The sequence below is a fragment of the Macaca fascicularis genome, chromosome 5 (assembly GCF_037993035.2).
Source record: "Macaca fascicularis isolate 582-1 chromosome 5, T2T-MFA8v1.1".
Classification (NCBI taxonomy): Eukaryota; Metazoa; Chordata; class Mammalia; order Primates; family Cercopithecidae; genus Macaca; species Macaca fascicularis.
The window spans coordinates 456,737-564,615 of record NC_088379.1 but is presented as its reverse complement, the minus strand read 5'-3'; the positions used below and the strand labels follow the sequence as shown (position 1 = coordinate 564,615).

General features: G+C 42.2%; 1 protein-coding gene, 4 long non-coding RNA genes and 1 pseudogene across 9 annotated transcripts; 4 read left to right on the top strand and 2 right to left on the bottom strand.

Annotated features, from left to right (window-relative positions):
• The first annotated feature begins 2,081 nt into the window (after nucleotides 1-2,081).
• Nucleotides 2,082-12,896, top strand: LOC107128586 (uncharacterized). Of its 2 annotated transcripts, XR_012434533.1 has the most exons (5): nucleotides 2,082-4,073; nucleotides 4,181-4,341; nucleotides 11,010-11,116; nucleotides 11,768-11,832; nucleotides 12,458-12,896. It is a non-coding gene; the product is annotated as an uncharacterized lncRNA (long non-coding RNA). The 2 variants fall into 2 exon arrangements; XR_001488011.4 differs by having other exon boundaries at nucleotides 2,083-4,341.
• A 5,403-nt stretch (nucleotides 12,897-18,299) lies between these two features.
• Nucleotides 18,300-60,021, top strand: LOC102124971 (uncharacterized). 2 transcript variants are annotated; one of them, XM_045391957.3, is made up of 3 exons: nucleotides 18,300-18,464; nucleotides 26,087-26,213; nucleotides 52,333-60,021. In XM_045391957.3, exons 1-3 carry the CDS (start codon nucleotides 18,420-18,422, stop codon nucleotides 57,588-57,590), a joined length of 5,430 nt encoding a protein of 1,809 aa, XP_045247892.2. In that variant the 5' UTR covers nucleotides 18,300-18,419; the 3' UTR covers nucleotides 57,591-60,021. The 2 variants fall into 2 exon arrangements, with proteins under 2 accessions (XP_045247892.2, XP_065400690.1); XM_065544618.2 differs by lacking the exon at nucleotides 26,087-26,213.
• Nucleotides 26,220-29,762, top strand: LOC135970859 (uncharacterized). The gene is made up of 2 exons (XR_010586698.1): nucleotides 26,220-28,852; nucleotides 29,172-29,762. It is a non-coding gene; the product is annotated as an uncharacterized lncRNA (long non-coding RNA).
• LOC102142861 (uncharacterized) lies at nucleotides 36,768-105,527 on the bottom strand. 3 transcript variants are annotated; one of them, XR_010586696.2, is made up of 5 exons: nucleotides 105,362-105,527; nucleotides 101,697-102,044; nucleotides 99,554-99,665; nucleotides 97,647-97,742; nucleotides 36,768-42,373 (listed from the first exon to the last, which is right to left on the bottom strand). It is a non-coding gene; the product is annotated as an uncharacterized lncRNA (long non-coding RNA). The 3 variants fall into 3 exon arrangements; XR_010586695.2 differs by lacking the exon at nucleotides 101,697-102,044; XR_012434532.1 differs by lacking the exons at nucleotides 97,647-97,742; nucleotides 99,554-99,665; nucleotides 101,697-102,044.
• LOC141410268 (uncharacterized) lies at nucleotides 43,433-45,597 on the bottom strand. Its single transcript, XR_012434535.1, has 2 exons — nucleotides 45,470-45,597; nucleotides 43,433-45,144 (listed from the first exon to the last, which is right to left on the bottom strand). It is a non-coding gene; the product is annotated as an uncharacterized lncRNA (long non-coding RNA).
• On the top strand, nucleotides 63,995-85,450 carry LOC102143265 (ATP-binding cassette sub-family A member 10 pseudogene; annotated as a pseudogene).
• Nucleotides 105,528-107,879: the final 2,352 nt, after the last annotated feature.

Sequence of the window (107,879 nt, the reverse complement as noted above, 5' to 3'; positions counted from 1 at the left end):
AGTTTAGGACCTTGGTTATGGGGGCACAAAGGCGCTATGAGGGTGATGTTAGAGCCAGGGTGAGGACGAAAGGGAATGGAAATAGATGCCTTGAGTTTGGTTAAGATGTCTGGTCCTAAGAGTGGGGTGGGACAGGAGGGCATGATGAGGAAAGAGTGGGCAAAGCATGCATAGTCCAGGCAGCAATTTAACATTGGGGTCTGGCGAGGGTTAGACAGCTTACTGTCTACCCCAACTACTGAGATAGTGGATGGCTGGCTAGGACCTCCATAGGTTGACAAAACAGAATAGGTAGCCTCTGTATTGATGAGAAAAGAAATTGGCTTACCCGCTATCTGTAGAGTTACCCTAGGCTCGGCGAGGGTGACTGGGGTCTCCGAGTGTGGGCACCGTCAGTCGTCATCCAGGTGTAGGAGCTGGAAGGAGCCTTCCGGCCCTTGAGGAGAGGCACCACGTTGAGGTGCAATGCCTGCCCTGCTGGTGGGGCAATCAGACTTCCAGTGTCCTTCCTGTTGGCAGGTTGGGCACGGCGTGGTAGGCGGGTGAGGATTTGGACACTGTTTTGCCCAATGCCCAGTTGTGCCACACTTAAAGCATGGACCAGATGGAGTGGCCAGCTTGGCCTGGGGACACTGGTTTGCCCAGCATCCTGGGTCTCCACATTTATAGCAGGAGCCCTTAAAAGACTTATCTTTGGTTTTCCCTGCCAGCAAAGTGGGCAACGCAGGTTGGAGGGCAGCCACTAAAGCTTGTGCTTGGAGGGCGGCCTTCTGTTTTACCCTGGTTTGTCGAAGAGCTTCCGCTGCTTCTTCCCTAGAGTTAAAAACTTTGAAAGCCAGCTTCGGCCGGGCGCGGTGGCTCAAGCCTGTAATCCCAGCACTTTGGGAGGCCAAGACGGGCGGATCACGAGGTCAGGAGATCGAGACCATCCTGGCGAACACGGTGAAACCCCGTCTCTACTAAAAAATACAAAAAACTAGCCGGGCAAGGCGGCGGGCGCCTGTAGTCCCAGCTACTCGGGAGGCTGAGGCAGGAGAATGGCGTAAACCCGGGGGGCGGAGCTTGCAGTGAGCTGAGATCCAGCCACTGCACTCCAGCCCGGGCGACAGAGCCAGACTCCGTCTCAAAAAAAAAAAAAAAAAAAGAAAGCCAGCTTGACTAAGTCCTGAATGGGGGTTTGAGGCCCATCCTCTACCTTTTTAAATTTTATTCGGATGTCAGGGGCTGACTGGGAAATAAAATAACTGGCAAGGACAGTAGCTCCTGCCGGAGAGGTGGGATCCAGTCGGGTGAATTGGACAAGTGCCTGTGTAAGGCGATTTAAAAAGGAGGCAGGATTCTCATCTGAATGTTGAATAACCTCTTGTAATTTATCAAAATTTACTATTTTGTTAGAGGCTGCCCGCATGCCAGCTAAGAGGCATTGTATCATAATATCTCTTCTGCGACGCCCAGGTTCTTGAGGTTGGTAGTCCCACTCAGGATCTACAGATGGGACAGCTTGCTCACCCACCGGGACGGCAGGGTCAGTTAAGTGTAACTGATCTGCATGCTGCCTGGCAGCTGCAAGAATGCGCTCCCTTTCCTCTGAGTTTAGAGTGGAAGTGAGAATGACACGTAAGTCATGCCAGGTAAGGTCATATGCCTGACATAGGTATCGAAACTCTTTGGAATGTAGGGTGGGGTTAGCTGAAAAATTGCCGAGCCGTTTTTCAATTTTGGAAAGATCTGCCAAGGAAAAAGGGACGTGGACTCTAACTAGTCCTTCGGCTCTGGCGACTCTTGGAGGGGGGCCAGTAGATTAGTAGGAGAGGTAGGGTCAGGTTGATTAGTGGAAAGTTGATTTGTAAAGTCTGGTATAGTGGTCTTTGAGCGGGTATGGGCCGCAATGGGAGAGGTGAGAGGAGTGGCTGAGGGGGGAGTGTCAGGAGGGGTGGTGGGAGGTGCATAGGGAGAGGTGAGGGGAGTGGCTGAGGGGGGAGTGTCAGGAGGGGTGGTGGGAGGTGCATAGGGAAAGGTGAGGGGAGTGGCTGAGGGAGGAGCCTCGGGAGGGGCGGTGGGAGGTGCATAGGGAGAGGTGAGGGGAGTGGCTGAGGGAGGAGCCTCGGGAGGGGCGGTGGGAGGTCGGGAGGGAGGTGCCCTGCCTTCGGCCCCATCTGAAATGGAGGTGGAGTCCTCCTCTGTTGTTGAGGTGGGGGCTGAGGGCCAGGTTTTGGCTAAGACCTGGGCCATTGAACATTGGGCGCACAGGTCTGGGCGAGAGCACAAGTCCCAAAAGCCTTGGACATAAATGACTTCTGACCACTTTCCTAACCTTTGACAGAAATTAGAAAGGTCTAGTAGAATATTATAGTCGAGCGTACCTTCGGCTGGCCATTGAGATTGGTGGTCCAATTTATATTGTGGGCATGCCACCGTGGAGAGGAAAATTAGTCTTTTTCGTTTTAGATCCTGAGCCAAATGTAAGGTTTGTAAATTTTGGAGGAGACAACCCAAGGGGGTGTTCCTAAGGATTTTTGACTGTGAGGTTCCCATTGCCCTAGCCAACGGAAATGGAAGCCGGTCTTGGGCAGTGGCAAAGTGTCCTTTGCCGCTGTTAAAGACCGGGGACTCATGGAGCCACTTAGGAAAAGAGAGCGAAACTTCAAGACGGACGTCTCCCGGTTGAAGTTCTCCCGGCAACCACCAGGTGGCCTAAGCCTCCGGCGTGTACACGACTTCAGGCAGAGGGGACTACAGACCGACGAACTGGGGAAGGGGAACACTCACCGAAGATGGCGACTTCAGAAAGGTGGCGAAAAGGAGCCGGAACGCTTGATGTACCCAGGAAGGTTTCTGGAGCTGGAGTAGTAGGTTTGTGAGGGAGGAGGTTCCCCGGATCCCCCTGAGGGATACCGAGGAAGGGTCTCCTCCCGGGTTTCGGCACCAACTGTCTTAATTTAATTTAGGAGAGCTAAATAATTAAACATGAGGCCAAAGAACATAAGAAAGCGGCAGCCTTTTATTGCAAATATGCACACACTCTCAGGGGAGGTTCTCTGGTCCTCAGGTATGGGGCCAGGGAAGTCACGCTGGCCTCTGCCCGCGGCAAACTTTTATGCATTGGTACTGGAAGGGGGAGGGCAGTGGGCAGGATAAAGGCATGATGGGGCGTCTCAGTGGGCGTGGCCGGGTAAGTTTCAATTTCTTCGGATTGATGTCGCCTGGCACATGCTCGGTTGTCCTGCACTTTCTTTTTTTTTTCTTTTTTTTTTTTTTTGAGATGGAGTCTCGCTCTGTCGCCCAGGCTGGAGTGCAGTGGCTGGATCTCAGCTCACTGCAAGCTCCGCCTCCCGGGTTCACACCATTCTCCTGCCTCAGCCTCCCGAGTAGCTGGGACTACAGGTGCCCGCCACCTCGCCCGGCTAGTTTTTTGTATTTTTTTAGTAGAGACGGGGTTTCACCGTGTTAGCCAGAATGGTGTCGATCTCCTGACCTCGTGATCCGCCTGCCTCGGCCTCCCAAAGTGCTGGGATTACAGGCATGAGCCACCGCACTCCACCGCGTCCGGTCTTTTCTTCTTTTTTTTTTTTTGAGATGGAGTCTCACTCTCATTTAGGCTGGAGTACAGTGGTGCCATCTCAGCTCACTGCAAGCTCTGCCTCCCAGGTTCACGCCATTCTCCTGCCTCAGCCTCCCGAGTAGCTGAGACTACAGGTGCCCGCCACCATGCCCGTCTAATTTTTTTTTTTTTTTTTTTAGTAGAGATGGGTTTCACTGTATTTAGCCAGGATGATCTCGATCTCCTGACCTCGTGATCCGCCCACCTTGGTCTCCCACAGTGTTGAAATTACAGGTGTGAGCTACCGCGCCTGGCCTGGCCTGTTCTTATACATATGATTGATAGCTCCTGACTCCCTAAACTGTATAAAACCAAGCTGTGCCCTGACCACCTTAGGCGCACGTCGTCAGGATCTCCAGAGGCTGTGTCACGGGCGTGCATCCTTAACTTTGGCAAATAAGCCTCCCAAAATGATTAAGACTTGTCATTTTTCTCGACTGACATCTGATAAGCACTGAGATCCTGAATGAAGGTAACCCGGCCTGCAGCAGCTCGCCTGTTGATCCTTGATACTGACTTGGCACCTTATTATCCAAACTGGTAGGATGATTGCTGAAATCTGGGACCTTGTTCCTCCAGGGATCCCTGATCTTCCAACGTTTTTTGGTTGGGGGTCTGAGGTTTATTTGCTGTTAAAAAACTCCTTTTTTGGGAGTCTCCACTCACTTCCATCAAAGAAGGCAAGCCTGCCTGCTTCTGCATTGATGGAGAGCGCTCTTCAGGTTGGGACCCATCACTAGGTGAGAAAATTGATTTGGGACTTTGTCTTGCAAATTCGTTGTAAATGACTAAAGATAACATTAACAACCAGCTGGTGTTTATTTCTGCTTACACTTAGAGCGTTCAGAAGTCATGTATTTTGTGTGATCATTGTTAGTTTTGCTTACCTGTTCTATTGTTTGTTTCTGTCTTGTTGGGGTGTTTTTGTGTGTTTTGGTCCTTTCCCTTATCGGATTTGACCAACTCCAAACCCTCTAGCTCATGAGTGTAGAATCTTCCCCTCTGAAGAAATAAGAGCACCTGCCTCCCCTCAGCCTTTTGGGGCATCCTCAGACAACTGAGAATCACGTGAGGGTGTCTGGCAGGAATGCTCCCTAAGACTTGCAGTGGCTCTAAACAGGTTTCCCCCTCAAAAGGACATACTTAGGGTCTAATCTCAGCTGGCAGGTGCGTATAAGGAGCCGACCCCTCCTGCACCTTGAGGCTCTGACACTGTACCAGGTGGCCGCCACACAGGTGGACCAAACCAGTTTGGGGGGTAACAACAGTGAAAAGCTAGGTCTGCAAGCAGCATATTTTGGGTCCGACACACACCCTGACTTGGCAAAATCTGAAGGGGAACTCTAAATTATGGGAACAAAGCCTCTGAAGTGGCTAAATACCCAACCCTCTACCCCCCAACACAAAAAAGGTGGTATGGTTGGGGGAGGAAAATGGCCAGCAAAAGGAAAAAAAAAGAGAAAAGATTTTTTATTTTCACTACTAAAGGGATTTTATTTACGTAACGCCACCTTTTTGCCAGCCAGAGCAAACTGAAAGAGCAATGGCTGTATTTCTGAAATAGCAGCATTTTGTCCAGCTGAAATATGGTAATCAGATTTAAAAAGATTTTTTTAAAGAAGCTCAATGTTTAAAAGTCAGCTTAATTTGGCCATGCACAGTGGCTCACACCTGTAATCCCAGCATTTTAGGAGGCCGAGGTGGGCAGATCATGAGGCCAAGAGATCGAGACCATCCTGGCCAACATGGTGAAACCCCGTCTCTACTACAAATACAAAAAATTAGCAGGGCGTGGTGGTGCGCACCTGTTTTCCCAGCTATTTGGGAGGCTGAGGCAGGAGAATCACTTGAATCTGGGAGGCGGAGGTTGCAGTGAGCCAAGATCATACATCATGCCACTGCACTCCAGCCTGGCAACAGAGTGAGACTCTGTCTCAAAAGAAAAAAAAAAAAAAAAGAAATGGTAAACTTCCTCTAAAACTTTCCACACAAAGCTTATTTTTCCTTCTTTGTTTGCACCCGAGATCTCATGCTCAGTTTATCCATTGCTGAAATCTGTGGCAAAAGCTACCCCTGATCGAGAGACTGTCTCAAAAACAAAACAAAAAAAGTCAGCTTAATTAAGGCTAACATCCAAGAATTGTGTGTGCATGTGTGCATGTTTATATTTAGAAGGTTTTCATGTGTTTGTTTTTGTTTTTTGTTTTTCTCTCCTAGGACCTTGTCTTTTTTTTTTTTTGAGCAAATTTTTTTTATTTTTTGTTCAGTTGACTGAATTCTGTTTTCACTTGATTTTTTGACTAAAATAGTTACTGTAACAGGCTACTCTTGAGATTTTAAGGAAGAATATAGTTTAGACATGCAAAAATGTCTTTGTTAAAAAAAAAATTAAGTGCATTGTAAAAGCATCACATGGTCTAACCTCAAAATAATTCTCCCTTTTTCTGGAGCCCCAGGACTCAATGTGGGCTCTCCCTAGAGCTCTGAGATCCAGTAGTCTCCATCTAAATAAAATTGGTCTCCTTATACAATCCTATGATAGATTTTTATACTTTATATTTGATTTGGCTCAAAGAAAAATAAAGCTTTCCCCCTCTAGCCCCAGCAGACTTTTTCTCTCTATACCTTTTTTTTTTTTTGAGATGGAGTCTCGCTCTGTTGCTCAGGCTGGAGTGCAGTGGCCGGATCTCGGCTCACTGCAAGCTGCACCTCCCGGGTTCATGCCATTCTCCTGCCTCAGCCTCCCAAGTACCTGGGACTACAGGCGCTTGCCACCTCGCCCGGCTAGTTTTTTTGTATTTTTTAGTAGAGACGGAGTTTCACCGTGTTAGCCAGCATGGTCTCGATCTCCTGACCTCGTGATCCGCCCATCTCGGCCTCCCAAAGTGCTGGGATTACAGGCTTGAGCCGCTGCGCCTGGCCTCTCTCTATACCTTATGATGAAAATTTGGCTGTTTGATTTTCACCTGAGTTGTTTCCTTTCTTATGCAAATTTAAGGCTACTTAGCTGACAACTGCCTGGGGTTGTGAAGCCAGTTATCAATAATCTGAAAGTCTAAAATAGGAAAAAGGTTCAATCTTTATGAATCTATAAGATGTACTTCCGGCCGGGTGCAGTGTTTCACGCCTGTAATCCCAGCACTTTGGGAGGCTGAGGTGGGTGCATCACGAGGTCAGGAGATCGAGACCATCCTGGCTAACACAGTGAAACCCGTTCTCTACTAAAAATACAAAAAAAAAAACTTATTGAAGAATTTACTTAAGTTACATAAACTTCAAAAAGCATTTGACTAGTCTTTTCTTTTTTCCTGATAAAGTATTTAAGTGCTTTTCTTTTTCTTTTTTTTTTTTTTTTTTTTGAGACGGAGTCTCGCTCTGTCGCCCAGGCTGGAGTGCAGTGGCCAGATCTCAGCTCACTGCAAGCTCCGCCTCCCGGGTTCCCGCCATTCTCCTGCCTCAGCCTCCCGAGTAGCTGGGACCACAGGCGCCGCCACCTCGCCCGGCTAATTTTTTGTGTTTTTAGTAGAGACGGGGTTTTGCCGTGTTAGCCAGGATGGTCTCGATCTCCTGACCTTGTGATCCGCCCGTCTCGGCCTCCCAAAGTGCTGGGATTACAGGCTTGAGCCACCGCGCCTGGCCTATTTTTCTTTAAGCCAATTGATTAGAGTTCTTTTATATATTTTCAGTAATGAAACACTATATAGACAACACATAAATACGTAGACATATTAGGCATGCCAACGGAAGTACATTTTTTTTTTTTTTTTTTTTTTTTTTGAGCCAGCATCTTGCTCTGTCATCCAGGCTGGAGTGCAGTGGTGCAATTTCAGCTCACTGCAAGCTCCACCTCCTGGGTTCATGCCATTCTCCTGCCGCAGTCTCCCAAGTAGCTGGGACTACAGGCGCCCGCCACCTCGCCCGGCTAATTTTTTTTTTTTTTTTTTTTTTTTTTTTTTTTTTTAAGTAGAGTTGGGGTTTCACTGTGTTAGCCGGGATGATCTCGATCTCCTCACCTCATGATCCGCCTGCCTCAGCCTCCCAAAGTGCTGGGATTACAGGCGTGAAGCACCGCACCTGGCCTAAGTTTTTTTTAAAATTAAGGTTATTACATCCATTTATCTTTCTGTATGTGCTTTTAAAGTACTTGTGACATTAAGTTACAGGGCTTTCACTCCTGGGTCTAAAAAGGACACCAAGTCCTGCTAAATCTTAAACACAATGTTGCTTTGTCATGATGTAGTCTGAAGCCAATTGTCCTTGATAGGGATTATGGGAACCTCTCATACATGTAGGAAGGGTGTGTCTTGTCTGGAATTCTGTGTTTATTTTTTAGTTAAAAGGGTTTGTTCATGTTTCCTTTTAAGATTCTCTAATCACTTGCTTACCTGTTGCCGGTATTTAGCATTTCAGTCTGCTCTTGAAACATTTACATTTGGTTTTAGCAGACCCAAGCTGTCCTTCCAAACTGTATCACCATTTGTTTCAGCACTCTTTGTTATTGGAGGCAAAAATCAGTTTTTGTTTTGTTTTGTTTTGAGATGGAGTTTCACTCTGTTGCCCAGGCTGGAGTGCAATGGCATGACCTCAGCTCACTGCAACCTCCGCCTCCTGAATTCAAGCCATTCTCCTGCCTCAGTTTCTCGATTAGCTAGGATTACAGGCGCCCGCCACCACACCCATCTAATATTTTGTAGACAGGGGCTTTAACTATGTTGGCCAGGCTGGTCTCGAACTTCTGACCTCATGATCTGCCCACCTTGACCTCCCAAAGTGCTGGGATTACAGGCATGAGCCACCACGCCTGGCCAAAAAGTCAGTTTTTGTAAAGCCCCCAAAAACCAGAAGTAAGGATGCATGTGTCAGTATTTTTCTTCTGTTTTAAGGAAGAAGACAGGAATTGAGAGTTGACTCCTAATGGCACAGTGCTATACTGGGGAGGAGGAAGAGCTGTGGTGGGTAAAAGTAACAAATGTTCCTTCCTGTTCTTTTTTTTGAGATGGAGTCTCCCACTGTCCGCTGGGCTGGAGTGCAGAGGCGTGATCTTGGCGTACTGCAACCTCCGCCTCCCGGCCTCAAGCGATTCTCCTGTCTCAGCCTCTCAAGTAGCTGGGATTACAGGTGTGAGCCACCACGCCCGGCCTGCACAGGGTTCATTTTTAACCTTCTGCTGTGTAAGGTTACATCCATTTATAAATTGTGCACGTGCACGCACGCATACACACTTGTTCACAAATGGAAATAATATAATGACAATTATTTTAGTGTTTTACATTTCATAACCTTTCTGGACTGTGGTGTTTTGAGTCAGACACCTGAGATTTGAAGAGGAAAGCAAACCTCTAAAAAAAAATGTTAGCTATTTGTGATTTTTCAATTTCTTATTAGCCACATCAAAATTAATAAAAAGAAACAAGTGAAATTGTGATAATTTTATTGTTTTATTTTTTATGTTTATTTTTATTTTTGTTTGAGATGGAGTCTCACTCTGTCGCCCAGGCTGGAGTGCAGTGGTGCAATCTCGGCTCACTGCAAGCTACGCCTCCTGGGTTCACGCCATTCTCCTGCCTCAGCCTCCTGAGTAGCTGGACTACAGGCGCCTGCCACCACGCCTGGCTAATTTTTTGTATTTTTAGTAGAGACGGGGTTTCACCGTGTTGGCCAGGATGGTTTCGATCTCCTGACCTTGTGATCCACCCACCTCAACCTCCCAAAGTGCTGGGATTACAGGCGTGAGCCACCGCGCCTGGCTGTTTGTGATAATTTTAACCTATTGTATCCAAAATATTGGCTGGGCACAGTGTCTCACGCTTGTAATCCCAGCACTTTGGGAGGTTGAGGTGGGTGGATCACGAGGTCAGGAGATCGAAACCATCCTGGCCAACATGGTAAAACCTCATCTCTACTAAAATCCCAAAAATTAGCCAGACATGGTGGCGTGGGCCCGTAGTCCCAGCTACTTGGGAGGCTGAGGCAGGAAAATTGCTTGAATCCCGGAGGCAGAGGTTGCAATGAGCCGAGGTCACACTGCTGCACTCCAGCCTGGTGACAGAGCAAGACTCTGTCTTAATAAATAAACAAAATTAACTTAAAAAACCCAAAATATTATTGTTTTAATATGTGATCAATATATAATTAGAAATAAGGTATATTTCTGATCTGATTCTTCTAAACTCACTGTGTATTTTATGTTTGCAGCACGTTTTACTTCAAACCAGCTACATTCCTACCCAGTAGCTACATATGGCAGGTGGCTGCCACATTGAATGCAGCCATGAGGGCTCTGACCTCAGGGAAGTGAGGGCCTGAACACCTCTCTTCTGCTGGAAGTGAAAGAACAGTCTCTCTACCAACTTTTCTCCTCAGGCTCAAGGGTGGGTGGGACAGTGCCCCCAGAGAGAGCCTGGGCTGCAAGCTGAGATTGTCCACGTGAAGACCACGGTCTCCCAGTTGCTGTTTGGTGCCGGCGTGATGGTCTCCTCAGTTCAGCCAGGCCTGGGCTCTCTTCCCATGACCAGGAAGAATAAGACATACAGACACCAGAGAGTCAGTAAAGCAGAGTAAGATTTTTTGAGCAGAAGGAAACCTCTCAGCAGCAAGAGGGGACATGAAAGCAGGTTGCCAGAAATGGGGCTGAGTTCTGGGTCTTTTATGTGTTAAGAACAAGGAAGTCTTCTGTGGGTTCTGCCCAAATGGAAGGGGTAAATTTTCCCCCTAAGGATGTTGCGTCTGAGCATGCGTGGGGTTGACCACAGTGACTCCATCTTGGTTATCACCCATGAGTGACCAAGGAAAACCCACAGCGGTGGAAAGGGTGAAGCTAAAACCAAAGTACTTAGGTCAGTAACATTATAAGGAGCTGGGCCAAGTTAATGACATTTAGGTTGATTTATTACACCTGGGCTTAAGTTGGGAGCGTCCCTTCTGATCAACATCCTGGCATAAGAGGAAGTTCTTAGTCACATTTCTTCTGGCTAGTGACTGGGATGGTGCAGGTGTGGTCCCTTGGGTGATTTTCCTCTCCTGAAACCCTCTTCCTAACTTCCTAACCAGCCTCTGACTGCTTCCTCTCTCAGGGGTTCCTCTTCCTTTTATTTTATTTATTTATTTTGAGGTGGAGTATTGCTCTGTTACCAGGCTGGAATGCAGTGGCACGATCTTGGCTCACTGCAACATCCACCTCCTGGGTTCAAGTGATTCTCCTGCCTCAGCCTCCTGAGTAGCTGGGATTATGGGTGTGTGCCACCACACCCAGCTAATTTTTGTATTTTCAGTAGAGATGCGGTTTCACAATGTTGGCCAGGATGGTCTCAATCTCTTGACCTTGTGATCCCCCTGCCTCGGCCTCCCAAAATGCTGGGATCACAGGCTTGAGCCAGTGTGCCCGGTTTCCTCTTCCTTTAAATATCAGACAGGAAACAAGGAATGATGGGTCCACAGGAAGAGAGCGCACCATGTCTTCAGATGTCTTCACAGCCTTGCCCTCCAGAGTTTAGATGTGGAAGGAATAGATTAAAGGTGAACTTCTTGTTTTGCTTTTTATCTTTGGACCTAATTGTCAGGCTGTAACTGTGTGTTTTTGTCCTGTGGTGTGGGGCACTGTGTGAGTTTAAGCACCAATCACATGCATCCACATCTACCTGCACTTCTGTTCCCAGAAGGAAGGCCGTGAGTGTGAGCTGTCCAGGTCCTTGACATTTTGAACAAATAATTGAACAAAAAGCACAAAGGAATGAAAAACAGGAAGGAAGCAGCAAAAGCAAGAATTTATTAGAGGGAGAAATCACTCCTCAGGGTGGGTGTGGGCCCCAGCAAGCAGCTCAAGGACCCAGTTACAATGTTTTCTGGGTTTCAAGTACTCCTTTTGTGGTTCCTATCAGCTACCCCATTATTTGGATGTAGGATTTGGTCCGTGGCTAATCAAAGGCTGAGGTGAATTGGTACCCCATGCAGATGAAGGCATGGCCTGTGCTTGGCCCTCAGCCACTCCAAGGCACTCTCCTTTTCTATCAGAGAACTGGTGCAAGGGGGAGGGTTGTAGCCACAGTCACCTTTGATACTTTGCTACTCGAGTGTAGATGAGGTTTCTCCTTTTGGTTTACATGTAGGAAGTTCACGTTAATTGGCCTTAGGTTCCCTGCTCCCAGACCTTGGTGTTTTTACTTTTAGGAAGTCAGCACGAATTGGCCTTACGTTCCCTGCCTCCAGACCCTATTCTCCTGCCTCACTTCTGTGTAAGTAAATACCATCTTATAACAAATTTAACTTTAAATAAAGGAAAAAAGAAAATCAATACTTACAGGGTGCCAAGCATTTGCAGGTTATTGGTAATCAATGTGTCCTGGGATCCTCTCTTTAATGGGTGTATATATTACTAAGTTATAACTGCATAATAGACAATCCCAAAATATACTAGCTCATGATTGAACTGGTTAGAAATTTAGACTGGGCTCAGCTGGGCCATTCTTCTGGGCTCAGTTTGGCTCCTTCAGGTGTGAGTGTTCAGCTGCTGGTGAATTAGGTGGCTCTGCTTCTGGGAGTGAGCTGTCTATAAACTGAGGCTCTTTGGCTTTTCCCAGCATGCTATTTTATCCTCCAGAAAGCTAAAATGGGCTTGTTGTCATAGAGATGGAAGAATTCTGAAAAAGATAACAGAAGCATTTAAGACCTTTTAAACCTGGGCCCCAAACTGGCACACTGTGCCCGTGCAAATAAGTCAAGAGAGATCCAAGGTTTGGGAAACAGAATCTGTCTCTGGATAGGAATGAGTATAAAAGCCATTTCCAAGGACATGAATACAATAAGAAATTTTTTAAATTGCTGTTTTTGCAATCAATTTTATCGTTACTTTTCTTGCAGATGTATCTTATATAACTATCCCACAGTTACTAAGCAGCTGGCTGGTACTCAGGATCAGCGTTGGCCTGACTCTGAAGCCCATGCACCTCCATAAACCACACTACTCAGCCAGGTTTCCTGGTCCTTCAAGGGGCTGAAGAGTGACACTTCTGAAGTAGAAGCAAGATTTTTGTTTTGAGAATCTCATCCCATCCATCCATTACTCTTCATCATTGGAAATAATTCACTCCAGGGAATGGTTCTGAAGTCTCTTGGAAAAACTGGAAACAATTTGAGAAAATTGCTGAGCATTGGGTTTAGGAAATTAATGCCCATTACATTTTTAATTTATCATAGGAGAAATTTGAAAACACCTATAATGCACTCATCATATCTGCAAACTCTTTGTATTTTTTGTATTTGTTGACTATGATTTTTAATATAGACTAAGTCAAATTACTGTTTTTGAGACAACTTTTGCTCTGCAGGCAAGTGACATAGCAATAGGGCTGCTGATATTTTTTCCCTCTGCAATTTAGCAAACCAGCAGAGTATGCTTCAAAGGGCCAACATGTTTTATAAGACCCCACATTTAGGAGCAGCTATAGGGCAAATGCCCTGAGCACACACAGAAATCACATGCAACCAAGGCTGGGCGCAGTGGCTCACGCCTGTAATCCCAGCACTTTGGGAGAGCGAGGCAGGCAGATCATGAAGTCAGGAGATCAAGACCATCCAGGCTAACACGGTGAAACCTGGTCACTACTAAAAATACAGAAAATTAGCCGGGAGTGGTGGTGGATGCTTGTAGTCCCAGCTACTCGGGAGGCTGAGGCAGGAGAATGGCGTGAACCTGGGAGGTGGAGCTTGCAGGGAGCCGAGATCGTGCCACTGCACTGCAGCCTGGTCGACAGAGTGAAAGTCTGTCTCAAAAAAAAGAAAAAAGAAATCACACGCAACCAATGCATTCTTCACCCTGAATCAATGCTTCTCACCCTTGGATGCATATTAGAATAGCCTGCTGTGCGTGTGGGTGGTGGCTCCTCACCCTGAATGCTTCTCCCCATTGGATGCATATTAGAGTAGCCTGCTGTGCGTGTGGTGGTGGTATTTAAAGTTCTCAAATCTAAGTTGCAAGGGAATAATTAAGCCACAGTCTTTTTTTTTTTTTTTTTCCAGAGTCTTACTCTGTTGCCAGGCTGGAGTGCAGTGGCACGATCTCAGCTCACTGCAACCTCCACCTGCCAGGTTGAAACGATTCCGCTGCCTCAGGTTCCCAAGTAGCTGGGACTACAGGCACGCACCACCATGCCCTGCTAGTTTTTGTATTTTTAGTAGAGACAGGGTTTCACCATGTTGGCCAGGATGGTCTCGATCTCTTGACCTCATTATTTGCCCGCCTCGGCCTCCCAAAGTGCTGGGACTACAGGCGTGAGCCACCGTGCCCAGCCAATTAAGCCAGAATCTTTAGAGTGAGACCCAGACAATGGTGACTTTAGGCTCTCCAGGTGATTACAATATGCAACCAAACTCCCAAATGTCTGCTGTAAACCAACATCTTTCAGAGGACCAGTCGAAAATATTTCTCAAATTAATGTAAAAAGTGTTTGCTGTTGAGTTGTGGCTTTTCAGTCCTACCTGTATTATCTACATTCTATCCTTTGCAAAACTCACTTCTACTACTTGTTTTGCTCCTGATTTAAACCAATTCCACACACACTAAGCCCACGGTGCTAGATGGCCTGGCTGTGGTGAGTATTATTGTGGAGGAAGGACTTTGCTGCAAGAAAATGCTTTCCCCAAAACTAAAACCATGCTACTTACACAAATGAGGTAAAAAATGAAAGGCTGGCCGGGCGCAGTGGCTCACGTCTGTAATACCAGCACTTTGGGAGGCCGAGGCAGGCGGATCACAAGTTCAGGAGATCGAGACCATCCTGGCTAACACAGTGGAACCCTGTCTCAACTGAAAAAATACAAAATGAAATGGAGCGAGACTCCATTTCAAAAACATTGCTATTATTCTGAAATATTAATTTAGGATTAAATATGTAATATTTCAATTTTTATTGATGTATAACATGCATACAGAAATACATCTGCAATAGAGTATTAATGTAATGCTCAATAAATTAGCTCAACAAAGCTAATACATTTATGTAACTATAGAACTACCCTTGTTTTTGCCCACAAACTACTTCCTCTTCTCTTTTCCTCCTCCCCAAATGTAACCACAATCTTAAGAGCTAATTTTTTTTTTTTTTGAGATGGAGACTTGCACTGTCACCTGGGCTGGAGTGCAGTGGCGCAATCTTGGCTCACTGCAACCTCTGCCTCCCAGGTTCAAGTGATTCTCCTGCCTCAGCCTCCCAAGTAGCTGGGATTACAAGCACTCGCCACCCTGCCCAGCTAAATTTTTTTTTGTATTTTTAGTAGAGACGGGGTTTCACCATATTGGCCAGGCTAGTCATGAACTCCTGACCTCAGGTGATCCACCTGCCTCAGCCTCCCAAAGTGCTGGGATTACAGGTGTGAGCCACCACCCCCAGCCAAGAGCCAATGTTATAGATGGTTTGTCTTTTTATACAAGTGTTTTATTAGAGAATATTTTTAACTTATACACAGTAACCAAAATAGTATAATAGGCTGATGCGCCGCCTGAACATCTACTAATTATGTCTCATTTCTGTTTAGTTTCTACTTCAACTCCTTTCCCATCCCCACTTTATTATTGTTTTTATTTTCTGTAAGAGGTATAGGCATTGAAACATACAATCCTTACTGTACCTTTCTGACAAATCAATACATCCATATAAACTTTCCCTTTCAATTACAGAATTACTACCAGTTAACGATTATTAATGAACATGTGAATCACCTGGAAATATTTGAAATACAGATTTTGATACAATATGTTTGGGTTTTGCCTGAAAATGTGTATTTCTAACAAAGTACAGATCCATAGAACACATGGTAACTACAAGGTCTCTCTAAAGTGTGTAAAACTTGATGAATAAGGCCAAGCGCGGTGGCTCACGCCTGTAATCCCAGCACTTTGGGAGGCCAAGGCGGGTAGATCCTGAGGTCAAGAGATCGAGACCAGCCAGACCAACATGGTGAAACCCCGTATCTACTGAAAATACCAAAATTAGCTGGGCGTGGTGGCACATGCCTGTAATCCCACCTACTCGGGAGGCTGAGGCAGGAGAATCACATGAACCAGGGAGGCAGAGGTTGCAGTGAGCCGAGATCATGCCACTTTATTCCAGCCTGGGTAACAGAGTGAGATTCCATCTCAAAAAAATCAAAAACAGAAACAAAAACAACTTGATGAATAAAATTAAGAAAAAGTGGGCCTGGCACGGTGGCTCATACCTGTAATCCCAGTACTTTGGGAGGCTAACCTGAAGGTGGGCGGATCACCTGAGGTCAGGAGTTTGAGACTAGCCTGACCTGCATGGAGAAACCTCGTCTCCACTAAAAATACAAAAAAATTAGCCAGGTGTGGTTGCGCACTCCTGTAATCCTAGCTGCTCCGGAGGTTGAGGGAGGATAATCGTTTGAACCTGGAAGGTGGAGGTTGCAGGGAGCCGAGATGGCGCCATTGCACTCCAGCCAGGGCAGCAAGACCAAACCTCCATCTCAAAAAAAAAAAAAAAAAAGAAAAAGAAAAATTGACCTCAGATAAAATAACAAATCAAAACTCATGTGCAATATGTGACCTGTAGGAGCATTACATCAACAATGTCTCACAGTCATATGTAACCTTTATTGAATCAGGCAAAGTTCAGTCATTTACACATCAAGTGCACATAAATTTCATGGTTTCCTATTAAAATTATATTTAATGCCTTTGCAAAATCTAACTCAGTTTTCTTACAAAATTAAGTAACAACATTTTATATGACATTTTAAGTTCCATTTATATTAAACTCAAACTTACATAATTTTGTTCAGCAGTGTATGTGTGTCTACCACCGAATATTCTTTTGAGTTCCAGCATTTGCACAGGCACCACAGCTGAGAAGCACAGATTCTAGGTCTTCGTCTGTGAGACTGAGCCAAAAGTGGACGTTGTGTTCAACTGTTGAAAGGCATTTTTATTGCCTTCCTGACTTGACAATGATACATTTAAAAAGATAATGGAATGGATGTTAACTCTTGTCAAATAGATCACTGGCAATTTCTTCCTTATGCAGAGGTTGCAATGAGCCGAGATTGTGCCACTGGACTCCAGCCTTGGCGGCAGAGAGAGACTGTCTCAAAAGAAAAAAAAAAGAAAAAGAAAAGAACAAGGATGTGTTTTCTGAAACACAACAGCCAAAAGTGAATAACTTGATTTTTAATAAATAGACCAAGGTCTTCTGTTGCAGGAAGTCAGGCACCCCAAAGGGAGGGACCGGCTGAAGCCCCGGCAGAAGAACATAAATTGTGAAGATTTCATGGACATTTATTAGTTCCCCAAATTTATATGAGCTATCTCAAGTAGTCAAACTTACAGAAACAGAAATTAGACTGATGTATTTCATAAGCTGGAGAGAGAGTAAAAGGGGCAGTTAATGCTTCAGGGGTATTGAGTTTCAGCTTTGGAAGATGTGAAAATTGTAGAGGTTTGTTGCAGAGCAATGTAAATAATTAGCACTACTAACCCGTACACATTAAAAAATAAAAGATGGTCAATGTTGTTTTTCTGACAATTAAAAATTTGTGAAAAAGTACTTAAGAGATTCAGCATAATAAAGTGCTCCTAAATTATCTTCAAATTACAAAAGTGTTTTGCTCCCACAAAATCACTTAGATTCTGTAATCCCGGCCAACATTTTATTTATTTATTTTTGGATATGGAGTCTCACTCTGTCGCCCAGGCTGAAGTTCAGTGGCGCGATTTCTGCTCACTGAAACCTCCACTCCCCCGGTTCAAGCAATTCTCCTGCCTCAGCCTCATGAGTAGCTGGGATTACAGGCGCCCGCCACCATGCCTGGCTAATTTTTATATTTTTAGTAGAGACAGGTTTCACCATCTTGGCCAGGCTGGTCTGGAACTCCTCACCCCATGATCCCCCCACCTCGGCCTCCCAAAGCTTTGGGATTACAGGCCTGCTAACATTTTATTTTTCAGAGGTTTGCTTTTCTCTTCAAATCTCAGGTGTCCTACTCAAAACACCACAGGCCAGAAAGGTTATGAAATGTAAAATATTAAAATAGTTGTCATTATATTGTTTCCATTTGTGAACAAGTGTGTGTCTGTGTGTGTGTGTGCGCGCACAATTTATAAACTGATGTAACCTTACACACCAGAAGGTTAAAATGAACCCCCGGCCGGGCGCGGTGGCTCAAGCCTGTAATCCCAGCACTTTGGGAGGCCAAGACGGGCGGATCACGAGGTCAGAAGATCGAGACCATCCTGGCTAACACGGTGAAACCCCGTCTCTACTAAAAATACAAAAAACTAGCCGGGCGAGGTGGCGGGCGCCTGTGGTCCCAGCTACTCAGGAGGCTGAGGCAGGAGAATGGCGTAAACCTGGGAGGTGGAGCTTGCAGTGAGCTGAGATCCGACCACTGCACTCCAACCTGGGCGACAGAGCGAGACTCCGTCTCAAAAAAAAAAAAAAAAAAAAAAAAAATTGAACCCCCAAGAAAGCCCGGCCTAGCACTGAGATTAGGCCCCGCCTGAAAGTGCCTGGAGGCACTAGTCTGTCACTCTTGCCTCATTCAGTGCACTGTATGGTCGCAATTTCTGTCATTCAAAGCCTGAGGGCGTGAAGCCTGGAGCCATATCCAATCAGAGCGCTGGAGTGAGAACTGCCCAATCAGGCGAGCAGCCAGAGAGGAGGGGCGGCATCCGGGAATCTAGCGCGGCCTTGGCCTCTTGTTTCAGCCAGAACCGGGTTAGGGCGTCAGGTCCTGCTTCACCCTCTCAGGGAGGCCTTGGTGATTCCTCCACAGCCTCAGCCTCCATCGCTCTGTGACCAGCGGGTTTTGGATGATTCTAGCTAAGACTTCGCGACACCCTCGAAACCCTGAAATGGTGAGTGTGCTGGGCAGGGTGTCCCGAGGCTGGGGGGGCCTCGTCGGCAGCGGCGGGAAATGGCGGCGGCGGGACCGAGTCTGCGAACTGAGTCCCCGCTGCCGCGGCTCAGCCCTCCGTCTTCAGTCCCCTCCGGTGACAGACCTGGGCTCCTGTCGGTGCCCGCACGGCGGCTCTGCCCAGCCTGCAGCCCTCCTCGTGCAGCTCTGCGCCCGCAGCCCCGCACCTTCCCCGGGCTGTGGGGTGAGGAGCTCTCCGGAAGTCGCCGGCGCGGCGTGCGCGGGCACGTGTGGGAGGAGCTGTGGTCCGGGGTCCTGCCCCTACTTTACCCTTTTCAGAATGAGATGGAGGCCCCGTCAAAACACAGAGTTCATGTGAGGAAACGGGGACTCATTAGTGGGACAGCGCCCCCGCGCTCGCGGTTTGGGGGCTGCCAGCGGGTCTTGAAGGAAAGGAAGGGAAGCCATTCACCCGCCCGCCCCAACTTTCCCACCAGTCCCCTTGCCCTGAGCGCCTCCTCCGCGTGGCTGTTCCTGAGCGGCATCTTTTAGAATACGCTGGTGTCGTGCGCACAGCGCTTCGCTGGGTTCTGTGAGTGGTTCTGCCACATTATGGAACTTGAGGAGGGTGTGGGCGCCCCTGGTTTGTTGCAGACGTTCAGAAATGAAGACGGGTGTCCAGAGGCAGGGACTGGCGTCTGCAGGGGGGCAGTTGAGGGAAGAGCGCGGAGCTTGTGGGTCTGCGCTGACTCTGGGTGGGGTCGTTAGTGAGTTGCTGGACACCCCGTTGGGGTTGGAGCATTGACGGGTGTTGAGGAAACTCCTTAGGTTTTCTGTCAGAAGAAAGACATGGCTGAGCCTGGGCTGGAGGGAGCCTGGTGTCTGCGGGAGGCGCGCCTGGGTTCTGGACATGCGCTGTCCCGCTGGGCACTGTCCTGTTCCTCCAGGTCTCCTCCTGGGGAGAGGGGACTGAGAACTCAGAGGAAAGGAGTTCTGACAAACATCCCTTCCCTGCACCCTGCTGCCAGCCCCCACCCAATGCTAACCCACTCCTGAGCGCGCCCACCGGGTATTCGCATGGCCTCACTCCTCCCAGTACAGGGTTCCACCCTCAGGAATTGTACCTATGGAAGCTTTGCTCCTAGGTTGTTCTGCCAAGAACCCACACAGTGCCCAGAAGACTCCTGGCTCATTTGAATCCCAGACACTGGATCTGTAGCAGGAACCTGTTTCCTTCCCCAATTCAGGCTTCTGGACCACCTAATCCTAATCTCTGCCTTTATAGACACAGCAGTCAGTCAGATGGTAACCCTGCCTCGGCCTGCACTTGTAGCACAAACCAGTCTTTTAGTGAGTCCTGCCCTGCCCCCTCCCATGACTCTTAATAGCACCTTTCTCTCTTCTGCTATTTTCTTTATTTTTGAGACGGAGTTTCGCTCTTGTTGCCCATGCTGGAGTTCAACTGCACGATCTTGGCTCACTGCAACCTCCGCTTCCCAGGTTCAAGCGATTCTTCTGCCTCAGGCTCCCGAGTAGCTGGAATTACAGGCATGTGCCACAACGCCTGGCTAATTTTGTATTTTTAGTAGAGACGGGTTTCCTACGTATTGATCATGCTGGTCTCGAAATCCCGACCTCAGGTAATACGCCTGTCTGGGCCTCCCAAAGTGCTGGGATTATAGGCGTGAACCATCGCGCCTGGCCCTCTGTTTTTTTTTTGAGACGAAGTCTCACTCTGTCACCCAGGCTGGAGTGGAGGGATGGACTTGGGCACACTATGTGCACAGGAAAGAGAATTTGAGGAAGAAAATAGCAGAAGAGGGGCCGGGCGCGGTGGCTCATGCTTGTAATCCCAGCACTTTGGGAGGCCAAGGCGGGCGGATCATGAGGTCAGGAGTTCGAGACCAGCCTGGCCAATACCAGCCTGGCCTACAAAGGGCTGCAGGCGCCTGTAGTCCCAGCTACTCAGGAGGCTGAGGCCGGAGAATGGCGTTAACCTGGGAGGCGGAGCTTGCAGTGACCTGAGATCACGCGGTTGCATTCCAGCCTGGGCAACAAGACGGAAACTCAGTCTCTAAATAAATAAATAAATAAAGAGGTAAGAATTTTTGCTCTTCTCCCTTTTCCTAAAGCTGTTTGAAAACTTTTTTTTTTTTTTGAAACAGAGTCTGGCTCAGTCTCCTGGGCTGGAGTGCAGTGGCACGATCTCAGCTCACTGCAAGCGCTGCCTCCGGGGTTCACGCCATTCTCCTGCCTCAGCCTCCCGAGTAGCTGGGACTACAGGTGCCCGCCACTACGCCCAGCTAATTTTTTTTGTATTTTTAGTAGAGACGGGTTTTCACCATGTTGGCCAGGATGGTCTCGATCTCCTGATCTCGTGATCCGCCCGCCTCGGCCTCCCAGCGTGCTGGAATTACAGGTGTGAGCCACCGCGCCCGGCCTGTTTCTTTCTTTTTTTTTTTTTTTGAGACGGAGTCTCTGTTGCCCCAGCTGGAGTGTAGTGCCCTTATCTTGGCTCACTGCAACCTCTGCCTCCTGGGTTCAAGCAATTCTCGTGCCTCAGGCTCCCAAGTAGCTGGGATTGCAGGCCCGCACCACCACGTCCAGCTAATTTTGGTATTTTTAGTAGAGACGGGGTTTCACCATGTTGGCCAGGGTGATCTCGAACTCCTGACCTCAAGTGATCCCTCCACCTGGACCTCCCAAAGTGCTGGGATTTTAGGCGTGAGCCACTGTGCCCGTCTTGAAAACGTTTATATTTAAGTATTTTATCTGCTTCTTTAAAATATATATAAATAAATTTCATCAATTAAATAGGACATTTGTCTTTTTTGAGTCAAACTTGCCGTTAGGACCTGGAAACTATTGGTGTGAAATGTAAATAGCAAGAACATACACCCTATCCCACAGTCTCTGTAGGCACCTAGGAGGCTGCCTTCAGCAGGTATTTAGCTCCACACTAGAAATTTAACTCCTGTCATGAAGATGTTGGAAGTTTATTTTTCCTATGAATATTACCAATTAGAAAATCCAGATGACTTCTCAAATTACTAGGTGAAATTACAATAAGCTGTATATGACAAATGGTGCTGTCATGTCTTCTGCTTGAGAATTAATTATGGTGAGTTTCTGTGTTTGCAGTCTCTTAGATTGCCTGTGATGCACACCACATTTTGGTTTATTATGTACTAAAACATTTTCTTTTCTATTGTTGTGGACAGTTTTTTAGGATTGGAGATGATTTTGCTTTTAGTTATGTTTTCCACACACCGTCTGGAATCATCAGACATTATACACAAGTGCTATCTCTGCTTCACTTTAGAGAAAAACCTTTCTCAGGATTCCACTCACAACCCACAATTTGGTGGCAAAGTGCAGCAAAGTGCTCGCCAAATCTGGAAATAGAATGGTCTCTCCTATTTGAGATCTGCAGTCCCTTTTATAACAATTATACTAGATTTCTACAAAAATAACTTTTTAGTACTGCAATCAGTTATTCCTCCTTTGTCAGTGTGCCTGGCATCTTCAAATCTGACACTGATTCCGTGATCATGGGGCCCATAATCCCAGTCAGGATCCCACATGTGCATTGATTAAACCTGAGAACTTCAACTGCCTTCTCCCTTTGCCCAAATGCCCACAAATGTGCATAGCTCACCAGCCCTCCACATCTTAAATGTGCAGTTCCAAATTCTGAATTTATGTCTTGGGGTTTGAGAGAAGGATAGAACTTTTATCTGAGAAATATAAGTTATTTTAATCAGATACAGTGATGTGTTAAAATGAGACCACAGTCATGTACTGTTCCCCTCTTTGAACTATTTGTCTTTTGAAATTGTGTTCTATTGCCACAAATGGCTGTAAATTAACCTAATAATGTCATAGTGGACACTATAACCCACACGTTATAAATTAACAATGTATATAGCCAGTCACTAACCACTTACTTCCATAAGGCAATAAGAATTTCTGATGACTTTCTATCCGTTCTCTCTCTACCTTCCTTTTTGCCTTTAAAAATATACTCATAACTTCTTCTAGTTGGAGTGTATATTCAGGGCAGCTTTATATTCCAGCATTGCTTCTTCAAGCTTTGGCCCAAATAAACTCTCTACTTATGGTTTACCCCAGGATTTTCCTTTTAGGTCAAAATATTCTTCAGAATGTGTTGGGCCTGGCATGGTGGCTCACGCCTGTAATCCCAGCACTTTGGGAGGCTGAGGCAGGCAGATCACAAGGTCAGGGGATTGAAACCATCCTGGGCAACATAGAGAAACCCTGTCTCTACTAAAATACAAAAAATTAGCCAGGTGTGGTGGCGCGCGCCTGTAATCCCAGCCACTTAGGAGGCTGAGGCAGGGGAATTGCTTGAACTTGGGAGGTGGGGGTTGCAGTGAGCTGAGATGGCACCATTGCACTCCAGCCTGGCGACAAAGCAAGACTCCATCTCAAAAAACAAACAAACAAACCAGAATGTGTTGAAGGTGCCTTTATGAACAATCTTTCCTCCGGTTGTACTCCACTTGCTGTAACCCCCAAGAATGCTGAGGCAAGACTCCATCTCAAAAAACAAACAAACCAACCAGAATGTGTTGAAGGTGCCTTTATGAACAATCTTTCCTCCGGTTGTACTCCACTTGCTGTAACCCCCAAGAATGCTGAGGCACATTGATCCTACCTAGAATCTGCACATAAAAGCTGACCTCTGCCTAGGATTCATAAGACAGGGCTAGACTTTGGGTTGAAGACATACAGAAAACTCAGAAGACGTTTTCTGCATCATGAGAGGTCAACGTAGACATCTTAATCCCCACTTTCAGAGTGGAGCCCTTTGAGTTTTCCAGATCTTGTCCAGTGACTTGCTGTAGTTGTGTGGGAGGCTTCTGGTATGAACACAATCCCGTGGCAGAATCTGTTAAGTGTAAACAATCACTTTAGCAGTGGGGGGTCAGGGCCACAAAATAACCAGAGCCATAGTCACAACTATGCCTCCCTGTAAACTGTGTTATTGGAGTAGAGTACTTTTGTCCTTCGCCTTGCCTCAGAGTTACCTGATCAGGGACAGGGGCTTTCACATCTGGATCTAGGATCTGCAGCTTCACCAGGGCTGTTCCATTTTCTGTTTGCATCCCACAAATTGAGCCTGAATCTCTCCTGCCTGGATCACTATGGGGACATCAGCCCAGGGTCACTGGGGACACTCACCAGCATCTGTATTTGAGACATCTGAGGATATCCTGTGCAGACTGGGTCAGTCTGATGGCAAGGTCTAATTCTGCTCCCATTTTAGAGGAAGAGAAATGACTCACCCAGGGTTTGTTCCTCCCTTCACAGAAAGAATCTCCTTGGTTTATACCCAGATAAGAGTTGCTCCAGTTCTCCAGTTTTTTGGTGAAAAATGAGATCTGGATTCTCAAACTGATTAATAAGCTAATTGTTTCTATTTCATGTGGTCATTAGAAAAAGAGATGAAGCAGTCATGGTCCCTACCCTCAAGCAACTTGCAGTCTGGAGCACATGAATAATGGTTGAATTCAGCATCATGTGTTCAGTACAAAGACGGACACTGTACAGGAGACTTAAACTTCATTTGGGTTACTTTCCTTTTATTGTTTTGTGAGTTTTAATGCCACCACCTGAAGAGAGTATTCACTGACAGAAGAGAAGTTGTTATTGTTAGTATTGTTTTTACCTTGCTAAGAGTAAGTGTTTGGCTTCTAACATAATTGGTCTAGAAAAACAAGGGTTTTGGTTAAATTCCTTGTTGTATGTTATGAAAGACACAGGGAAGTGGCTAAAATAGATTAAAATTTCACAAACTCTGGGAATCAAATTTCTCTAGGGCAGCCTTAGAAAAGACAGCTGAAAATACTTAGCGGCATAGAGAACAGAAGCCTGGGGCCCACTCTCTGTCCTAACCCTGCTCAGATCCACTCTCTGCTGAACCTTGTCCAGGTCTGGCCCCACACTGAAATCTCTCACAGAACTGCTTTGAGGAGATCAGTGTTTGGAGTGGCTGCTCCTACCACCTCTCCAGAGCTGGTGCTCCCAATTTCCTGAAACACAAAAGCAGATAAATTGGGAAAAGATACATACTTTTGGGCCTGAAATTCTTTTTTATAAAATTAAAACCAGTGTTTCTAGAGACATCTCATCCAGCAACCTGTTCTCCATGCCTGTAGTTTGTTTTTTTTTTACAAGTCTTAAAGTAAATACACAAAAATTCCCCTGAATTGCACTTAAAACTTCCTTTCTGTTTCTTTGCCATCTATTTATATTGAGCTATTCTTCTATACATTAAAAAAAAAAAAAATCAGTAGTACAAAAACAAAGGAAATGGAAATTCTGGGCCCTGCATTTAAATCCTGGGAAGTATTGGATACTTAGTACCCACCTCCCAGGATGTTACAAGAATTAACACATAATATGAATGTCCCAGCACAGTGCTCTGTGACATACTCCTGAGCACATAGTACATGCTCCATAAATATCACATTAATGCAGGTGCACATGTTTTTCTTTTCTTTCCTTTTTTTTTTTTTTTTTTTGAGATGGAGTCTTACTCTGTTTCGCAGGCCGGACTGCAGTGGCATGATCTCGGCTCACTGCAACCTCTACCTCCTGAGTTAAAGCGATTCTTCTGCCTCAGCCTCCTGAGTAGCTGAGATTACAGGCGCATGTCACCAAGTCTGGCTATTTTTTATATTTTTAGTAAAGACAGGGTTTCACCATATTGGCCAGGTTGGTCTCGAACTCCTGACCTTGTGATTCTCCGCCTCGGCCTCCCATAGTGCTGGGATAACTGCGTGAGCCACCACTCCCGGCCCACATGTTTTTCCAATGCAGAGTTAGACATTGACACCATCTCCAGCCTTTGTAACCATTAAAGGGCCTGCAGAGAATGCTATGCTTCAGGATGATTGGTGGTCTTGTCTTGGAATGAAAAGTATTTGTGTTGGGGTAAGGGACTCTGTGCTGTGCCTGCTTTCTCTAGCCGAGTAGTGCTATAATGGATCCAGGTGGAGGAACATCAGCATTAACAGGAGACTTGATAAAAGTCGCTAATTCATGGACTGTTTTCAAAGCTGCAAAATTTTGGTACAGTGAGGCCTAGGACATTAAATAATTTATATGCACATTGAAGCTTGAGAGACAGTGCTTAGCTAAGTGACTCTCAGCCCAGTCTTCCCCTAGGGTCACAATTTGAAGTTAAATCATCACGTATGCCCTCCCATCACATCCTGTCTATTGTTCTGGGTGGAAACGTTTCTGTTTTTTAAATTAAGTTACTCACATATTATAGCAAGGCCAAGGTCAAGCATGAGGACTTCCAGATACTTTCATGAGAGGTGAGTTCAACCTGTTTTCCAGGAGGTCACAGGGCCTACTCTGCTTGGTTTTGGTAGGGGCAGGTCAATGTAGCCCATTATTTTTATTGCAGCAACAGAAACTGTTGGAATGCCTTCCTTTTTCCTCAGAGCTATAGAATACTTTAGAGAATATTACTGTGTTGAAAGTTATTTTATCAGATAATCCCAGTCACATGTCAGAACTAGTTCTCTTAACACATTTCATCTGTAGTCAAATTAAGACCTCTCTCACTTGATACATATGTATTTTCAGGAACCCTTAACATTCAGGGATGTGGCCATAGAATTCTCTCCAGAAGAGTGGAAATGCCTAGACCCTGCCCAACAGAATCTGTATAGAGATGTGATGTTGGAGAACTACAGAAACCTGGTCTCCCTGGGTGAGGATAATTTTAATACATAATTCCTAATACTCCCTCAGTGTTTTATTTTCTATTTTTGTAGAATGTCTTTTGAGATATATCTGTATCTATATAAAAATGTGTGTGTCGCCGGGCGCGGTGGCTCAAGCCTGTAATCCCAGCACTTTGGGAGGCCGAGACGGGTGGATCACAAGGTCAGGAGATCGAGACCATCCTGGCTAATCCGGTGAAACCCCGTCTCTACTAAAAAATACAAAAAACTAGCCGGGCGAGGTGGCGGGCGCCTGTAGTCCCAGCTACTCCGGAGGCTGAGGCAGGAGAATGGCGTAAACCCGGGAGGCGGAGCTTGCAGTGAGCTGAGATCTGGCCACTGCACTCCAGCCTGGGCGACAGAGCGAGACTCCGTCTCAAAAAAAAAAAAAATGTGTGTGTCTCACACACATATATAAGTTGTATATGTATATAGTAAATTCTTAACATTGGTGATAGAGTCTCAGAAACTGTAAGTGAAGCAACATATCATTTAAGAAAATGAATTTTAGGGCTGGGCACGGTGGCTTACGCCTGAAATCCCAGCACTTTGGGAGGCTGAGGTGGGTGGATCATGAGGTCAGGAGTTTGAGACCAGCCTGGCCAACATGACAAAACCCCGTCTCTACTAAAAATACAAAAAACTAGCTGGACGTGGTGGCAGGTGCTTGTAATCCAGCTACTCGGGAGGGTTAGTTGGGAGAATCACTTGAACCTGGGAGGTGGAGGATGCAGTGAGCCGAGATTGCACCATTGAACTTCTGTCTGGGTAATAAGAGCAAAACTCAGTCTCAAAAAAACCCAAAAAACAACAACAAAAAAAGAAAACTAATTTTAGCAAAGTTTAATTGATACAAACAAGAGTTATGTTTGGTATATAGCAACATTGCTTCCTTTAAAGTTGCAGTTTTCAAGAACCTGTTTTGAACATTAAGTGAGGACTTACTGTATAGCTGTGTTTGTGTGACATGGAGTTTTCTGATAAATAAAAATTGTTTGAGGCCGGGCGCGGTGGCTCAAGCCTGTAATCCCAGCACTTTGGGAGGCCGAGACGGGCGGATCACGAGGTCAGGAGATCGAGACCATCCTGGCTAACACAGTGAAACCCCGTCTCTACTAAAAATACAAAAACTTAGCCGGGCGAGGTGGCAGGCGCCTGTAGTCCCAGCTACTCGGGAGGCTGAGGCAGGAGAATGGCGTGAACCCGGGAGGCGGAGCTTGCAGTGAGCTGAGATCCGGCCACTGCACTCCAGCCTGGGCGACAGAGCGAGACTCTGTCTCAAAAAAAAAAAAAAAAAAAAAAAAAATTGTTTGAGTATCTTTAATGTGTACAATGTAATGATTTGATAAGTATATATTTTGTGATATATGCATATTTTATTGCAAAAATATAGTCAAGTTGATCAACACATCTATTACCTCAGATAATGATTTTTTTTGGTAATAAGAACACTTAAGGCCTAGTGTCGTAGCAAATTGTAAGCATACATTACAGTATTACTAATTATAAACAGAATACTATTATGCTAATCTAATGCTAATGTACATTAGGTTACTCAGACTTATTCAACTTATAACTAAAAATTTGTACTCTTTGAACAACATCTCCTCATGTTCCCACCCTTAGGCTCTAACAACCGCCATTCTACTTTCTGCTTCTATGAGTTTACATTTTTAAGATTTACCCATCTATGTGACAAGAAGCAGTTTCTTTGTCCCTCTGTGTTTGGCTAATTTCATTTAGCATCATGTCCTCCAGGTCTATCCATGTTGTAAATGGCTAGATTTCCTTTTCTCTTATGGCTGAGTAGTATTCTACTATGTATATATATACACTCCATATTTTGGCTATTATAAATATACAATGAATATGGGGCTGAAGATATTTCTTCAAGGTGTTAATTTAATTTCCTTTGGTAGTATGGCCAGAAATGGTATTGCTGGATTATATGATATGTCCATTTTTATTTTTTACTGGTTTTTATGATGACTTTTTCAATTTACATCTCACCAACAGAATACAGCATATATGTTGTATGTATGTCTTTGGGGAAAAAAATCTAACCTTTTGCCTGTTTTTGAATGGGTTATCGTTATTATTATTTTGCTTTGAATTGCAGAAGTTTCTTAAATATTTTGAATGTGGATACTAACTTTTTTTTTTTTTTTTTGAGACAGTCTTCCTCTGTCACCAGGCTGGAGTGCAGTAGCACGATCTTGGCTCACTGTGATCTCTGCCTCCTGGGTTCAAGTGATTCTTCTGCCTTAGCCTCCCAAGTAGTTGGGATTACAGGCATGCGCCACCACTCTTGGCTTATTTTGTATTTTTAGTAGAGATGGGATTTCACCATGTTGGTCAGGCTGGTCTCAGTCTCCTGACCTCAAGTGATCCTCCCGCCTTGTTCTCCCAAAATTAACTTGTTATCAGATATATCACTTGCAAATATTTCTATCCCGTAGGGTTTTTAGAAATTTTGTTTTCCTTTGCTGTGAAGAAGCAGTTTACTTTGATACAATCCCACTTGTTTGTATTTTTGTTGTTGTTGCCGTGCTTTTGATGGCATATCAAAAAATTATTGCCAAGACCAGTATCAAGGTTTTTCCATGTTTTCTTCAGGAGTTCTAAGGTTTTTGGTCTTTTTTTTTTTTTTTTTTTTTTTTTGAGGCGGAGTCTGGCTCTGTCGCCCAGGCTGGAGTGCAGTGGCGCGATCTCGGCTCACCGCAAGCTCCGCCTCCCGGGTTCCCGCCATTCTCCTGCCTCAGCCTCCCGAGTAGCTGGGACTACAGGCGCCGCCACCACGCCCGGCTAATTTTTTTTGTATTTTTAGTGGAGACGGGGTTTCATTGTGTTAGCCAGGATGGTCTCGATCTCCTGACCTCGTGATCCGCCCGCCTCGGCCTCCCAAAGTGCTGGAATTACAGGCTTGAGCCACCGCGCCCGGCCAGGTTTTTGGTCTTATATGTGTTTCATTTTGAGTTAATTTTGGGGTATGGTATAAGAAAATGGTCTACCTTTGCCAGGCGTGGAGGCTCACGCCTGTAATCCCAGCACTTTGAGAGGCCGAGGTCAGGAGATCGAGACCATCCCAGCTAACACAGTGAAACTCCATCTCTACTAAAAATACAAAAAATTAGCTGGGCGTGGTGGTGGGTGCCTGTAGTCCCAGCTACTCGGAGGCTGAGGCAGGAGAATGGTGTGAACCTGGGAGGCAGAGCTTGCAGTGAGCCGAGATCGTGCCACTGCACTCCAGCCTGGGCAACAGAGTGAGACTCCGTCTCAAAAAAAAAAAAAAAAAAAAAAAAAAAAGTACTTTTATTCTTTTGCTGTGGCTCCTCAGTTTTTCTGACACCATGTATTGACAAGCCTATAATTTCTGTATTGTATATTCATGATCCCCATCCCAAAATTCGTGGACCTTGTATGCATGGATTTGTTTCTGGGCGCTATTCTGTTCATTGGTTTTTGTATGTGTATTTATGCACATGCCATATTCTTTTGCTTACAATAACCTTTAAATAAAGTTTAAAATTAAGAAGTATGATGCCCCAGCTTTGTTCTTTCTCACGATGGCTCAGGTTATTTAAAGTTGTTTAAGGTTACACTTAAATTTTACAATTGTGTTTTCTATTACTGTGAAAAATAACACTAAAATTTTGATAGGGATCCCATTTGAATCTACAGATCACTTTCGATAATATACTTCGACAATATTAGTGATCCTAATGAAATATGTGTTTGTGTCTGCTTCAATTTCTGTCATTATTGTATTTAGTATATACATTTATTGTTATACATTAGATTTTGTGGCTTATTGTATTTAGCGTATAAATTTTTTATTTCATTGGTTAAATTTATTTTGAATTTCTTATTTTTTTTTTTTTTTTTTGAGACGGAGTCTCGCTCTGCCGCCCAGGCTGGAGTGCAGTGGCCGGATCTCAGCTCACTGCAAGCTCCGCCTCCCGGGTTCACGCCATTCTCCTGCCTCAGCCTCCCGAGTAGTTGGGACTACAGGCGCCCGCCACCGCGCCCGGCTAGTTTTTTTTTTTTTTTGTATTTTTTAGTAGAGACGGGGTTTCACCGTGTTAGCCAGGATGGTCTCGATCTCCTGACCTCGTGATCCGCCCGTCTCGGCCTCCCAAAGTGCTGGGATTACAGGCTTGAGCCACCGCGCCCGGCTGAATTTCTTATTTTTATAGTGTTGTAAATTGAATTTTTTTCTTGGAAATTTTGTTGTTACTTTATGGAAATGAAACAAATATTTGTATGTTGTGGCAGGTGTAGTGGTTCATTTTTGTAATCCCAGCACTTTCAGAAGCCAAGGCATGTGGATCACTTGAGCACAGGAGTTTGAGATGAGCCTTGGCCTCAGAGTGAGACTCTGTCTCAAAAACATGCACAAAAAAACCCCGCAAGTATTTACATGTTGATTATGTATCCTAATACCTTAATAAATGCATTTATTAGTTCAGTTTTTGTTATTCTACTCTAGGATTTCATATATATGCATGATCATATTATCTACAAACAGTAAAATTTTTTCTTATTTTGCAAGCAGGAGAGCTTTGTTCTTTTCCTTGGCTAATTGTTCTGATACAAACTTTCGGTAATATGTTAAGATAGAAGCTGTGGTCCTGGAGGCATGCTTGCAGATCTTGGCTTCAGCTGTGGTCCCTGAAGCAGCCCTGTGTCTATATATTTTAAGGAGTTAACAGTGATTTACAGTTTTCTATAATCTGTTTTTTGGCAGGTAAACATCTCCTTTTGTTGGGTCCCCAGGCTGATGAGATTACCTCTGGGGTTGCAGAGAAGAAGGGTTGTAGCTGGGTCACAAGGGTGATGCTGGGTCTGCTGTGGGGTCTGCTTTTGATGGTTGTGTTACCAGAGATTTGGACAGTCATAGATTCTTTCTGGGCCCTGGAAAGATTAGATTTCCTTGAGGACATTAATCTATATGGCAGGCAGTAGAATTGGGTTTTGAAGTTTGTCTGCATATTATAGCCCAAATACCAGGTATATAAATGGGTTTGGCTTTTACTGACTACCTGGGAACAGTTTTTTTTTTTTTTTTTTTTGGTGTCGGAGTCCTATTTTGTCCCCCAGGCTGGAGTGCAGTGGCGTGAACTTGACTCACTGCAACCTCTGCCTCCTGGATTCAAGCGATTCTCCTGCCTCAGCCTCCTGAGTAGCTGGGACTACAGGTGCAAACCACCATGCCTGGCTAATTTTTTTTTTTCTTTTGAGATGGAGTCTCACTCTGTCACCCAGCCTGCAGTGCAGTGGCGCAGTATCAGCTCACTGCAAGCTCTGCCTCCCGGGTTCATGCCTTTCTGTCTCAGCCTCCGGGGTAGCTGGGACTACAGGCACCCGCCACCGCGCCGGGCTGCTTTTTTGTATTTTTAGTAGAGACAGGATTTCACTGTGGTCTCGATCTCCTGATCTCGTGATCCACCTGCCTTGACCTCCCAAAGTTCTGGGATTACAGGTGTGAGCCACTGCGCCTGGTACGCCTGGCTAATTTTTTGTATTTTTTGTAGAGACGGGGTTTCACCATTTTAGCCAGGCTGGTCTTGATCTCCTGACCTCCTGATCCACCCACCTCAGCCTCGCAAAGTGCTGGGATTACAGGCTTGAGCCACCGTACGCGGTCCCTGGAAACAGTTTTTGCAGGTCTCTGTGGGCCTCTGAGTGTGTATGAGTGGCCACGGACTGTGACTACAAATGACTTGAAGTGAGTCATAGGGCTGCTTCAAGCAGCACAACTGAGGCCAGGATCTGCAGGCCTGTCTCTAGGGCCATGACTGGGTGTGTCTTCCTGCAAGTCTCTTGACAGGAAGGACCACTTCTGGGCTATAGCTGAGATGGAATTTGAGAGAAGTTACGGAACTGCTTCATAATCCTCAGTAAGGCCAACCTCCATGCACCATTTTCTTGTCTGTAGCCATGTCTGTGGGCTGTGGAGTTGGCCACCTGGGTGAGGGCCTGCTTTTTCCAAATAACCCTTCCTTGGTCTTTAACTCCACTGAGGTCTCGCAACCCTAACTATAGGCAAGCACCATTGTACTTATGTTTTGTAGGAATTTACTACCTAAAATATCTTATGTAAGTGGAATCATACACTGTCACTTTGTTAGTGTCTTATTAAATAATGGTGTCTAATTAAATACTGTCTTATTAAAATAATGGCTTTAAGATCTATCCTTATTGTATGATCTGAAAAGATATTTTCATTTAAGTCTAAAGAAGTTTTCATTGTATGTGTAAGCCACGTAAGCCACATCCTTTTATTTTTTTTGAGACGGAATCTCGCTCTGTCGCCCAGGCTGGAGTGCAGTGGCTCGATCTCGGCTCACTGCAAGCTCCACCTCCTGGGTTCACGACATTCTCCTGCCTCAGGCTCCAGCTGGGACTACAGGCACCTGCCACCACACCTGGCTAATTTTTTTTTTTTTTTGTATTTTTAGTAGAGTCAGGGTTTCACTGTGTTAACGAGGATGATCTCGATCTCCTGACCTCATGGTCCGCCCGCCTCGGCCTCCCAAAGTGCTGGGATTACAGGCATAAGCTACCATGCCCAGCCAAACCACATCCTTTTAAATTATTCGTCTCCTGAAGGATGTTTGAGGTTTTTCACTTTTTGGCTTTTGTAAGTAATATGGTTTGGATCTGTGGCCTCCTCATTCAAATCTCACATTAAATGGTAAGCCCTAATGTTGTAGGTGGGGCCTGGAGGGATGTGATTGGATTATATGGTTGGCTTCTCATGAATCGTTTCGCACCATCCCCTTTGGTACTGTCTTTGCCATAATGAGTGATTTCTCCTGAGATCTCATTTTCTTTCTTTCTTTTTTTTTTTCTGATATTCATCGCAGTTTAATCTAAAAATGAAATTTCTACAGAAACAGGAACTATTTTAACAAAGAAAAAAAATCCCTCATTCAAACTTCTTTGTAGGGGTAATGGCTGCAGAAAACTACACTATCAACAAGCTTTGCTTTATTAACTCAGATGTACAAAATCTAGAAAGCAGATGAAAGTGAATTATTTCTTCAACATTTTAGTAAAACTTCTGATAATGAGTTCAAAGCAAATACAGCACGTGACAACTCAAGCATAAATCAAGACGGAGAGCCTGGGGAGTTTGATGTCTTAAATTTTCCATAAAGGTATCATTGCAACATATAGGATTTCCCCCCATATTTTAACCTTCCCAGTTTCAAAGGAAAGTAAAGGGAGTGGATTACATGTAGACAGCATGTGTGCAAGTGCCCACACATGCAAGGTGGCAGGTAAAGTATCTAATTCCTTCTTCCCACCACCCAAGTCTCACTTCACAGAAATCATTAGGTAAAGGAAAACCAATGAGGAGTACTGCAGTTTTAATAACTGAGGCTGAGGCAGAAGAATTGCTTCAACCCTGGAGGCGGAGGTTGCAGTGAGCCAAGATCGTGCCACTGCATTCCAGCCTGAGCGACAGAGTGAGACTCCATCTCAAAAAAAAAAAAAAAAGACAACAAAATAGATAAAAGAGAAATAACATATGACTACCATTTTGTTCATTGTTTTCTGAACATTTAGTAGTTTCCGTTTTTCTTTCATGCTGTCTTCGCTTGTGTAGTGTTGAGTTTTTGTTTTGTTTTTATTGTTATATGCTTTGGTTCCCTGTTTTGTGTATCTACTACAGTTTTTTTTTTTTTTTTTTTGTAATTTCCAAGAGATATAAAATATCTCATAAAAGTGTAGCTTGGCCAGGTGCGGTGGCTCATGCCTGTAATCCCAGCACTTTGGGAGGCTGATCACGAGGTCAGGAGATCAAGACCATCCTGGCTAACACGGTGAAACCCCGTCTCTACTAAAAATACAAAAAAATTAGCCGGGCGTGGTGGCGGGCCCTTGTAGTCCCAGCTACTTGGGAGGCTGGGGCAGGAGAATGGCGTGAACCTGGGAGGCAGAGCTTGCAGTAAGCTGAGATCGTGCCACTGCACTCCAGCCTGGGTTACAGAGCGAGACTCCGTCTCAAAAAAAAAAAAAAAAAAAATTAAAAAAAAATTTAAAAGCCTAGCTTAACATTCTAACTTCTTTTTTATCCACATAGGGTCTTACTTTGTTTCCCAGGCTCTAGTGCACTGGTGCATTCACAGCTCAGTTCAGCCTCAAACTCTCCAATATCAAACAATTTTCCCATCTCAGCCTGCCGAGTAGCTGGGATTACAAGTACATGCCACCAGATCCAGCTAATTTTTTTGGTATTTTTTTTGTAGAAACAGGGTTTTGCCTTGTTACTCAGGCTGGTCTTGAATTCCTGGGCTGAAGAAATCCACCTGCCTTGGCCTATGACTATATGGGCTATTTTTGGTTCCATATGATATATAAAGTAGTTTTCTCCAATTCTGTGAAGAGTCAATGGTAGCTTGATAGGAATAGCACTGAATCTACAAATTACTTTTTTTTTTTTTTTTTTTTTTGAGACGGAGTCTCCCGCTGTTGCCCAGGCTGGAGTGCAGTGGCGCGATCTCGGCTCACTGCAAGCTCCGCCTCCTGGGTTCACGCCATTCTCCTGCCTCAGCCTCCTGAGTAGCTGGGACTACAGGCGCCCGCCACCGCGCCCGGCTAATTTTTTGTATTTTTAGTAGAGACGGGGTTTCACTGTGGTCTCGATCTCCTGACCTTGTGATCCGCCCGCCTCGGCCTCCCAAAGTGCTGGGATTACAGGCTTGAGCCACCGCGCCCGGCCTTTTTTTTTTTTTTTTTTGAGACGGAGTCTCGCTGTGTCACCCAGGCTTGGAGTGCAGTGGCGCCATCGCGGCTCACTGCAAGCTCCGCCTCCCGGGTTTACGCCATTCTCTTGCCTCAGCCTCCGAGTAGCTGGGACTACAGGCGCCCGCCACCTCGCCCGGCTAGTTTTTTGTATTTTTAGTAGAGACGGGGTTTCACCATATTAGCCAGGATGGTCTCGATCTCCTGACCTCGTGATCTACCCGCCTCGGCCTCCCAAAGTGCTGGGATTACAGGCTTGAGCCACTGCGCCCAGCCTGAATCTATAAATTACTTTGGGCATTATGGCCATTTCATGATAACCGATTCTTCCTATCCATGAGCATGGAATGTTTTTCCATTTGTTTGTGTCCTGTCTTATTTCCTTGAGCAGTGGTTTGTAGTTCTCCTTGAAGAGGTCTCTTACATCCCCTCTAAGTTGTATTCCTAGGTATTTTATTCTTTTTGTAGCAGCTGTGAATGGGAGTTCACTCATGATTTGGCTCTCTGTCTATTGTCTATTATTGGTATATAGGAATGCTGTGACTTTTACAAATTGATTTTGTATCCTAAGACTTTGCTGAAGTTGCATGTCAGATTAAGGAGATTTTGGGGTGAGACAACTGGGTTTTCTTTTTTTTTTTTTTTTTTTTGAGACGGAGTCTCGCTATGTCGCCCAGGGTGGAGTGCAGTGGCCGGATCTCAGCTCACTGCAAGCTCCGCCTCCCGGGTTCCCGCCATTCTCCTGCCTCAGCCTCCCGAGTAGCTGGGACCACAGGCGCCGCCACCTCGCCCGGCTAATTTTTTTGTGTTTTTAGTAGAGACGGGGTTTCACCGTGTTAGCCAGGATGGTCTCGATCTCCTGACCTCGTGATCCGCCCGTCTTGGCCTCCCAAAGTGCTGGGATTACAGGCTTGAGCCACCGCGCCCGGCCGGTTTTCTAAATATACAATCATGTCGTCTGCAGACAGAGACAACTTGACTTCCTCTCTTCCTATTTGAATACCCTTTATTTCTTTCTCTTGCCTGATTGTCCTGGCCAGAACTTCCAATACTATTTTGAATAGGAGTGGTAAGAGAGGGCATCCTTGTCTTATCGCGGTTTTCAAAGGGAATACTTCCAGCTTTTGCCTATTCAGTATATTGGCTGTGTTTGTCATAAATAGCTTATTATTTTGGGATACATTCCATCAATATCTAGTTGATTGAGAGTTTTTAGCTTGAAGGGGTGTTGAATTTTATCGAAGGCCTTTTCTGCATCTGTTGAGGTAATCATGTGGTTTTTGTCATTGGTTCTGTTTATGTGATGGATTATGTTTATTGATTGGCATATGTTGAACCAGTGTTTCATCCTAGGGATGAAGCCAAGTTGATCATGGCAGATAAGCTTTTTGATGTGCTGCTGGATTCATTCGGTTTGCCAGTATTTTATTGAGGATTTTCATATCGATGTTCATCAGAGATAATGGCCTGAATTTTTTTCTTTTGTTGTTTCTCTGCCAGGCTTTGTTATCAGGATGATGCTGGCTTCATAAAATGAGTTAAGGAGGAGTCCCTCTTTTTCTAATGTTTGGAATAGTTTCAGAAGGAATGGTACCAACTCCCCTTTTTACTGCTGGTAGAGTTTGGCTGTGAATCCGTCTGGTCCTGGCTTTTTTTGGTTGGTAGGCTATTACTGCTTCAATTTCAGAACTTGTTACTGGTCTATTCAGGGATTCGACTTCTTCCTGGTTAAGTCTTGGGAGGGTGTGTGTGTCCAGGAATGTATCCATTTCTTCTAGATTTTCTAGTTTATTTGCGTAGAGGTGTTTATAGTATTCTCTGATGGTAGTTTGTTTCTGTGGGATCATTGTTGATATCTCTCTTATCATTTTTTATTGTGTCTATTTGATTCTTCTCTCTTTTCTTCTTTATTAGTGTTTCTAGCGGTCTATTTTGTTGATCTTTAAAAAAAAAAACTAGCTCCTGGATTCACTAGATTTTTTAAAAATTTTCTCCAGTTCTGCTCTGATCATAGTTATTTCTTGTCTTCTGCTAGCTTTTGAATTTGTTTGCTTTTGCTTCTCTAGTTCTTTTAATTGTGATGATAGGGTGTCGATTTTAGGTCTTTCCTGCCTTCTCTTGTGGGCATTTAGTGGTATAAATTTCCCTCTAAAGGCTGCTTTGGCTGTGTCCCAGAGATTCTAGTAGGTTGTGTCTTTGTTCTCATTGGTTTCAAATAACTTATTTATTTCTACCTTAATTTCATTATTTACCCAGTAGTCATTCAGGAGCAGGTTGTTCAGTTTCCATATAGTTGTATGGTTTTGAGTTTCTTAATCCTGAGTCCTAATTTGATTGCACTGTTTTCTGAGAGACTGTTATAATTTTCGTTCTTTCGCATTTGCTGAAGTGTGTTTTACTTCAGTTATGTGTTCAACTTTAGAATAAGTGCAATGTGGTGCTGAGAATAACGTATATTCTGTTGATTTGGGGTGGAGAGTTCTGTTGATGTCTGTTAGGTCTGCTTGGTCCAGAGGTGAGTTGAAGTCCTGAATATCCTTGTTAATTTTCTGTCTTGTTGATCTAATATTGACAGTGGGGTGTTAAAGTCTCCCATTATTATTGTGCGAGAGTCATCTCTCTTTGTAGGTCTCTAAGAACTTGCTTTATGAATCTGGGTACTCCTGTATTGGGTGCATATATATTTAGGATAGTTATCTCTTCTTGTTGCATTGATCCCTTTACCATTATGTAATGCCCTTCTTCTTTTTCTTTTTTTTTTTTTTTTTTGAGACGGAGTCTCACTGTGTCGCCCAGGCTAAAGTGTAGAGGCATGATCTCGGCTCACTGGAAGCTCTGCCTCCCGGGTTCACACCATTCTGCCTCAGCCTTCTGAGTAGCTGGGACTGCAGGCGCCCACCACCACGCCTGGCTAATTTTTTCTATTTTTGTAGAGATTGGGTTTCACTGTGTTAGCCACGATGGTCTTGATCTCCTGACCTCGTGATCCATCTGCCTCTGACTCTCAAAGTGCTGGGAGTTACAGGCATGAGCCACTGCGCCTGACCCCTTCTGTTTTTGATCTTTGTTCATTTGAAGTCTGTTTTATCAGAGACTAGGATTGCAACCCCGGCTTTTTTTTGCTTTCCATTTGCTTGGTAAATACTCCTCCTCCATCCCATTATTTTGAGCCTGTGTTTGTCTCTGCACATGAGATGGATCTCCTCAGTATGGCACACTGATGGGTCTTGACTCTTTTTTTTTTTTGAGACAGAGTCTCGCTCTGTCGCCCAGGCTGGAGTGCAGTGGCCGGATCTCAGCTCACTGCAAGCTCCGCCTCCCGGGTTCACGCCATTCTCCTGCCTCAGCCTCCCGAGTAGCTGGGACTACAGGCGCCCGCCACCTCGCCCAGCTAGTTTTTTGTATTTTTTAGTAGAGACGGGGTTTCACTGTGTTAGCCAGGATGGTCTCGATCTCCTGACCTCATGATCCGCCCATCTCGGCCTCCCAAAGTGCTGGGATTACAGGCTTGAGCCACCGCGCCCGGCCTCTTGACTCTTTATCTAACTTTCCAGTCTGTGTCTTAATTGGGGCATTTAGCCCATTTACATTTAAGATTAATATTGTTATGTGTAAATTTGATCCTGTCATTACGATGCTAGCTGGTTATTTTGCCCATTAGCTGGTGCAGTTTCTTCATAGTGTCGATGGTCTTTACAGGTTGGTATGTTTTTGCAGTGGGTGGTACCGGTTTTTCTTTTTCATGTGTCCTTCAAGAGCTCTTCTAAGTCAGACCTGGTGGTGACAAAATCTCTCAGCATTTGCTTGTTTGTATTATTTTTCCTTCGCTTATGAAGCTTAGTTTGGCTGGATGTGAAATTCCGGGTTGAAAATTATTTTGTTTAAGAATGTTGAATATTGGCCCCCACTTTCTTCTGGTTTGTGGGGTTTCTGCAGAGAAATCTGCTGTTAGTCTGATGGGCATAACCTGACTTTTCTCTCTGGCTGCTCTGAACATTTTCTGTTAGCTATTTTTTAGTTTTTTTTTTTTTTTTCTTGAGACGGAGTCTTGCTCTGTCACCCGAGGCTGGAGTGCAGTGGCACAATCTTGGCTCACTGCAGCCTCTGCCCCCTGGGTTCCAGCGATTCTCCTGCCTCAGCCTCCTGGGTGGCTGGGATTACAGGCACGTGCCACCATGCCCTGCTAATTTTTGTATTTTTAGTAGAGATGGGGTTTTGCCATGTTGGCCAGGTTGGTCTTGAACTCCTGACCTCAGGTGATACACCCGCCTTGGCTCCCCAGAGTGTTGGGATTACAGGCGTGAGCCACCACACCTGGCTTGGATCTGTGTTTTATTGTTAATGGTTCCTGGAGCATTTTTAGTTTCCTTTAGTGCTGTTATGTTTGCCTGATCTTTCATAATTTGTGAAGCCTTGTTTTGACGTCATTGCATCTGAAGGAGTAAATACACCATTCTGTCTTTATAGACTAGTTTTGGGAGGTAAATGTCTTCTCCTATTGGATTTCTGGACTGATGAGATTTCCACTGAGATTGCAATAAAGTGCTTCGGATTCAGGTCACACAACTACTACTGGGTCTGCAGTGAAATTCATGCTTGGCAGACCTGTTATCTGGGCATCAGACAGTTGTGGATTCTGTGTATTTTCTGAGAAGACTGAACTTTCTTCAAGGTGTTGACCAGTATGACTGGCACTGAGGAAGAAAACCCTCCAGTTATATCTGCAGATTAAGGTGCTGATACAATCAATGGAGCAGGTATGGCTCCTCCTGTGTCGCTCTTGAGAGGTGTTTGGAAATGTCTAACCTAGTCATTGGACAAGTTCCTAGATGAGCAGTACTGACCCTTGATCACAGCTGAGAGGGTGTGGAACGATTCACAAGGCTGCTTCAGGATACATAGCTGAGAACAAAGTCTTCAGGTCTGTTTTGGGGTTCATGGCATTTCTCCCTCCAGATTTCTGGGTGGGCAGGACGTCTTTCAGACTCTAAGTGACAGAGACCAGAGCGTGGTTATGTGACTGCTTCACGATTCACAGTGGGAATGAAGTCAGCCAACATGCCTACAGGGGCACATATAGGTGTGCTTTTTGGCAGGTCCCAGGTTAGGAAAAACTTCTTCTGGACTTTGGTTGCGTGGACTTGGAGCCAGGTTATAGTGCCACGTGAAGACCCACTGTCAAATAAATACTGGCAAGCCTACATCCAGGGGCACAGATAGATGTTTCTCTCTGTGGGTGTCTGGGCAGGATTTCTTCCACACCATGACTGACATGTGCAAAGGGTGGATTTGGGGCTAATTCGGAGACCACAGATAGAACCAACTTCTAAAGGCCTTTCACCTGAGGCATAGGTGTCTTGGTTTAGGTGTCTTTGCAGATGGTTCTAGTGGCAGGAACAAAACCAAATGGTCTACAGCTAAGCCTACAATGAAAATTGGACATATTTTATTTTGTAGCTGTGACCGTGATGGGCAAGCATGCCACTCAAACAAGGGCATGTCTTTTCAATACGGCCCTCCTCAGTCTTGGGTTCACAACCCTTGACATGGATTCCAAGGCTCCCATAAAGTTCCCTTTTTCAGGACATAAGTGCTGCATTTTTGTAACTGTAGAAGTTGTGCATAGAGAACCTCCTGCCATCTTACTATGTTTTCAGTTTCTGATATATTCTATGTCAAATTTATCAGATTTCAAATTCACATTTCTGAAATAAAATGCTCACATTTACACATTGTAACAAATAAATGTACTGAAAAGGCTCATTCTTATTAGAGCACTTTTTAATTGAGATGCATCCTTTTTGTTTTTGAGACAGAGTCTCGCTCTGTCGCCCAGGCTGGAGTGCAGTGGCTCTGTCTTGGCTCACTGCAAGCTCCGCCTCCCGGGTCCACGCCATTCTCCTGCCTCAGCCTCCCAAGTAGCTAGGACTACAGGTGCCCACCACCACGCCCGGCTTGCGTTTTGTATTTTTAGTAGAGACAGGTTTTCACCGTGTTAGCCAGGATGGTCTCAATCTCCTGACCTTGTGATCTGCCCGCCTCGGCCTCTAAAAGTGCTGGGATTACAGGCGTGAGCCACTGTGCCTGGCCGAGATCCCTTTTTTTTTTTTAACTGCTGTACACTGCATGTAAGGATTCAAAACACCAGATCTTCGTAAGTACACAGTCACAGTTGAAAACTGTAGTTATTTAAAGGATTGTTTTTATGGTACATCTATATTATATTCAGTCTTTTATAGGTCAGAATTTTTTATTTTTATTTTCAACTCTGTTTTACTGGGGAGTGTTTTTTCATGTAGGTTCTCCTTATTTATTTATGATGGAGTCTGGCTGTGTTGCTGGGCTGGAGTGCAGTGGCATGATCTTGGCTCACTGCAACCTTCGCCTCCCAGGTTCAAGCGATTCTTCTGCCTCAGGCTCCTGAGTAGCTGGGACTACAGGCGCCCACCACCATGCCTGGCTAATTTTTGTATTTTTAGTAGAGAGCTTTGTCTACATGTATGCTTAATATTTTAATTGCTGCCGAAGCAGGATTGTACCAGTGGCAGGGGAGAATACTGTAGTAGAATATCACCACCAGGGAGTCCAGCACATTTGTATGGTGAATGGAATTAATGGCCACCCCCAAGTGTATCTCTGTGTCCATTGTAGGGGCAGGTGTCATGACCCGTAGGATCCACATATCCAGAGGGCCCCCCAGGGGACTGCAATATAGTTACTGTAATCATAGTGTACTAATGTGTAAGTAGGAAAGAGATTGTGTTTCATTAGGGACAATATTGTTGATTTGGAGTATATATTGACAATTATCTGGTGGGAGAAACCCAGAGTAACATTAGAGGAGCCATTTACAGCCTCCAGACAAAGTGGGGGAGTGGGGTGCTATACAGAATCCAGCCTTCAGCACAGCGGGTTCCCAGTATATACCTTTCCAGGCATGTTGGTCAGGATACCAAGGCGTTTGATGCAAGGTGAAGGTGGAGTTCACTTTTCACCTGACTTGGGCATAAATCGATTGCTTGGTTTGGTCAGAGGAAGTCCAGGTTGGATTGCAGTTGTTGTTGTTGTGGCCCCATTGGCAGTGATAGAGCCATTCGGAAATGTTGGCAGGGACGATTCTCCAAGGTAGCTCATTCCTGGTGGCCTCTGGCAACTCTACTCATAGCCAACATTGATTGTGGTTGGCTTCTTCTACAGTGGTGGCTGCCCAGCTGATGAACTTATTCTTGGCCTCAGGCACAAAGACACAGGTGCTGACTGTTAGTAGATAGGTTATTACATTATAATGCCTCTCACTGCAAGGCTTGAATATGTTGTAATCCATTCATTCACATTCAAGTTTTCAGTTGTGGTGGAAATTTTGGCTGGTTGATCTGCCTGCTGATTAAATAGTCTGTCAAGAGAAAACAGAGACACGTGAGCATCAACATGGAAAACAGTGATAATGGTAGTGTACACCAGGATTCAGGTATCTTCCCAGTATTTTTTTCCCCAAACCTCTTTATTCACAATTAACCGTTTGTTTTGTTGCCATTGGTGCAACCAGGTAGTAAGACCATTTGCTCCTGACCAAGAGTTGGTATACAAGTGACAGATCCCTCTGGCCTCCTCCTAAATAACTCAGAGGACCACTACTGGTTCAACCAGCTAGCTGCTTCCACCTTTTCCTTCATCAGAAATGCTTATGTTTTCTTTTTTTTTTTTTTTTTTTTTTTTTTTTTTTTTGAGACGGAGTCTCGCTGTGTCTCCCAGGCTGGAGTGCAGTGGCATGATCTCGGCTCACTGCAAGCTCCGCCTCCTGGGTTCACGCCATTCTCCCGCCTCAGCCTCCCAAGTAGCTGAGACTACAGGCGCCCGCCACCACGCCCGGCTAGTTTTTTTTGTATTTTTAGTAGAGACGGGGTTTCACCATGTTAGCCAGGATAGTCTCGATCTCCTGACCTCGTGATCCACCCGCCTCGGCCTCCCAAAGTGCTGGGATTACAGGCTTGAGCCACCGCGCCCGGCCAAGAAATGCTTATGTTTTCTAACAGGATTGTAAGCCACAGCCTTCTAGCATCAAGTGCTACCAGTGTATTTTGTGGGACCATTAGTAAACCAGGCATGTTTCTGGTCCTCTGGGCTTAGTTTTTTAAAGCATTTGCCCCATTGGATGGGGGAGGTTTTCTTATCTGAAGGGCTTTCTTGGTGGTTTTCTGAGCTGGCAAGTTTTGTACATCCTTATGCAAAAGCAGTATCCCCTTTCGTCCTGGCTTAGTCCTATCTTGTGTATACCATTTCCATTTTATAATGCTGCTTTCCTGAGTGTGCCCTATCTGGTGAGTTTTGGGGGAATTCATGACCCAAGTCATAATAGGAATTTCAGGCCTCATAAAGACCTCATGGTTGAAGCAAAGGTCCTCTGTTTCCAGCAAAGCCCAATAAAAAGCTAACAATTGCTTCTTGGAAGGGGTATAAACTTTGCCAGCCTATGGCAGTTTCCGGGTCAAAAACCCCCAAGGTGTACCCTCTTCCCACCTTGTTTCTGCCTAAGGCTCTGATTAGCATGTTGATCTAGGACAGCTACTTGCAGTTCTCGTGGCCTATTTCGTATGGGCCGTAGGTCCAGGGTCAGCTGCAACGCTTGTTTAGCTTGTTCAAAAGCCACACTCTCTCTTTCTGTCCCCAGTGAAAGTCATAGCATTTTCTAGTGACTGCATTGCAGAGGTTGTAATATGTTACCTATGTGGGGCATATGATGTCTCCACAATCCCAGCAAACCAATAAATTTCTAGGCCTCCTTTTTAGTGGCAGGGGTTGCAAATTCTAGTATTTTAGCCTTAGCCTTTTGTAAAATGGACTATTACCGTGTATTTCATAGGATGCCAAGGAATTTTACAGTTTGTGCAGGTTCTTGAATTTTCCTAGGGTTGATTTCCCATCTTTGAGATAGGAGCTGGGTTTTTACCTGCTCCAAGCCCCAGCTGACTAGTTCTTCAGTTTTACCCTGACCGGGCCATTTGGACAGCTGCTTTTTTCAGCAATAGGCTGATAGCTTTCAGCCTGATCAGTCAAGACATAGGCCTGGCCAGGGCCAGTCAGGAAGTCAGATTAGCATTTTTTTTTTCAGCTTACATTTCTCGTGTAGCAACCAGTCCCTGTCTTGACACGTTAACTTATAAGCAGTAAGCAAGCACTATCCACGCCGGGCAATTCCCTCAGCATTCCCTTTATCAACTGGGATTCCCTGCAGCACCTCACGCACAGCCAACGGTTCAAAATGCACTAATTTAGATTCCCTATTTTCAAAAAGACCAGTTCCCTTGGATCACTCAATGGCCAAAGGAGAGAACTGCGGGAGTTCCCATCCCAGGATATGGGAAGCCCCCAAGCTCCCAGCCCATTCCTTGTGGCTGAAAAATGGCACGTTTTCGCTTTCGGATCCTGTTCCTGACACCCAAAACGATCTGTGCGGGAAATGTGTTAGGGGGAGAAAACACACAATACCTTTAAGGGTAAACAACCTTTATCTCACATAAATGGCAGTGCAGATATAATAAGCAAATGATGTAATAACCAAATTGCAATGGGAAGGGGAGAAGGGAAAAGAGGTATATATATTTACATTCACCAGACTGTGGAGGATTCACCACCAGACTGGGAAGCAACAGCCCGGGCTCCAGAGTCGGCCACCCATCCGTGCACAGACGAGGAGGGGTCTCATGAAGGTTCGTAATGCTATGGGACCCTAGCTGTTTTTATAATGAGTTGTTTGGCATGAGGTCCTATCACTAGGGCCTTTCGTGAACTGGGCTCCAGGAACACAAAAAGGTCAACTTGTTTTTGTGATTGTCTATTCTTTTTCAATAACTAATATATAGGAATAGATTGAAATAGAGATTTCTTCATAATAGTGCTGGCTGAAGACCTCAAGGGACTCACAACCTGTTCTGGGACTTGGTGACCACTGTTTGTGTCCATGTTCAATTGAGTTCAAATTTAGTATTTGACTTTTCCTCCACAAATATATGTCAGAATATCTTTGTTTTAAAATAAAATATTGTATGTATATGTCACATTTTAAAAATCTGATATTGATCTCTAAAGGGACATTTGTGTTTCCAGGAATTGTCTTTTGTAAATAATAATGAATGAATATGCATGTGTAAACATGTATTTAAAGCCCTGCCTTGAATATTTTTGGGATTATGTTATGTTATATTATGTTATGTTATTTTTTTGAGACAGAGTATCCCTCTGTTGCCCAGGCTGGAGTGCAGTGGTGCAATCTCGGCTCACTGCAAGCTCTGCCTCCCAGGTTCACGCCATTCTCCTTCCTCAGCCTCCCGAGTAGCTGGGACTACAGGCACCCGCCACCATGCCCGGCTAATTTTGTTGTATTTTTAGTAAAGAGGGGATTTCACTGTGTTAGCCAGGATGGTCTTGATCTCCTGAACTTGTGATCTGCCCACCTTGGCCTCCCAGAGTGCTGGGATTATAGGCATAAGACACCGTGCCCAGCTTTTTTGGGATATTTTAAATACATGTGTAAACCTTTGATGTTATATTCAAAAACTGATTGCCAAGACTAGTTGCATATAGCCTTCATCATAAATGTTTATATTAGATTTCACATATGTGTAAGATCATGTGGTGTTTGTCTCAGTGTATCTGTTTTATTTCACTTAACGTAATGGCCTCCAGATTCATCTGTGTTGTGGCAAATACCAAAATTGAATTCTCTTTTGTAGATGAATAGTATTTTATTGTGTATATATACTACATTTTCTTTATTCATCCAAGTTTTGGACACTTGGATTGATTCCATATATCTTGGCCATTGTAAATAGTGCTGTAGTAAACACGGGAGTGTAGATTTCTCTTTGACATACTGGTTTTGTTTTCTGTAGCTACAATGAAAATAGAACTTACATATGTTCCAGCAATCCCATTTAATTAAAAAATTAAAAATAGAACGTGATCCAGCAATTTGAATTATTTTGTGTGTGTGTGTGTGTGTGTGTGTGTGTGTATCTGGTCATCCACAGTTTATTGTGTAGGCGAGGAGTCAAAGAAACAGTGTTAAAATACCATTTGTTGATGGTTTAAATATATGTTATCCTGTGATACTTATTTTTTTCTATAATGGCTCTACTAATAATTTTTCCAACTGTATGTGTTTCCTTTTCTATTCATTCTCACCAACTTTTTTTTTGTCTTTCTAATTACAGTCATTCTAATTGAAGTGAAGTGGTATCTTGTTTTGATTTGCATTTCTCTGACAATTAGTGATGTTGAGCATCTTTGCATGTACTTTTTGGCTATTTGTATTTCTTTTGAAAAACGTCTCTTAAAGTCTCTTGCCTATGTTCAAATTGTGTTATTTTTGTTAAGTTTGTTATATATTCTGTAAATTTATCTTTTGTCATATGTCTATTTCGCAAATATTTTCTTTCATTCTGTAGGTTATCTCTTCACTCTGTTGTTGTCTTTGCTGTGCAAAGCATTTTTACTTTGTTGTAATCCCATTTGCATATTTTTGCTTCTTTTGCCTGTGCTTTTGAGATTCCTTGCTCTGTAATATGTGGCAAAGCATTCCTGTATGTTTACTTCAAATAGCTTTATTTGGGTTTCCCATTGAAATCTTTATTTGTGATTGAGTTTTTTTATATCATGAAAGGTAGGAGCCTAGTTTTATTTTTTTTATTATCTTGTAGATAATTTTCCTAACACCATTTATTGAAAACACTGTCTTTTTCCAAATGTGTGTTATTGACATTTTTGTTTGAAAATCACTTGTTTCTAGGTTCAGGAATTTATTACTGGGCTCACTGGATAGTTTGATCTGTTTGTTTTTATGCCAGTATCGTGCTATTTTGCTTATTATAGCTTTGTAGTATATTTTGGAGTCAGGTAGTGTGATGCTTCCAGCTGTTTTTTTTTTTTTTTGGCTCAGGATTACTTTTGCTATTTGGGGGGTCTTTGATGGTTCCGTATAAAGTTTAAGTTTGTTTTCTCCATTTCTGTGAAAAAAGTCATTGGTATTTTGATAGAGATTGCATTGATTTGATAGAGATTGAACTTTCATAATTTTTAATTTTATGAGCAATACTTTCAATTTTTCTTGACTTTTTTCAGTTTTTAATGATTTATAAATTTCAGTGTAGAGTGTTCACCTTTTAAATTACATTTGTTATTAGACAGCTTTATTTTTTATTGTGAATGCAGAAGCATTTGGCAAAACTGAACATGTCTTTGTGATTTAAGAAACTCAAATTAGGTATAGATCGTATACCTATACACAATAAAGACTATATATGACAGACTAATGGCCGAAATTATACTGAACAGGAAAGAGTAGAAAACCTGTTGTCTGAGACCTGGAACATGAGAAGGATGTTTTTATTTAATGTTGTTATTGTGTATGAAAGCACTCAGCTGTGTACACTGTCTACTTTAAGAGTCTCTGTGTTTATCTGTCTGCATACTCTTTCCCTATTGTTTGTAAGTTGTATACTTGTTTTATTTGTGCATACCATGGTGATTTTACCCTGCCTAGGTGAGTAGTCATTGAAATTCTCCTAATTTTACCCTCTATTTGTTTGTAAATCTTTATTTTTGTGTGTGTGTGAGAAACACTTTTGTGATTTGAAGATAATTTCCAAAAGTGGCATACCTCTCTTAGATATTATTTTTAATTGTTTTCAAAAATGCATAAACTTTACAATCATATATTTGTTAAATATTCGGCTTAGTCATATTAACATTGTTATGCATTCTATCTTTAGAATATGTTTATCTTGCAAAGCTAACACTCAATACACGTTAAACAACTACCTACTTTTTCTATTTTCTGGCCCTTTACAAACACGATTCTGTTGTTTTAAAGTCAAACTGCTTTAGATATCTGATGTAAGTTGATTTATACAGTTTCTCTTTGTGACTTATTTTATATTAATGTCATCAAGATTTATCTTTAAGTGTTTGATTTTTGCTTTTTATAAACAGTAATATTTCATAATTTTAATATTTCCAATTTATCAGTTTGGTGAGAGAAATCTGTGTTGCATTTATTTGCTTTCAGTAACAATGCTGCAATAATTATGAATGTCTAAATTATTCTTGTGACTGTGTGTGTTTATATTTTTGCTAGATTTTATTTTATTGATCTAGCTGTTCAGCTTTATACCCATCCCAAATTGTTTTAATTCTTTAGCTTTTTATGTGTTTTGAAATCAGGAACTGTGAAGCCTCTGAGATTGCTTCTGTTTTTGACAACTGTTGGGTACTTCACTGTTTCTTAATTTCGTATAATATGGGGGTTGCTGTTTCTATTACTACAGTAATTTAATTACAAATTTGACAGGGATTGCATTTAATCTGTAGATTACATTGAGCAGTCTAGACATCTTTATTATTTCAATCTTTAGTTTGTGTTAATTTCTATAAGTATGTACATTTTTTGGGGGGGGGGTGGGGATACAGAGTCTTGCTCTGTCGCCCAGGCTGGAGTGCAGTGGCGCACTCTCAGCTTACTACAAGCTCCGCCTCCTGGGTTCACGCCATCCTCCTCCCTCAGCCTGTCCAGTAGCTGGGACTACAGTTGCCTGCCACCACGCCTGGCTAATTTTTTGTAGTTTTAGTGTAGACAGGGTTTATAGTTTTCTTTATTAATTTCTACTCTCATTCCAGTTTGGTCATTAAAAGTAATCTGTAAAATTTCAATTTTAAAAACTTCTGTTAAGACTTTTTTTGTGTCCTAATATGTCGTTTATCCTGGAGAATATTGTATGAGCTATTGAGGAAGGTGTGTATTCTCTTGTTGTTGAGCAATGTTCTCTACAATTCTGTTAGGCATAATTGTTTAATACTGCTTTCAAGTCTCCTGTTGTGAATATTTTATCTTGTTTCATTATTCTTTACAGAAATTGAGGTATTTAAATATCCTAGTATAATTATATTGCTTTTTTTGTCTTGCTTTAGTTCTGTCAGTATTGGCTTTGTACATTTGGAACTCAATGTGGGACACACATAAACACACAGACACATTAACATATGTATACGCACATTTGTCATGAGTTCCCAGTAAAGGAACTTTATTATTGTTTAATGTCCTTCTTTCTTACGAACTTTTAGTTAAAGTATATTTTATGAAATAGGACAGTTTTGACTTAAGATGTACTTTGTGTTGTATAATTTGGACCTCTTATTTGGTTATTTGCATGAAATGTCTTCTTTCATTTTACCCTTTTCAGTCTTTTTTAATCATTACATCTCAAGTGACTCCTGTAGAAAAGCAAGCTGGATCATGTTAAGTTTTGCAGTCAATCCCTTTATTTGGTGAATGTATTTTGAATGGAAACCTTTACTTCATAAGTTTTATTGTTTTGCTGGATTATTTCATTTTTGCCCCTTATTTTCTTTTTCTGTCATCTTATTTTTTGGTGTATCTATAGAGATACCTTTTTCTGGTATCTTGGGAAGTACATAAAATTTCTTAAAATAATATATTTTTATTTTGTCTTATTTTTTTGAGACAGAGCCTTCTTCAGTGGCCCAGGCTGGAGTGCAGTGGCGCAATCTGGGCTCACTGCAAGCTCTGCTTTCCGGGTTCTTGCCATTCTCCTGCCTCAGCATCTTGAGTAGCTGGGACTACAGGCGCCCGCCACCATGCCCGGCTAAAGTTTTTTGTATTTTTAGTAGAGAGGGGGTTTCACCATGTTAGCCAGGATGGTCTCGATCTCCTGACCTCGTGATCCACCCTCCTTGGCCTCCCAGAGTGCTGGGATTACAGAATTGAGCCACCGTGCCCGGCAAAATAATATATTTAAAACTGGTAAAAACCTGAGTTGCATTTGAAAATTCTTCCTTGGCTGGGCGCTCACACGTGTAATCCCAGCACTTTGAGAGGCCGAGGCAGGCAGTTCACGAAAAGAGATCGAGACCATCCTGGTCAACATGTTGAAACCCCATCTTCACCAGAAATACAAAAATTAGCTGCCTGTGGTGCCCCGCGCCTGTAGTCCCAGCTACTTGGGAGGCTAAGGCAGGAGAATTGCTTGAACCTAGGAGGTGGAAGTTGCAGTGAGCCAAGATTGCACGGCTGCACTCCAGCCTGGCAACAGAGTGAGGCTCTGTCTCAAAAAAAAAAAAAAAGGGCTGGGCGCGGTCGCTCATGCCTGTAATCCCAGCACTTTGGGAGGCCGAGGCAGGCACATCATGAGGTTAGGAGTTTGAGACCAGCCTGGCCAGCATGGTGAAACCCCGTCTCTATTAAAAATACAAAAAATTAGAAGGGCATGGTGGTATGTACCTGCAGTCCTAGGAGGGTGAGGCAGGAGAATCACCTGAACTGGGCAGACAGAGATTGCCGTGAGCCAAGATCATGCCACTGCACTCCGGTCTGGGTGACAGAGTGAGACAGGAAGAAAAGAAAACTTCCTCATTACATCTGTCCTCAAGTTCGTTACTGATGTCAGTAATCATTTTTTATGTTGTATATTATTACTGGATAATGATCAACACTTTATGATCATTTTTATGCTTTTAACTTTAAAATTTTAGAGAATAATTAAAATGTTTTCTGCACTATTATGATAGTAGTACAGAATTTTGTGTATGTGCATATCTTTTTCAGAAAGTTACATATTTTCATATGATTATGTTTGGTTTTCTTGCATTATGTTATTTTCACTGGAAGACGCTTCAGTATTTTTTTGGTAAGACAGGTGTTGTGCTAATATACTTTTTCAGCGTTTGCTTATCTTGAAAGGTCTTTACTTTTTCTTCAGTTTTGGGACAGTTTTGCTGGTTATATTATTCCCATGTATAATTTTTTTTTTTTTTTCTCCAGCACCTTAGTTATATTGCAATTCCTTCTGGTGTGAAATACTTTTGTTGACAGATTCACTGGTAATCTTATAAGACCACACTTATAAATGACACATCACTTTTATTTTGCAGTTCCTGAGACGCCCTTCTTGTGTTTGATTTTTGAAACTTTGCTTATATATGCGCCTTGCCATAAATCTGTGTGTGTGTATCCTAGTTGAAGTTTGTTGAGCTGCTTCATTTATTGCATCCTTTTTTTAACGTTTGAAAATTTCTGAGTCATTTCGTATTTGTCACCTCCATGATTTTTTTTTGTTTTTAATGTTTTCACTAATGTTCTAATTTTTCTGATTACATTTAGTTGTATGTGTTTTCAGTTAACTGATTCAGCATTATTCAGATTACATTTTAAAAATTTGTACATCTTTGTTTTTTATGGTTCTCTGAAAAATTTAAAATTATTTTGTATACATTGTAATATTTGCTTGTTATTCGAGCATTAACAAAAAGCTGTTTGTCACAACGTTTATTATGTTCGTTTGTCATGATGTAGTCTGAAGCCAATTATCTTTGATAGAGATTATGGGAACTTGTCATACATGTTGGAAGCATGTCTCTTGTCTGGAATTTCGTGTTTATTTTTTAGTTAAAAGGGTTTCTTCATGTTTCCTCTTAAAAGTCTCTAATTGGCCAGGCGTGGTGGCTCACGCCTGTAATCCCAGCACTTTGGGAGGCTAAGGCAGGCAGATCATGAGGTCAGGAGATCGAGACCAGCCTGGCTAACACAGTGAAACCCCATCTCTACTAAAAACACAAAAATTAGCCAGGCGTGGTGGCAGGCGCCTGTAGTCCCAGCTACTGGGGAGGCTGAGGCAGGAGAATGGCATGAACCCAGGAGGTGGGGCTTGCAGTGAGCCAAGATCACACCAGTGCACTCCAGCCTGGGTGAGAGAGTGAGACTCCATTTCAAAAAAAAAAAAAAAGTCTCTAATCACTTGCTCTACCTGTTGCCTGTATTTAGCACTTCAGTCTGCTCTTGAAATATTTGTAATTTGTCTTCACATACCCAAGTTGTTCTTCCAAAGTATCACCATTTCTTTCAGCACTGTTTTATGGGAGGCAGAAATCAGTTTTTGTAAAGACCCCAAAAGGCAGAAGTAAGGATATGTGTGTCAGTATTTTTTTTCGCTTTTAAGGAAAAAGACAGTTGAGAGTTTTCTCCTAATGGCATAGTGCTATATTGGGGAGGAGGAGGAACTGTTGGTAGGTGAATGTAGCCAACATTCTTTCCTGTTCTATGTGGCTCTTGGCATTGTGCTTACCTGAGGCATTGCATACAATTAACACATTTATAGATTTCACACAAAGGCATTTTGATCACTATATGTTTGTTACATGTATATGTCTGTGAAGAAGTTATGACTTGTGGTATTTTTGTTATGCCATCTTACTAGCGTACTTTGTATAATTTTATAAGATTTGTAAAGTATATTCATATGAATCTAGTAACTGGGATAATTTGTTATTTTTTATTTCTTTCAGCTGTGTGTTCTTATTTCACCCAAGACTTTTTGCCAGTGCAGGGGATAGAAGATTCATTCCACAAATGTATACTGAGAAGATATGAAAAATGTGGGCATGAGAATTTACAATTAAGGAATGGCTGTAAAAGTATGAATGTGTGTAAAGTGCAGAAAGGAGGTTATAATGGAATTAATCAATGCTTGCCAAATACCCAGAGCAAAATATTTCAATGTAATGCAGGTGTCAAAGTTTTTAGTAAATTTGCAAATTCAAACAAAGACAAGACAAGACATACTGGAGAGAAACATTTCAAATGTAACCAATACGGCAAGTCATTTCAGAAGTTCTCAGACATAACTCAACATAAAGGAATTCATGCTGGAGAGAAACCCTACACATGTGAAGAATGTGGCAAAGACTTTGGATGGTCCATAGCTCTGAATCAACACAAGAAAATTCATACTGGAGAGAAACCTTACAAATGTGAAGAGTGTGGCAAAGCCTTTGGACGGTCCACAGCCCTGAATCAACACAAGAAAATTCATACTGGAGAGAAACCTTACAAATGTGAAGAGAGTGGCAAAGCCTTTAGTACCTCAAGAAACCTTGCTGCACATAAGAGAATTTACACTGGAGAGAAACCCTACACATGTGAAGATCCTGGCAGAGCCTTTGGATGGTCCACAAACCTGAATGAATATAAGAAAATTCATACTGGAGATAAACCGTACAAATACAAAGAATGTGGGGAAGTGTTTAAACAGTCCTCACACCTGAATACACATGAGAAAATTCATACTAGAAAGAAACCCGTCAAATGTAAGGAATGTGGCAAAGTCATTACCTCATCCTCAAGCTTTGCTCAACATAAGAGGATACATACAGGTGAGAAACCCTTCAAATGTTTAGAATGTGGTAAAGCCTTTAATAGTTCCACAATCCTTACTAAACATAGGAGAATTCATACTGGAGAGAAACCCTACACATGTGAAGAATGCGGCAAAGCCTTTAGACAGTCTGCAATCCTTTATGTACATAGGAGAATTCATACTGGAGAGAAACCCTACACATGTGAAGAATGTGGCAAAACCTTTAGACAGTCTGCAAACCTTTCTGCACATAGGAGAATTCATACTGGAGAGAAACCTTACAAATGTGAAGAGTGTGGCAAAGCCTTTGGACAGTACACAGACCTGAATCGACATAAGAACATTCATACTCGAGAGAAACCTTACAAATGTGAAGAGTGTGGCCAACACTTTGCATGGCGCACAGCCCTGAATCGACACAAGAAAATTCATACTGGAGAGAAACCTTACAAATGTGAAGAAAGTGGCAAAGCCTATGCCCCACCAACAGACCTGAATCAACACAAGAAAATTCTTACTGGAGAGAAACCTTACAAATGTGAAGAGTGTGGCAAAGCCTTTGGTCGGTCCACAGCCCTGAATCAACACAAGAAAATTCATGCTGGAGAGAAACCTTACAAATGTGAAGAGAGTGGCAAAGCCTTTAGTAGGTCAAGAAACCTTGCTGCACATAAGAGAATTTACACCAGAGAGAAACCCTACACATGTGAAGGTCGTGGCAGAGCCTTCGGATGGTCCACAAACCTGAATGAATATAAGAAAATTCATACTGGAGATAAACCGTACAAATATAAAGAATGTGGGGAAGTGTTTAAACAGTCCTCACACCTGAATACACATGAGAAAATTCATACTAGAAAGAAACCCGTCAAATGTAAGGAATGTGGCAAAGTTATTACCTCATCCTCAAGCTTTGCTCAACATAAGAGGATACATACAGGTGAGAAACCCTTTAAATGTTTAGAATGTGGTAAAGCCTTTAATCGTTCCGCAGTCCTTACTAAACATAGGAGAATTCATACTGGAGAGAAACCCTACACATGTGAAGAATGTGGCAAAGCCTTTAGACAGTCTGCAATCCTTTATGTACATAGGAGAATTCATACTGGAGAGAAACCCTATACATGTGAAGAATGCGGCAAAGCCTTTAGACAGTCTGCAAACCTTTCTGCACATAGGAGAATTCATACTGGAGAGAAACCTTACAAATGTGAAGAGTGTGGCAAAGCCTTTGGACAGTACACAGACCTGAATCGACATAAGAACATTCATACTCGAGAGAAACCTTACAAATGTGAAGAGTGTGGCCAACACTTTGCATGGCGCACAGCCCTGAATCAACACAAGAAAATTCATACTGGAGAGAAACCTTACAAATATGAAGAAAGTGGCAAAGCCTTTAGTAGGTCAAGAAACCTTGCTGCACATAAGAGAATTTACACCGGAGAGAAACCCTACACATGTGAAGATCCTGGCAGAGCCTTCGGATGGTCCACAAACCTGAATGAATATAAGAAAATTCATACTGGAGATAAACCCTACAAATGTAAAGAATGTGGGAAAGTGTTTAAACAGTCCTCACACCTGAATAGACATGAGAAAATTCATACTGGAAAGAAACCCTTCAAATGTAAGGAATATGTCAAAGTCATTACCTCATCCTCAAGCTTTGCTCAACATAAGAGGATACATACAGGTGAGAAACCCTTTAAATGTTTAGAATGTGGTAAAGCCTTTAATCGTTCCACAGTCCTTACTAAACATAGGAGAATTCATACTGGAGAGAAACCCTACACATGTGAAGAATGTGGCAAAGCCTTTAGACAGTCTGCAATCCTTTATGTACATAGGAGAGTTCATACTGGAGAGAAACCCTACACATGTGAAGAATGTGGCAAAGCCTTTAGTCAGTCTGCAAACCTTTCTGCACATAGGAGAATTCATACTGGAGAGAAACCTTACAAATGTGAAGTGTGTGGCAAAGCCTTTGGACGCTACACAGACCTGAATCGACATAAGAACATTCATACTCGAGAGAAACCTTACAAATGTGAAGAGTGTGGCAAACACTTTGCATGGCGCACAGACCTGAATCGACACAAGAAAATTCATACTGGAGAGAAACCTTACAAATGTGAAGAGAGTGGCAAAGCCTTTAGTAGGTTAAGAAACCTTGCTGCATATAAGAGAATTTACACCAGAGAGAAACCCTACACATGTGAAGATCCTGGCAGAGCCTTCGGATGGTCCACAAACCTGAATGAATATAAGAAAATTCATACTGGAGATAAACTCTACAAATGTAAAGAATGTGGGAAAGTGTTTAAACAGTCCTCACACCTGAATAGACATGAGAAAATTCATACTGGAAAGAAACCCTTCAAATGTAAGGAATATGTCAAAGTCATTACCTCATCCTCAAGCTTTGCTCAAGATAAGAGGATTCATACAGGTGAGAAACCCTTCAAATGTTTAGAATGTGGTAAAGCCTTTAATAGTTCCACAATCCTTACTAAACATAGGAGAATTCATACTGGAGAGAAACCCTACACATGTGAAGAATGTGGCAAAGCCTTTAGGCAGTCCGCAATCCTTTATGTACATAGGAGAATTCATACTGGAGAGAAACCCTACACATGTGAAGAATGTGGCAAAGCCTTTAGTCAGTCTGCAAACCTTTCTGCACATAGGAGAATTCATACTGGAGAGAAACCTTACAAATGTGAAGAGTGTGGCAAAGCCTTTGGACGCTACACAGACCTGAATCGACATAAGAACATTCATACTCGAGAGAAACCTTACAAATGTGAAGAGTGTGGCAAACACTTTGCATGGCGCACAGACCTGAATCGACACAAGAAAATTCATACTGGAGAGAAACCTTACAAATGTGAAGAGAGTGGCAAAGCCTTTAGTAGCTCAAGAAACCTTGCTGCACATAAGAGAATTTACACTGGAGAGAAACCCTACACATGTGAAAATCGTGGCAGAGCCTTCAGATGGTCCACAAACCTGAATGAATATAAGAAAATTCATACTGGAGATAAACCCTACAAATGTGAAGAACGAGGGGAAGTGTTTAAACAGTCCTCACACCTGAATAGACATGAGAAAATTCACACTGGAAAGAAACCCTACAAATGTAAGGAATGTGACAAAGTCATTACCTCATCCTCAAGCTTTGCTAAACATAAGAGGATACATACAGGTGAGAAACCCTTTAAATGTTTAGAATGTGGTAAAGCCTTTAATAGTTCCACAGTCCTTACTAAACATAGGAGAATTCATACTGGAGAGAAACCCTACACATGTGAAGAATGTGGCAAAGCCTTTAGACAGTCTGCAATCCTTTATGTACATAGGAGAATTCATACTGGAGAGAAACCCTACACATGTGAAGAATGTGGCAAAACCTTTAGACAGTCTGCAAACCTATATGCACATAGGAGAATTCATACTGGAGAGAAACCTTACAAATGTGAAGAGTGTGGCAAAGCCTTTGGACGCTACACAGACCTGAATCGACATAAGAACATTCATACTCGAGAGAAACTTTATAAATGTGAAGAGTGTGGCAAACACCTTGCATGGCACACAGACCTGAATCAACACAACAAAACTTATACTGGGGAGAAACCTTCCAAATGTGAAGAGTGTGGCAAAGCCTATGCCCTATCAACAGACCTGAATCAACACAAGAAAATTCTTATTGGAGAGAAACATTACAAATGTGAAGAATGTGGCAAAGCCTTTGGACGGTCCACAGCCCTGAATCAACACAAGAAAATTCATACTGGAGAGAAACCTTACAAATATGAAGAAGGTGACAAAGCCTTTAGTAGGTCAAGAAACCTTGCTGCACATAAGAGAATTTACACCAGAGAGAAACCCTACACATGTGAAGATCGTGGCAGAGCCTTCAGATGGTCCACAAACGTGAATGAATATAAAAAAATTCATACTGGAGATAAACCCTACAAATGTAAAGAACGGGGGGAAGTGTTTAAACAGTCCTCACACCTGAATAGACAAGAGAAAATTCACACTGGGAAGAAACCCTACAAGTGTGAGGAATGTGGCAAAGTCATTACCTCATCCTCAAGCTTTGCTAAACATAAGAGGATACATACAGGTGAGAAACCCTTTAAATGTTTAGAATGTGGTAAAGCCTTTAATAGTTCCACAGTCCTTACTAAACATAGGAGAATTCATACTGGAGAGAAACCCTACACATGTGAAGAATGTGGCAAAGCCTTTAGACAGTCTGCAATCCTTTATGTACATAGGAGAATTCATACTGGAGAGAAACCCTACACATGTGAAGAATGTGGCAAAACCTTTAGACAGTCTGCAAATCTTTATGCACATAAGAAAATTCATACTGGAGATAAAACTATACAAGTGTAAAGGATATGGCAAAGCCTTTAAGCTGTACTCCAGCTTTCTTAAACATCAGAGAACTCATACCAGGGGAATGTCTTATGAAGGTCGCAGTCTTTAAATACTCCTCTATCCTTTCTAATTTTAAGATAATTCATGATGGAGAGAAACTCTACAAATATGAAAAATGTGAGAAAGTTTTTAACCACACCTCAATCTGTTGTAAACAGTAAGTAATTATATTGATGAGAAGCCAAATTAACATTTAAAATGTGACAAAGACTTCAAATTCTTGTCACTTCCTAGTGTAATTCCTACTGAAGAACACATCTAGATACACAAAAAATGTGGCAGAACTTTTAACCAATGCTTAATATCTTTGCAGATGATAGTATTTATATGTGAGGATACTTGTACAAATATAAAAATAATACAAAAGCTATTAATGTCTACTCTAAATTTATAGTTAATAAAAGTATTATGTAATTTCTGTTGAAAGACCTTTTATAAAATACAGGCTATTAAAGTTAAGAAGAGTAGTCTTTTTTTTTTTTTTTTTTTGAGACGGAGTCTCGCTGTGTCGCCCAGGCTGGGGTGCAGTGGCGCAATCTCGGCTCACTGCAAGCTCCGCCTCCTGGGTTCACGCCATTCTCCTGCCTCAGCCTCCGAGTAGCTGGGACTACAGGCGCCCGCCACCATGCCCGGCTAGTTTTTTGTATTTTTAGTAGAGACGGGGTTTCACCATGTTAGCCAGGGATGGTCTTGATCTCCTGACCTCGTGATCCACCCACCTCGGCCTCCCAAAGTGCTGAGATTACAGGCGTGAGCCACCGCGCCCGGCCAAGAAGAGTAGTCTTAAGACAGAGAATACAAAGATAAAGAGGGCTCTAGTGCCTGTACTTGTATCCCAGAACTTACTGTATACATTTTGTACTAGAGGAAAACTCTGAAGCAGTTGCTCAAACTTTGTTCAACATCAGAGAATTTATAATGGAGAGAAATCCTACGACTGTAGTAAATGTGGAAAAACATCTGTTCAGAAGCTGCAGCTTAAGAAACACCAGAGGCCGGGCACAGTGGCTTACACCTATATTCCCAATACTTTGGGAGCCAAGGAGGGTGGATCACTTGAAGTCGAGAGTTCAAGGACAGCCTGACCAACATGGAGAAACCCTGTCTCTACTAAAAATACAGAAATTAGCAGGGCGTGGTGGTCCATGGCTGTAATCCCAGCTACTTGGGAGGCTGAGACAGGATAATCGCTTGAACCCAGGAGGTGGAGGTTGTGTGAGCCAAGATCATGCCATTCCACTCCAGCCTGGGTAAGAAGAGTGAAACTCTCAAAAAAAAAAAAAAAAAAACCAGAGAGTTTCTAATGGAACGTAATTTGTAGATGCACCAAATGTGAAGAAATATTTAGGCTAAAATTAAGACTGTACATCAGAGGATTTACAGTAAAAAAAACTAAGGAACTAATAATTCAGACTTTAAAATAAATCAGAGTATTAAGTATAACAGAAGTTGAACCTGTTAGAAAATTTCTTTGCATATAAGTTAAAAGTAGGTTTTTGAAGAGATTATATTCAAAGTATATTTTTTCACTTAAAAGTATAAATTTTTTGAAAAGCAAATAATTGAACTCTGAAATTATGCTATTTCAACATTCTCATTTATGTGAAAGCATGTGATGAACTGTCGCTGCACTGGAGATATGGGAAATTCCTTTGCATCAGGTGGGCATTATTCATGAACTTACATGAAAGAGAAGAAAAATGAAAGAAGCGTGAGGAAAATCTTAGCAGAGAGGCTTTTAGTTGTTGACTTATTGAGTGATGCATGAAGTAGGTGTTCAGAGTAATACTTTGCATTATAGTGAGAGAAAATCTGAATTTTAGTAGTAAATTGTTTTACCAAATGTACATTTATGTTATAAATGTAATAAAATGCAGTAAATTTTGAAGATCATGTGTGAACTTAATTTTTTAAACAAAATTGTTATTGTGTTAAAATTTTTGTGCGTTGAATGAAGCGTTTTATTATGCCACCAACTTTCACCTATCCCACCTTACTCAAGGGTGTACCTTAAAGATGGTAACAATGTACTATCTGGTAATATAGTTGAATGACATCTCTAGTCTCTTTTTCCAGTGGCTTTCAGCAGCAAATAAATTGAAGAATATTGTTGTTTCCATGTTACATTTTTATTCTTACTGAAGTTTAAAAGTTTTTGTGGGTACATAGTAGATGTATATATTCATGGTATATATGGGTTATTTTGATACAGGCATACAATATGTCATAATCACATCAGAGTAAATGAGTTATTCATCACCTCAAGCATTTGTCCTTCGTATTACACACAATCCAATTACACCGTTTAATTATTTTTAAATGTAAGTTATTTTTTACTAAGGGTCATTTTATGATTGTAATAAATCATACATTCCTGAGTCTTGAATGGTTTTCAGAAATGTTTCATATTTATCTTTGAACATGTGGCATGTCCTGCAAACACAGCCTTTTAATTTTAATTTGCATGGAGTTAAATATATAAATGTTGTGCTCTAAAGATAAACCTTGGGTGTAAGGAAATTATGGAGCAAGCAATTGTGTTTGCATGAGAGTTTGTACCTATTTTCCAAAGAAAATAGCAATATTGGAACAAAGAAGGTTCTGTTAATACTGTGGATAGGTAATTTACTAGAAATCTACAAACCTAAAACATTTTGAAATCACACTTATGTTTTCTTTTTATTTAATTACTGCACAATCTAATGGATCATTGTTGAGAATTGCCCCATGCCAACCAATTCTGTGTTTATGTGGTCCTCATGCTAGAGCTATAATTTTGTTTCTCATTTTTTTGTTTTCACTTCATAAAGTATTTGAGCTTGTCAGAAATTAATCGTTTTTATAAAATTTAGTGCACAAAAATTTTTAGATGAAATTTCACAATGTATTAAGTAATCTTTAATTAGAACATTTCATTAATTGGATAACCTTATATAAGCTGTTTTCTTTAGTTATTCCTTTCACTTTTTATAATTGATATTTTTAAGTTTATTGGGCCAATTTGTTCCGACAAGTAGTGGGAAAACAAGTATTGGGGATGTTTTGATAAATAATTGTAGTGAACAATCACAAAGTGCTGGGTGTGTAATAGATGCTCCATAACTGGCCACAAATATTGCTGGAGTTAGTTCGTAGCTCCAAGTAAAAGATTGAAAATATCTATGGTGAAGAAATGGCACTAATTGTGCATGTGGAGAGGACATCTGTTCCTAGGCTGCAAAACTGACTCATTCTGAATTTAAAGAGGATTTCTGTTTTTATTTTCTAATTATCTTTAGTTTTGTGATGTCTTCAAGTGTTTATCCCCAGCTGTGGATGCCTCAGAGGTCTTCATGTGTTTATCCCCAGCTCTGTATGCCTCCTCAGAGGTCTTCTTTTCCTTTGTGTTATGAGTAGTTTCCTCACTGTTCTCTTCATGCCATGTAATTTCACATAGACTTTCAAGGTTCAGATGAGAAGTTTATAATTTTTAATGTAAATTATTGTTTTTAACTGGGTTGAGATTATTTATAACTTATCAATGTAACATTCAGATCACTTAATTGAGATCAGAGTAATTCAGTGTCCACAGGTAAGAGGATTAAGTCAGCATTGTTTCTCTGTATTGGTAAAGGAAAAATTGTATGAGATTCTAACAAAATGTGTGTTAAACATAAGTTAGAATAGGTTTATAAGTGGGTTGCATATTGTAAGCACCATATGAAGAAACTCATCAGAATTTTGAAATCTCTTAAAATATATCTTAGAAATTATTTTTTGTGTGTTTTTTTGTTTTTTTTATTGGAGACAGAATCTTGCTCTGTCACCTAGACTAACCTGCAGTGGCACGATCTAAGCTCACTGCAACCTCTGCCTCACGGGTTCACGACATTCACCTGCCTAAGCCTCCCAAGTAGCCAGGACTACAGGCACCCACCACCCCGCCCGGCTAATTTTTTGTATTTTTAGTAGAGACAGGGTTTCACTGTATTAACCAGGATGGTCTCAATCTCCCGACCTCATGGTCTGCCCACCTCAACCCCCCAAAGTGCTGGGATTACAGGCGTGAGCCACCGTACCCGGCCCTCTTAAAATTTTTAAGAGACTTAATGCTATGAAGAATTTTACATATAATTTTCTATGACATAGCAAAACTTTTTTATGCTGAACCTTCTGAGTGTAAGAAAGTGTTGGAAAAATAGAATGATCTGTGTAGATTCAAGATTCAAAATCTGCAATGATCTGTTTTGTTGAGATTCATGTTATCACCTTGAATTTGTTATGATTTTTTTTGTTTTAGTGGATGCAGTTCATGGGGTATAGTTTTCATTTTTAGTCACTTTATCCAAGTCCTTTGTTACCTTCTCTGGAAAATCAGATTATGGCAGCTATTGAATTCAAATGTTCATTAATCACATTAATGTAATTCAGCATATAAATAATAAATACTAACCATAACCCTGTATAGGTGTTAATTTTCACAGGAAACTCAATGCATAGGTATTATTATTATCCTTATTTTACAGAGGAAGGAACAGAGATGCAGAGAAAAATGACTTGCTCACAACAGAAGAGCCAGTAGTAAAACAGGCAACTTTGACTTCAGAGATAACACTCAACTACTACAGTAAACACTCTCTTCAAACAGAAAATACACATTATCTTCAACACCCATTCTTAATAAAAAATTAACAAACATTGGGCCGGGCGTGGTGGCTTACGCCTGTAATCTCAGCACTTTGGGAGGCAAAGGCGGGGGGATCACGAGGTCAGGATATCAAGACCATCCTGGCTAACACATGAAACTCTGTCTCTACTAAAAACACAAAAAAATCATCTGGGTGCCTGTAGTCCCAGCTACTCGGGACGCTGAGGCAGAAGAATGTCGTGAACCCCGATGGCAGTAAGCTGAGATTGCACCACGCACTCTAGCCTGGGCGACAGAGCAAGACTCTGTCTCCAAAAAAAAAAAAAAAAAAGATACATGTCTATGTATGCGTAAATGTGCACATTATAATACAGAAAAGAAAAATACTTCAATTTAAACCATATAAACTCTAGAAATTGCTCTTTGATACTGGTATGTACTTGGGAACACCTTTCAACTGTGCTTTCCCACCCCTCCAGCAATTAATACAGCTTTTTTCTTTTACCTAAACCTGTAGCCAGCAAATGCTGTATTGTTATTACATACTATTTACGGCTGGGCGTGATGGCTCACATCTGTAATCCCAGCACTTTGGGAGGCCAACACGAGTGGATCACGAGGTCAGATTGGGACCATCCTGGCTAATGTGGTGAAACTCCATCTCTACTAAAATACAAAAAAAAAATTAACCAGGCATGACAGCGTGCGCCTATAGTCCCCGCTGCTGCGGACACTGAGGCAGGAGAATCACTTGAACTGGGAGGCAGGGGTTGCAGTGAGCTGATAATGCGCCACTGCACTCCAGACTGGGCAACAGAGCAAGAATCCATCTCAAAAAAAACTTTTTTTTTTAATTTACTAGAAACATAATACACTGATTTTCTTACCTTTTAAAATACAGTTGTATTGAGTCACATAATTATTTCACTCTGTATTAGTTTCCTTTGTGCCTGTTTTTCAGTTTTGCCTAAACGCTACCAATTATCTTAGTTGCTCCCCAAATAGTTTGTTTATAAAACTTTTAATTATCTCTGGGAACCTCAGCTCAGCAGTCAAAACTCAGAGCCCTAGAACTAAGAAAGGACCAAAAAGTTACTATTAATATAGACTTCAAATATGCCTTTTAGTACTCCATGCATATGCAGCCATCTGGAAAGAGGATCTTTGATAGCAAAGGATACCCCTATTAAATCAGCAGGAAGTAGCCAGAAAGAGTCGTTCTCCAAAGCCCCCTAACAGCGGTTAGGGTGACTCCTCCACAGGGGTGAATGTTGTAGGAGTTATTAAGAAACTTTTTATTACTTTTTTTTTTGAGATGGAGTCTCAGGCTAGAGTGCAGTGGCGTGGTCTCAGCTCACTGCAAGCCTCCCGGGTTCAAGCTCTTCTCCTGCCTCAGCCTCCCTAGTAGCTGGGACTACAGGTGCGCACCACCACAGCCAGCTAATTTTTGTATTTTTTTTAGTAGAGACAGGGTTTCACCATGTTAGCCAGGATGGTCCCTAGGGCTTTTGCCACTGCTTGGGTAGTTTGTAAAATAAAATATGGATCATTGTTACTTTGTGAAGACCATGGAAATCCAAAGAGATAATTTCTTTCAGAATGATCTTGGCAAGTACCTGAATCTTTTCTAGTATGAGAGGTTTCAACCCAGGCAAGTAAGGGGGTCCCCCAAAATCAGAAGGTATTTGTAGCCTATGTAGGTTTCTTGTTGCTGAACTGGCTGAATTAAGGGGAGTGGCTTAGGCCTGGAGGATTATTATAGACACAGATGGACAGTTTACAGACTTCTCAGAGAGTTTTGGTTTTGTTTGTTTATAGCTGATAGAGATGGTCTCTCCCAAAGAGACAAGAATTATGGAGTGCTCTTTTTTGCTTTCTGCTGCAGGACCTGGAGAAAATTTAAAAACCTCTCTCAATTTACACAATCTTTCAGGTTGTAGGGTATACTCACATTTGATACCCCATTTCTTTTTCTCTTGAGCATATTGCGGGGGAGCAGGTTGTTAGGCAAATTTGTGATAAGGGCCATAAGGAGTTCCCCAGGAAGGGTGGTGCCCCCAGCTGCTTGGCCAACCTGCCTGTTTCTCTAGGTAATCTCATCTTGGCATTTCTGGTAGCCCCAGCAATGATCCACCTGCCTCAGCCTCCCAAAGTGCTGGGATTACAGGCTGGGATAATGAGCCACCACGCCCGGCCATGCTCCACAGTCTTAAGAGTGTCCACAGCTGAATATTGTAATACACAATTATAATGTAAAATGATTATAATGTAAAATCCTTGTCTGAGAGCTCAGATAAAAAGTGCTCTGCTCTTTCCTGTTTAGGATGATATCAGTCATGGATTTGTCATACATGGCCTTTATTGTGTTGAGGTACATACCATCTATAACTAATTTGTTGAGTTTCTTAAACCACAGAGGCATGTTGAATTTTGCCAAATACTCCTGCATACACAATAAAAAGAAAGGTGTCTAGATCTAGCAGCGAACTTAATTAAAAACGTAAACACTCTCTACGCTGAGAATTATATAACATTGATAAAAAACTGAAAAAGACATGAAAAATTGATATTTTTTGCTCATGAACTGAAATAATATAAAAGTGGCTATACTACCAAAGGTGATCTACAGGTTCAATGCAATCTCTATCAAAATGCGAATGACTCTTTTCCTAGAAATGGAAAAAACAAGCTTAAAATTTATAGGAAACCACCAAAAGACCCATGAACGGCACAAGTAATCCTGAGCAAAAAGAACAAAGCTAGGAACATCACACTTCCTGGCTCCAAAACATACTATAAAGCTATAATGAGCAAAACAGGATGATACTGACATAAAAACAGATAAACACGTCAAAGTATCCAGTTGAGCCCGGTAATAAATTCATGAACTTGGAGCCAAGTGATTTTCAACAAAGATGTCCAGAACACACAGCTGGAAAAAGACAGTCTTTTCAATAAATGGTGCTAGAAAAATTGATTATCTACATGATAATTTAAAAAATGAACCTAGACCCCTACTTTTTACAACATAAAAAACTCAATCACAAGTAAATATTTAAATAGGAAACCCAAATCTCTAAAGCTATTTGAAGTAAACATAGTGGAATACTTTACCACGTATTGCAGAACGAAGAATTTTTAAGACCTCAAAAGACACTCAAAAATACGCAAATGGGATTACAACAAACTAAGAATGTTTTGGACAGCAAAGAAAACAGACTGGAGATAATCTACAAAATGAAAGAAAATATTTGCAAAATATAGATATGACAAGATAAACTTACAGAATATATAACAAACCTAACAAACATATAATACATAACTTGAAAATAGGCAGGAGACCTTAAGATACATTTTTCTTTTTCTTTTTTTTTTTGAGACAGGGTCTCACTCTCACCCAGGCTGGAGTTCAGTGGCCCGATTTCAGTTCACTGCAACCTCCGCCTCCCGGGCTTATGCAATTCTTCCACCTCATCCTCCTGAGTAGCTGGGATTATGGGTGTGTGCCACCACACCCGGCTAATTTTTGTACTTTTAGTAGAGATGGGGTTTCACCATGTTGGCTAAACTCCTGACCTCAGGTGATCCACCCGCCTTGGCCTCCCAAACCACTGCACCCAGCTAAGATACATTTTTCAAAAAAGAAATACAAATGGCCAAAAAGAATATGCAAAGATGCTCAGGATCACTATCAGAGATATGCAAATCAAAGCCACAACAAGATGTGACTTCACTGCAGTTAAAATAATTGTAATTAGAAAGACAAAAAAATTATGAGAAGGTATAGAAAAGTTAACATATTCAGTTGGTAAGACTAAGTACAGCCATTACAGAAAAAAAAAAGTATCACAAGGTGACATATTTAAACAACATTGTAATTTAAGATGGCTCTTTTGATTCTAAGACAACAAACATTTATGACCATGCAAGAAAAAATAGAAATTGCTGGATCATATGTTACAGAAAGAAACAAGATACACTGAGACAAATACCACATGATCTTATACATATGTGGAATCTAATAAAAACAGATGGTGAAGACTTCATGCAACTGGTCTTAGCAATCACTTTTTGGATATAACATCAAAGGCTCGGGAAATAAAAATACGGACATGTAGTACTACATCACTGTATCCAAACTATTCCAAGAACATTTAAAGCAGGACTTTAGGCCAGGCGCAGTGGCTCACGCCTGTAATCCCAGCACTTTGGGAAGCCGAGGTGGGCGGATCATGATGTCAGGAGATCGAGACCATCCTGGCTAACACTGTGAAACCCCGTCTCTACTAAAAATACAAAAGGAAAAAAGAAAAAAACAAAAAAAAGCTGGGTGTGGTGGTAGGCGCCTGTAGTCCCAGGTACCGGGAGGCTAAGGCAGGAGAATGGCATGAACCCAGGAGGCAAAGGTTGCAGTGAGCCGACATCGTGCCACTGCACTCCAGCCTGAGTAACAGAGCAAGACTCCATCTTAAAAAAAAAAAAAAGAGGACTTTAAATAGATATTTACACATGCATGTTCTTCATTATTATTTACAAAAGATGATTCCTGGAAAGAATACAAATGTTCCTTTAGAGATCAGTATCAAATTTTTAAAATGTCACATATACATATAATAGAATATTATTTCATTTTAAAACAAATGAAAACAAGAATATTATGTTACATATAATAGTCAAAAAGAAACAGACATTATATAATTACACCGATAAGAATATGGAAACCAGTCAAAATTATAGAAACAGTAAGTAAAATGGTATTCTTCAGGAGCTGAAGAAAAAGGAAAAAAGGGCAGTTTATTGTTTATAAGGTACTTTTCTAAGATAAAATTAGAGATCCATTGCAAAATAAAGTAAAAGTACTTAATACCACTAGACTGTACACTTGAAAATATTTAAGATGGCAATTACACGTTTTTCATCAACTAAATATGTACATCTATCTAAAAAGGTTACATTCTTTAAAAATCACCTTCAAATAAGAAGTGTTTCTCTCACAGAGCAACATAATCAAACATAAATAGATGGTAATTTTATACTGTTTCTCTGACTACTCACCTATACAAGAAAACAATGAACACTCACTCAAAAAATTTATGAACACCTAGGGCAATATTTATATAGGCAAATACCACATAGATAACTTTCTTGCCAAGATAAATGTCTGATTTTTATATATATATATATTAATTTGCTCCAATTGAAACCCCATGACGTTTATGTGAATTAAATACCACATGGTCATAAAAGGTACAGGTTAAAATTACCAGACAAATATGAAGACTAGGCCAGGTACAGTGGCTGATACCTGTAATCCCAGCACTTTGAGAGGCCAAGGCAGGTGGATCACATGAGGTTGGGACTTCGAGACCAGACTGACGAATATGGAGAAACCCCAGCTCTACTAAAAATTCAAAAAATTAGCCGGGCATGGTGGCGCATGCCTGTAATCCCAGCTACTCGGGAGGCTGAAGTAGCAGAATTGCCTTCCTATGAGGCAGAGGTTGTGGTGAGCCAAAATCGTGCCATTGCTCTCCAGCCTGGGCAACAAGAGCAAAACTCTGTCTCAAAATAAAAAAAAATAAAAATAACATTTGAAGATTAAAAACCACTAAAATGGAGTTGAAAACTAGAATAAAAAATTCTGACCTACAAAATATTGAATCTAATATAGATGTATCAAAGACAATCTTATAAATAACTACAGTTTTCAACTGTGTGTACATACAAAGAGCTGGCATTTTGAATCTTTGGCATTCAAAGTACAGCAGTAAAAGAAAACTCAAAATGCTCTGATGAGAATGAGGCATTTCAATACATTTATTCTACAATTGGAAAATTTGAGCATTTTATTTCAGACATTTTGAATTCAAAATAAAAAATATTTGACATAGAACATATCAGAAAGTAAAATATACAAGGGGAATGACACAGCAAGATGGCAGAATAGGAGGTTCTCTACCCACATCTTCTACAGTTATAAAAAAATGTGGCGAGAAAATGGCTTCACTGGGGGCTGAGAGTGCCCACAGAGTTGTTCCCACTGCTTCCTCTACCCCTATATTTCGCTTGGCTTTCTATTCATCTTTGCTCCAGGATCAAATATTGAAGACTTCGTGCATTCACCGAAGCGTCAGAATATAGTTTTGGAAATGGATGACTTCAGAAACAGAAATGGCTCAGATGATCACTCCTACAATGGAGGCATCATAGTGTCTGATAACCAGAAGGATTAGATTTTCAGTTGCATGTAATACCAAGAAATTGAATTGTTTTCCTATTCTTATGGGAATTGTTACCAAAGCCCTTATTGAAATTTTTAACTTCACGGAGCTTATTCAAATGAAGAGCACCTCATTTTCTCGTGATGACATAGTGCTGGAACTTGGTTTTATAGATGGGTCTATATTTTTGTTGTTGATCACAAACTGCATTTCTCCTTATATCAGCATAAGCAGTATCAGTGATTATAAAAAAAAGTTGAATCCCAGTTAAGGATTTCAGCCTCTGGCCTTCAGGATACTGGTGTGGACAGGCTCTGGTGGACATTCCATTATACTCCTTGATTCTCCTTTCAATACATTTAATTTACTACTTCGTATTTCTGGGATTCCAGCTTCCATGGGAACTCATGTTTGTTTTGGCAGTATAATTCGTTGTGCGGCTTCTCTTATATTCCTCACGTATGTGCTTTCATTCATCTTTCACAAGTGGTGAAAAAATAATGGCTTTTGGTCTTTTGGCTTTTTTATTATCTTAATATGTGTATTCACAATTCCAGTATCAACTAAGTATGAAAAACCCAACTTAATTTTGTGCATGATTTTCATACCTTCCTTCACTTTGCTGGGATATGTCATGTTATTGATCCAGCTCAACTTTATGTATATGAGAAACTTGGACAGTCTGGACAATAGAATAAATGAAGTCAATAAAACCATTCTTTTAACAACCTTAATACCATACCTTCAGAGTGTTATTTTCCTTTTTGACATAAGGTGTCTGGACATGAAGTATGAAATTGAAATAATGAATAAAGACCCAGTTTTCAGAGTCTCTCCACGATGTAGAGAAACTCATCCCTATCCAGAAGAGCCTGAAGAAGAAGATGTTCAAGCTGAAAGAGTCCAAGCAGCAAATGCACTCACTACTCCAAACTTGGAGGAGGAGCCAGTCATAACTGCAAGCTGTTTACACAAGGAATATTATGAGGCAAAGAAAAGTTGCTTTTCAACAAGAAAGAAGAAAATAGCCATCAGAAATGTTTCCTTTTGTGTTAAAAAGGTGAAGTTTTGGGATTAGTAGGACACAGTGGATCTGGTAAAAGTACTTCCATTAAAATGACAACTGGGTTCACAAAGCCAACTGCAGAAGCGGTGGTGTTACAAGGCAACAGAGCATCAGTAAAGCAACAGCGTGACAACAGCCTCAAGTTCTTGGGGTACTGCCCTCAGGGAGAACTCACTGTGGCCCAAGCTTACAATGAAAGAGCACCTGGAGTTGTATGCAGCTGTGAAAGGACTGGGCAAAGAATATGCTGCTCTTAGTATTTCATGATTGGTGGAAGCTCTTAAGCTCCAGGAGCAACTTAAGGCTCCCGTGAAAACTCTATCAGAGAGATAAAAGAGAAGGCTATGCCTTGTGCTGAGCATCCTGGGGAACCCATCAGTGGTGCTTCTAGATGAGCTGTTCACCAGGATGTACCCCGAGGGGCAGCAGCAAATGTGGCAGATACTTCAGGCTACCATTAAAAACAAGGAGAGGGGCGCCCTCTTGACCACCCATTACATGTCAGAGGCTAAGGCTGTGTGTGGCCATAATGGTGTCAGGAACGCTAGGTTGTATTGGTTCCATTCAACATCTGAAAAACAAGTTTGGTAAAGATTTTTACTAGAAATAAAAAAATGAAAGAACCTACTCAGGTGGAAGCTCTCCACACAGAGATTTTGAAGCTTTTCCCACAGGCTGCTCAGCAGGAAAGACGTTCCTCTTTAATGGCGTATAAGTTACCTGTGGAGGATGTCCACCCTCTGTCTCAGGCCTTTTTCAAAGTAGAGGCAGTGAAACAGACCTTCAATGTGGAGGAATACAGCCTCTCTCAGGGCACCTTGGAGCAGGTATTCTTAGAACTCCGTACAGAGCAGGCGCTGGGAAATGTTGATGATAGAAGTACAGCAGTTTGATGGAAACTTCTCCCACAGGAAGCCTCTTAAAACGAAGAACCTCCTAACATTCAATTTTAAGTCCTACTACATTGTTTCCATAATTCTACAAGAATGTTTCCTTTTACTTCAGTTAACAACAACAACAAAAAAAATTCAGTAGTTTAAACATTCAATAATGATTAAAGTTTTCATTTTTAAAAATTTTAGGATGAAGGAAACAAGGAAATACAGGGAAAAGTAGTAGACAAAATTAACAAAATCAGACATGTTATTCATCCCCAACATGGGTCTATTTTGTGCTTAAAAATAATTTTAAAAATCATATAATATTAGGTTGGTTTTTGGTTATTATCAATAGTTAACACTGAGCACATTTTACAAATAAAAAAATTTTTTAGCCTAAATTTCAAATGTATCAGCTATTTTTAAACATTACTCAGATTATAATTTAATGTGATATAATTTAATGTGATTATAATGTAATGTGACACATTATAATTTAATGTGACTATAAGAAGATCTGATGAAATGGCACAACATAACATTTAATTATAATGACATATTCTGATTATAAAATAAATACATGTGAATATTAGTACATATTGAAATTATATGGAAGAAGATAACCATAATCTGTAAGAAAGTACCACAGTTAATACTTTATTTAGCCAACTTATATTCAATGTATTTTTTATGGGTCCTTTTTCAAAGGTAGCATCAGTAGGCACAGTCATTTTCTACATCTTTTCACCTCACAATTCATGAACATTTCCCAGGTCATTATAACACTTTTGTGTTATATAATTGCTGCATTAATGTTATAGCTGTATTGATGTAATACCAGAGTTGTTATATTTGGGTTATATGCAAATGTATTTCTTAGAAATAAAACTTTGATAGACTTAAAAAAATGTGGCAAGCCAGGTATGGTGGCTCACGGCTGTGATCACAGCACTTTGGGAGGCTGAGGCGGGTGGAACACCTGAGGTCAGGAGTTCGAGACCAGCTTGGCCAATATGGTGAAACTCCATCAACACTAAAAATACAAAAATTGGCTGGGCATGGTGGTGGGCACCTGTAATCCCAGTTACTCGAGAGGCTGAGGCAGGGGAATTGCTTGTGCCTGGGAGGCGGAGGTTGCAATGAGCTAAGATGGCGCCACTGCACGCCAGCCTGGGTGACAAGAGTGAGATTCCATCTCAAAAAAAAGAGCAGTTATGCCCTGGCAAAAGAAACTTTATGGGAACTTTGGAATCCATGTCAAAGGGTGTAAACCCAAGACTGAGGAGGGCTGTATTGAGAGGGCATGACCTTGCTTGAGTGGCATGCTTGCCCATCACAGTCCCAGCTACAAAATAAAATATGACTAATTCTCACTGTAAATACAGCTGTAGACCATTTGGTTTTGTTTATGCCACTAGCACCATCTGCCAAGACACCAAGTGTCCTGTGTCTCAGGTGAAAGGACTGTAGATGTTGATCCTCTCTGTGATCTCTGAATTAGCCCCTTGCACACATCTATCATGGTGTGGAAGAAATCTTGCACATGCAGGAACCCACAGACAGAAACATCCATCTGTGCCCCTGGATGTAGGCTTGCCAACATTTATTTAATGGTGGATCTTGATGTGGCACTATAATCTGGCTCCAAGTCCATAAAACCAAAGTCCAGAAACAGTTTTTCCTAACCTGGGACCTGCCAAAAAGCACACTATATGTGCCCCTCTAGGCATGCTGGCTGACTTTATTCCCACTGTGAATCTTGAAGCAGTCCTAAAACTTACCTCCAGTCCCTGTCAGTAAGAGTCCTGTTCACCCAGGAACCTAGAGGGAGAAATGCCATGAACCCGGAAACAAACCTGAAGACTTTGGTCTCAGCTGTGTATGCCGAAGCAGCCCTATGAATCAGTTCCACACCCTCTCAGCTGTGATCAAGGGTCAGTACTGCTCATCTAGGAACCTGTCCAATGACGGGGTTAGAGGATTTCCAAAAACCCAGCAAGAGCCACACAGCAGAAGCCACGCCTGCTCACATGGATTGTATCAGCTCTGTCATCTGCATATATAACTGGAGACTTTTTTTCCCCAGCACCAGTCTTATTGATCAAGATCCTGAAGAAAGTTCAGTCTTCCCAGAAAATAGAATCCACAACGGTCTGATGCCCTAATAACAGGTCTACCAAGCATGAACTTCACTGTGATCCAGATCCAATGCACCTTACTGCAATCTCATCAGCACAGAGATCCAATAGGAGAAAATATTTACCTCCCCAAACTAATCTATAATGACTGAAAGAGGTATTTACTCCTTCAGATACAGGGACATCAAAACAAGGTATCACAGATCATGAAGGATCAGGCAAACATAACATCACCAAAGGAAATTAAAAATGCTCCAGTAACCACTTACAATAAAACACAGATCTAAAAAAAAATTCAAATAATTATCTTAAAGAATCTCAATGAGATGCAAAAAGTCACACATTACTAAATTTTTTTACAACAATGTATGAACAAAATCACAATTATAATAAAGAAAGAGAACCTATTAAAAGAGAACCAAATAGATATGCTGGAGCTGAAGTACACAATAGGAGATCTAAAATATTAAAGAGAAAGCTTTAACAGGAGACTTCGTTACACAGGGGGGTAAAAAAAAAAAAAAAGCAAACATAAAAGTAAGTCATTTGAAAGTTTCTAATTAGAATTTTAAAAAAGAATGTAAGAATAAAGCATTTGGGCCCCATACTGCATAATAAACAGTAAGAATGTACATATTTTATGAGGTTCATGAGAGAGAAAATTTTTTTTAAATTGTTTAAAGATATAATGTCTTAAATTTTTCCCAATCTTGGAAGAAATATGGATATTAAATTAAGAAGCTCAAAATGTCTATAGCAAGAAGAATCTAACAAAAATTGTCCATAACACATTATAATTAAGACAAAATTCAAAGACAAGGAGAGATTCTTAAAAGAAGCAAGAGAAAGAGATTCTTCACATACAAGGGAACTCCTATAAGGTTATCAGCAGACTGCCCAACAAAAACCATGCAAGCCACATGGAAGTGAAACCATATATTTGAAGTGCAAATGAAGAGAGAAAAAGAAAAAACCTTGACAATTAAGAAGACTATCCCTGACAAAGCTGTTCTTTAGAAATGATGTATCAATCAAAATCTCAGATTTAAAAAAAGTTGAGGAAATTTTTCATCACTAGACCTGACTTACAAAAAATGTTAATGAGAATTTTTCAAGTTGTAATGGAATCCTAACTTACAACAAAAATATAACTATTATTGAAAATCATATACACCTGGTCAAATTTAGAAGGCTTATAAAACTGTAATTATGGTCAGAAATCACTTTTAATGCTGGTGTAAAAGCTACAAGAAAAAAATTATTAAATATAGCTTCAATAAATTGTTAATGGGTATACGATATAAAAAGATGTAGAGTGTGACATAAATACTGTGTTGAAGGGAGTAAGACTGTTTAATTTTTCAGTATATAGAAGCTAACTTTTGCTTGAGGCCAGGAGTTCAAAACCAGTCTGGTCAATATGGCAGGACCCTGTCTCTTAAATAAGTACATAACTAAAATTAAAGGTCTCAGAAAGCTGTTTATTCTTTTTAAACAAGCAGCAGCTGAGCCTGATGGCTCATGCCTGTAATCCTAGCATTTAGGGAGGCCAAGGCAGGTGGATTGCTTGAGCCCAGGAGTTCAAGACCAGCCTAAGCAACATGGCAAAACCCTATCTCTACAAAAAATAGTAAAAAAATAGCCAGACATGGCAGCATGTTCTTGTAGTCCCAGCTACTCGAGAGGCTGAGGCAGGAGAACTGCATAAACTTGGGAGGCTACATAAACTTGGGAGTGCTACAGATGCTGGCCCAGGCAGGACAGCTCTGACTTATAAATGTGTGCGTGCAGGGAGATAAAATGGTCAGGTGATCCAGAAGCCTAGGCTACTGCAGGAAAGAGGTTACTGGTGCAGATTCAAGATCTGGGAGGTAAAAAGAAGCCATGAATCTTCTGGACACTTACGTGTCCTATTATTGGAAAACTCTAGAAGCAGAGGTGTTCTCAGCACAATTCCTGAGTGAAGCTTTGTCATGAGAGAAGCATGGCCGTACCACTGCTTAGCATGCATGTGTGTGAATGTGCAGAAATCACATTGTAGCAGCAGGGTGGAGAGAAAAGTCTGCCCTCAGAACTCTTTCCCTTGAAGTCCTCAGTCCCCTTCGACCCCTGGAGGAGACCTAGAATCACAGGACAATTCACTGTGTGACAGCTTGTGTGTAAACAACAACAACAACAAAACAAAAAAACCTCTCCATTCTACAACAGACCCAGTGTCTCCCAACCAAGGCTGCTATGATATCTTAATTTTTTTGAGAAAGGGTCTCACTTCGTCACATAGGTTGGAATGCAGTGGTGTGCTCTTGGCTCTTGGCAGCATCGACCACCCAGGGTTCAAGTGATCCTCCTGCCTCAGCACACCCCCAGGTAGCTGGGAATACAGGTGTGTGCCACCATGCCCAACTAATTTTTTTGGATTTTTGGCAGAGATGGGATTTCACCATTTGCCCAGGCTGGTGTTGAACTCCTGAGCTCAAGCAATCTGCCCTCCTTGGCCTCCCAAAGTGCTAGGTTTACAGGCATGAGCCACTGTACCCAGCCTAATATATATATATATATTTTTTTTTTTTTGAGTCTGAGACTCGCTCTGTCACCCAGGCTGGAGTGCAGTGGCGCAATCTTGGCTCACTGCACAGTCCGCCTCCTGGATTCATGCCATTCTCCTGCCTCAGCCTCCCGTGTAGCTGGGACTACAGGCACCCACCACCACGCCCAGCTAATTTTTTGTATTTTTAGTAGAGACGGGGTTTCATTGTGTTAGCCAGGATGGTCTCGATCTCCTGACCTCGTGATCCACCCGCCTCGGCCTCTCAAAGTGCTGGGATAACAGGCATGAGCCACCGCGCCCGGCCATATCTTTATTCTAACACCAAATATATGGAGTTTGCTGAACACCAACCAATCTTCCATCATCAAATGGGTGTCCAACAACTCAATTCTGAAAACACCAGGGTCATCATAGACCCCACCGGCTCAGGGCTCAGTCCCACAATACTGCTTCCACTCCACGTGCCAGTCACAAGCCCCAGGGACCCATCTATACTTCTAAGGAACTGTCTATAAATTATGGGCTTCCATAACTCCCTCCCTCAAGTTAAAGGATTTGATAAAACTACTCACAGAACTTGGCAAAAACACTTTACCTATGTTTACCAGGTTATTATATTGGATACAACTCAGTAAAAGCCAAGAGAAAAAAATGTATAGGACAAAGGAAAGCAGGAGAAACATGAGGTGGGCCGTGAATCATGGTAGTTATGACTAACATCTCTCAAATCCTTTGTGTTCTGCAAGAAAAGCTTACTGCAAAGAAATACCCTTTTCATTATGACTTTGATGATACTCCCTCTTTAGTTATCACAAATTTACAGACTCTGTGTTCTCATTTTTCCCTCATAAACAATTAAATAATTTTGTCCTCAGTATTCAGAACAGAGTACTTGTTAACCTAACTGCCCAAGTCTCTCTCCTTCCCCCAGACCCCTGGACTATGCTCCACCTTCAGTCTAAGTGAGCATACAACCCTCTTGATGTCCCTCCCAAGAACAGGCTGACTTCAGGGTGAAACATTCTCTAATCTTGAATCTGATTTTGCTGTTCTCCATTCTGCCCTCTCTTTCCCATCTTCTTTCTAATCTTGATTGCTCCTCCATATGAAAAATTGCCCTTATCTGTCTCATTTTGGAGATGCTTGCAGATCTTGTGCTTGGTGTTTTTTCCATTGCAATTCTCCTTAAAATAAAGTCACTTCTTACCTACATCAGAATTTATTTGATTGTATCTAGAAACAACCCGAAGACAATAACAATTACTCCCTCTCAGAGGACATCACAACCCTCCTCCCATCCCAAATCTCACTGCATCTGCCTATGGATCCTCAGCTTTCCAGGGCTCTGTAGCATCTCAGTATAAAGGCTCCTTTCACGTCTACTTTCAGCCAGGCTAGGACACCTGCAGAAAAGGTTCCCAGGAAGAAACTACTGGGCTACTGATGACCTCCTTTGGCAGGGTCAAGATTGGCCTTACCCTGCAGTTAACAGGCTTAGGTCTCTGATTTCCAGTCAAGATTATTCACTTAGTTTTATATAAAAGAACTCAGTGTTTAAATAATCCAACAAAATTCCTCAAACTCATTGCTTATGTTTATAGGAGGAAAGGAGATTGTAAGGCACTTACATTTTATACTTCAACAAGAAAAGCCAAAATATATGTCAATTTCAGACAATAATAATTTAGGTATTATTTCCTTAATAACAAATAGGTGAACATTAACCAGGAATGTCAAGTCCTATTCCATACAATTTAACATTAAATTCAGACACCCAGATAACAGCATAAAGAGCAGACTTATTCATTATTACAAATTCCCCACCATGCAGAAAAGAAAAACCGATATATTGGCATATCTCTAAATCACCAATTTATCTACCAAAATTTCTTCTAAAAATGTATTCAGTTCTCTGCAGCCATAGAGGAAAAGAAATGTTTCCTACTTTTTTTTTAACTTAGTAATATTCCCATAACTAAGCCCTGAGGTTCCGTTTGAAACCACCCCCAAAATACACAGATCTGAAAAACTTATTACACATGTCAAGGGAAAAATGAAAGAATTTTTAACAAATATATTATCAGACATTTTAAAAATTTACATTTTTATGCTTCTTTGAGAATATTCTCCTATCTTTCAAGCTCTACCAATAGAATGCATTGTACAGTTAATAAAATGGAAGTTGAAATAAGTAAACATTTTTTTCAAGATGACAAACCCAACGAGTAGCAGTACTGGCTGGAATAATGATATGTCTGACTCAAGTGTCAAGTCGGGCTGTCTGTCGTGTGATGTACATCCTCCCACCTTCATCTTTCTCACTGAAGTACTCAATGACCACCCTCCCAAGAGCCTGTGCACTGCATCCCCATGTGTGCCTGGAGTGTTTTGTGTGTGTGTCTATGTATGCAGGTCCATGCACCATCTTGCTAGAATGGACTTTAATTGTCTTTGGGGATACTATCTTTTTCTCCCTTCACAATTCTGAAAAAATCCAGATGGTAGAAATTACTTCTGCCTTTCCCCTCAATATCAGAATTCCATTGGCTGAACAGCAATGTGTCTCCAAAAAATGGAAACTGGACTGGGAGAAAGAAAATCTTAATGCCACAAGGATATGGCTTTTTGAATAGTGTAAACCACAACAGTGCTCTGAGCACCAGGGAACCCAGCTGCTCCTGAGAGGGTTTACCCCACACCTCAGGCCATCCACTATGAGGAGATGATGCAGTAACTTATACCCTAAATACTCTAAGACACATGGCTACTGTGGGCATCTGGGATCTTCCCCAGACAGTTCTGAAGCCTAGGACCAGGAAAGGACAACAGGATGGCTGAGGACAAATTACCTTGTAAAGTTGGGAACCTAAACCCCAAATCATGCTGATAAGGTGTCTGTATCTGAAGAAGACAAAAGAAGAGGCACAAAGAATGCACACTTGTACCACTGTTATTCAGCATAGTACTAGAAGTGCTAGCTAGAGCAATGAGACAAGAGAAAACAATAAAGGCCATCCAAATTGGAAAGGAAGAAGCCAAATTATCTTTGTTTGCAGATGATGTGGTCTTATATTTGGAGAAACCAAATTCACTAAAATATGACTAGAATTGATGAATTTAGTGAAGATGTAAGATTTAAAAAATTAGTAGTGTTTCTACACACTAACAGTGAACAATGTAAAAAAGAAATCAAGAGTAATCCCATTTCCAATAGCCACAAATTAAAAGTAAATACCTAGAAATTAAAGAAATGAAAAGTCTCTACAATGAGTACTATAAAACACTGATGCAAGAAATTTAAAAAGACAAAAAACTGAATAATATTTTATGTTCATGAATAGGAAGAATCAACATTTTTTAAATGTCCATACTACCCAAAGCAATCTACAGATTTAATACAACCTCTAGAAAAACATCAATGACATTCTTGCCAGAAATAGAAAAAACAATCCTACAGTGTACACAGAACCATAAAAGAATCAGAATAGCCAAAGCCATTAAGAAAAATGAAATGGGAGGAATCATAGTATTTGACTTTAAATGATACTACAGAGCTACAGTAATTAAAACAGCATGAAACTGATCAGTGAAACAGTAGAGAGAATGCAGAGGCATATCCATATATCTACAAACTTATGTCTGACAAAGGTGTCAAAAATATATACTGGGGAAAAAAGTCTTCAATAAATTGTGCTACAAAAACTGAATATCCATATTCAGAAGAATGAAACTAGACCCCATCTCTTGTCATATAAAAAAAATTAAATCAAAATGGATTAGAGGCAAATCTAAGATCTCAAACTATGAAACTCCTACAAGAAAACATTGCTGAAGCTCTACAGGAAATTAAACTGGGCAAAGTTGTCTTGAATAATACCCGACAAGCACAGGCAACCAAAGCAAAAATGAACTAATGGAATCATATCAAGTTAAAGAGCTTCTAACAAGCAAATGAAACAATTAACAAAGAGACAACACATAAAACGAGAGAAAATGTGTAAACTGCCCATTAGAAAAAAAAATAACGAGAATACATAAAGCGCACACACAGCTCTATAGGATAAAATTGAATAATCTGATTATAAATGGGCAAAAATTTGAATAGACATTTCTCAAAAGGTCATACAAATGACAAAAAGACACGACAAGGTGCTCAAGATCATTTATCTTCAGAGAAATGCAAATCAAAATGACAATGAGATATTATCCTACTCCAATTACAGTGGCTTTTATCCAAGTCAGGCAATAACAAATGCTGATGAGGATGTGGAGAAAAGTGAACTCTAGTGCTCTCTTGGTGGGAATGTAAATTAGTACAACCGCTATGGAGAACAATTTAGAGGTTCCTCAAAAAATGCAAAATAGAGCTACTGTATTATCCAGCAACCCCACTCCTAAGTAGGCACATAAAAGAAAAGAAATCAGGACTTCAGAGAGATATTTGTACCTCCATTTTTATTGCAGCAGTGTTCACATTATACAAGATTTAGAAGCAACCTAAGTGTCTATCAACACGTGAATGGATAAAGCAAATGGGTACATATACACAATGGCATATTTTTCCAAAATAAAGAATAAGATCCTGTCATTTGCAACAACATGTATGGAACTAGAGGTTATGTTTACAGATACAATCCAGGCGTATAAAGGTTAACTCTGCATGTTCTCACGCATTTGCTGGAACTAAAAGTTAAATTAATTTCATGAAACTAAAAGGATTGTTACCAGAGGCTGGAGAGTATACTACAGGTCTGGGAGGAAGTGAGGAAAATTAATGGTTTCAAAAAAAATTAGAGTAAGATTTAGTAGTTGCTAATACAACAGAGTGACTATAGTCACTATAACTATACTACACAAGTAACTACACAACTGTAACTACACAAGTAACTATAGTTAATTGTACATTTTCAAATAACTAAAAGAATGAAATCAGATTGTTTGTAAAACAAAGGAAAAATACTTGAGATAATGAGTACCTATACCTTGATGTGATTTTTATGCATTTCTTGCCTACATTAAAATTCTCATGTAACCCATAGATATATACTTACTGTGTACTCACAAAAATTAAAAATTAAAGTAATAAATAAAAACATCAATTTAAATTGCAAGAACAGAAACCACTGTTCCTCATTTCTTCATAGATATATGACCTCAGCACCCATATTGATTACATTGCCTTTGTGGGAATTCCAAAACCTAGTTAAGAATATGTACTACTTCACTTTAGCAAAATGCCAAAAACATGTAGAAGAGAAGAAAAATGTTATTACACATGCTAGAACACCCTTACCTCCTCCCAATACAGTACGGTGAAAACAAGGAGAAACTCCCAACTCTATGCTTCTTAGGAGAGAAAGAGAAATGTAGAGTATGTGTCCACATGTTTGGTTTTTGGGGGGCTGTCAAAGATGGGTTCCCCTGACACAGAGTGCTGAAGAAAAAGGTGGTATACTTTGGATGACAGCAGCTATGCATTTTTGCATTACTATAAGAAGCAATCCTAGAGTTATATGAGAACTAAGGAGGCCAGAAGTGCTCAAAAATTGTCAAAAAGAGGAACAACATCAGAAGCATCATATATCCTGATTTTAGAAACCTATTATAAAGTTATAGTTATTGAAATACTTTATAACTGGATCAAAAAAGACAATACCAGTGAAACAGAATAGAACACATAAATAATCCCTTGTATATATTATCAAATGAAGAGTAATTTACACATCCATATTCATTGTAGCATCGTCTACAAAAGCAAGTATGTGGAAAGAACCAAGTTTTCTTAATAAATGAATAAAGACAATTTGTAATGTATAAATAATTAAATATTTTTTAGCTTCTTAAAAGCAGAAAATTTTGTTAGCTCCCCAATAAGGATACATTTTAAAGACTATGTGCAAGAAGCCAGGCACACACACAAAAAAACTATATACTTCCAATTATGCAAGATACCTAAAGTAGTTAAACTCCTAGAAACAGAAAGTAAACTAAACTGTGTCTGGGGCTAATTGGAGAAGAAAATGAGTAGTTGTTGTTTCACAGACAACCTGTTAGAACACAAAATAACTCTTTTTTTAGACGGAGTCTCGCTCTATCGCCCAAGCTGGAGTGCAGTGGTGTGATCTGGGCTCACTGCAAGCTCTGCCTCCTGGGTTCACGCCATTCTCCCGCCTCAGCTTCCCTAGTAGGTGGACTACAGGCACCTGATAAGTCTTATTTTTAAAACTTTATTTTAAGATCTGGGTATATGTGCAGGATTGTTATATAGGTAAACTTGTGTCAATGAGGGTTTTTTGTGCAGATTATTTTGTCATCAAGGTATTAAGCCTGATGCACATTAAATATTGAATTACACAATGCATCCTTTCATACCACATGAAATAAAACAAGATATCAACAGCAGAAGCAAAATTGCCAAATCCAAAAATTTGTGAAACTTAACAGACTCTTCAACATACTATTCTTTATGTCAGAAGATTTAATATTTTAAAATAACAATACTACCCACAGTGATATTCAAATTCATTGTAATCCTGGTAAAAATCCAAATGATACTTGATACTTTTTTTTTTTAAGACAAAGTCTCGCTCTGTTGCCCAGGGTGAAGGGCAGTGGCGCAATCTTGGCTTACTGCAACCTCCACCTCCTGGGTTCAAGCAATTCCCTGTGCTTCAGCCTCCCAAGTAGCTGGGGTTACAGGTGCCCACACTCAGCTAATTTTTGTATTTTTAGTAGAGACAGGGTTTCACCATTTGGCCAGGCTGGTCTTGAACTCCTGGCCTTGTGATCCACCTGCCTCGGCCTTCCAGACTGCTGGGATTACAGGCAAGAGTCACTGCGCCCAGCGCCAAGTGATACTTTTTAAAGAAATCTTTTTTAAAATTCTTACATTTACATGAAATATCAAAGGACCACTGATAGGCCGAACATTCTTAGAAAACGAGAACAAAGTTAGAGGCACAATGCTTCCTTTGTTTAGAACAGATTACAAAGCTACATAAATAAAAACAGTGTGGTATTTGCAAGAAGACAAATAGTGATGGAACAGAACCCAGAAGTTAAAACCAAACCATGTTTGTGTATATGCTCAAATGATCTTCAACAAGGTTGCTATGACTGTACAACAAGAAAGTCTCTTCAATAAATGGTGTTGGAAAACTCTGTATCCACATGGGAAAAACTGAGATTGGGTCCTTCCTCTGAACCATATACAAAAACTGTCTTAAATGAGTTAAATATTTAAATGTCAGAATTATACCTATACAATCTCTAAAAGAAAATACAGTAAGATTATGACCTTTGTCTCAGCAAGGTTTTTTTTTTTTTTTTTTTTTTTGAGACAGAGTCTTGCTCTGTCACCCAGTCTGGAGTGCAGTGGCACGATCTCAGCTCACTGTAACCTCTGCCTCCTGGGTTCACGCAGTTCTCATGCCTTGGCCTCCCGAGTAGCTGGGATTACAGGCACAGGCCACCAGGCTAGAGTGCAGTGGTGCGATCTTGGTTCACTGCAAGCTCCGCCTCCCGGGTTCACACCATTCTCCTGCCTCAGCCTCCTGAGTAGCTGGGACTACAGGCGCCTGCCACCATGCCCAGCTAATTTTCTTTTTGTACTTTTAGTAGAGACGGGGTTTCACCAGCCAGGATGGTCTCGATCTCCTGACCTCGTGATCCGCCCACATCGGCCTCCCAAAGTGCTGGGATTACAGACATGACCCACCATGCCCAGTCTTTTATTTTTTTTGACATAGTCTTGCTGTGTCACCCAGGCTGGAGTGCAGTGGTGCGATCTCAACTCACTGCAACCTCTGCCTCCTGGGTTCAAGCAATTCTTGTGCCTCAGCCTCCCCAAAGCTGGGATTACAGTTGCACGCCACCACACATGGCTAATTTTTGTATTTTTAGTAGAGACAAGGTTTCACCATGTTGGCCAGGCTGGTCTTGAACTCCTGACATCAAGTGATCCACCCACCTAGGTCTCCCAAAGTGCTGGGGTTACAGGTGTGAGCCACCTTGCCTGGCCCCACTTCTGAGCATCTACTCAAAATATGCAAAGTGTATCTGAATGAAATGTTTCCACATCCAGGTTTACTGCAGCAATATTCACTGTATTTTAGTTTATTCTTGCATTGTTATAAAGAAATATCTGAGACTGGGTAATTTATTTATTTATTTATTTATTTTATTATTTTTTTTTTAATTTATTTTTTGAGATGGAGTCTTGCTCTGTCACCCAGGCTGGAATGCAGTGGCGCAATCTCGGCTCACTGCCCGGCTAATTTTTGTATTTTTAGTAGAGACGGGGTTTCACCATGTTGGCCAGGATGGTCTCGATCTCCTGACCTTGTGATCCACCCACCTCGGCCTCCCAAAGTGCTGGGATTACAGGCGTGAGCTACTGTGCCCGGCGAATTTATTTTAAAAAAGAGGTTTAATTGGGTCATGGTTCTACAGCCTGTACAGAAAGCACAGCCACTTCTGCTTCTGGGGAGACCTCAAAAAGCCTCCAATCATAGCAGAAAGCAAAGGGACAGTGAATCATCTTACACGGTGGGAGCAGGAGTGAGAGAGTGAGAGAAGAGGTGTCATATACTTGTGAAAAATGAGATCTCAGAAGAACTCACTCGCTATGGCAAAGACAGTACCAAAGGGGCGAAGCTAAACCATTCATCAGAAGCCAACCCTATGACCCAACCACCTCCCACCAAGCCCACCTCCAACACTAAGGATGGCAATTTGACATGAGATTTGAATGAAAACGCAGATCCAAACCATATCATTTACAAAAGTGAAAAAAAACCCATCCATGGATGATTTTAAAAGATGTGGTTTATATATACAATAAAATATTGTTTAGCCCCCAACGAAAATATCTTCTCAGATGCTACAATAAGAATAAATCTTAAAGCCATTATTCTAAGTGGAATACGATACCAACAAAGTGACAGTGTATGATTCCACTTTTTTTTTTTTTTTTTTTTTTGAGAGGGAGTCTCGCTCTGTCCCCCAGGCTGGAGTGCAGTGGCACGATCTTGGCTCACTGCAAGCTCCGCCTCCCGGGTTCACACCATTCTCTTGCCTCAGCCTCCCAAGTAGCGGGACTACAGGTGCCCGCCACCACACCTGACTAATTTTTTGTATTTTTAGTTGAGACGGGGTTCACCTTGTTAGCCAGGATGGTCTCGATCTCCTGACCTCGTGATCTGCCTACCTTGGCCTCCCAAAGTGCTGGGATTACAGGCATGAGCCACTGCGCTCGGCCCATGATTCCACTTTTATACAATATTTTAAGTAGTAAACTAGGAAATAGAAGTAGAAAGATGCTTGCCTATGGTAAGAGTTGTGGAGCCAGAGATCAAGGAGGGTTATTTAGAAAAAGGAAGTCCTCACCCAGGTGGCCAACTCAAAGGCCCATAGACATGGCTACAGACAAGGAAATGGCGCACCGAGCTTGTTCTTACTGAAGATTATGAAGCAGTTCTGCAACCTTTCTCAGATTCCTCTCAGCTACAGTCCACAAGTGGTCCTTCCCATCAAGAGATCTGCAGGGAACCATCCAGCCATAATCCTGGAGACAGGCCTATATATCTTGGCCTCAGCTGTGCTCCCTGAAGCAGCCCTGTGACTCACTTCTCGCCCTCACAGCCACAGTCTGTGGCCAGTTGTACACACTCTAAGGACCCACACAGAGACTTTGAAAACTGTTCCCAGGTAGTCAGCAGAAGCCAAACCCATTCATACACCTGGTATTTGGCCCATCATATGCAGAAAAACTTCACACCCTACCCTACTGCCTGCCATATAGATTAATGTCCTCAAGGATATTTAATCTTTCCATGGCCCAGAAAGAATCCATGACTGTCCAAATCTCTGGTAACACAGTCATCAAAGGCAGACCCCACAGCACCCTTGCGACCCAGCTACAACCCTTCTTCTCTGCAACCCCAGAGGTAATCTCAGCCTGTAGACCAAACAAATGGGAGATCTTTGTCAGGCCTCTGAGCCCAAGCTAAGCCATCACATCCCCTGTAACCTGCATGTATACATCCAGATGGCCTGAAGCAACTGAAGATCCACAAAAGAAGTGAAAATAGCCTTAACTCATGACATTCCACCATTGTGATTTGTTCCTGCCGCACCCTAACTGATAAATATAGTCTCCCCTGCCCTTAAGAGAAGGTACTTTGTAATATTCTCCCCCTGCCCATAAGAAGGTACTTTGTATGCCTATCCCAAACCTATAAGAAGTAATGATAATCCCACCGCCCTTTGCTGACTCCTTTTTTGGACTCAGCCCATCTGCACCCAGGTGAAATAAACAGCCTTGTTGCTCACACGAAGCCTGTTGCACTCTCTTCACATGGACGCGCGTGACATTTGGTGCCAAAGACCGGGTCAGAGGGACTCCTTCGGGAGACCAGTCCCCTGTCCTTGCCCTCATTCTGTGAGGAGATCCACCTATGACCTCAGGTCCTCAGATCAACCAGTCCAAGGAACATCTCATCAATTTCAAATCGAGTAAGCGGTCTTTTCACTCCTCTCCAGCCTCTCTCGCTACCCTTCAATCTTCCTCTCTCACTACGCTTCAATCTCCCTGTCCTTCCAATTCCAGTTCTTTTTCCTGTCTAGTAGAGAAAAAAGAGACACATTTTATCCATGGACCCAAAACTCCAGCGCCGGTCACGGTCTCAGGAAGACAGCCTTCCCTTGGTGTTTAATCACTGTGGGGACACCTGCCTGATTATTCACCCACATTCCATTGGTGTCTGATCATCGCAGTGACACCTGCCTTGGTCACTCACATTCCCTTGGTGGCCAGTGAACTGCGGGGACGTCTGCTTGGCTGCTCATCCAACCCCTTCTCCGTGTCTCTACCCTTCTCTTTAAACTCACCTCCTTCACTATGGGCAAGCTTCCTCCCTCCATTCCCCCTTCTTCTCCCTTATCTGTGTTCTCAAGAACTTAAAACCTCTTCAACTCACATCTGACCTAAAACTTAAATGCCTTATTTTCTTTGGCAATAGTGCTTGGCCCCAATATAAACTCGACAGTAGTTCCAAGTGGCCAGAGAATGGCACTTTCGATTTGTCTATCCTACAAGATCTAGATAATTTTTGTTGAAAAATGGGCAAATGGTCTGAGGTGTCTGACGTCCAGGCATTATTTTACACACGGGTCCTTCCCTAGTCTCTGCTCCCAATGTGACTCATCCTAAATCTTTCTTCTTTCTCTCCTGTCTGTTCTTTCAGTCTCCACCCCAAGCTCTGAGTCCTTTGAATCCTTCCTTTCTACGGACTCATCTGACCTCTCCTCTTTTCCCTAGGCTGCTCCTCACCAGGCTGAGCCAGGTCCCAATTCTTCCTCAGCCTCTGCTCCCCAACCCTGTAATCTTTTTAACACCTCCCCTCCTCACACCCAGTCTGGCTTACAGTTTTGTTCCGTGACTAGCCCTCCCCCACCTGCCCAACAATTTCCTCTTAAAGAGGTGGCTGGAACTAAAGGCATAGTCAAGGTTAAGGCTCCTTTTTTCTTTATCCGACCTCTCCCAAGTCAGTTAGCATTTAGGCTCTTTTTCATAAAATATAAAAACCCAGCCCAGTTAATGGCCCGCTTAGCAGCAACCCTTAGACGCTTTACTGCCCTAGACCCAGAGGGGCCAGAAGGCCGCTTTATTCTTAATATGCATTTTATCACCCAGTCAGCTCCTGACATTAGAAAAAGCTTCAAAAATTGGAATCTGGCCCTCAAACCCCACAACAGGAATTAATCAACCTCGCCTTCAAGGTGTATAATAATAAGAGAGAAGGTAGCCAGACAGCAATGCATTTCTGAGTTACAGCTACTTGCCTCTGCTGTAAGACAACCCATAACCACGTCTTCAGTATACAAGAACCTCAGAACATGCAAGCCACAGCTCCCAGGGGCTCCTTCAAAACATCTTCGTGGACCTTACTTCAAATGCCAAAAGCCTGGCCACTGGGTCTCAGAATGCCCGCAGCCCGGGATTCCTCCTAAGCGGTGCCCTGTGCGGACCCCACTGGAGGTTGGATGGTCTGACTCACATCGACACTGCTCCTAACGCCCCTGAAGCCCAAACCCAACATTCCTTAGCCAACTCCTTCCCAGATCTCCTCGGCTTAGCAGCTGAAGACTGACACTGCCTGATCGCCTTGGAAGCCCCCTGGACCATCACGGACGCCGAGCTCTGGATAACTCTTACAGTGCAGGTTAAGTCCGTCCCCTGTCTAATCTATACAGGGGCTACCCACTCCACATGACCTTCTTTTCAAGGGCCTGTTTCCCTTGCCTCCATAACTGTTGTGGGTATTGACGGCAAGCCTCAAACCCCTTAAAACTCCCCAACTCTGGTGTCAACTTGGACAATCTTTTATGCACTCTTTTTTAGTTATCCCTACCTGCCCAGTTCCCTTATTAGGCTGAGACATTTTAACCAAATTATCTGCTTCCCTGATTACTCCTGGACTACAGCCACATCTCATTGCCACCCTTCTTCCCAACCCAAAGCCTCCTTCGCGTCTTCCTCTCGTATCCCCCCACCTTAACCCACAAGTATGGGACACCTCCACTCCTTCCCTGGCAACCAATCAAATGCCCGTTACCATCCCATTAAAACCTAATCACCCTTACCCTGCTCAACACCAATGTCCCATCCCACAGCACGCTTTAAAAGGATTAAAGCCTGTTACCACTTGCCTGTTACAGCTTGGCCTTTTAAAGCCTATAAACTCTCTTTACAATTCTCTAATTTTACCTATCCAAAAACCAGACAAGTCTTACAGGTTAGTTCAAGATCTGCGCCTTATCAACCAAATTGTCTTGCCTATCCACCCCGTGGTGCCAAACCCATATGCTCTCCTATCCTCAATACCTCCCTCTACAATCTATTATTCTGTTCTAGATAAACCTAGCTGACCCCACAAATCCTAAATCCTTTCCCCACTCCCAATTCCATTCCTTAAAAAACAGCCCTAAAAGCTGCTCCCACATAGTTCTCCCTAACTCACCCCAACCTTTTTCATTACACACAGCCAAACTGCAGGGCTGTGTGGTTGGAATTCTTACACAAGAGCCGGGAACATGCCCTGTAGCCTTTCTGTCCAAACAACTTGACCTTACTGTTTCAGACTAGCCTTCATGTCTGCGTACAGTGGCTGCCGCTGCTTTAATACTCTTAGGGGCCCTCAAAATCACAAGGTATGCTCCACTTACTCTCTACAGTTCCCATAACTTTCTTTTTTTTTTTTTTTTTTTTGAGATGGAGTCTTGCTCTGTCACCCAGGCTGGAGTGCAGTGGCCGGATCTCAGCTCACTGCAAGCTCCGCCTCCCGGGTTTACACCATTCTCCTGCCTCAGCCTCCTGAGTAGCTGGAACTACAGGCGCCCGCCACCTCGCCCGGCTAGTTTTTTTTGTATTTTTTAGTAGAGACGGGGTTTCACCGGGTTAGCCAGGATGGTCTCAATCTCCTGACTTCGTGATCCACCCGTCTCGGCCTCCCAAAGTGCTGGGATTACAGGCTTGAGCCACCGCGCCCAGCCCCCATAACTTCCAAAATCTATTTTCCTCCTCATACTTGACGCATACACTTTCTGCTCCCCAGCTCCTTCAGCTATACTCAGTCTTTGTTAAGTCTCCCACAATTACCATTGTTCCTGGCCCAGACTTCAATCCGGCCTCCCACACTATTCCAGATACCACACCTGACCCCCATGACTGTATCTCTCTGATCCACCTGACATTCACTCCATTTCCCCATAGTTCCTTCTCTCCTGTTCCTCACCCTGATCACACTTGGTTTATTGATGGCAGTTCCACCAGGCCTAACCGCCACTCACCAGCAAAGGCAGGCTATGCTATAGCATCCTCCACATCTATCATTGAGGCTACCACTCTGCCCACCTCCAGTACCTCTCAGCAAGTCAAACTCATCACCTTAACTCGAGCCCTCCCTCTTGCCAAGGAATTACACATCAATATTTATACTGACTCTAAATATGCCTTCCATATCCTGCACCACCATGCTGTTATATGGGCTGAAAAAGGTTTCCTCACTAAGCAGGGGCCCTCCATCATTAATGCCTCTTTAATAAAAACTCTTCTCAAAGCCGCTTTACTTCCAAAGGAAGCTGGAGTCATTCACTGCAAGGGACATCAAAAGGCATCAGATCCCATTACTCAGGGCAACGTTTATGCTGATAAGGTAGCTAAAAAAGCAGCTAGCATTCCAACTTCTGTCCCTCACGACCAGTTTTTCTCCTCATGGGTCACTCCCACTGAAACTTACCCCCCCACTGAAAACTTCCACCTATCAATCTCTTCCCCACTGAAAACTTCCACTGAAAACTTCCACCTATCAATCTCTTCCCCACTGAAAACTTCCACTGAAAACTTCCACCTATCAATCTCTTCCCACAGAATGCAAATGGTTCTTGGACCAAGGAAAATATCTCCTTCCAGCCTCAAAGGCCCATTCTATTCTATCGTCATTTCATAACCTCTTCCATGTAGGTTACAAGCCACTAGCCCGCCTCTTAGAACCTCTCATTTCCTTTCCCTCATGGAAATCTATCCGGAAGGAAATCACTTCTCAGTGTTCCATCTGCTATTCTACTACTCCTCAGGGATTGTTCAGGTCCCCTCCCTTCCCTACACATCAAGCTCAGGGATTTGCCCCCGCCCAGGACTAGCAAATTGACTTTACTCACATGCCTCGAGTCAGGAAACTAAAATACTTCTTGGTCTGGGTAGACACTTTCACTGGATGGGCAGAGGCCTTTCCCACAGGGTCTGAGAAGGCCACCGTGGTCATTTCTTCCCTTTTGTCAGACATGATTCCTCAGTTTGGCCTTCCCACCTCTATATAGTCTGATAACAGATTGACCTTTACTAGTCAAATCACCCAAGCATTTTCTCAGGCTCTTGGTATTCAGTGGAACCTTCATACCCCTTATCATCCTCAATCTTCAGGAAAGGTAGAACGGACTAACGGTCTTTTAAAGACACACCTCACCAAGCTCAGACTCCAACTTAAAAAGGACTGGACAGTACTTTTACCTTTTGCCCTTCTCAGAATTAGAGCCTGTCCTTGAGATGCTATAGGATACAGTCCATTTGAACTTTTATATGGACACACTTTCTTACTCGGCCCCAACCTTGTCCCAGACACCATTCCTCTAGGCAACTATCTTCCAGTCCTCCAGCAGGCTAGATAGGAAATTCGCCAGGCTGCTAATCTTCCCTTGCCTACTCCAGATTCCCCGCCATATAAAGACACCCTAGCTGGACCATCAGTTCTTGTCAAGAATCTGACCCCTCAAACTCTACAGCCTCGATGGACCGGACACTACTTAGTCATCTATAGTACCCCAACTGCTGTCCACCTGCAGGACCCTCCCCCATTGGGTTCACCATTCCAGAATAAAGCTGTGTCCATCAGACAGACAGCCTGGTATCTCCTCTTCCTCCTGGAAGTCACAAGTACTCTCCCCTACTTCCCTTAAACTCACTCACATTTCTGAAGAACATAATAACCCTTATGAGCCTAATACATCCCTTCATTCTATTAGGTCTATTAATCCTTACCCTACTCTTTGTGACAGGGCTTTACGCAGTCGCCCCCACTACTTGGACTATACCCCAAAAACTTGTCATCCCTACTTTATTCTGTCTAGTCATACTCCTATTCACCATTCTCAACTATTCATAAATTACCTGCTCTTGTTTTGTTTACAATGCCGGTTTATATTGTTTCTCCAAGCCATCACAGCTGATATCTCCTGGTGCTATCCCCAAACTGTCACTCTTGACTCCCTCTTGGAGTGGACAGATGATCCTTGGTGGCAGGGCACCCTCCAATACTTCCACCCTGATGAAGTTATATTCTTTACTTTTATACTCACTGTTACATTCTTATGCCACTCTCTACCTCTCCCTAGTTACCTCCAGCATACTATCAATCTCACCCACTCTCTCCTCACTGCCTCCAATCCTTCTCTAGCACAGAATTGTTGGCTATGCGTTTCCCTTTCTTCCTGCACTTACACAGCCATCCTTGCTCTACAGGCTGACTGAGCTACCTCTCCCGTCAACCTGCACCCCAGAACCTCCTTTAATAGCCCTCATCTTTACCCGCCTGAGGCACTTCTTTACTTTCTAGACAGATTTGGTGAGAACTCCCCACACATTTCACACCAACAAGCTGCCACACTTCTCCGCACCTACTTACGGCACTTTTCTCCTTATGTCAATTCCACACCCCCCATATTTGGACCCCTAACCACACAAACAACTATCCCTGTTGCCGCTCCTTTATGCATCTCCCAACAACAGCCTGCTGGAATCCGTTTAGGCAACCTTCCACTGTCCAAATGTTCCTTTACTCTTTATCTCCAGAACCCAGCCACACATATTACCAAACACATGGGAGCATTCCAGCTTCACATGACTGATAAGCCCTCTATCATTACTGACAAACTCAAAAACATTGGCAGTCACTATTGTTTAGGAAGACACCTACCCTGCATCTCACTCCATCCTTGGCTACCCTCCCCCTGCTCGTCTCAGTCTCCTTCTGGCCCCTCCTCTTGCTGGCTTATACCCAGCCCCATGAATAGTAGTGAAAGGCTACTCGTAGATACTATGTGCTTTCTTGTACACCATGAGAACCGAACCCCTCCCTCTATGCAGTTGCACCATCAATCCCCATTACAACCTCTAACGGCTGCTGCCCTTGCTGAAGCTCTAGGATTTGGCGTGCAGGACTACTCTGTCAGGACACCCTCTCACCTTTTCACTTTACATTTCCAGTTCTGCCTGACACAAGGTCTCTTCTTTTTATGTGGCTCTTCCACCTACATGTGCCTCCCTGCCAAATGGATGGACACATGTACTCTAGTCTCCTTACCCCCAAAATCCAGTTTACAGACGGGAATGAACAAGTGCCTGTCCCTCTCATGACACCAACATGACAAAAAAGAGTCATCCCACTGATCCCTTTACTTGTGGGTCTAGGGCTTTCTGCCTCCACTATTGCACTCGGAACTGGAATAGCAGGCATCTCAACCACTGCCACAACATTCCGCAGCCTCCCTAATGACTTCTCTGCTAGCGTTACAGACATATCACAAACTTTATCTGTTCTCCAAGCCCTGATTGACTCTTTAGCTGCAGTTGTCCCCCAGAACTACTGAGGCCTCTTCTTCACTGCTGGAAAAGGAGGACTCTGTATATTTTTAAATGAAGAGTGTTGTTTTTACCTAAATCAATCTGGCCTGGTATATGACAACATAAAAAAACCCAAGGATAGAGCCCAAAAACTTGCCAACCAAACAAACAATAACGTTGAACCCCTTGGACACTCTCTAATTGGACATCCTGGGTATTCCCAATTCTTAGTCCTTTAATACCTATTTTTCTCCTTATTTTATTCAGACCTTGTGTCTTTCATTTAGTTTCTCAATTCATACAAAACTGCATCTAGGCCATTACCAATAATTCTATACAACAAATACTCCTTCTAACAACCCCACAATATCACCCCTTACCCCCAAATTTTTCTTCAGTTGAGTATCTCCCACTGTAGGTTCCCACACCGCCCCTAATCCCGCTCGAAGCAGCCCTGAGAAACATCACCCATTATCTCTCCATACCACCCCCAAAATTTTTTGCTGCCCCAACACTTCAACACTATTTTGTTTTGCTTTTCTTATTAATATAAGAAGATAGGAATGTCAGGCCTCTGAGCCCAAGCTAAGCCATCACATCCCCTGTAACCTGCATGTATACATCCAGATGGCCTGAAGCAACTGAAGATCCACAAAAAAAGTGAAAATAGCCTTAACTGATGACATTCCACCATTGTGATTTGTTCCTGCCCCCACCCTGATACATATATTCTCCTCTGCCCTTAAGAAGGTACTTTGTAATATTCTCCCCCACAACCCCCGCCACCCCGCCACCTTTAAGAAGGTAGTTTGTATGCCTATCCCAAACTCATAAGAACTAATGATAATCCCACCACCCTTTGCTGACTCCTTTTTTGGACTCAGCCCACCCATACCCAGGTGAAATAAACAGACTTGTTGCTCACACAAAGCCTGTTGGACTCTATTCACACGGACATGCATGACAATCTTTACCTGTCAAAAATAGTTTATAGAAACTGTAATCCTTGTTAGATTCTTCAAATGTACAGGCACAGGGCTGCTTCAGAGACCACAGCTGAGGCCAAGATCTGCAGGCCTGCCTCCAGGGCCACAGCTTCCTTAACATATTACTGGAAGTTTCTTTCAAAACAATTGGGCAAGGAAAAGGAGAGCAAAGCTCTCCAGCTTGAAAAAGTAGTAAAAATGTTACTGTTTGTAGATAATATGATCATGCATATATATCTATAAAACCCTAGAGTAAAATAACAAAAACTGTTTGAACTAATAAACGCATTCATTAACGTATCAAGATACATAATCAACATACAAATACTTGTGTTTTTTTTGTTTTTTGTTTTTTGTTTTTTTTTTGAGACAGGTCTCACTATGTTGTCCAGACTCATCTCAAACTCCTGTCCTCAAGTGATCCACCTGCCTTGGACTCTGAAAGGGCAGGGATTACAGAAATGAGACACTGCACCTGGCCCAACATACAAATATTTTTTGCATTTCCATATAGTAGCAACAAACTTTCCAAAAAAAGAAACAATTTCCACTTGCAATAGCATAAAAATAAGAAATTTAATTAAAATAAATTTAACCAATAAAAAAATTATACATTAAGTAAAATAAGATTGATGACAGAAATTGAAGTAGACACAAATAAATGGAAACATATTCCATTAGGATAACTAACACTGTCAAGATATCATATTACCCAAAATGATCTATAGATTCAACGTGATCCCTATCGAAGTTTTAGTGGCATTTTTCACAGTAATAGAAAACACAATTGTAAAATTTAAGTGTAACCTTAAAGAACTTTAAATAACCTGAGCAATCTTGAGAAAGAACAATGCTGGGGTATCCTACTCTCTAACTTCAAATTTTATTTAAAAGTTATAATAATCAAGAGTATGGTATATGCATAAAGACAAATACAAAAACCAACGGAACAAAATAGGGGGCCCAGAAACAAAACCAGAATACAAGGTCAACCAATCTTTGACAAGGCCACTAAGAATATCCAATGCAGAAAATACTGTCTTGTCAATACATGGTGCCAGAAAAACTGGGTACCCACCAGTGAAAGAATAAAAGTAGAATATTTTCTTACACCATACCCCAAAATTAACTCAAAATGAAAGACTTAAATGTAAGACATAAAACCTTAAAACTCCTGAATAAAACATATTAAAAAAAAAAAAAAAAAAACCTTTGTTGATATTGGTCTTGGCATTAACTGTTTTGATATGACGTCGAAAGCACAGCAACAAATAATACAAACAAGTGGGACTGCATCAAATCCAACAGCTTCTGCACAGCAAAGAAAAAAAATTTTTAAACACTACAACACAGGAAAATATTTGCAAGCCATATATCTAACAAGACGTTAATAACCAAAACATATAAAAAACTTCTAGAATTCAAAGCAAAACAATAATAACCCATTCAAAAATAGACAAAAGGTTACTTTTTTTCCCACTGAAGACATACATACAAGGGAAATCTGTATGCTGTTGGTGAGATGTAAATAAATAAAGTCATCATAAAAACCAGTAAAAAATAAAAATAGAAATATCATATAATCCAGCAATACCACTTCTGGGCATCCTACCAAAGGAAATAAAATTTGTATCTTGAAGAAATATCTTCAGCCCTATGTTCACTGTAGTATTGTTTACAATAGCCAAAATATGGTGTGTGTGTATATACAGAGTAGAATATTATTTAGCCATAACAGAAGGAAATCTAGCCATTGACAACATGGACAGACCTGGAGGACATTATGCTAAATGAAATAAGCCAAACACAGAAAGACAAAGAAACCGCTTGTTTTAAGGTAGATGAGAAATCGAAAAAATCAACTCATGGAAACAGAGTGTAGAATGGTGGCTGTTAGTGTCTGAGGGTGGAAATATGAGGAGATGTTGTTCAAAGAGTATAAATTTTTAGTTATAAGTTAAGTAAGTCTGAGAAATCTAATGTAAATTAGCATTAGATTAGCCAAATAGCATTGTCTTTAGTTAGTAATACTGTAATGTATGCTTAGAATTTGCTTTTTTTTTTTTTTCTTTCCTGAGATGGAGTCTCACTCTGTTGCCCTGGCTGGAGGTGCAGTGGCATGATCTCAGCTCACTGCAACCTCTGCCTGCCAGGTTCAAGCAATTCTCCTGCCTCAGCCTCCTGAGTAGCTAGGATTACAGGTACATGTCACCACACCCGGCTAATTTTTGTATTTTTAATAGAGACAGGTTTCGCCATGTTGGCCAGGCTGGTCTTGAACTTCTGACCTCATGATCCACCCACCTCAGCCTCCCAAAGTAGTAGGATTACAGGCGTGAGCCACTGTGTCCGGCCTACAACAGTAGATCTTTTTTTTTTTTTTTTTTTTGAGACGGAGTCTTGCTCTGTCGCCCAGGCTGGGGTGCAGTGGCTGGATCTCAGCTCACTGCAAGCTCCGCCTCCCGGGTTTACGCCATTCTCCTGCCTCAGCCTCCCGAGTAGCTGGGACTACAGGCGCCCGCCACCACGCCCGGCTAGTTTTTGTTGTATTTTTTAGTAGAGACGGGGTTTCACCGTGTTAGCCAGGATGGTCGCGATCTCCTGACCTTGTGATCCGCCCGTCTCGGCCTCCCAAAGTGCTGGGATTACAGGCGTGAGCCACCGCGCCCGGCCATACAACAGTAGATCTTAAGTGTTCTTACTACAAAAAAAATTTGAGGTAATAGATATGTTCATCAACTTGACTGTATTTTGTTTCACAATGTACATGCATATCAAATCATTATATTCTACACATTAAATATATAGTTATACCATTTTTATGTATCAGAAAAATCCATGTCACACAAACACAGATGTACAGTAAGTCCTCACTTAATGTTCAAAATAGGTTCTTGAAAACTGCATCGTTAAATAAAACAATGTTGTCATATGCCATTCAAACATAACCCTTGTTTCTATCAAGTAAACTATGGTAATTCCACCTCCTGGGTTCAAGTGATTCTCCTGCCTCAGCCTCCTGAGTAGCTAGGATTACTAGTGCATGCCACTACGCCCAGCTGATTTTTTGTATTTTTAGTAGAGATGGGGTTTCACCATGTTGGCCAGGCTGATCCTGAACTCCTGACCTTGTGATTTGCCCACCTCAGCCTCCCAAAGTGCTGGGATTACAGGTGTTAGCCACCATGCCCAGCCAAAATTAGTTTTTTTAAACAATATGTTGCTTCATTTACAGTTTCCATGAACCTATCAACAATGTTAAGTGAGAATTTACAATACACATCTATAACTTATATAGATGTGCATATGTGTGAGACCCACATTTTTATATATAGATAGATCTCAATAACAGAATCCCAGTAGGCTTCTTACTAAAATTGTAAGATAATAGTTATTAAAGAATAATATATACTTAACAATGTTCTAAGCTGGTTTATGACAGTACATTTAAGAAATCTAGAAGGTGAGTAGGTACTTTAATCAAGTGGTGTCCAACCCTATGAATGTAAGAACATTTTGCTTATCTGTTGTGGTAGATATCATAAAAATTATTCACGAACTTTTTTTTTTGTAAAGCTCATCAGGTATCATTAGTGTTAATGTATTTTATGTGTGACCCAAGACAATTCTGCTTCTAATGTGGCCCAGGGAAGCCAAAAGGTTGGAAACCCATGCTTTAAACTATATTATAACTTGAAAATTTACACATACAGAGTTTAAATTACAAATCTTAGTTTATACTAAAACAATAACATTTTAAAGTACAATCAACATGACATTTTTCATATTTAAGGAAAATGCTTATTGTTCTGAAAAAATTGCTAGGAAAGAATTTTTGTAGAATTACATTTATAATAGGAATAAAAATCAGTAAGCAGAAAATCTGCAACATCTGTCCCTGGTGTTCCTGGGATTTCTGAACCAAATCCCAATATGTCCACTACTTGCCTTACACATTTAGGCATGAAACAAAATCAATATTTGAAAAAAAATATGTTATTTTAGACATGATGCTAAAACAATGTCTGAAAAAAATAAATTAACATAGGGCTCCTCAATAACACAAATATTCCTATGTCTGCAAAAGCAATGGAACAGCAGTCAGATCGTGCAGCCCTTATAAGTGATAAAGTGGACACTGTCTCTCCATGTAATCTTGAAAGGAGATCACTAAAAAGAGAATTCTTAGAAGATTTAACAGCATGGGACCGAAGATGCCCCTATTTGTGAACATGAGAAGAAAATGCAGCCTTGTCAGAAATTATTTTGATTGGAGAAGAACTTCTCAAACTACATTTTAAGGCCTGGCTTCCTTCTTCACCTTTGGTCCCCTTGCCTGTGTCATCTCCTTCATTCACTCTCACCCACCTGGGGCTTTGGCTACTGTCTCATGAGTCTTCCCATTAAAGGGCTCTTTCCTTTGTTCCAGACAGGTGACCAGGTCTGAGTTAAAGAGAGCAACACCTGTTTTATTAAAAAAAAAAAAAAATTAACATGACTATTGCTGGGGATTCTCCAATTACCAACCTAGTACTATGCTAAGCAGAAAAAATAAATTATGGAAGATTCTAAAAAACTAATCCAAAAATTGTTTCCTTAAAGAATCTTCAGAATATTTAAGTATTTTAAATCTGTGGGTTCTAAGTTCCACTACCCAGTACTACTGAATCAAATATAAGTGATGCAAATTGGATTTTAAGATGTGGAAAACAGGGCCGGGCGCGGTGGCTCAAGCCTGTAATCCCAGCACTTTGGGAGGCCGAGACGGGCGGATCACGAGGTCAGGAGTTCGAGACCATCCTGGCTAACACGGTGAAACCCCGTCTCTACTAAAAAATACAAAAAACTAGCCGGGCGAGGTGGCGGGCGCCTGTAGTCCCGGCTACTCGGGAGGCTGAGGCAGGAGAATGGCGTAAAAACCCGGGAGGCAGAGCTTGCAGTGAGCTGAGATCCGGCCACTGCACTCCAGCCTGGGCGACACAGCGAGACTCCGTCTCAAAAAAAAAAAAAAAAAAAAAAAGATGTGGAAAACAGTATTTAATAAAACTGAATTTCTAGAATTAGCACTAATCTAGAGTGAAGGACACAAAATTAGCTCAAGAGAAGGTTTAGGTAAAGATGAAACATCTTAAAGATTTTATTTTTTACACCAGAAAATTCCCAATTTTTTCATGAAGAAACAAATTAATTCACGCAAAGCAGAAGCTCCCAAGAGACGTAAAAAGGAAAAAAATAAAACTCTGAGGGAGCGTGAGCAATTATGTATTAAAGTTATCCTCATCCAGGGAATCAGGTTTCTGTAGTTCTTCAACATCACATCTGTATATAAATTCTGCTGGGCAGGGTCCAGACATTTCCACTCTTCTGGGGAGAATTTTATGACCATATCCCTGAATGTTAAGAGTTCCTGAAAACACGTATCAAAGGACAGAGTTCTTAAATTGACTATAGGAGAAATGAGTTATATGAGCTAGTTCTGACTTAATGGGACTGACTGTATTCATCTGATAAAATAACTCTCAAAACAGTAATGTTCTCTAAAGTGTTCCATAACTCTGAGGAAAAAGGATGGCATTTGTCAGGAATGGGTATTCGGTGTCACCAAAAAACAACACTGGGACAAAGGATCTCTTAGCAAGGTTAATTTACTTTCTGTAGATAGGGTGCTGCTCACTAGCAGTCTTGCCTTAAGCGCACACTCGAAAAAAGGAGGCAGGGTTATTTATAACCTGATGCATCCACCCTATGGCTGTGTCCAGTTTCCATTGGCTGGAACAGGACCTTACATTTTGTCCTTGTCCCGACTGGCTAGCAATTTAGAACTTTCCAAAAGAGGGGAAGGCAGAGGAGAATAAAGGAAAAGAGGAAGTAACTTGTGGAATGCTGAGGAAGGCCAAAAACACCTCCAAATAAGGAAGAGGAAGGGGCTATAAACTCATGCTTGCTTGGACCTGCTTAGGTATGGCAGGGCAAATATCTTAGGCTAAAATGTGGGAGCTAAGAATATAAAGTACGTTGATTTCTTTATTATGGTTAGCAGATATTTAAGAATATTAGCACAAGTATTTGAGTAAATTTTGCTTCTAAAAGAGGTTACTATTTATTCTCAATTAGACTGGGAGGAAAGTCCCTTTGAAGAGAAAGCTGTACTTGATTTTCTACAGCATGCCAGCAATTTCTGTTGCTACCGTGGAAATACGGGCTACACTGACCTGCCCTTATGAAAACCAAGCAGAGTAGGTCCTGTGACCTCCTGGAACAAAGGGTGTACTCACCCCTCATTAAAGTGTCTGGAAGCCTTCATGCTTGACCCCGGCAAATCATGTTTTAATTTAAAAAACAGGAATGTTTCCATCCAGGAATGTTTCCATCCAGAATAGACAGGATCTGTGGGGAGGAAACAAGTGACTGTTTCTCTTCAAACAGTCCATGTGATCCTATTAGAAGACTGGGCTGAGAGTCACTTAGCTAAGCACAGGCTTTCAAACTTCAATGTGCGTATAAATTATTTGCTATTCTAGGCCTTACTGTAAGTAACAAAATTCTGCAGGTTTGAAAACGGTCCATGAATTATATAGATTCTTATAGAAGTCTCCTGTTAATGCTGATACTCCTCCCCCTAGATCCATTATAGTACCGCTCAGCTAGAGAAAGCAGGCACAGCACACAGGGTCCCTTACCCCAACACAAATACTTTTCATCTGAAGACAAGACCACTAGTTATCTCCTGAAACAGGGCATTCTCTGCAAGCCCTTCAACGGTTATAGAGGCTGGAGATGGTGGCAATGTCTAAGTCTGCATTTGAAAACATGTGCACATGCATTAATGTGATCTTTACGGAGCATGTACTATGTGTGCAGGAGTATGTCACAGAGCACTGTGCTGGAAAGCTCACATTATGTGTGTTAATTCTCATAACATCCTGGGAGGTGGGTACTAAGTGTCCCATAATTCCTAGGATTTAAATGCAGGGCCCGGCATTTCTATTTCTTTTTGTTTTCCTATGATTGATTTTTTTAGAAATGTATAGAATAGTTCAATATAGACAGATGGGAGAGAAACAGAAAGGAAGTGTTAAGTGCGATTCAGAGGAATTTTTTATTTTTGTATTTGTATTTACTTTGAGAATTGTGGAAAAAAAAACAACAAAACTAAAACTATAGGGCTGGAGAACAGATTGCTAGATAAGATGTCTCTGGAAACACTGGTTTTAATTTTATAAAAAAGAAATTAAGGCACAGAAGTATATTGCTTTTCTCTATTTATCTGCTTTTGGGTTTCAGGAAATTGGGAGCACCAGCTCTGCAGAGGCAGCAGGAGTAGCCACCCCAAATTCTGATCTCCTCTAAGCAGTTCTCTTAGAGATTTCAATGTGGGGTCAGATCTGGACAAGATTCAGCAGAGGGTGGATCCGGGCAGGGTTGGGATAGAAGGTGGGCCCTAGGCTTCTGCTCTCTAGGCCACTAAGTATTTTCAGTTTTGTTTTTTCTAAGCCTGCCCAAGAGAAATTTTATTCCCAGAGCTTGTGAAATTTTAATCTGCTTTCACCACTTCCCTGTCTATACTACAACATACAAGAAGAAGGAACTTAACCAAAATCCTTATTTTTTTCTAGACCAATTATATTAGAAGCCAAATACTTATTATTAGCAAGCTAAAAACAATACCAATAATAACAACAACAACAAATTCTCTTCAGTCCATGAATAGCCCTTCAGGTGGAGGCATCAAAACTCACAGAACAATAAAAGGGAAGTAACCCAAATGAAGCTTAAGTCTCCTGTACAGTTTCCGTCTTTGTGCTCCAGACTGCAAGTTACTTGATGGTAGGGACCATGACTGGTTCATCTCTTTTTCTAATGATCATACGAAATAGAAGCAATTACTTTTTGATCAGTTTGAGTCTCCAGATTGCCTCATTTTCATCAAGGAACCAAAAAAACTGGAACAACTCTTCTCTGTTATGAACCAAGAAGATTCTTTCTGTGAGGGGAGGAACAAACCCTGGATAAGTCATTTCTCTTTCTCTGAAATGGAACCAGAATTAGACCTTGTTGTCAGACTGACCCCAGTCTGCACAGAACATCCTCAAATATCTCAAATAACTCACTGATACTGGTGAGAGTGTCCTCAGTGACCCTGGGCTAAAGCCCCCATAGTGATCTAGACAGGAGAGACTTAGGCTGACTTTGTGGAGTGCAAACAGAAAACGGAACTGCCCTGGCAGAGCTGCAGATTCTGGATCTAGATGTGATATGCACTGTCCCTGATCAGCTAACTCTGAGACAAGAGGAAAGATGAAAGTACTCCAGTACCCCAGTATACAAGATGGCATACTAGTGATTATGGTTGTGATTATGGCTCTGGATATTTTGTGGCCCTGACCTCCCACTGCTAAGGTGCTTGTTTACACTTACAGATTTTGCCACAGGATTCTGTTCACACCAGAAGCCTCTCACATAGTTGTACCAGGTGACTACTAGACAAGACCTGGAAAACTCAAAGGGCTCCATGCTGAAAGTGGGGTTTAAGATGTCTATGTTGACCTCTCATGATGCAGAAAGTAACTTCTGTGAGTTTTCTGTATGTCTTCAACCTGAAGTCTGGCCGTATCTTGTGAATCTTAGGCAGAAGCCAGCTTTTATGTGCAGATTCTAGGTGGGATCAATGTGCCTCTGCATTCTTGGGGATTACAGCAAACAGAGTAAAACCAGAGACAGCCTTTCACGGAGGCTCCTTCAATACATTCTGAAGAATATTTTGACCTGAAAGGAAAAAGCTGGGGTAAACATAAGTAGAGAATTTATTTGGGCCAAACTTGAAGATTACCACCTTGCAGTATAAAGCTGCCTTGAATATACATACTCCAATTAGAAGCAGTTACAAGTGTATTTTTAAAGGCAAAAAAGAAAGCAGAGAGGGGACTGATACAAAGTTGTCAGACCTTCCTATTGGTTTATAGAAGTAACATTGGTTAGTGGCTGGCTATATATATTGTTAAGTCATAGAGTGTGGGTTATAGTGTCCACTGTGGTATTATTAGGTTAATTTATAGCCACTGGTGGCAATACCAAGGAATTTCAGAAAACAAATAGTTCAAAGAGGGGAAGAGTAGGACTGAGGTCTCATTTTAACAAGTCTCTGGGTCTGATAATTAAAAGAACTTGTTATCTCTCAGACAAAAGTGCCATTCTTCTCTCAAATCCCAGGACATAAATTCAGAATTTGGAACTGCACATTTAGGTCTTGGAAGGCTGGTAAGCTATGCACATTTGTGGGCATTTGGGCAAGGGGAGAAGAGAGAGAATTGACGTTCTCTGGTTTAATTAATGCACTTATGTGATCCTGGTTGGGTTTATGGACCCCATGATGTCTGAACCAGCATCAAATCTGAAGATGCCAGGAGCACTGAAGGAAATGGAATAACTGATTGCTGTCCTGAAGTTATTTTTGTAGAAATCTAGTCTAACTGCTTTAGAAGTGACTGTAGATTCTAAATAGACTCTTTTTTTGTTGGTTTTTTTCTTTTTTGAGATGGTGTCTCACTGTGTCGCCGAGGCTGGAGTGCAGTCGTGTGACCTCGGCTCACTGCAAGCTCCGCCTCCCAGGATCACGCCATTCTCCTGCCTCAGCCTCCTTAGTAGCTGAGACTACAGGCGCCCGCCACCATGCCCAGCTAACTCGTTGTATTTTTAGTAGAGACAGGGTTTCACGGTGTTAGCCAGGATGGTCTCAATCTCCTGACCTCCTGATCTGCCCGCCTCAGCCTCCCAAAGTGCTGGGATTACAGGCGTGAGCCACCGCGCCCGGCTAGAGCGACTATTTTGTTTGCAGCTTTGGGGAGCACTTTGCTGCACTTTGTGTACTTTGCCACAAAATTGTGGATCGTGACTGGACTCCTTAGAAAAAAGGTTTTCTCTCAAGTGAAACCTAGTTGGCATCTTGTATATAAATCTGGTCATTCTGAACAGTGTGGTAATTATAACTAAAAGCAAAACCATCTCCAATCCTAAAATACTCTCCACAATAACAGAACAGCAAGAAAATGTTCTGTTATTTAATTATACCAAAATATGGTATGCACCACAGGCAATCAACTAATAGATTGCAAATACAGAAAGAACATCACCATAATTAGTTCTCAAGACATGACAGCACCATTTGTCATACAGTCTATGTCACCTAGTAATTTGGGAGGTCATCTGGGTTTTCTAATTGGTAACATTCAACAACAAAAAAACTTCCTATATCTTCTTGATACGACATAGTTTTGAAATGTCGCGCCAAGTACCTGCTGAAGGCAGCCCCCTACTCTCCTACAAAAACTGTGTCCTTAGGGTGTATATTCTTGCTATTTATATTTCAAGGCAGTAGTTTCTAGGTCCTAGATACAGACAATTTTCAGTCGAAAAAGACAAATGACCTAGTTAACTGATAAAAATGATTTATATGTTTTTCAAAGAAGCACAGAAAATATTTAAATATAAAAGTTTTCCAATTAAATGCTTTAAGAAAAGGGAGAAGAGCAATAATTTGTATTTGGTCCTACAACAGCCTGGTCTAAAGACATGGTCTTGAACTTACTAACGTCCGAATTCTTGTAGGCACCTGAGGGACGGACTTGGGCACACTGTACACAGCAAAGCGGATTTGTGGGGAAGGAAAGAGCAGGAGTTCTAGAGAAAGGTGCCATCAAGAGCCTCCGGTGGGGGCAAGGCAGGACTGACTAAAGCACTGGTTTGTGTTACAAGTGCAGGCCAAAGCAGGGCTATGCTCTGATTCCTGAGTCCATAAGGGCAGAACGGATTAGGATCAGGTGGTCTAGAAGACTGGGTGGTGAAGAAAACCGATTCCTGCTACAGATTTGGGGTTAACATGAGCTAGGAGTCTTCTGGGCACTTTGTGTGTTCTCAGGAGAAACCTATAGGAGCAAAGCTGCCAATGGGCACAATTTCTCAGGGTAGAACCCTATCCTGGGAGGAGTGTGGCCATGCGAATGCCCGGTGGGCATGCTCAGGAGTGGGTTAGCATTGGGTGGCAGCAGGCAGCAGGGTGCGGGGACGGGATATTTCTCAGAACTCCTTTCCTCCAAGTTCTCAATCCCCTCTCTCCTCCCGAGGAGACCTGGAGGAACAGGACAGTGCCCAGCAGGACCGCGCATGTGCGCCTCCCGCAGACACCAGGCGACTCCCTCCAGGCCAGGCTCAGCCATGTCTTTCTTCTGACAGAAAACCTAAGGAGTTTCCTCAACACCCGTCAATGCTCCAACCCCAACGGGCTGTCCAGCAACTCACTAACGACCCCACCCAGAGTCAGCGCAGACCCACAAGCTCCGCGCTCTTCCCGCAACTGCCCCCCTGCAGACGCCAGTCCCTGCCTCTGGACACCCGTCTTCATTTCTGAACGTCTGCAACAAACCAGGGGCGCCCACACCCTCCTCAAGTTCCATAATGTGGCAGAACCACTCACAGAACCCAGCGAAGCGCTGTGCGCACGACACCAGCGTATTCTAAAAGATGCCGCTCAGGAACAGCCACGCGGAGGAGGCGCTCAGGGCAAGGGGACTGGTGGGAAAGTTGGGGCGGGAGGGTGAATGGCTTCCCTTCCTCACACACCTCACAAAAGCCTTTCCTTCAAGACCCGCTGGCAGCCCCCAAACCACGAGCCATGGCCGGCACTGTCCCACTAATGAGTCCCCTTTTCCTCACATGAACTCTATGTTTTGACGGGGCCTCCATCTCATTCTGAAAAGGGTAAAGAAGGGACAGGACCCCGGACCACAGCTCCTCCCACACGTGCCCGCGCACGCCGCGCCGGCGTCTTCCGGTGAGCTCCTCACCCCACAGCCCGGGGAAGGTGCGGGGCTGCGGGCGCAGAGCTGAACGAGGAGGGCTGCAGGCTGGGCAGAGCCGCCGTGCGGGGACCGACAGGAGCGCGGGTCCCTCACCGGAGGGGACTGAAGACCGAGGGCTGAGCGGGGGCAGCGGGGACTCCGTTCACAGACTCGGTCCCGCCGCCGCCATTTGCCGCCGCTGCCGATGAGGCCCCCCCAGCCTCCGGACGCCCTGCCCAGCACACTCACCATTTCAGGGCTTCAAGGGTGTCGCGAAGTCTTAGCTAGAATCATCCAATACCCGCTGGTCACAGAGCGACGGAGGCTGAGGCTGTGGCAGAATCACCGAAGCCTCCCTGACGGGTGGAAGCAGGACGGCGAAGCCCTAACCCAGCTCTGGCTGAAGCAAGAGGCCAAGGCCGCACTAGATCCCGGATGCCGCCCCTCCTCCCCGGCTGCGCCCCTGATTGGACGGTTCTCAGTCCAGCGCGCTGATTGGATATGGCTCCAGGCCTCACGCCCTCAGGCTTGGAGTGACAGAAATTGCCAAAATACGGTGTGCTGATTGAGGCAAGTGACAGACTCGGGCCTCTAGGCACTTTGAGGCAGGACTTTCTCTCTGTACTAGGCCTGGCTCTGCACAGGGTTCATTTTTAACCTTGTGCGCGCACACACACAGACGCACACTTGTTCACAAATGGAAACAATATAATGACAATTATTTTAATATTTTAAATATCATAACCTTTCTGACCTGTGGTCTTTTGAGTAGGATACCTGAGATTTGAAGAGGAAAGCAAACCTCCAAAAAATAAAATGTTAGCTATTTGCGAATTTTCAATTTTTTGTTAGCCACATCAAAACTAAGAAAAAGAAGCAAGTGAAATTTTTTGTGATAATTTTAACCTAATGTATCCAAAATATTGACCAGGCCCGGTGGCTCACGGTTGTAATCCCAGCACTTTGGGAGGCCAATGTGGGTTGATCACATGGTCAGGTGATCCAGACCATCCTGGACCACATGGTGAAACTCCATCTCTACTAAAATACAAAAAATTAGCCAGGCATGGTGGTGTGTGCCTGTATTCCCAGCTACTCAGAAGACTGAGGCAGGAAAATTGCTTGAACCCGGGAGGCGGAGGTTGCAAGTGATCTGAGATCATGCGACTGCACTCCAGCCTGGTGACAGAGCAAGACTCCATCTCAAAAAATAAATAAATAAAATTTTAAAACCCCAAATATTATTGTTTTAATATGTGAACAATATGTAATTAGAAATAAGGTATATTTCTGATCTGATTCTTCTAAACTCACTGTGTATTTTATGTTTGCAGCACATTTTACCTCAAACCAGCCACATTCCAGGTACCCAGTAGCTAGATATGGCAGGTGGCAGCCACACTGAGTGCAGCCATGAAGGCTCTGACCTCAGGCAAGTGAGGGCCTGAACACCTCTTTTCTGCTGGAAGTGAGGGAACAGCCTCTCTACCAACTTTTCTCCTCAGGCTCAAGGATGGGTAGGACAGTGCTCCTAGAGAGAGCAGGGGCTGCAAGCTGAGTGTCCACGGGAAGACCACGGTCTCCCAGTTACTGTTTGGTGCCAGTGTCTGGTATCCTCAGTTCAGCCAGGTGTGAACTCTCGTTCCATGACCAGGAAGAATAAGGCACATGGACACCAGAGAGTGAATGAAGCAGAATAGGATTTATTAAGCAAAAGGAAAACTCTCAGCAGCAAGAGGGGACATGAAAGCAGGTTGCCAGAAAATGGGGCTGAGTTCTGAGTCTTTTATGTGGCAAGAACAAGGAAATCTTCTGTGGATTCTGCCCAAATGAGAGAAGTAAAGTTCCCCACTAAGGATGTTGTATCTGGGCATGCCTGGGGTTGACCACAGTGACTCCATCTTGGTTGTTACCCATGAGTGCTCAAGCAAAACCCACAGCGGGTGGAAAGAATGAAGTTAAAACCAAAATAGCTATGTCATGTTAGTAACATTATAAGGAACTGGGTCAAGTTAATGACATTTAGGTTGATTTATTACACCTGGGCCTAAGTTGGGACAGTCCCTTCTGAGTAACATCCTGGCATAAGAGGAAGTTCTTAACCCCATTTCTTCCTGCTAGCTACAGGGGTGGTGCATGTGCAGTCCCGTGGTTGTTTTTCATCTCCCGAGACCTTCCCTCCCTATCTTCCTAACCAGCCTCTGACCACCTCCTCTCTCAGGGGATCCTTTTCCTTTTAAATATCAGACAGTAAACAAAGAATGATGGGGCCACAGGAGGAGAGAGCACCATGTCTTCAGATCTCTTCACAGCCTTGCCCTCCAGAGTTTAGATGTGGAGGGAATAGATTAAAAGCAAACTTCTTGTTTTGCTATTTATCTTTGGACCTAATTACCAGGCTGTAACTGTATGTTTTTCTCCTGTGGTTTGGGGCACTGTGTGAGTTTAAGCACCAATCACATGCATTCACATCAACCTGCACTTCTGTTCCCAGAAGGAAGGCAGTTAAGTGTGAGCTGTCCAGGTCCTTGTCATTTTGAACAAAAAAACTGAACAAAACAAAGGAATGAAAAACAGGAAGGATGCAGCGAAAGCAAGAATTTATGAAAATGAGAAAGCACTCCACAGGGTGGGTGTGGGTTCCAGCAGGCAGACTGAGGACCTGGTTACAAAGTTTTCTGGGTTTTAAGTACTCCTTTTGAGGTCCCTATCAGCTACCCCATTATTTGGATGTAGGATTTGGTCCGTGGCTAATCAAAGGCTGAGG

What these genes read in the sequence shown, in the direction of transcription:
- LOC102124971 (XM_045391957.3), top strand. Translation starts at nt 18,420, where the DNA reads ATGATTCTAGCTAAGACTTCGCGACACCCTCGAAACCCTGAAATG. An exon ending in ACCCTCGAAACCCTGAAATG is followed by an intron (nt 18,465 to 26,086) that starts GTGAGTGTGCTG and finishes ATGTATTTTCAG; the next exon opens with GAACCCTTAACATTCAGGGA. An exon ending in CAGAAACCTGGTCTCCCTGG is followed by an intron (nt 26,214 to 52,332) that starts GTGAGGATAATT and finishes TATTTCTTTCAG; the next exon opens with CTGTGTGTTCTTATTTCACC.